The following is a 144,179-nucleotide window of genomic DNA, read 5'->3' on the forward strand; positions in this document are numbered from 1 at the left end:
TGGGGGCCCAATTTAGATTCTTGCTATGGGGCCCAGTGATTTCTATGTAAGCCTTTGACAGGAGCAGAGAGATAAGAGAAGTGACAGATGACACAGAGTTTAGATTACAGGTTGAATTAACCCTTTAGGATCAAATTGGCTTCTCAGGAGATATATATGTTAAAGGCATCTCATTCAGTAGCTATATAACTAAGGGTGGGTTCACATCTCCTTTATGGATTCCATTAAGTGGGGACTGTGGGGAATATTTTATTATCAGCCAGTGACTGTGTTACTGTAATACTGTTATCAGTTCAGCACATAGTTTTCCCTGTGCGTGCATTCACATTTCACTTCACTTGGTTCGTTGTACTACTGTCAGTGTCAGACTGTTGTCTCTGTGGGTAACAATGCACAACAGACAACAATGCACACCACAGTGACAGCTCCTGAGTCCTCCTGTCCAGCGTCAGCCTCAGCTTCCCTTCACTATCACTATAATCAATCACTCTTCCTGACCTTGACTCACTCATTAGAGAGCTGAAGAGCCGACTGAGTCAGCAGCAGCAAGTGAATCGAATGAATAGCATCTGCGCATGCGCACCAGCACCTAGAATCTTCGGTTCACTTGCGAGTCAGCTCAGCAGTCAGTGACTCAGCAAGTGAACCGAAGATCCGATTCATCTGAAAGATCCGAACTTCCTATCACTACTGAGGTCATATCCGGCGGGCCGCGGCATTACAGGAACAGCACCAGCTGCTCTGACGTCCTGCCGCCGGATATACGTAACAGGATATCCAGCGGCAGGACGTCAGAGCAGCTGGTGCGGTTCCTGTAATGCCGGCCCGCCGGATATGACCTCAGTGCGCCCGCGGTTATCCCTCCTGCACGCTGCGCTGTGTACAACCTACTCAGCAGTTTCGACCAGCACATGGCCCACAGCACTCAGCCACACCAGCCCGTGAGACAGCAGGAGCTTCTGGAGCAGGGCAGGTATCAGATAAACTCATCCAGTTGGAAGGGAGGGCAATCATAGTGCTGGTTTGATTTATGGACACAGCTCTCAGCATGCTTAGCCAGCCTTCTATCTGGCTTTGTATCTTGAGAGTCACAGTCCACAGACTGATTCTGAGCCTGTGGACTGTGACTCTCAAGAAGCACAGCCAGATAGAAGGCTGGCTAAGCATGCTGAGAGCTGTGTCCATAAATCATAACAGCACTATGAAAATTACTGACTGGCTAAGCATGCTGAGAGCTCAGTCTCTTTAACATAACACATTAAAGAAATTACTGTTTCTAGCTGCTAGTCCACAGCAGCTAGAAACAGTAATTTCTTTAAAGGGATTCTGTCACCAGGTTTTACCCCTGTCAGCTAAAAATATGCTGATGTTCAGGGCGTCTTCACAATTCCTAATGTGGGCTTATAAATGTCATCTGTGGGCTTATTTAGCTAAAAAACAGCTTTTACTAACCTGTCAGTCAAACAAATAAGGTGCCCAAGGGGATGTTAATGGGTGCAAGATGCCCGCCGCACACACCGCCGTTCGTGCCCAGCGCCGCCTTTCTGGACTTCTGCACCGCCTCCTAATCCTCTGTGCCGCCTCTCGCTCTCCCTCCCTCCCCCCTCCTTCTGCTGTAAGATCTCGCGCTTGCGCACAGGGCTCTGCCTGATGCGCCCGTGCAGACTTCTCCATTTGGCTTCTTACAGCGAAGTGCACATGCGCCGGCACTTCGCTCAACCCCTGTATGCGCGAGATCTTACAGCAGGAGGAGGGGGGAGGGAGGGAGAGCGAGAGGCGGCACAGAGGATTAGGAGGCGGCGCAGAAGTCCGGAAAGGCGGCGCTGGGCACGAACGGCGGCGGGTGCGGCCGGCACCTTGCATTCATTAACATCCCCTTGGGCACCTTATTTGTTTGACTGACAGGTTAGTAAAAGCTGTTTTTTAGCTAAATAAGCCCATAGATTACATTTATAAGCCCACATTAGGAATCGTGCAGACGCCCTGAACATCAGCATATTTTTAGCTGACAGGGGTCAAACCTGGTGACAGAATCCCTTTAATGTGTTATGTTATTTAGACACAGCTCTCAGCATGCTTAGCCAGCCTTCTATCTGACTGGCTAAGCATGCTGAGTGCTGTGTCCATAAATCATAACACAGCTCTATGAAAATTACTGTTTCTAGCTGCTGTTGTCCACAGTCCACAGCAGCTAGAAAACAGTAATCTTCATAGTCATGTTAAATGATCACTATAGTGTCAGGAAAACAAAGCGGTTTTCCTGACACTATAGTGGCACCCTCAGGGTCCCCCTCCCGTGGTCCCCCTCCATGTTGCCAAGATAGACGCCAAATGAAGGGGTAGTTGCAGGAACAAAATACTTTAATGGTATCGATAAAATATATATGTAATTAAGACACTGAGTGCAGTTCCATAAAAAGGCCCAGCAAAATCCTCAGCACCAGGCCCATGATGCTCTTAATCCGGCCCTGGTGGGCGCGAATATCGCCATATGTTCCCATGTGAAGGCCATTTTGGCACCACAGAGATATAAACCAAAAGGGGCCCAGCATGCATGTGGAACCTACACCTGCATGTGTTGTTCTATTTGTGTTTTCGGCCATAGCAACGCGCACCTGCATATTGGGATGTGCTGACTAACCTCCTTTTTTCTTTGTAGTTTATATGGGAGACGTGGCTGACTCCGATTTGGTTGTGCACTCCTGTAGCCTGTTTTGCCTCACAGGCTGATTTTAATTAGCATGAGTACATAGTTTGCTCTGCATGCATGTTGGTACTTGTAGTCCCTGGATTTAATGAAGGCCATTTTGGCACCACAGAGATATAAACCAAAAGGGGCCCAGCATACATGTGGACCCTACACCTCCTGAATTTCATGGTCGCTGTCATGGCACATAACAGGTGAAATTAGTGTTAGGTTACCGTCTTACAGAGATCGCCTTGACGTGCGGCAGACGGGCTTAAATATTTTTGGTACAAAATATATTTGCCAAGCATCTCTACTTTATTAGCGTAGAATTTGCAATGTAATATTTCTTTGTACTTTATTTGGTTTGCAGAGTGCTGTTGCATTGTATGTGTTGTTCTATTTGTGTTTTCAGCCATAGCAACGTGCATCTGCATATTGGGATGTGCTGACTAACCCCCTTTTTTCTTTGTATTACCTGATGGATGTGTCATGGGTCAAGGTTCTTCACAATGTAAAAGAATATGGCTCGAATATCGCCATATGTTCGCATGTTCGGCGAATCGCGAACATGCAAAGTTCGTCGCAAAACGACCGCCGGGTGAACCGCAAGGCCATCTCTAAATATATTTCTGTTGTATCTAATATTTTCTATTTTTATATTTTCTCTATTAGACATTTTTTCTTAAGAAGCAGCATTTTACCAAAATCACAATTTTCCTTCCATAGCAATTTTCTCCACATTTCTAAATAACTTTCATAATTGCATAGAATATATAGTAATCAAACTGTTAATCTATGTAACAATGTTTGACTAACAAAATAATACTAAATATAAGATATTAAAGATGTAACTTACTTTTGGAAAAGCATGAAGCCTGGTTCTTGTGTTCAGTTAGACCAACCTATAAGAAAAACTCTAATAAAGTGTACATAATACACTGGGGTCTAGTATAATATACTGGAACCAACCAAAGAAGAAAAACCAATAACCCCATTGAAAAATGAGAGAACACTCATATAAAATATATGTACTGTAGTTTATTAAGACAAAAAATAATATATATAATAAATATAGAATAACACGAAGGCACAAGGTAAAAGGGGATGGGACGCCCCGTGTAGCGGGACCGTGAACCCCCACCCTCACATATACCAGACTAACAAGGAAAAAACTAAGTGTAGAACCGCATATTAATGGGAGAACTGTAGATTCACCCAGAGTAACATATAAACATATGCATTGCACACATGTAAAAGATTAAGAAGGTCACACATAACAGACTTGCCCACCACTGGTAACATTAGTGGCCATCACGTAAATACAGACAGCCAAATCACATCACTGAATACGGGTGAAACAAGAGTGGTATGTGTAAGCAATGACACTACAATAACATACTAGAAACGCGCGTCGAGGTGCAGCTCTGGTCATACACCCTGTGTTCCCACATAGCATGGGTAATTTATGTCTTGCTTTATACATATCTAGTATGTTATTTTAGTGTCATTTGCTTATACATACCACTCTTGTTTCACCTGTATTCAGTTATTATTTGATTTGGCTGCCTGTATTCTACGTGATGGCCACTAATGTTACCAGTGGTGGGCAAGTCTGTTATGTGTGACCTTCTTGATCTTTTACATGTGTGCAATACATATGTTTATATGTTACTCTGGGCGAATCTACAGTTCTCCCATTAATATGCGGTTCTACACTTAGTTTTTTATGACACTTTTTCCTTGTTAGTCTGGTATATGTGAGGGTGGGGGTTCACGGTCTCGCTACACGGGGCGTCCCATCCCCTTTTACCTTGTGCCTTTGTGTTATTCTATATTTATTATTTTTTGTCTTAATAAACTACATATATTTTATATGAGTGTTCTCTCATTTTTCAGTGGGGTTATTGGTTTATCTTCTTTGGTTGGTTCAGCCATGGTAAGGAAAGCATGTGGTCAGTTGATTGACAGGGGCACATGATGACATTTGATATCTTTTGTCTAAGAATAGGTTAATGGTATAGAAAGACCAAAATTCTAGAAATTCAAAGATCTTAAGTTTATGCAAAATTCAAAATTATTGTTTATTTGTGGTCTACAATTGAAGTATTTCAGGTTTATAACTGAAATTTCCTTTATGATGCGCATTACAAAATTTACATATGTATGGGTTCTATTACATCATTTTATTAATTTAAGTTAATTGGCTATATGAGTATGTGATGATGCAAGAGTGATGTGAGTAGCTGCTGTGTTATGTGAGTATGTGCCATGTGAGTATGTATAAAAGCTATTCTAAGACTGAGCAAAAAATATGAGTTAAAAATGAATAAACTATTATTATTATTTAAAAGATGGTCATATTATTTATAATGACTTGTCAAATATATTGTAGGATTATACAACATATTTCATTATTTGTGTTGACAATTATACAGTTGCAAGAAAAAGTATGTGAACCCTTGGAATTATATGGATTTCTGCGCAAATTGGTCATAAAATGTGATCTGATCTTCATCTAAGTCACAACAATAGACAATCACAGTCTGCTTAAACTAATAACACACAACGAATTAAATGTTACTATGTTTTTATTGAACACACCATGTAAACATTCACAGTGCAGGTGGAAAAAGTATGTGAACCCCTAGACTAATGACATCTCCAAGAGCTAATTGGAGTGAGGTGTCAGCCAAATGGAGTCCAATCAATGAGATGAGATTGGAGGTGTTGGTTACAGCTGCCCTATAAAAAACACACCTGGTGAATTTACGTCGCAGGTACAAGGGCCCCACACCATGGAATACCCTATGCATCACCCATTGTTGGACGGGGAGCCAGTGCAAGGCATTAAGAGAGGGAGTGATATGCTCTCGGCGGGCAACACCCGTTAGGAGCCTTGCTGCGGCATTCTGTACTCTCTTACCTGATCTCCAAACTGGAAGTGGTGTCAATTGTGTCCTGACAGCAAAACATCATATCGCGAGACTGTAACTAAACTCTAAAAAGCTGCAATACACATCACAACCACTGGACGGTGAGTGCTCCACATTTAGCTTATTGCTTAAGCTGCAGAGAAGCTAGCCTCAATTATGAGATATTTAGCGGCAGACCTAGTTAGATTTGGGGAGATCTATTGAGAATATTAAATGTGCGAAAGTCAAACACATGAGAATAAAGGAACACTAAATCCAGAATCCAAACATCATGTGTGATACTGCCTGCTTAGCTGTGTATCTAATCATATCATGTGTGATACTGTCTGCTAAGCTACGTATTTAATCCTATCATAAGTGATATATGTTGCTAAGATGTGTATCTAATCCTGTCGTGTGTGATAATTTCTGCTGAGCTGTGTATCTAATCCTATTCTGTGTGATACTGTCTGCAGAGTCGTGTATCTAAGCCTATTGTGTGTGATACTGCCTGCTGAGCTGTGTATCTAATCCTTTCATGTGTGATACTGCCTGCTAAACTGTGTATCTAATCCCATTCTGTGTGATACTGTCTGCTAAGATGGGTATCTAATTCCATTATGTGTGATACTGTCTGCTGAGCTGTGAATCTAATCCTGTCGTGTGTGATAATTTCTGCTGAGCTGTGTATCTAATTCTTTCGTGTGTGATAATTTCTGCTGAGCTGTGTATCTAATCCTATCATGAGTGATACTGCCTGCTGAGCTGCGTATCTAATCCTATTATGTGTGATACAGTGGCTCATTTTACATTCCCAGGTTTTTCTGTCTCTATCATTTTTACAATTCCCTCTAGAGAGAAAGGTTTTATGTTAAGGAACAGATATGAGCAGGAGTTCAGATGGAGGGTGCAGTGGTTTTCAGCAGTGCAGGAAAATAGGGGTAATAGTTGTGGAAAGCAGAAACATTGTTTGCAGTGTATATTTCATTTGTGGTCGGGCACTCACGAAAAGAAGGACTCCTACCTGCTGGGTTAGCTAAGCGGTTAGAGTTATGCCGAAACCGCGACGTTGAAGGGATAGCTGAAGGAGGCCATCTTCTTGGTGCGAAGCTGAGATTGAGGGTGGGTAGGGTGGGAGCGTTGACACGTCGTTCATTGAAGGAGGTGCAGAGGTGCCATGATATAGGCAACCGTTCCCCTCCCACAAATACAGGCCAATGAATCGGCCTTACCACTTGTGGTCGGGCACTCACGAAAAGAAGGACTCCTACCTGCTGGGTTAGCTAAGCGGTTAGAGTTATGCCGAAACCGCGACGTTGAAGGGATAGCTGAAGGAGGCCAAAAACAACAACAATTCCTTTTCATTCCGGAAGGCTACCAACATTTATTCATAACACCAAATTCTGACAAGCAAGATTCATTTCAGTATACGGACAAGGAATGTAGCGGCTAAAACAGGATGAACGCCAACGACCTAGTCTTTTGATTACATGTGCTGGAACCCGATTTTTCGAAGCGGCAGATGCCGCCCCTATGCGAAAGGAATGCCTGGATATAGAGGACGGGTCTACTGCCAGATTGGTTAGTAAAACTCGAAAATGGGTTATGAATAGGGGACAGGTAAGGTGAGAGTTGTTGAACGGTAGTAAAGGACTGTCGGGCGGCTTGTTCTGCAGAGAGGACATAAGCTGTTGCAGCACGCACACGGGGCACCAATGATGAGAGGTCGGGAAGTAGAACACCTGGGTTGGGGGGCCTACCTGAGAGGTCTTAGTGGTGAGTAGCGAGAGTACGAAACCATCTCGGAAAGCCAAGAGCTGACCGAGAGTGATGTATCTGCTACTGTTAGCCGGGGATGTAAATTCGGCCGGTCTCAAAAACCCATAAAAGGCCAGGTACATGGCAGCTTTAATTACCAAACTATGCAGGGCACCGAATGGTTCCTTGTCTAACAGGTCGGAAAGGTCGCGGAAATTCTGGCCAGTGACGGGTAGTCGGCGAGTGCGTGTCTCGCTGTCGCTTTTCTCGAGACCCTTCAGAGTAGCTTTAACGGCATGGATTGAAAACAATGAACCTGGCTGGGTGAAACTCAAAGCTCTAAAATGTTGCACCCCTGCGAGGTAGGACTTGACCGTGGCGTGGGATAATTTCAAAGTGGTGTGACAGTAACCTATGAACGCCAGGATGTACTGAACAAACTCGGTGTCACCTTGCGGACAGGAGTCCTGAAATTTCTGGAAGGCTCTCCAACCTGTCTGGTAGGCTCTGGCTGTATTGGGCGAGAGGGACTTGGCTAATAGTGACCGAGCGGTAGCGAGATGAGCTTCTATGGAAGGGTCAGAGCCGCGTATGGAGGGACTGGGCTCCCGACGGCGTCTGCTTCTGGACAGATCTGTGAAAAGAGGGTAAAATTAAAACGAGATAAGACGTCGGCTGCTGCGTTGCAGTTCCCAGCTATATGTGAAGCTATGTAACGAAACTGGTGTTGTAATGACAGAAGGACCAGGCGCCTAAGAAATAACATGACATACACTGCGTGCAGAATTATTAGGCAAATGAGTATTTTGACCACATCATCCTCTTTATGCATGTTGTCTTACTCCAAGCTGTATAGACTCGAAAGCCTACTACCAATTAAGCATATTAGGTGATGTGCATCTCTGTAATGAGAAGGGGTGTGGTCTAATGACATCAACACCCTATATTAGGTGTGCATAATTATTAGGCAACTTCCTTTCCTTTGGCAAAATGGGTCAAAAGAAGGACTTGACAGGCTCAGAAAAGTCAAAAATAGTGAGATATCTTGCAGAGGGATGCAGCACTCTTAAAATTGCAAAGCTTCTGAAGCGTGATCATCGAACAATCAAGCGTTTCATTCAAAATAGTCAACAGGGTCGCAAGAAGCGTGTGGAAAAACCAAGGCGCAAAATAACTGCCCATGAACTGAGAAAAGTCAAGCGTGCAGATGCCAAGATGCCACTTGCCACCAGTTTGGCCATATTTCAGAGCTGCAACATCACTGGAGTGCCCAAAAGCTCCAGTCCGACTCAGACGCCAGCAAGGTGGAGGTGGAGTACTGGTTTGGGCTGGTATCATCAAAGATGAGCTTGTGGGGCCTTTTCGGGTTGAGGATGGAGTCAAGCTCAACTCCCAGTCCTACTGCCAGTTTCTGGAAGACACCTTCTTCAAGCAGTGGTACAGGAAGAAGTCTGCATCCTTCAAGAAAAACATGATTTTCATGCAGGACAATGCTCCATCACACGCGTCCAAGTACTCCACAGCGTGGCTGGCAAGAAAGGGTATAAAAGAAGAAAATCTAATGACATGGCCTCCTTGTTCACCTGATCTGAACCCCATTGAGAACCTGTGGTCCATCATCAAATGTGAGATTTACAAGGAGGGAAAACAGTACACCTCTCTGAACAGTGTCTGGGAGGCTGTGGTTGCTGCTGCACGCAATGTTGATGGTGAACAGATCAAAACACTGACAGAATCCATGGATGGCAGGCTTTTGAGTGTCCTTGCAAAGAAAGGTGGCTATATTGGTCACTGATTTGTTTTTGTTTTGTTTTTGAATGTCAGAAATGTATATTTGTGAATGTTGAGATGTTATATTGGTTTCACTGGTAAAAATAAATAATTGAAATGGGTATATATTTGTTTTTTGTTAAGTTGCCTAATAATTATGCACAGTAATAGTCACCTGCACACACAGATATCCCCCTAAAATAGCTAAAACTAAAAACAAACTAAAAACTACTTCCAAAAATATTCAGCTTTGATATTAATGAGTTTTTTGGGTTCATTGAGAACATGGTTGTTGTTCAATAATAAAATTAATCCTCAAAAATACAACTTGCCTAATAATTCTGCACTCCCTGTATGGAGACTTAGAAGATCCACTATTGAGAATCTCGATGACGGCTGCATTATCTGACACGAAGGACACCGTCTGACCCGACCAACTTTGACCCCAGGTATAGGATGCTGACACTAAGGGGTAGAGTCGAATACTGCTGACGTACGAAAAAACCCAGGGATGGAACTAACTTCGATTGGCCATCTGTCTGCTAACCAATGGTTGCCAAAAATAGCTGCAAAACCTGTATTGGCAGCGGCGTCAGAAAAAACTATGGGGGAGTTGTTGGATATCGTGGGAATAAAGAGTGAGATGCCATTCCATTGCGTGAGAAATTGATCCCACATGTTCAAGTCAGCCACGACCATATCGTCCAGGCCTATGCTGCTATCCTGGGAAGGGGCTGTAGGAAGGAGAGAAAGTAAACGAGACACAAATGCCCTACCTTGCGGAATTATGTGCATCGCAAAATTCAGCATACCTAACAGAGACTGAAGCTATACTTTCTTAATCACTCTAGTTGACGTGAAACTATGAACGACTTCCCTGATTCTCTGTAATTTGTCCCTTGGCAACCTGGCAACCATGTTCTGGGTGTCCAATTCTATACCAAGGAATGTGATGACTGCGGAGGGACCTTCCACTTTCTTGGGAGAGACAGGAACCCCTAATTGTCTGAAACACTCCAGTAGCAAATGAAGGTCTTTGGGGGGAGCGTCAGGACGCTCAATAATTAAAAAATCATCCAGGTAGTGAATAATATTGTTACAGTGAAATTCATGGACTAAAATCCAGTGGAGAGCCTTGGCTAACTGGTCAAATAACCATGGGCTACTCTTAGACCCGAATGTAAGATTGGAAGCAAAATAATAAAGGCCCCTCCATTTAACACCATACCACTGCCAGAGGGACGGTTTGATCGGTAGTAATTTGAAGGCGTCTGCAATATCAGCTTTAGAAAGGATGGTGCTGGGACCTAACTGTAAGATAAGAGCGATGGCTTGATCTATGGTGGCATATCTCATACTAACTTCTTCTGATGGAATTAGAGAGTTGATGCTAGGTATGGGGGTACCATGCGGGGCGGATAGATCGATAATCAACCTCTCTTTATTACTGAATTTACCGAACACAACTCCTATCGGGCTGACTCTCCACCGTTCAAAGGGTGATGACAAAAAAGGGCCTATCAGGAAACCTTTGACTAATTCCGCTGAGATTAATCTATCAGCGACATCGGAGTGATGGTCAGCAGACTGTAAGTTCCTGCACTCGTGTGTAGACTCTGGAAGGGCCACCATCTCGGTGTGGAAACCGAACATAAACCCTGTACTAAGGAACTCCACGAAGCCTGGGTCAGGATACCTGCGTAAGAACTGTTGCAACCGAACTATATTAACAACACACATGTAATTATTATCTGATTTTAATGAACAGACTACTTTAGGGTGGGCTCCGAAGCAGTTAGTACATATGTGTAGCAAGCGGCACTGACTGAAGTTACAGGATGCGTGGTTGAAATTATTGCAAATCTGTGACCTGCCGAGTAGTTTGATGGGTCTACCCAGCTTGTCAACTAAACCAGAGGATCTGTGTGGATCGGACGGGCCGGGAACAGGACCTGTAGAACTGGACCCCTCACTTGGAGCAGCCTTATGACACCACACAGTAGAATGGTAAATTGACTGGCACAGGGAGCACGATGGCGCCTTAAGCCCGGCGAAATGCCTACAAAATATCTCCGTATCAATGTTAGCCCAGTTTGTGAGAAACTGGAATTGACTTAAAGTGGCAGCTGCCTTGGCCGAGAAAGAACAATGGTAGTCGTAGAAGGAACTACCACCATATTTGTATCCCAACTCCGTTATCCTAAATAAATACAAATCAAGTTCTTCCCAAATCAAGTTCTTCCCTACCTTCCAGGATGTCCTTCTTTAGATTAGCAGGAACAAAATGTGCTGGCATAATACTGGGCGCTGTCACAGGGACACCTGCCCCTGTCGCCGTAGATGTGGACGGCACAGCGGCATCGATGGTCTGCGGAGTAGTGACGGGACTACGAGACTCAACCGCTTCCAACCTGGTTTGCACATCCGTGACAGATGAAGTCAAGTTATTCAACATCAGATGAATTTGTGTCAGAGAATTCTGAATTGTGGTCATGGAGACCTCTTCCTGCTGCTGCGGGCCTGAGTTAACAACCAGTAACCGGTATAACTCGGCCTTCCTGGCAGAAGCGGGATACGAAATACCCCTTCTGGACAACTCCGTCATCAGCCTAGGAATGGTCCAAGAGCGAAGAGACGACACACTGCCCCCTTCTGATATCCTGGCGGGGTTCTCGTCGACCGAAGCCTCCACTATGTCTGAAGCACGTGACATATCCTGTGGATACAGTTTGCAAATCAAACCCTGACTGTCAATTGACCCGGGACCATGTGACGTAAGCCGTGAGTAGGCCGAGACCCATGCAACTGTGAAGCATACGTGTGAAAAGGGACAAGAGGACCTGAGACAAGGAGAAGCAATAGCTGAACCTAGCACACCCCAGTGATTGGTGAGTCTGACGGTGGCACAACTGACCCACTACCAGAAGGAGAGAATGGAATAGTAACGTGACATAGCTACTGCCATACTGTACCCTGATAGTTGAACAACGTGCAGAATATATTTGAAGAAGGACGACACAGATCCTGCACCCTACGATTCATGCCACGTGGGAGCCGAAGCTGCCTGGCAGACGCTCCGGTGCAGTGTGGCTCCCCCGTTACCTAGGGAGCCGGCACTGCCGGCCGGACTTGTGAGATCGAGACTGCAAGTGTGGCAGTCACTTACCTGATCCAGTAGCTGTGGGAGTAGTGTTCGCAAGGCGCACAGACGAACTTCTTAGAGTTTGAACAGAAGCAATCCTCACGCACGATACGAGGCCAGAGTTGACACGTCGTTCATTGAAGGAGGGGCAGAGGTGCCATGATATAGGCAACCGTGCCCCTCCCACAAATATAGGCCAATGAATCGGCCTTACCACTAGTTACAATTCTGGTATAATTTGATTTTGTGCACTTAGGAAGATTGCTTTTTGGATGAAGACCAATGTCTCAGAAGAACTAAAGCCTTACATTTACACTTCTAGATGTGAACAATAGAGGAGGGGCTGTATTTACCTTAATCAGGGACTAATCACAGAACAGCTGGATACAATGGTGAATAGTCAGAGCAAACAAACAGCTAATAAAGAGACAGGGCATGGAGACTGGAACCTTGACATAAGCAGTAAATATGAGGCCTTGACACTTAGATGAGAAGCTATAATGCTAAATTCTAACATACCAGGGCTAAACACAGCCGATTTTCAGCCAAAGCTAGAAGCATAAATCCTTCCTTTACTGTATATTTCTAATTCCTTTCCAATCCATTTCTGTAGGCAGGTCTGCCCAAATCCTCATCCAAAAAACTTTGTGTATTTAGTCTTAGTGCATTCACATGACCATATTTTTGGTCTGCATCCGATCCACATTTTTTGAGGACCCATTCATTTCAATGGGGGCAAAAAAGATGTGGACAACACCATGTGCTGCCTGCATCTGAATGTCTGTTCTGTGGCCCTCCCCCTTCCCCAGGAATATAGAACCTGTCCTATTCTTGTATGTTTTGCAGGGGGAATTCTCCATTGGCAATACAGGGTGGTCAATATATATTTATTGGCAAAGCAGACAATATGAGGAGGGAGGTCGAAAGAGGATTATATACTGGCACTACTGATGGAAACTGAGGAGCATTAAACATTGGAGCCAATAAATATATACAGTACAGAGCAAAAGTTTGGACACACCTTCTCATTCAAAGTGTTTTCTTTATTTTCATGACTATGAAGGCATCAAAACTATGAATTAACACATGTGGAATTATATACATAACAAACAAGTGTGAAACAACTGAAAATATGTCATATTCTAGGTTCTTCAAAGTAGCCACCTTTTGCTTTGCACACTCTTGGCATTCTCTTGATGAGCTTCAAGAGGTAGTCCCCTGAAATGGTCTTCCAACAGTCTTGAAGGAGTTCCCAGAGATGCTTAGCACTTGTTGGCCCATATGGCTGACATGGGGGGCTTATGGCTGATATCAATAATTAATAAGTATTTTAAATGTCATGCAAAAACTGCGGTTCAATAGAACATCTTTGGAGGGAGATGAAACTCTGTGTTGCTCAGCGACACCCCGAAACCTGACAGATCTAGAGGAGATCTGTGTGGAGAAGTGGGCCAAAATCCCTGTTGCAGTGTGTACAAACCTGGTCAAGAACTACAGGAAACGTTTGACCTCTGTAATTGCAAACAAAGGCTTCTGTACCAAATATTAACACTGATTTTCTCAGGTGTTCAAATACTTATATTCAGCAATGCAAGACAAATAAATTCTTTAAAAATCATAAAATGTGATTTCATGAATTTCTTTTTTTTATTTATTCTATCTCTCAGAGTCAGAATGTACCTACAATGTGAATTTCAGACCCCTCCATGATTTCTAAGTGGGAGAACTTGCAAAATTGCAGGGTGTTCAAATACTTCTGTTCCTCACTGTATTGTTCTGGTGGTTGAACAGTCTAGTCCTACTATAAGTCATTGAGGTATCTTAGGCTACTTTCACACTAGCGTTCGGAGCGGATCCGTCTGATGTTTCATCAGACGGATCCGCTCCGATAATGCAGACGTTCGCATCCGTTCAGAACGGATGCGTCTGCATTAAAACTTAGAAAATTTTCTAAGTCTGAAAGTTGTCTGAGCGGATCCGTTCAGACTTTACATTGAAAGTCAATGGGGAACGGATCCGCTTGAAGATTGAGCCATATTGTGTCATCTTCAAGCGGATCCGTCCCCATTGACTTACATTGTAAGTCTGGACGGATCCGCTCGGCACGGCCAGGCGGACACCCGAACGCTGCAAGTAGCGTTCAGGTGTCCACTCACTGAGCGGAGCGGAGGCTGAACGCTGGCAGGCAGATGCATTCTCAGTGGATCCGTTTCCACTGACGGCTGCGTTCAGGGCCGCTCGTGAGCCCCTTCAAACGGTGCGCACGAGCGGACACCCGAACGCTAGTGTGAAAGTAGCCTAAGTACCAAGAGACACACTTAGTACTTGTGAAAGTCTACTACTTTAGGGGAAGTCAAGTTCTAAAACTTACACAAATAGGCAGATACAAGCAAGTGAGCTTCCCTTCAGCCTTGGACTCCAAGATTTTCCTCTTGGACCTTTATAATTTCCCCCTACACCACTGGCGTCGCCAGGGGGGGGCCAGAGGGGGCCACGGCCCCCCCTACATCATGCTGTGCCCCCCCATGTGCCCCCCCAACTAAAATGCCCCCCACAAGTGAGCCACCACCGGGCACAGGGAGATGAGCGCTTCCATTGCGCTCATCTCCATAGTCATCTGCCGGCCTGTGCTGCGGCGGTGCAGGGAAGGGAGAGGCGTGTCCCTTCCCCTTCCTCTGATAGGCTGCAGGCACTAGGCCGGCAGCCTATCAGAGGCCGGCGCAGGCAGCGCGATGACGTCATCGCGCCGCCTGAGCCATACAGTGCGGGACACAGGCCAGAAGAGGCCTGCATCGCATCGCTGACATGGAGGTAAGTATGAGTTTTTTGTTTTTTTTTACACAACAGTGTTACTGGCACATTGGGGGGGTGGCTTATTACTGGCACATTGGGGGGCATGGCTTATTAGTGGCACGTGATGGGGGCTTATTACTGGCACGTGATGGGGGCTTATTACTGGCACGTGTTGGGGGGCTTATTACTGGCACGTGTTGGGGGGCTTATTACTGGCACGTGATGGGGGCTTATTACTGGCACGTGATGGGGGCTTATTACTGGCACGTGATGGGGGCTTATTACTGGCACGTGATGGGAGGCTTATTACTGGCACGTATTGGGGGGCTCTTGTTACTGGCACTTATTGGGGGGCTCTTGTTACTGGCACGTATTGGGGGGCTCTTGTTACTGGCACATGATGGGGGGCTCTTGTTACTGGCACGTGATGGGGGCACTTATTACTGGCACGTGATGCGGGCACTTATTACTGGCACGTTATTGGTGGGCACTATAGGGGCATCTACTGAGGCCACAAAGAAGGGGTATTTTATATGGGGGGCTCTGTACAGTAGCATTTTATACTGGGACACATTATGGTGGGCACTATGGGGAAGGGGGGAGAGGAGTACTATGGAGTCATCTACGGGGGGCACTAAGAAGGGGTATTTTATACTTTCAAATTATAGGGGGCACTGAGGGCATCTACTGGGGCACGATATATGGGGCATTTTATACTGGTACATTATGGGGGGCACTAGGAGGAAGGGGGGAGAGGAGCAATATGGGGGCATTTACTGGGGGCACTATATAGGGGTATTTTATACTGGCACATTATGGGGGACATTAGCTCAACTAGGGGCATTACAAGGGGGTATTTTTTGCACTGTCACATTATAAGGAGAATTATTTCTACTGGGGGGGCATTATGGTGGGCTTTATTACTCCCTCATGGTATGACCCCCTAGTAGCAGCACCAGCCTCTCCCTGCTCTGCTATCCCTCTGCCCCTTCTCCAAATCCTTATTATGAAATCTTTCTCATTAGGATGAAACACAACATCAGCTCCACCGAGCCCCCGGCCAAAGTGTTGAAGTGGCGTCCAAGATCCCCAAGGGCCAAGCCAAGTAACTGTAAGTTTTCATGTGAAATATGTTTATGTTATACACATATAGCCTACACTGTGCCACACAATGTACAGTATACCTCTACACTGTGCCACACAATATACAGTATACCTCTACACTGTGCCACACAATGTACAGTATACCTCTACACTGTGCAACACAATGTACAGTATACCTCTACACTGTGCCACACAATGTACAGTATACCTCTACACTGTGCCACACAATATACAGTATACCTCTACACTGTGCCACACAATATACAGTATACCTCTACACTGTGCCACACAATGTACAGTATACCTCTACACTGTGCCACACAATGTACAGTATACCTCTACACTGTGCCACACAATGTACAGTATACCTCTACACTGTGCCACACAATATACAATATACCTCTACACTGTGCCACACAATATAAATTATACCTCTACACTGTGCCACACAATATACAGTATACCTCTACACTGTGCCACACAATTTACAGTATACCTCTACACTGTGCCACACAATGTACAGTATACATCTACACTGTGTAGTCTGTTCTATAAGCACCATTGTTCTGGGGCGGCGGACAGAAAATAATCTGGAAGTGCCCCTCCCGAGACCAGGCTCTGGATCCGCCACTGGACCGCTCACAGGAGTGTACATTTCTTCTAAACTGTAATCCGTATCCTCTGACCGGCAGAAATCAGCACTCGCTCGGTAACAACTAACAGGCAGTACCTGAAGGCTGTAGCCTGGCCCTGTTACCGAAGCTAGCCGAGTGGTGTAAGGTTAAGGTACTAGTAGAGATGAGCGGCCGCTGAATCCGGATTTAATGTTACTGCAGGATATGGATTACAGTTTAGAAATGTCAAATGTACACTCCTGTGAGAGGCGGGGAGGGGGATCTGTGGGTGACACTGTTATAGAGAGGGGGATCTGTGGATGACACTGTTATAGAGGGGGAAATGGGGATAACACTGTCATGGGGTGGATCTGTGGATGACACATATAGAATAAGATGCTATATACGGTATGTGTCATCCACAGATCCCCCCCATAGCAGTGTCATCCACAGATCCCCATCCCTATAAAAGTGTCATCCACAGCCAGCTAGGACATGTTGAAATCTGAGTGATTTTTTTATTTATTTTTTAAACCACAGACAGCAGGACTTTTCTTCCCTGTTGCGGTTTTAGGTATTGGGTAAAGTATCGCAGCATTTCTAATCGTACTTGTGTAAATATATCGTTGTTATAGCTGCCCCCCCTACTTTTGTCCTGGCCCCCAGTGTGCCCCCCCAAAGTTTGAAAGCTAGAGACGCCACTGCCCTACACTAACATTTTAATTTGTTTTTATTTGATATTTCTTACAGATACAGCTAAACTTGATGGTTAACGCATTAAGTACAAAATGCCACGAAAAGATTAACTCTCAACGTATTTCAATGGCTTTTGTCAGAAGATGGCACAAGATAACACTATGATGAGTTATCAGAGTTATCAGAGTCAATTTTAGCTCAGCTACATCTGTATGCCCAGGAGATTTAATGCTGTAACTATTAGTCGACTGGTGTCCATTTATAGAAGATGAATGCTGAATTTGCTGTAACATACAGTAGTGGTTCTAGAGTAAGCAGGAAGTTGACATGTTATGGGTAGTATAATAAAAATGGCAAAATTTATGTAGGAATATCTACAGTATATGCAGCAATGTAGGACTGAGGAAGTGAAAGACATGTTAACCACAAGCAAACATTATTTCAGACACATGACTTGTAAACTGTAAACCGTACAAGGAAATGCAAGAGGTTGCATAAAGAGGAAATATTTATTACATAACTACTGACATTAAAGAATGGAGTGTAAGTGTTTGTCACGGACGTTCCCGCGACAGGTGGCAGGAGATCGGTGAGACTGGCAACACGTGGTTTGATCTGACATGTTTTCCGTTTGGATCAAATGACGTCTGTGTTGTTTCCGGTGTTTGTCACACCTTCTTTCCCCAGGTGTGGCTATTAGGGTCATTTAACCTTCTCTATTTATAGTTGCTTCTCCCACAATGCTGTGCGGTTTATAGCTTCTGTTTGGACCTTTGGATAGATTGTGGTTGGATCTCGGCTGAGTTCCTGGTGCTTCCATTGCTCCTTTGAAGTTAAAAGGGTTGGCCACCATAAGTATAAAAACAAATAAAGTGCCCCAGACAATAACTAAAGCTAAGAGGAATTTGTATCATGACAGATATACTGTATATATATCATTTTTCTACTGCATTCGGCATAGCATGCTCCCATTAATGAGACGCTGTGTGGGCAGAGCAGCTTCAAAGTGAAAGTAAAAATCCCAGCATGCATCACAGCAAGCATCTCCAGGGGAGCAGTCACATGACATCTCTGCCTACTTGTGATGCCATAGTGACAACAGCACATTAGGTGTCATTTCATCAGTGCTTTAGCATACCTCCCAACTTTAGAATAGAAGGAAGAGGGACACTACGTGCCCAAGGCTACTTTCACACTTGTGTTTTTTGCGGATCCGTCATGGATCTGCAAAAACGGTTCTGTTACCATAATATAACCGCATGCATCCGTCATAAACGGATCCATTTGTATTTGGTCTTCTATAACCATAACGGATCCATCTTGAACACCATTGAAAGTTAATGGGGGACGGATCAGTTTTCTATTGTGGCAGAGAAAACGGATCCGTCCTCATTGACTTACATTGTGTGCCAGGACGGATCCGTTTGGCTCAGTTTCATCAGGCGGACACCAAAACGCTGCAGGCAGCGTTTTGGTGTCCGCCTCCAAAGCGGAATGGTGACTGATCGGAGGCAAACTGATGCATTCTGAGTGGATCCTTTTCCATTCAGAATGCATTAGGGCAAAACTGATCCATTTTCGACATACCTCCCCCGTACCAGGACCACCACTGAAATCCGGGACTGTCCTGCCGGATATTGGAAGGAGGTATGGCTTTAGGCCTCATGCACATGACCATAGCCTGCCTGCACCTGTATTGTGGTCAGCGAACAGGGGTCTGCAATATACAGACACCAGCCGTGTGCGCACCGTCTCAAGTGATGGGTCTGAAATCCGAAAGATACGATGTAGTCTGGAATGGAAGCACAGATCAGAAACCTATGGAGTGCATCCATGGGTTTTCTGCCCATGCCTCCGCACTGCGAAAAAGTACTGTCGGATGCAGATTGCAGACCCCATTTAAATGAATGGGTTCATGTCTGCAGACAGTGGACATACTGTCGGCGCCCATGCATTGCAATGTATACACACACACACATGTGTGTAAATATATGTATATAAATATGTATATATACATATGTGTATGTATATTCATATATATATATATTTATATGTACACATACTTAGACATAAATTCATACACACACATACATATAGATACATACACATATATACATATATAATGATCACAGGTCGGCACTGCTTGTTTGAAGTCGCGGTGCGCGTGTCTGTGGGATGGCGTCCCCTGAAATATTGCAGAAAAGACCGGCACTCGCTGTAGATCAATCTTGTATTTATTAGTCAGTCACATATACAGAGAATAAGTGACGCGTTTCGGTGCTACTGCACCTTCATCAGACTTATCATCATACAAGAAAATGTCATGTTTAAATAGACCGCCAAAACACAGGGAAATGACATCACACAGAGAACCACTCCCGCCAATCAGTGTTAAATCAAAACGTGAACAAAATGAAGACAAGCTTTGTTGTAGCATTTCTTTGGATTCAATAAATCAATCTATATTAGTATTTCCTTCCTTATTGTGTTCTCCTTTTCCTTAGGTCCGCTATAAAAAAATAAGAAAAATAATTTTTTATTTTCCAAAAAAAAAAAAGTATTTTCAAAAAAAACAAAAACAAAAAAATTTTGGGGAATTTTTATCAAAAAAAGGGTTATATTTTTAGTGTTTTTTAGTAAGGTAATCTATCAAAGGAAGCTTTGTACGTTGTAATCACGATTGAGTCCGCAGGGGTCAATCGTTTGTAATCGGTGTATCCAGTAAGCCTCCCTTTTAAGCAGTAATTTATTTCTATCTCCACCTCGCCGTGGGAGGGGTACACTTTCAATAATCTGATAACGTAACTGTGCCACTGTGTGTCTATGTTCGTGGAAGTGAAATGCTACGGGAAATAATACATTTTGCTTTCTAATGGTAGATTTGTGATTGCTTAATCTATCTTTCATCCTTGTGGAAGTTTCCCCCACGTACAATAGACCACAAGGGCACTTCAAAATGTACACAACGAAACGGCTATCGCATGTAAAAAAGCCTTTGATAGGTATACGTTCACCCGATTGTGGGTGTGTGAAATGTGTACCCCTGATTACACTGGAACAATGTACACAATTTAGACAGGGAAAAGTTCCCATTTTAGGGGTAGCCAATACTCTCTGTATAGGTCCATTTCTATTGGTGCCAATATCTGCCCGCACTATCCTGTCACATATGTTGTTAGCTCTTTTAAAGCACATCATGGGTGGTTGTCTAAATTCCAACACTTGAGGGTAAGATTTTGATACCACATGCCAGTGTTTGTTTATTATCCCTCTCAATCTCTCAGTCCATGGATGATACTTAACTACAAGTGGAATCCGTGATTGTTTCAGGGATTTATCCTGCTGTGTTTCCTCAACTCTTTGTTCCTGTAATAAATGTTCAGGATAACCTCTCTCCCTAAATTTCTGAGTAATCTCATCTAGTCTGACCTTGCATAACTCGGTATCGCCCACTATACGTTTAACCCTTTGGAACTGGGAATAGGGGAGAGATTTTTTTGTGGCTGCTGGGTGGTTACTAGTATAAGTAAGCAAACTATTCCTATCAGTGCTTTTTTGTGAATAGGTCCGTGTATATCACACCCATGTCACCCTTAATTACCCACGTGTCCAGGAATGAAATTCTATGTATGTCAAAATGCAGAGTGAACTTTAATTCAGGCCAGACGGAATTGAGGTGCAGTGTAAATTGTTGAAGGGATCGAACGTCGCCACGCCACACACAAAAAATGTCGTCGATAAAACGACGCCAAATTTTGGTGTGTTTTTTGTAAAAATCATTAGTGTAGACAAATTCTGTCTCAAATTGCGCCATATAGCAATTTGCGTATGGCGGTGCGACGTTTGATCCCATCGCGGTCCCACGCCGCTGCTGATAAAAAGAATCCTGAAATAAAAAGTAATTTTGTTCAAGAACAATCCTCAATAACGTCAGGAAAAATTCCCGTTCTGCATTTTTATAGTGACTCGATGCTAGAAGTGTATGAATCGCTTTCAAACCTTTGTCGTGTGATATGGATGTATATAAATTACATACATCAAAGGTAAAAAGTATGTCATCTTTATCTGAATTAAAGGATTTAATTTCCTGTAAAAAATGCTCAGTATCACGTAAATACGAGGGAGACAATTTAGTAAATGGTGTAAAAATCTTCTCAAGAAAAACTGCCAAAGGGGAGAGGATTGAGTCAGTCGATGCCACAATGGGACGGCCAGGCGGGTTAGTAATGGACTTATGGATTTTTAGTAACGTATAGAAAACCGGAGTGATGGGATGTTGATTAACCAAAAAGCCGCCCAGTGTGGCATCAATGACCCCCTCCTCTATGGCAGTGTTAACGACAGTTTGAATCATTTCTTTAATCCGATATACAGGGTCATTCTGCAAGATCTGATATGTATCTATATCACTTAATTGAGACAAGATTTCTGAAACATAGTAAGTTTTGTCTCGAACCACCAAGGCTCCCCCTTTGTCCGCAGGCTTAAAGAGGACCTTTCACTAGATTAAAAAATCTAAACTAACTATACAGACATGGAGAGCGGCGCCCAGGGATCTCCCTGCACTTACTGTTATCCCTGGGCGCCGCTCCGTTCTCCCGGTATAGCCTCCGGTATCTTCACATGTTAGGATCCACCCAGGAGAACCTGCCGGCGTCTCTTTCTCCCATGCTGTAGCACTGGCCAATCGCAGCGCTCAGCTCATAGCCTGAGAGGTTTTTTCTTCTCTCAGGCTATGAGCTGAGCACAAGCGAGTGCCGGTCTTTTCTACTAATTATATATGTATGTATATATATATATATATATATATATTCCAAAAAGCAGGCAGCATTTCCAAGGTAAAGGCATATATATATATATATATTTATATATATATATACACACACACAAAATCATAGTTCCTGGCTAGATGTCCTGCTTTCCCTGTTGGTTGCAGGGGGCGTGGCCTAACGGAACCAGTGGGTGTGGCTTAGCGGGTCAGCTGTGTGGTGACAGTGCGGGGGGGCATTGACTAAGTAGCTACTGCAGTAGGGACCCTGAAGATTTTTATCACAGCCAGCTTCTGACAGGAATCAGCTGTTTGTAGAGAGGGAACAAGCAGCTGATTCCTGTCACAGTTGGAGCGGGCAGCAGGGAGCCGACCACTGACAGGAGCAGACTGCACATGCGCATGGACGAGCTTCCTCTCAAGCACCTACATGTCCTGTGCAGCCATGGACGAACTCAGCTGCAAGGTAGAGCAGGACTAAGGGGGCGTGGCTTATAACTGAAAGAGAAGCAGGCAGGTGTGTTTAATGAGGTATATTAGGGATTTCATTTTTTCCCTGCCTGCCACACTGTAGTGGAGAGTATTTAAAGAGTGGCCAACCCCTTTAAGTCTTTCCTTTCCCTTTTGTATTTTGTTTGGGTTCTGTGTGTTGCATTTCCCTATTGTTTGTATTAGGCCTGAAGGAGTCTCGTCCCTGCCATTAGTACCAGGTTCCTATAGGGCTTGATAGGACTCTAGGTATTCCTGCATATGAACTCACCTACCTTTGGGGTCTGTTCATACTGGTAGTCAGTCAGGATTTTGGTTAGGGTTTTCACTAAGAGGTGTCCATTTTCCTTCCCCTAGTTCTCAGGCGTGATTCACTGTTCCCCCCTTCCCTCCTATTGCTCGGTGTGGTGTTTCCCTCCCATACCGAAGCGTGACAGTGTCTTTGTGTTCATGCACTGCCTTTGTTACCAGTACTTTTAGTTTTTCTCAAAGATGTTCATAACATTTATAAAGAATCTTAGGGCTGTATTACACTGGCAGATTGTTAGCGGTGATCTGGCAGTGTAATACTGCCGCTGATTACCCGATGAACAAGTAAGCGCTCATTCATTGGGCAATCAGGATTTTTAAGCATCCTTAAAAATCATCGTTTGTCGGTGGAAGATCGTGCTGTTTAATCACAATCTTCTGCCAGTAAACAACCAGTCAGTATGGGCACAAGCGATGGCATTAGAGATCGCTCCTCCCCATACTGTGGAGGAGATCGCTGCATGTAATAGCAGCTGTCTCCTCCACTAACAAGCAGGCGATTGTTGGGAAGGAACACTTCCCTCCCAACAATCGTCTGCCTGATCTTTTAATGTAATTCAGACCTTACTATAAGTGAACTTGCCACTTAGAGCAATTAAGGAATATAGTAGGTGGGACATGGTGTATGACAGTGCAAGTAGGAATGGTACTAGCTATTTACCTGTTGGGTTGATATTCTGACACAAGTATAGTATACAGATATAGCAATCATTATAGTAGAAAGCATTTATATTTCACAAGTTTCTCAGGACATATCACTTAAAAATTAGAAAGGATGTTGCTAGGCCCAATCAGTTATTCAGGACTTCTGCCTTTTGGAGACATGACTAAGAATGGCCGACCACTTATTAAAAACCTATACATTGCCTTCTATTAAGTTACAAAAATATAAGTTGGCTGGGTATGACTGCCATCAGGCACTGGTACCTAATATCTAGCTAGCTCCATAAGAGCAGTTGATGTACATTGCAAAATCAGGCATACATAACAATTGTATCCTCTGGAGTCCTGCACGGGGATGAGACTAACCAGGACTAGGCCCTCTCTCTCCAAATGCCCATAGCAGCTGCGCGGTCTGCCTCCACGTTAGGTATGCCCATGTTTATGGCATCCTTAGAGAATATTATAGGCACAGACTGGAGAAGAACATTACAGGTTCTTTACAAACATTGCTTTCTATACATGTAGTTTAAAGTACTAGTAAGTATTAGCAGGCAGGTCCACTTGCTGGTTAATTATATTGGTGTAAGCCCAGTTATCATTATTTCCATAATATACTACTTAGAATAGTAATGTTATGACAAAATGTAGAGAAACAATTAAAATGTTAATAAATACGCATCCTTATATGAATTACCATATTCTTCTCCATTTAGCTGCATGCCACCTTTTTGTAAGACGTCAAATAATTCTTGGGTTGTAGTGTCAAATGGAAAATTCTGTCCAGAACAAGTACATACCTTTCTTCCATTTTCCTGTCTACTGTGCTGAGGTAAGTGCATACATCTCATATCAGAAATATGGATTAACAGTTTTGTTTTTGTTTTTTTGTCTTTTGCAACAACCATAAATCACCGTAGGTAGTCTAGTGGTAGGAACCCATGCCACCCTGAGATACCTTGATGGTGGTGCTCCGATGTGTTCCTGACAGGAATACTTTGACTAAAGTCTTAGTTCTTAACATCATCTTGAGGGGTTAGTCAGTGTTGTTAGTTGAATATCATTGTGGTGCACCTTTCGCAGTGATTTATGTATTTTTATATTTGCATCCACACATTATCCCATCTTGCCTACGATGCCCTTGTGGTGCATGTGGTCCGCTGCCGACATCCTCCATTGTATGCATTTTTGCTGGGGATTGCTGTTAGCAACGGATCACATGCGGAGGAATTGCTCCCCAGTTATAAACACGCTACAGTGTTTGGGGTTTTTGAGCATTTCCTCCCATTTAGGCCTCTTTTTTCCAAAAAAAACTATACTTTCCTTGCAATTAGTTAGCCACATTATCATGCCAGACCCTCTGACCGCTAGCAGATCCTCTGGTTGGCCAGTCTTACCATTTACTAACTACTGATACTTCTTTGCCCTGCAAATACTATATGACTAAGGAAATGCATATGTGTTATCTGTGTGTTTTCATGGGACTGTAAACCTTGTGAGTTATCATAATGTACAAGGATTAGGAATATGGAAAGCAAAAATGCTTGTACACTGCTACAATAATACAGAACTGGGGCAATTAATGACAAAAAAAACTATTATTCCTGCAAAATTCAAGTCTCGGTGTAAAAATTCTGCGCTCTGTTGACTCAAAGAATATGAAAGAAATGTAATGTGTTAAAAGCAAAGAGAGAACATACATGCAACATTTTAAAAAGGCCTTTATTTTATGTCATAGTTTTTCAGACTTAGTCAATAGACTTCATAAAAAATAAAATCTGAGGAAGAAAGATAACAATTTTTATAAAATATGAACTGTAAATGCATTCATTGCAGAACAATACCTTTCATCATATTGACGTCAATTTACATTTTTAGAAACCTGTTTCATAAAATAACCTTGGCCGCCAAACAGATATTCATCATAGGAAGCAAATTAGTAGTAAAATGAACTATTCTACAATCATTTTTCTAATATTGTACATGCATGTGCTGCAAAGTATTCTAGAAAAGCCACAGTAAGGGTAGGGCCACATGTAGAGTAAACAAATTGCGAGCAGCAAATTCTCAGGGTTAAAAAAAATCTCATTCATACTGCGGAAAATATCCTTAGCAAAATCCTCACATAACTTGACCTGCACTATGTCAATTTATATAGCTGATGTCAGCCACTCTTTGGTAAACCAGTGGTAAACTCCCAGCGTAGCTGCAATAATTTTCACCCTTTGGTGTGGATTTTGCTGCTGTGGAATACCAGCAGATCCGCTGCAGATCAACCTGAAGGAGCTTGAGTTATGTATGTAAAAACCAGTATAGAGCTCATTGACCCACTAAAATGGTTTCTTATTCATGCAGTGGGGTCATTCTGACAGCCATATTACCACACAGCAGAAGGTGAAGGGACAGCTGCCTAACAGGTCTTGGGGCAGAGAACCTTAAAGGGCATCTGTCAGCAGGTTTGTACCTATGAAACTGGCCAACCTGTTACATGTGAACTTGGCAGCTGAGGACATCTGTGTTGGTCCCATGTTCATATGTGCATCCACTGCTGAGAAAAATGAAGTTTTAATATATGCAAATGAGACTCTTTGAGCAATGGGGGCGTTAGACCTAGAGACTCTGCTCTCTCTGCAACTGCTGCGCCATCTGCACTTTGATTGACAGGGCCAGGCGTGATGACATTTAAACTGCCTGGTCCTGTCAATCAAAGTGGAGAGGGTGCGGCAGTTGCAGAGAGAGCAGAGTCTCTAGGTGTAATGGCAACGCCCCCATTGCTCCTAGAGGCTCATTTGCAAGTAATTAAACATTTTGTCTCAGCAATGCGGGCATATATGAACATGGAACCAACACAGATGCCTTCAGCTGCCAAGCGCACATGCAGCAGGTCAGCCACTTTAATTCATAGGTACAAACCTGCTGACAGATTCCCTTTAAGCAGTGGTGTAGCTATAGGAGGTGCAGAGGTAGCAGTCGCTACCGGGCCCAGGAGCCTGAGGGGGCCTAAAGACCCTTGTTCCGCATAAGAAAAAATCAGTATTATAGAAAGTGCATACTGGTCAAGTTACACCTCTGGCTGGAGGAAAGGGGTAAGGTCAAAAATTTGGTATGGGGGGGGTTACTGTTTAAATTTTTGCCTGAGGCAGCAAGGCTATGTGCTTCCCTGCCCCTGGCCACAAAGCACTGAATGAAGGGGGCCCAAGCTGAACTCTCACACAAGGGCACATGAGCCTTTAGCTACGCCTCTGCCTTTAGGGCTATGTCCACAAATTGTGGTCATGTTGTATGTTTTGCTGCAATTTTTCTTAGTCATTGAAGCACAAAGATTAAAATCCTTAGGTTTGTGAAATCAAAACCAAATAGATGTATAATGTATGTGTAATGTATCACATGAAACACTTTTGCTGAACTAGAAGTTTTCTTTGTTGAAAATAAAGTTCACCCCTCTAGGATCCACACTGGAGTTGGCAATGCTCAGTTTGCTGAGGGTCTCTGCAAGGCTTTCCGGTCCACACAGGAAAACACCAACTCTTGAGCTTAGAAGGACAGGAAAAAAAATTCTAAATGTGTGAATGAACCAAAGCAATTTGCTTCTCCTATGCAGTTTTATTCATTATGAACTGTGTATACAGTATGACTTAACTGGAATGGATTAAAGGGGTTTTCCAGGATTTTTAGACTGATGGCCTATCCTCAGGATAGGTCATCAGTATTAGATCAGCATGGTCCAACACCCCACATCACTCCTGATCAGCTGTTCCTAGCTCTGGTGGCAGACTCAGGTACCTGAAACTACACAGCCCTGTCTATTCTGTAGTGGTTGGTGTAGTGGTTACTGCAGAGCTGCTTCCATTCATTTCAGCAACAGCTGCTCTGCATTCACTACACAATGGATGGAGCACCTATTTCCAGCACCCAAACTACTCATGAACAGCTGATTGACGGTAGTGCAGGGTGTCAAAACTGAACATAGGCCATCAATATAAAATCCTGGAGAACCTCTTTAAGATGTGTGTGGTAATGAAGCTCAGCACCATTAAGTTTAAAGAAGCTGAGTTGAAATAAAAAAGCATCCGAGTTTTTCTAATCCTATAGATTAGTTGCACCAGCTATATATTACTAGCTGCCCCAGCCACTAGATGCAGCTAGTAATAGGTGGTATTAAACCATTGGTGCCCATGTCAGATGGTTAAATATGCCTAATTCATGTTTATTAACAGGTCCTCTTACATGCTTGCTAGCACTATGGTCCGAAAATAGTTCCTGATGGAGGGTCATGGGACCATTCCCATACAACGGCCTCCATTCATTCACACGACAGATGAAAAGGTAAACTAGTGCATGTGCAGTCCATTGCAGCATACAACAACTTCATGGAGGCCACTGATGGATGTGACTGGTCACATGGCCCTCCATCAGCAGCCATACCATAAGCAGTTAAAAAGATCTTGTTATAAACATGAATTAGACATAATAAACCATCAGACATTGGCACTGATGGTTTACTAGCTGTATGCATGTGTTGTTCTCAGGACATGTGAAACTAATAATAGCATGTGGACAATCTCTTTACGTGTAACATCTTGCCCTTGAATTTGACATAGCTGGTATAAACCTATAACCTACCTTGCATGTGCTCCTGCAATAGTCTTAAATTCATTTTCCCAGTTTGGTCTTCCATACAAGGTCTTCTGTTTCAGACCAGTGATCACATCCTTCTCTTGGTCATGGTGCAAGGAGAAAGCTGTGGCCTGTTAAAACACAAGTAAATTTAACACAAAAAATTCTAGCGGTGAGTGTATGGGTCAGAATGTTATGGCATATTCAAATGGTTTGCCATAACAGTGGAAATACATCTTCAGTCCACATATCATTTGAAACACAATCTACTGGTAGACCACATGGCAAGGTGCAGTAGATTCAGATGATTTTACTTCAACACAGAAGATTTTGTGGTCCAAGGTGCCTGTCACCACCATTTTCTCTTTGGTGGATTATATAGGGACTTATTTTATTGACCAATGCTATTAGCTGGTTTAAGTTTCAAATATCCCCTGACAGCTAATATATAGCAATAATCGAATTTTCTGAAATTTGATTGGGATTTGAATCAGCCAAATAAGTTAGCCTATTTGATTCAGGTCTGAATACCTTTGGCCAAAATGGAAAGTGCCCCAATTACCCTAATAAGTTGTGGATAGCATTCTGGGGTCTCTTAGGACTCCTACTCTTTCAAGACTTTCTCTTCCAAGGACTGTACTCAGCGACATTTTTGGAAAATGCAGGTCAAATTCTATTTGAACTGAAATGATTCACTCATCTTTACTAATTGGCACTCTAGCACAGGGCAGGGGGAGGAACAGCACAGCCATGTACAAGAAGGCATAGCTGAGAAACAAGTGTCATAAAGAGCCAACTGTGCCCCGTATCATTTTATGAGGATGCTGGGGCAGCTAAAAATGCTGAGGCATTCAAAAAAAATTGTGGCAGTGTCCTCCACACTTCAAATGTGCCTGTCCCATGTCTCAAGTAGATTTCTTAACTCGGGCTCTACAAAAAGTAGATCTCATACTGAAAAGTTTGGCCGAATGTCTTATTATGAAACAGGAAATAATAATAGGGTCCAGTTTTTCCATTCTAATTTTAGAAACAAAAGGAGTAATTTATGAAGCTGAAATATGCCTATATTAGGTGTATTTAAGGTGCAGATTGTGGCACAACGGTTAATTGCACCTAAATGTGACTTTTCCCCGCTCAGGTCTAAAAAAGTGGGCATGGCGTGGACAGGGACATTGATAAAGGTCTAAATGTAAGACAGCTAGGAAGCTGTCTTACATTCAGAAGCGGCGGTGGATCTGCCGAAGTTATGAAGAGGCCGGCGTCTCTTCATAACTTCGGTGGAACCACTGGCAATTTAGGGGTCTGGCTCCTAAAATGAAAGTCTTAATAAATGGCCCCCAAAGTTCTGTTCCTAAGTACTAGAAAAGTGTATATATCTATCTATCTATATATGTGTAGACTTTTATATCCACTGTATATATATATATATATATATATATATATAGTGGATATAAAAGTCTACACACCCCTGTTAAAATGTCAGGTTTCTGTGATGTAGAAAAATGAGACAAAGATAAATCATTTCAGAACTTTTTCCACCTTTAATGTGACCTATAAACTGTACCACTTAATTGAAAAACAAACTGAAATCTTTTAGGTGGAGGGAAGAAAAAAAATAATAAAAAATTAATGTGGTTTCATAAGTGTGCACACCCTCTTATAACTGGGGATTTAGCTGTGTTCAGAATTGTTCAGCATACACCTGCCATCATTTAAAGTGCCTCTGATTAACCCCAAATAAAGTTCAGCTGCTCTAGTTGGTCTTTCCTGAAATTTTCTTAGTTGCATCCCACAGCAAAAGCCATGGTCCACAGAGAGCTTCCAAAGCATCAGAGGGATCTCATTGTTAAAAGGTATCAGTCAGGAGAAGGGTACAAAAGAATTTCCAAGGCATTAGATATACCATGGAACACAGTGAAGACAGTCATCATCAAGTGGAGAAAATATGGCACAACAGTGACATTACCAAGAACTGGACGTCCCTCCGAAATTGATGAAAAAACAAGAAGGAAACTGGTCTGGGAGGCTACCGGAATATCTGGCAAGTACTGGCTGTGTGGTACATGTGACAACAGTCTCCCGTATTCTTCATATGTCTGGGCTATGGAGTAGAGTGGCAAGACGAAAGCCTTTTCTTACGAAAAAAAAACATCCAAGCCATGCTACATTTTGCAAAAACACATCTGAAGTCTCCCAAAAGCATGTGGGAAAAGGTGTTATGGTCTGATGAAACCAAGGTTGAACTTTTTGGCCATAATTCCAAAAGATATGTTTGGCGCAAAAACAACACTGCACATCACCAAAAGAACACCATACCCACAGTGAAGCATGGTGGTGGTGGCAGCATCATGCCAAGGGGCTGTTTTTCTTCAGCTGGAACTGGGGCCTTAGTTAAGCTAGAGGGAATTCTGAACAGTTCCAAATACCAGTCAATATTGGCACAAAACCTTCAGGCTTCTGCTAGAAAGCTGAACATGAAGAGGAAATTCATCTTTCAGCATGACAACAACCCCAAGCATACATCCAAATCAACAAAGAAATGGCTTCACCGGAAGAGTGCTGTAAAAAAAAATCAAAAGGTGCTTCAACTTAGTATTAGTTTAAGGATGTGCACACTTATGCAACCATATTATTTTATTTTTATATTTTTTCTTCCCTCTACCTAAAAGATTTCAGTTTGTTTTTCAATTGAGTTGTACAGTTTATAGGTCACATTAAAGGTGGAAAAAGTTCTGAAATGATTTATCTTTGTCTCATTTTTTTTACATCACAGAAACCTGACATTTTAACAGGGATGTGTAGACTTTTTATATCTACTCAGACCACACATGGAGTACTGTGTACAGTTCTGGGCTCCAGTGAACAAGGCAGACATAGCAGAGCTGGAGAGGGTCCAGAGGAGGGCAACTAAAGTAATAACTGGAATGGGGCAACTACAGTACCCTGAAAGATTATCAAAATTAGGGTTATTCACGTTAGAAAAAAGACGACTGAGGGGAGATCTAATTACTATGTATAAATATATCAGGGGTCAGTATAGAGATCTATCCCATCATCTATTTATCCCCAGGACTGTGACTGTGACGAGGGGACATCCTCTGCGTTAGGAGGAAAGAAGGTTTGTACACAAACATAGAAAAGGATTCTTTACGGTAAGAGCAGTGAGACTATGGAACTCTCTGCCTGAGGAGGTGGTGATGGTGAGTACAATAAAGGAATTCAAGAGGGGCCTGGATGTATTTCTGGAGTGTAATAATATTACAGGATATAGCTACTAGAGAGGGGTCATTGATCCAGGGAGATATTCTGATTGCCTGATTGGAGTCGGGAAGGAATTTTTTATTCCCCTAAAGTGAGGAAAATTGGCTTCTACCTCACAGGGTTTTTTTGCCTTCCTCTGGATCAACTTGCAGGATGACAGGCCAAACTGGATGGACAAATGCCTTTTTTCGGCCTTATGTACTATGTTATGTACTATGTTACTGTATATACACACAGGAGCGGATTGGCTGATGCCCAGGAGGCCACTCAAGCCCTCTTGATGGCTGCAGGCCAGGTACATAATGATATGATGCTCAACGGGTGCAGGTGTCCTCTTGAACTCAACTGTATTACCATCCTCATGACCGTGATACAGTTGAATACTGTGGCTGGGGTGGCAGTATTTTGTGCTGTGCTGTGGTATTTGGTTCTGCTGGGTCAGTATTCTGTGCTGAACTATGGTATTGAGGGTCCTGCCTACTTCTGTTGTCCCCGCCTACTTGTTTTGGCCCGTCTTCTGTCAATTTGGACCCACCTACAACATGGGGCCACTTTTAGGTTTTTTTCCAGGGCTACTTTAAGTTCTCAATCTGCCCCTGTATATATATATATATATATATATACACACACTCACCTAAAGAATTATTAGGAACACCATACTAATACGGTGTTGGACCCCCTTTTGCCTTCAGAACTGCCTTAATTCTACGTGGCATTGATTCCACAAGGTGCTGATAGCATTCTTTAGAAATGTTGGCCCATATTGATAGGATAGCATCTTGCAGTTGATGGAGATTTGAGGGATGCACATCCAGGGCACGAAGCTCCCGTTCCACCGAATCCCAAAGATGCTTTATTGGGTTGAGATCTGGTGACTGTGGGGGCCATTTTAGTACAGTGAACTCATTGTCATGTTCAAGAAACCAATTTGAAATGATTCGAGCTTTGTGACATGGTGCATTATCCTGCTGGAAGTAGCCATCAGAGGATGGGTACATGGTGGTCATGAAGGGATGGACATGGTCAGAAACAATGCTCAGGTAGCCCGTGGCATTTAAACGATGCCCAATTGGCACTAAGGGGCCTAAAGTGTGCCCAGAAAACATCCCCCACACCATTACACCACCACCACCAGCCTGCACAGTGGTAACAAGGCATGATAGATACATGTTCTTATTCTGTTTACGCCAAATTCGGACTCTACCATTTGAATGTCTCAACAGAAATCGAGACTCATCAGACCAGGCAACATTTTTCCAGTCTTCAACAGTCCAATTTTGGTGAGCTTGTGCAAATTGTAGCCTCTTTTTCCTATTTGTAGTGGAGATGAGTGGTACCCGGTGGGGTCTTCTGCTGTTGTAGCCCATCCGCCTCAAGGTTGTGCGTGTTGTGGCTTCACAAATGCTTTGCTGCATACCTCGGTTGTAACGAGTGGTTATTTCAGTCAACGTTGCTCTTCTATCAGCTTGAATCAGTCGGCCCATTCTCCTCTGACCTCTAGCATCCACAAGGCATTTTCGCCCACAGGACTGCCGCATACTGGATGTTTTTCCCTATTCACACCATTCTTTGTAAACCCTAGAAATGGTTGTGCGTGAAAATCCCAGTAACTGAGCAGATTGTGAAATACTCAGACCGGCCCGTCTGGCACCAACAACCATGCCACGCTCAAAATTGCTTAAATCACCTTTCTTTCCTATTCTGACATTCAGTTTGGAGTTCAGGAGATTGTCTTGACCAGGACCACACCCCTAAATGCATTGAAGCAACTGCCATGTGATTGGTTGACTAGATAATTGCATTAATGAGAAATAGAACAGGTGTTCCTAATAATTCTTTAGGTGAGTGTATATATATATATATATATATATATATATATATATATATAATGAAACATGCTGAGGAAGTAAGTTTCTTGCCTGAGTTTCATCCCATCCAGTCAAATAGATGTTGTAGCTGAGGAAATCTGCATTATTCCGTTCTTGCATTTGATTCTCCAATGATTGTAGTAAATCTGCAAACCACTCAAATGCTTGCGTGTCGCGGCACAGCCAGTACAAATATATCTGAAAAATGAGGAGAAATCAACAAGATAGAAATATTCCTCCGTTTTAACACAAACAGGTTGAAAGTTCAAAAGCTGAGCAACAGGATAAACTGTAAGATAAAAGTATATAGAACTTTACTGAGGATTTTTCACTGCAGCAATGCCCCATACAAATACTCTGCTGTCCTATTATGAATACCATTTCTATAAATTCTGCATTGTTATGTTCTGCTTGTATTCGCCCCAGGCATAAATTATTGAAGAGCTCCAGTGCCTCTCAGTAATAATATGCAGCACATCCTAGTGTATTTTGCCATGCCACTAAATATTAATACAAGACCACTAATGGACAGGAAAGTGCAGTGAATTGCCTTCATACAATGTAACGCTCTGAGTCATGGTGCTACCAATTAGGACCAGCCGTAACACAGAAGGGGACATTTTCAGCTGTTATAAATGTTCCCAGCTTTCCTAATAGTGTCATTCATGGTACAGACATGGAGATGAATAGAGTGATGACATGACAGACAGTGCTTTTAGCAAGAACATTTCTGATGGAGAATGAAGAATAATGACCACAATATAAAAAAAAAAAGACATCAGATGTGAAGTAAAATTTGGATGACGCGTTGATCAATATTTATATCCATTAATGGATAGACATGCTTTATTCACACTCTGTCAATATTATTTTTTACTTTTTATTATTTTTTTTTACATTTTTATATACCCTTGTTTATTGCTTTTAGGAATTATTGGGCATTTACTGTGAATGAATAAAAAATAAAAAAAATTACATTGACCTGTGAAAGTTTAGTGCTTTGTATATTTTATTAGGAACTTCTTTATTATCATTTCTTTTAACTTTTTTTTTTTTTTTACAGTGCATCCAAGCAAGCCTTATTCTGGAGTGCTGTAAAAACCTGTTAATGGCCACAATAAAAAAGACATAGTAGTCATTACAGGGCTAAAGAGAAAAGACCATCACTTAGAGAGATCTATCTTGATCTATGCAGAAATTCCTGATGTTTTTCTGCACTGTTGCATTTTTTGCAACAATTTTTGACCATTGTGTTTTTTGGCAGTTTTGTTAATTAGTTGCCATTTTTGGTCTTTCTGCCATTTAAAAAAAAAAACACAAAAAAAATAGCATGTTGTAACTCTTTGCCTTTTTTTGCATTTTTACCTCTTTCACTATAGGAAAAAAGCCAGAAAAAACTCAGTTCATACAGCCATGTACAATAAAAAGCTACTAAAAAAGCCACAAAAACTGCAGGTGACCTAAAAAAAGTTATTAAAAATTAGGTATAGCCACTGAGTTATTCACCAAAATCTATCTGTATAGCACCACCTGCTGTGTGCCCTTTTTCTAAATTCTCTGTCCAAGGGGGAAGCACATGCTCAGTTGCATCCTTCAACTGCCACCAACTGCAGCAAAAAGGAAACAACCCCTGAGAAAATGCATGCCCCCTGAGCTGCCAGCTTCAAAAGAAAAATCTAGCAGATTGGAGCAATGATTGGGGAGATCTCTGGACCTATGTGAGGTACAGGGCTGGTTCTAGCTTTGTTAGAAAGAGATTGACATGTACTATATGATGCCTGATTTAAATTTTTACATTACTCATGGAATAACCCATTTAATTGACCCCTTTCCACACATCCCAGTAGAGTAGGAACAAGAATCAGAGATTAATTTAGGGGGTTAACCCCCTCCTGACCAGCGACATACGTGTACAGCACTGGTCAGGACTTTAAAGATGGCACCCGCTTATGAGCGTGGCGCCCCCATAGCTGCCAGGTGCCACCCCGGAACTAATGTATGTGATCGTTGATAACATTGTTCGCATACTTTTAACCCCTCAGATGCAGTGGTCAAATGTGACCATGGCATCTGAGAGCGCAGAAAGTCTGTGTGCAGCAGCCTCTGTATTGCTGAGAGATATTAGGCTGCTGCACATTAGTTTCAGGGCTCCATAGAAAAATAGTAAAATCCTCATGGGCTCCAACGCTAATGCATTGGAATCTATGAGAATAGAATCTGATGATTGCTTGTTATAGTTCCCTATGGAAGTGTAAAAAAAAAGTTATTAAAAATATTTAATTATTTTTTTTTTAAATATAAAAATTCAAATCACCACTTTCCCCCAAATCAAAATATATAAACAATAAAAAAAAAAAACATCATGGGCACTGCCGTGTGTGAAAACACCCGTACTATTAAAATATAAAAATATTTATCCTATACAGCAAAATAGAAAAAAAAGTCAAAATGGCTTATTCTCTTTTTTTTGGTCGCTTCACCTCCCACAAAAAATTTAATAAAACGTTATATGGTTATAAGGTAAAATAATAGCATTATTAATACAGAAAATGCTAAAATGTGGATTGAGGGGTTAAAAAAATAATAATAATTAACTCACCTCATCCTCTTGTTCGCGCAGCCGGCATGTCTTCTTTCAGGACCTGCAAAAGGACTTTTGATGATGTAATTGCGCTCACCACGTGGTCGGTAACGTCAGCGCAGGTTCAGCTGAATGAAGATAGAAGATTCCATTACGTCATCAAAGGTCCTTTTGCAGGTTCTAAAAGAAGAAGAAAGAAGACGATGCCGGCTGCGCGAACAACAGGATGAGGTGAGTTATTTTTAGTTATTTTTTTAAACTCCTCAATCCACATTTGAGTAAGCATTCTGTATTAAGAATTCTATTATTTTCCCTTATAACCATGTTATAATAGAAAAATAATACAGTAAATTGACTTTATTGGGGTTGCTCATCCCTATCATCTCCTAGCAACCATGCATGAAAATCGCACCACATCGCACTTGCTTGCGGATGCTTGCGATTTTCACGCATCCCCATTCATTTCTATGGGGCCTGCCTTGTGTGAAAAACGCAGAATATAGAACATGCTGCGATTTTCATGCAACGCACAAGTGATGCGTGAAAATCATCGCTCATCTGAACAGCCCCATTGAAGTGAATGGGTCCGGATTCAGTGTGGGTGCAAAGCGCTCACCTCCCGCATTGCACGCGCGCGGAAAACTCGCCCGTGTGAAAGGGGCCTAAGGGTAAGGCCACACATAGCCGCACGGTTTTCTCTTTCTTGTTTACAGTTCTGTCAAAAATGTAAGGCAACAACCTTACCCATGTTAAAGGACTGGCAGTAATCAAGCCTCCATACGTCAATAAGTTATAATAGTTTAGTTTTGTTTTGTTTATTGATCTATTGATTTATTTATCACATAAGAAGAAAGTAATGTAATATTTAAATGTATTATAAACCAATAAAAATGTATTGATGAAAAAAAAAAATTGTTAAAGGGGTAATCAGGTTGTTTCAAGTTATCTCATATCCATGTTATCCCATATCCGCTCAGCTATCTACGGAATTCCCATAGAAATTATTGGAGTCTCCGCACGCATGCCCTACATGGGGGTACGGGGCCCTCTTTCTCGTGATCGATGGAGCTCACAGAGGTAGGACGTCGACCTATCTAATAGTTATCCCCTATCCTGTGGATAGAGGATAACTTTAAACAACTGGAATACCCCTTTAAATCACCAACCTCATAACTAAGGGGGCAATTTTTCACATGCTGTTGGATAACTTTTTTCCTTTGAATATTGAAATGATCAGTTAAAACTGTAACTATGTGAAACAATAAAGTGCGACAAACATGCAAAAAGAGATCACTTTTTCAGAGCACCCTATCTGTTAGCCCTACAGAGGGACTAGAGGTACATACCTTTTTTAGCCTTAAGGTTGAAACATTATTGCAATACTTGTACCAGACAGATTTTAGGACAGAAGCAAATGGAGTGACTCCAATGCCTGCTCCAACCAACATAGCCACTTCATAGCTAAAAACATCCTCACTCGCTGTTCCAAAAGGCCCATCTACTGAAATTCTGATGGAGATAGAACACAAGAGAACCCATTATTACTTCAGGACAGTTATGCAATTGTGTAATACACTTTCTGAATCCATTCCTCTACCTTCAGTTATTCAATAGCAACTTTCATTGGTTGTATCCAAAGGATAAAAAGCTGTCATGATTATGCAATGGGCACACAGGTTACACAGTGTGTTAATATATAAAATGCATTTTCCCCCAAAAGCAGAGGGAAAATGTCACTGCATCTTATAGGGCACTTCTCATCAACACTGGGGATCTGACCTGAGGTCTGAGACACACTGGGGGTCTGATTGGGGGTCTCATCAACACTGGGGGTCTGATATGAGGGTTGAGAAAGATTGGGGTCTGAATGGAGGTCTGAGAATCATTGGGGGGGGCGGGGGTCTGAAAAACACTAGGGGTCTGATGTGAGGTCTGAGAATCACTGGGGGTCTGATTGGGGGTCTGATATGAGGTCAGGTAAACACTGGGGTCTGATTGGAGGTCTAAGAATCACTGTAGGGGGGGTCTTAGAAGCACTAGGGGTCTGATGTGAGGTCTGAGAATCACTGGGGGTCTGATTGGGGGTCTCATCAACACTGGCGGTCTGATTGGGGGTTTCATCAACACTGGGGGTCTGATATGAGGCCAGGTAAACACTGGGGCCTGATTGGAGGTCTAAGAATCACTGGGGGGGGGGGGGGTCTTAGAAGCACTAGGGGTCTGATGTGAGGTCTGAGAATCACTGGGGGTCTGATTGGGGGTCTCATCAACACTGGGGGTCTGATATGAGGCCAGGTAAACACTGGGGTCTGATTGGAGGTCTGAGAATCACTGGAGGGTGGTCTTAGAAGCACTAGGGGTCTGATGTGAGGTCTGAGAATCACTGGGGGTCTGATTGGGGGTCTCATCAACACTGGCGGTCTGATTGGGGGTCTGATTTGAGATCTGGGACACACGGTGTCTGATGTGAGGTCTGAGAATCACTGGGGGTCTGATTGGGGGGTCTCATCAACACTGGGGGTCTGTTTGGGGATCTGATATTCGGTATGAGACACGCTGGGGTCTGATCTGAGATCTAAGAATCACTAGGGGATCTGATTGGGGTCTCACCAACACTGTAGATCTGAGTAGGGGTCTGATATGCAGTCTGGGAAAAAATTTAACCCTGACTGGGGGGTGGATCTGAGATCTGGGGGTCTGATCTGAGGTCTCTGAGGTTTTCCTCCTCTAAAACCCAGGTGCATGTTATAGGGCAAAAAATAAGCAATACAGCACCAACATATTGCACAGCACTTTACAATCAGAGGTCACTATGTACAAACAACATCATACATTACATAGTAACAAACAAATCAATGATTAAGGCTACTTTCACACTTGCGTTGTTCTTTTCCGGCATAGAGTTCTGTCACAGGGGCTCTATACCGGAAAAGAACTGATCAGGTATGTCCCCATGCATTCTGAATGGAGAGTAATCCGTTCAGTTTGCATCAGTATGTCTTCAGTTCAGTCGTTTTGACTGATCAGGCAAAAGAGAAAACCGTAGCATGCTACGGTTTTATCTCCGGCTAAAAAAACTGAAGACTTGCCTGAATGCTGGATCAGGCATTTTTTCCCATAGGAATGTATTAGTGCCGGATCCGGCATTCAGAATACCGGAATGCCGGATCCGTCCTTCCGGTATGCGCATGCGCAGACTGAAAAAAAGGTGAAAAAATAAATGCCGGATCCGTTTTTGCCGGATGACACCGGAAAGACGGATCCGGCATTTCAATGCATTTTTTCGACTGATCAGGCATTTTTAAGACTGATCAGGATCCTGATCAGTCTTACTAATGCCATCGGTTAGCATACATTTTGCCTGATCCGGCAGGCAGTTCCGGCGACGGAACTGCTTGCCGGATCTCTCTGCCGCAAGTGTGAAAGTAGCCTAAAACAAGAGGAATGAAGGGGCCTGTATGTAACAGTACAGTTATTGGAGATGTGTTCTGTAACAAGCCAAGCAGCTGTGTGATCATCATACAACCAGGATACCATGTACCGGTGGTAGCTGCAGGCAGCCACAATTATTTCATTTACCTAAAATCTATGAGGTTTCCAGACTATCCCGTGAAGAAGGATCAGGCATGTTTGATTGCACCATGCCCGATCCTTTGTTCTCAAAGAAGATAAGTGTTGCCAGAGAGGTCTGGCAGAGTCTCCTTTCCCTTTTCTCGACGGTGCTTGTGTGAGGGGTATAGGGAGGAATATATGGTGTATAGTCCCTTAATACATGTAGATATAGGATTTTTGTTATGATTGGTGGTTACAATGCAGCATAAATGATTAAATATCTAATGTATACTTACTTAGGTAATTTCCATGCATCCTGAAATTCTGTCTTATCACAGCCACAAACTTTAGCTAAATCCTCTGTCCAATCCCCAACTATACGAATGTGAATGCTAAAGAAGTCTTCCTCAGGGGCAGAAGTTAAGGTGAATGGATGCCACTCTAAGCTAGATACTGCGGGGCATTGGACAAAGATATACTGTCCAACTTCCATTTTGAAACCTTTCATCTTCATTTGCAGCTCGAATGTTTTGAAAGGATGGTTAACAACCTGATGGTAGAAGAAATCAAGATGGTAACTGAGTTTTTCATTATTTCAAACTATGGAATATAGTGTCAAGAAGCTAGATAGATAGATAGATAGATAGATAGATAGATAGATAGATAGATAGATAGATAGATAGATATGAAATAAATAGTGATAAATAGATAGATAGAGAGATAGTAATAGATAGTGAAAGAAAGATAGATAGATAGATAGATAATAGATCTATAGATAGGTAATAGATAGATAATAAATAGCTGATAGATATACAGTACAGACCAAAAGTTTGGACACACCTTCTCATTCAAAGAGTTTTCTTTATTTTCATGACTATGAAGGCATCAAAACTATGAATTAACACATGTGGAATTATATACATAACAAACAAGTGTGAAACAACTGAACATATGTCATATTCTAGGTTCTTCAAAGTAGCCACCTTTTGCTTTGATTACTGCTTTGCACACTCTTGGCGTTCTCTTGATGAGCTTCAAGAGGTAGTCCCCTGAAATGGTCTTCCAACAGTCTTGAAGGAGTTCCCAGAGATGCTTAGCACTTGTTGGCCCTTTTGCCTTTACTCTGCGGTCCAGCTCACCCCAAACCATCTCGATTGGGTTCAGGTCCGGTGACTGTGGAGGCCAGGTCATCTGGTGCAGCACCCCATCACTCTCCTTCATGGTCAAATAGCCCTTACTTTCAAAGTTTTCCCAATTTTTCGGCTGGCTGACTGACCTTAATTTCTTAAAGTAATGATGGCTACTCGTTTTTCTTTACTTAGCTGCTTTTTTCTTGCCATAATACAAATTCTAACAGTCTATTCAGTAGGACTATCAGCTGTGTATCCACCTGACTTCTCCTCAACGCAACTGATGGTCCCAACCCCATTTATAAGGCAAGAAATCCCACTTATTAAACCTGACAGGGCACACCTGTGAAGTGAAAACCATTTCAGGGGACTACCTCTTGAAGCTCATCAAGAGAATGCCAAGAGTGTGCAAAGCAGTAATCAAAGCAAAAGGTGGCTACTTTGAAGAACCTAGAATATGACATATTTTCAGTTGTTTCACACTTGTTTGTTATGTATATAATTCCACATGTGTTAATTCATAGTTTTGATGCCTTCATAGTCATAAAAATAAAGAAATCTCTTTGAATGAGAAGGTGTGTCCAAACTTTTGGTCTGTACTGTATGTACGGTAGATAGGTAACAGATGGGCAGATATTAGATAGATAATAGATATATAGATAGGTAATAGATATTATATAGACTGATATAAGATATATACACATGACATAGACCGATAGATAGATAGATAGATAGATAGATAGATAGTCTATCTATCTATCTATCTATCTATCTATCTAATCTATCTATCTATCGCACTCCAGGGTGCCAGCTGCAAATTCCTTGTAGGATTCCAGACAAACGCAATCCACAAATAGCAAAGAAAAAAAGGTACTTCTAGTGAAAAAAGTGCATCTTTTATTCAGCCCAATGCAACGTTTCAGCTCATCTCAATGGAGCCTTTGTCAAGCACTTTTTTCACTAGAAGTACCTTTTTTCTATGCTATTTGTGGATTGCGTTTGTCTGGAATCCTACAAGGAATTTGCACCTGGCACCCTGGAGTGCGATAGATAGATTAGATAGATAGATAGATAGATAGATTAATAGATTAGATAGATTCTGTAGTGTTGTTGTCTTCTGCTACATAAACATCCACATACAGTATGCAAGTGGAACTACCTTTGTGATCACAACTTTTTGCTGGGATCTCCAAAATCGTATGAGCCTTTCAATGAGATATAGAGCCATAGGTGCTACAACCCACAGCCAGGTCTGTTTGAGAAGAAAATACAATATTAGAATATACTTATCTAAAGTTTAAAAAAAGCAACACAGTATATATATTATTTAAAGGGGTTGTCCCACCATTGAATGTTATTTTAATATGATTTAGCATGGAAAACTAGTTACATTGTCATTTACATTCTATTAGAAAAATGATCCCGTTGTGAGAAATTCTTTTTACTTCATTATAACTGTGTTTAATCTGTACAGTAATGTGCATGTCCACCTACTGAGGTGGTGACGCATGCTCAGTTCAGTCCATCAACTACCACCCGCTGTATCTACAGTTTGAAGCTGTGTCAGCTACAAGGAGAGAGGTGCAGCAGAAAGGACACACCGACGGGAAAGGACACCCTCCCTCAGAAAGGACACTCCCCTTGATCTGCCAGGCTGAAGAGAATCTGGACCAACCCCCACCTCCCTTGGTGAGGAACCAGGAAGAAGCTTTATTTGTATCCACCTCACTATGCTGTAATTCTTTAAATGATGAAATAAAGGAAATATATTTTATGGACTGGTAAGTGTCACAGTACATTTTTCTTCTGCTGCTGTGTCTAGTTATCTGCTAGTTTACCAATGAGCACCTTGGAAACTGGAAGATCTGGATTATTTGGGCGATACAAATAGTGACTGCCAATGTATATGTATTGCTTATATATAATATCTCTTATATATATATAAAAATTTGTTTCTGTCTGTCTGACGTGTTGCACGACAATTTTTATAATGATAGTCTATGGTGTTGCACTGTGACATGTGACATGCTGTGACTGCTACACAGCTCAGCAGACAGTATCACACAATAGACTTAGATACACAGCAGACAGTATCTCATAGGATAGGATTAGATACACAATTTAGCACACAGGATAGGATTAGATACACAATTTAGCACACAGGATAGGATTAGATACACAGCTCAGCAGACAATATCACACAACATAAGATTTGATACACAGCTCAGTATACAGTATCATACAGAATAGGATTAGATACACAGCTCAGCAGACAATATCACACAACATAAGATTATATACAAAGCTCAGCAGACAGTATCATACAGGATAGGATTAGATACACAGCTCAGCAGACAGTATCACACAGGATAGGATTAGATACACAGCTCAGCAGACAGTATCACACAGGATAGAATTAGATACACAGTTCAGCAGACAGTATCACACAGGGTTGGATTAGATACATAGCTCAGCAGACAGTATCACACATGATAGGATTAGATACACAGCTCAGCAGACAGTATCACACATAACATGATTAGATACAAAGCTCAGCAGGCAGTATCATACAGGATAGGATATTAGCAGGGGCGTAATGATCATGGTCGCAGAGGGTGCGACTGTGACCGGGACGGTGGGGGTTAATTAAGTGTTGGAGGGGGTGGGGGTGTTATTGTGCATGTTGTGTTTGGGAGCCATTTAACAAGTTTGACCAGTTAGGTTTGAGAGTGGTTGAGTGTCATCCACAGATACCCCATAACAGTGTCATCCACACATCCCCCATAACAGTGTCATCCACAGATCCCCTCCATAACAGTGCCATCCACAGATCCCCCATAACAGTGTCATCCACAGATCCCCCATAACAGTGTCATCCACAGATCACCTCCATAACAGTGTCATACACAGATCCCCTCCATAACAGTGCCATACACAGATCCCCCATAAGTGTAATCCACAGATCCCCTTCATAACAGTGTCATCCACAAATCCCCCATAACAGTGTCATCCACAGATCCCCATAACAGTGTCATCCACAGATGCCCATAACAGCGTCATCCACAGATCCCCCATAACAGTGTGTGTCATCCACAGATCCCCCCCATAACACTGTCATCCACAGATCCCCCATAACAGTGCGCCTTAGGCTACGTCTACACGACGACATTTGTCGCGTGACATTTTGTTGCACTAATGTCGCGCAACAATTTTTTATAATGGCAGTCTATGGTGTCGCACTGCAACATGCTGCGACTGCGATGCAGCAGCCGCAGAAAGTCCTTCCGAGATGGATTTTTCTGCGACTGTTGCGTCGCAGCATGTTGCATGTTGCAGTGCGACACCATAGACTGCCATTATAAAAATTGTTGCGCGACATTAGTGCAACAAAATGTTGCGCTACAAATGTGGAGGTCCCATTTTAAGGTGGTGGGGCACTGTGGGGGGATCAGTGTTAAGGGGTGAGGGACTGTAGAGGTCACTGTTATGACACACACAAACATTAAATTAAATAGATGAAAAATACCCGTGTGAAGCCAGGTCCTTCTGCTAGTATATATATATACAGTACAGACCAAAAGTTTGGACACACCTTCTCATTCAAAGAGTTTTCTTTATTTTCATGATTATAAAGGCATCAAAACTATGAATTAACACATGTGGAATTATATATAAACAAACAAGTGTGAAACAGCTGAAAATATGTCATATTCTAGGTTCTTCAAAGTAGCCACCTTTTGCTTTTATTACTGCTTTGCACACTCTTGGCATTCTCTTGATGAGCTTCAAGAGGTAGTCCCCTAAAATAGTCTTCCAACAGTCTTGAAGGAGTTCCCAGAGATGCTTAGCACTTGTTGGCCCTTTTGCCTTCACTCTGCGGTCCAGCTCACCCCAAACCATCTCGATTGAATTCAGGTCCGGTGACTGTGGAGGCCAGGTCATCTGGCGCAGCAACCCATCACTCTCCTTCATGGTCAAATAGCCCTTACTTTCAAAGTTTTCCCAATTTTTTGGCTGACTGACTGACCTTCATTTCTTAAAGTAATGATGGCCACTCGTTTTTCTTTACTTAGCTGCTTTTTTCTTGCCATAATACAAATTCTAACAGTCTATTCAGTAGGACTATCAGCTGTGTATCCACCTGACTTCTCCTCAACGCAACTGATGGTCCCAACCCCATTTATAAGGCAAGAAATCCCACTTATTAAACCTGACAGGGCACACCTGTGAAGTGAAAACCATTTCAGGGGACTACCTCTTGAAGCTCATCAAGAGAATGCCAAGAGTGTGCAAAGCAGTAATCAAAGCAAAAGGTGGCTACTTTGAAGAACCTAGAATATGACATATTTTCAGTTGTTTCACACTTGTTTGTTATGTATATAATTCCACATGTGTTAATTCATAGTTTTGATGCCTTCAGTGTGAATCTACAATTTTCATAGTCATGAAAATAAAGAAAACTCTTTGAATGAGAAGGTGTGTCCAAACTTTTGGTCTGTACTGTATATATATATATATATATATATATAATTGTCCCAAATAAATACATGTTTAGTTTATTTATGAAGGATCAATCCACATCCCTAACCAATCAATGCTGTCCAATGATGGTACCTTTTCTGCAACAGGGACCATTTGGGGAAGCATGTTCACCACTGATTGCCTCAGTCTTCATTTTCCCTGCCCTGTTTCCCTCACTAGTGTACTGAATTTTATATGATGTAAAGTGGCACAGGACAACAGGTAGATGAAAGTAGGCACCCGGCGAGGGCACCACTTCATGACTTGTAAGTGGAGGCACAATTTTATTTTAGATTTAAAAAAATGATTAAAGGGGTTGTCTAGGTTCACAGCTGAACCCGGACATACCTCCATTTTCACCCAGGCAGCCCCCCTGACAAGAGCATTGGAGCAGTTCATGCTCCGATGCTCTCTTTAGCCCTACCCTAAATCGCGCAGGGCAAAGGCATTTTTAGAAGTTCCGGTGACGTACCGGTAAAACGGATAGGGCAGTGCTAAAGCCCGCCCATCAGAGCCGGTGACATCACCAAACACACTGCCGGGCGGAAGTTTCCGCCCAGCAGTGTGTTATGATAAACAATATATTTATTAATGATCTTGTAGAAGGCTTGCACAGTAAAATATAAATTTTTGCAGATGACACTAAACTGTGTAAAGTAATTGACACGGAAGAGGACAATATACTACTACAGAGGGATCTGGATAGATTGCAGGCTTGGGCAGATAAGTGGCAGATGAGGTTTAACACTGACAAATGTAAGGTTATGCACATGGGAAGTAATAACGCAAGTCACCCGTACATACTAAATAGTAAAACACTCAGTAACACTGACATGGAAAAGAACCTAGGAATTTTAATAAACCGCAAACTAAGCAGTAAAAAACAGTGTCAGGCAGCTGCTGCCAAGGCCAATAAGATAATTGGTTGCATCAAAAGGGGCATAGATGCCCGTGATGAGAACATAGTCCTACCACTTTACAAATCACTGGTCAGACCACACATGGAGTACTGTGTACAGTTCTGGGCTCCTGTGAACAAGACAGACATAGCAGAGCTGGAGAGGGTCCAGAGGAGGGCAACTAAAGTAATAACTGGAATGGGACAACTACAGTACCCTGAAAGATTATCAACATTAGAGTTATTCACTTTAGAAATGGGACGACTGAGGGGAGATCTAATAACTATGTATAAATATATCAGGGGTCAGTACAGAGATCTATCCCATCATCTATTTATCCTCAGGACTGTGACTGTGACGAGGGGACACCCTCTGCTCCTGAAGGAAAGAAGGTTTGTACACAAACATAGAAGAGGATTCTTTACGGTAAGAGCAGTGAGACTATGGAACTCTCTGCCTGAGGGGGTGGTGATGGTGAGTACAATAAAGGAATTCAAGAGGGGCCTGGACGTATTTCTGGAGTGTAATAATATTACAGGCTATAGCTACTAGAGAGGGGTCGTTGATCCAGGGAGTTATTCTGATTGCCTGATTGGAGTCAGGAAGGATTTTTTTCCCCCTTAAAGGTCATAAATGTCATATTTTTAATAATTTTTTTGCTAAAGTGTAGGGCAAGAGATAGGTAACAATGCAATCTAATGCTCCGTTACATTCACTGACCTATGATCCCTGTGATAATAATTCATTTCCCCCTTAAAGGTCATAACTGTCATATTTATTTATTTTTTTGCTAAAGTGTAGGGCAAGTTATAGGTAACAATTTTGCAATAGACTTTATTTAGCCAAAACGTTTATGTTTGGTAGAAAATGGCCCTTAGCAGTACTCTTCACAAGAGCGTTGCTAAGGGCCATCCGTCTCCGATTAGAAAAGACGGGCTGTGCAGCCAGACGCTGTGCTTCTGCCTCGTGCTTCCCTGGGAGACAGAAGGCTGGGCACAGGAGTCTTAGGAGTTAAAATTACATTTATATTCCCCCTTTCTATGCAATCTAATGCTCCGTTACATTCACTGACCTGCGATCCCTGTGATAATAATTCATGAAGCAGCCGCCGGAAGTAGAAGCACTGTGCGTAGTGAGCCGGCGGCTGCTTCATGAATTATTATCAAAGGGACCGCAGGTCAGTGAATGTAACGGAGCATTAGATTGCATAGAAAGGGGGAATATAAATGTAATTTTAACTCCTAAGACTCCTGTGCCCAGCCTTCTGTCTCCCAGGGAAGCACGAGGCAGAAGCACAGCGTCTGGCTGCACAGCCCGTCTTTTCTAATCGGAGACGGATGGCCCTTAGCAACGCTCTTTTGAAGAGTGCTGCTAAGGGCCATTTTCTACCAAAAATAAATGTTTTGGCTAAATAAAGCCTATTGCAAAATTGTTACCTATCACTTGCCCTACACTTTAGCAAAAAAATAAATAAATATGACAGTTATCCTTTAAGTGGGGAAAATTGGGTTGTACCACACAGGTTTTTTTTTTGCCTTCCTCTGGATCAACTTGCAGGATAACAGGCCGAACTGGATGGACAAATGTCTTTTTTCGGCCTTATATACTATTATATACTATGTAAAAGAGCCCATGCCCTGCGCAATCTACCGCAGGGCAAGGGAGCTCATCGGAGCATGAAATGGTTGGGGGGCTGGGGGGCTGCCTGGGTGAAAATAAGGGTATGTTCAGGTTCAGCTCTGAACCCAGACAACCCCTTTAACCTTCTAAATATAGCTAATTGAAGAAGTGCTCATTAGTATAGGAGATCCAAGGAGCAGTGATTATGGAACTGCTAGTGCTGGCTTTAGAGGGCTGATCTGGGGTTTTATAAATTTGGGGTGTGTAAATTTGGGGCAGATCTGGGGATGTATGAGTTTAAGGTCTGTATAAATCTGGGGTCTGATTGAGTTTGTGGACTGACTTGGGGTTTGATCTGGGGTCTGAATTAATTTGAGAGCTGATTTGGGGGTCTAATATGGGGTATGTATGAACTTGAGTGCTGATCTGATCTGGTCCTAATCTGGGAGTCTCTATTCATTTTGGGGTTTGTCTGGAGTTTGTAATATTTTTGGGGTTTGGAAGTTATTAATTTTGGGGTCTAGTATGAGAGTCAATTAATTTTGGGGTCTGCATCAACTTTGTGGTCTGTCTGGATGCCTGTATTAATTTCTGTGTCTGTCTGGAGGTCTGTAAAAATTTTGGAGCCTAGTCTGAGAGCCTGAATTAATTTTGGAGTCTGGGGTCTGTATTCATTTTGGGATGTGGTCTTGTGGTAAATTAATTGAGAGGTTATCCAACCATGTAATCTATGTAAAAAAAAAATTTGAAAACGAATTAGAATGTCATTAAATAAGAAAAGTACAGATAAAAATTAGACAACACAGAATGAAAAATTATGGAGAAACTGTATTGTTTCGGTGAACCAGAAAGAGGTGAATTCAAGGGTAATGGAAAGGGCATGGATGGAAGGAAGGAAAAAAAAAAAACTCCTGACACCAAGGGGACCCATTTTGATCTTTGCTATCTCACTGGATAGATAGACACATTTGGGAAGATTTATCAAACTGGTGTAAAGGAAAACTGGCTTAGTTGCCCATAGCAACCAATCAGATTCCACCTTTTATTTATCAAAGGAACTCTGAAAAATGAACAGTGGAATCTGATTGGTTGCTATGGGAAACTAAGCCAGTTTTTCTTTCTACCAGTTTTGATAAATCTCCCACATTATTTGCAGTGCTAAAAATAACAGGTGATCATGTGAGCTCCGGTTAAATAAAGTTTCAACATAATTTATATATGTGGATATGTCCTATGAAAATGATTTATACCATTGGTTCATTTCCATCAAATTGTGGAATTGGACATGGCTTCTCTCCCCAGTTTGTAAAGTTGTCTCTACAGAGTTCTGGATTATGTTCTTTTAGACTCTCTCTAGTTTGACCTCGAACTATGCGCCTAAAAGACAAAAAAGTGTAAATTAATAAAAACAGAACCAAACTTGCATTGTCAAATACAGTTTTATTTTTATTTGTTATTCAAGATTTCAGTCAGTTCACATTTTTATAAATGTAAATGTATCTATCTATCTATCTATTATCTATCTATCTATTATCTATCTATCATCTATCTATCTATCTATCTATCTATCTATCTCTCATATCTATCTATCTATTATCCATCTATCTATCTATCTATCTATCTATCTATCTATCTATCTATCATCTATCTATCTATCTATCTATCTATCTATCTCATATCTATTATCTATCTATCTATATATCATCTATCTATCTATCTCTCATATCTATCTATTATCCATCTATCTATTATCTATTTATCTGTCTATCTATTATCTATCTATCTATTATCTATCTCATATCTATCTATCTATCTATGTATCTATTATCCATCTATCTATCTATCTATCTATCTATCTATCTATCTATCTATCTATCTATCTATTATCTATTATTTGTTATTCAAGATTTCAGTCAGTTCACATTTTTATAAATGTAAATGTATCTATCTATCTATTATCTATCTCTCATATCTATTTATCTATCTATCTATTATCCATCTATCTATCTATTATCTATCTATCTATTTATCTATCTCTCATATCTATCTATCTATTATCCATCTATCTATTTATCTATCTATCTATCATCTATCTATCCATCTATCTATCTATCTCATATCTATCTATCTATATATCTCATATCTATCTATCTGGGTATCTATTTCATATCTATCCATCTATCTATTATCTATTTATCTATCTATTATCTATCTATCTCTCATATCTATCTATCTATCTATCATCTATCTATCCATCTATCTATTATCTATTTATCTATCTATCTATCTCATATCTATCTATCTATCTATCTATCTATCTATCTATCTATCACTATTTCATATCTATCTATCTATCTATCTATTATCCATCTATCTATCTATCTATCATCTATCTATCCATCTATCTATTATCTATTTATCTATCTATCTATTATCTATCTATCTATCTCTCATATATATATATATATATATATATATATATATATCTATTATCCATCTATCTATCTAATCTATCTATCTAATCTATCTATCCATCTATCTATTATCTATTTATTTATCTATCTATCTATTATCTATCTATTATCTATCTAATCTATCTATCTATTATCTATCTAATCTATCTATCTATCTATCTATCTATCCATCTATCTATTATCTATTTATCTATCTATCTATTATCTATCTATTATCTATCTAATCTATCTATCTATCTATCTATCTATCCATCTATCTATTATCTATTTATCTATCTATCTATTATCTATCTATTATCTATCTAATCTATCTATCTATTATCCATCTATCTATTTATCTATCTATCTATCATTTATCTATCCATCTATCTATCTATTATCTATTTATCTATCTAGCTATTATCTATCTATTATCTATCTAGCTATTATCTATCTATTATCTATCTAGCTATTATCTAGCTATTATCTATCTAGCTATTATCTATTTACACTCATTGACAAAGAAAATAGTGCACCAAGAAGGAGTTGTTGGAATTGAATGAAACATTCACAAATGTGGGAATGTAATGAAGAATATGTTTATTGGAGAAAACTGTATAATTGAAAGGAGTCTCTATTACCTTGTTTGGTCACCTCTAACCTGGATACAAGATGACATATGGTTGGGTATGGAGGCACTCAGGTTCATTATGGTATTCTGCACTTTTTTGCCCCCAAACAATGTAGGACAGGTTATCTAGGGCCCACCATTTGAAGTGACTTTGAGGGCCCTCCCTACAGTTGCATGCAAATATTGCTAATTCATTATTAGGCCTTCAGAATGCAGCAATTTATTTTTCACAGCATTTTAATTGCATGGATGGTACGGTATAAATAACATTATGTTAGTTATGTATTGTTATTATGTTATTTGGACTGTAAAAGCATGTTTTATGGAGAAATGGGTATTTTTTATGTCACTGCATTCCAAGAGCCATAACTTTATTTTTCTGCCAATGTACAGTAGCTGAATGTGGGCTTGCTTTTTTGTCGGATGAGTTACAGTTTTTGTTACCACTATTTTGAGGTACACATAACTTATTGATTGACTTTGATTAGGGGAATATTGTTAAAAGTAAATCCAGCATAATTTATTAATGCTATGCAACATATCCATATGTTATACAAACTACATACATTATCTATATTATCTCAAGCTGCTACTTAGATATGCTATCAGAACTAAGCTTAGCAATAGGATACGCTAAGATATGGAAACTAGGGTGGCCACTTGCTTAACCCCCCCCCCCCCCCCCCCCAAAAAAACTCTAAGCCACGTCCCCAACTCCGCTAAGCCATGCCCCGTCTCCCAGTAACCGTGGGAGAAAAAATATATAAAGAAGGGGAGACCTTAAGATGAGCTGCGTGGGGGCCCAGAGTGTGTCTCTCACCTTCAGTCAGTCACAGAGTGAAATGTCAGCCGGCTCTAGTAAATGAGTGGGGGTGAGAGAAAGCCTCAGTCAGACAGTCTGTAGCTGTAGCTCATGCTCTGACCACCCTAATGGTAACAGAAATAAGCGTCAAACATAGATATGGCAAGAGAACCAAGTACGTAGAACCAGACTACCCTCAATCCTAACATACAATATCAGAAACAAGCTGAGCACTAAAAATGCTGAACCATGCTCAGAATTATCATACACTAACAGGTGGCAACATAACTAAGCTCTGTACTTGGATTAGTCGACAAAACAAAGCTCTGTGCATAGATACTGTGACAGAACCAAGCTCTGTACATGCATACAGTAACAGAACCAAGCTCTGTGAATAGATACTGTGACAGAACCAAGCTCTGTGCATAGATACTGTGACAGAACCAAGCTCTGTGCATAGATACAGTGACAGAACCAAGCTGTGTGCATAGATACTGTGACAGAACCAAGCTCTGTGCATAGATACTGTGACAGAACCAAGCTCTGTACATAGATACTGTGACAGAACCAAGCTCTGTGCATAGATACTGTGACAGAACCAAGCTCTGTGCATAGATACTGTGACAGAACCAAGCTATGTGCATAGATACTGTGACAGAACCAAGCTCTGTGCATAGATACTGTGACAGAACCAAGCTCTGTGCATAGATACTGTGACAGAACCAAGCTCTGTGCATAGATACTGTGACAGAACCAAGCTCTGTGCATAGATACTGTGACAGAACCAAGCTCTGTGCATAGATATTGTGACAGAACCAAGCTCTGTACATGCATACAGTAACAGAACCAAGCTCTGTGCATAGATAATGTGACAGAACCAAGCACTGTGCATAGATACTGTGACAGAACCAAGCTCTGTGCAAAGATACTGTGACAGAACCAAGCTCTGTGCATAGATACTGTGACAGAACCAAGCTCTGTGCATAGATACTGTGACAGAACCAAGCTCTGTGCATAGATACTGTGACAGAACCAAGCTCTGTGCATAGATACTGTGACAGAACCAAGCTCTGTGCATAGATACTGTGACAGAACCAAGCTCTGTGCATAGATACTGTGACAGAACCAAGCTCTGTGCATAGATACTGTGACAGAACCAAGCTCTGTGCATAGATACTGTGACAGAACCAAGCTCTGTGCATAGATACTGTGACAGAACCAAGCTCTGTGCATAGATACTGTGACAGAACCAAGCTCTGTGCATAGATATTGTGACAGAACCAAGCTCTGTACATGCATACAGTAACAGAACCAAGCTATGTGCATAGATAATGTGACAGAACCAAGCACTGTGCATAGATACTGTGACAGAACCAAGCTCTGTGCATAGATACTGTGACAGAACCAAGCTCTGTGCATAGATACTGTGACAGAACCAAGCTATGTGCATAGATACTGTGACAGAACCAAGCTCTGTGCATAGATACTGTGACAGAACCAAGCTCTGTGCATAGATACTGTGACAGAACCAAGCTATGTGCATAGATACAGTGACAGAACCAAGCTCTGTGCATAGATACTGTGACAGAACCAAGCTCTGTGCATAGATACAGTGACAGAACCAAGCTGTGTGCATAGATAATGTGACAGAACCAAGCTCTGTGCATAGATACTGTGACAGAACCAAGCTGTGTGCATAGATACAGTGACAGAACCAAACTCTGTGCATAGATACTGTGACAGAACCAAGCTATGTGCATAGATACAGTGACAGAACCAAACTCTGTGCATAGATACTGTGACAGAACCAAGCTCTGTGCATAGATACTGTGACAGAACCAAGCTCTGTGCATAGATACTGTGACAGAACCAAGCTCTGTGCATAGATACTGTGACAGAACCAAGCTCTGTGCATAGATACAGTGACAGAACCAAGCTCTGTGCATAGATGCAGTAAAAGGACCAAGCTCTGTGCATAGATACAGTGACATAACCAAGCTCTGTGCATAGATACAGTAAAAGGACCAAGCTCTGTGCATAGATACAGTGACAGAACCAAGCTCTGTGCATAGATGCAGTAAAAGGACCAAGCTCTGTGCATAGATACAGTGACAGAACCAAGCTCTGTGCATAGATACTGTGACAGAACCAAGCTCTGTGCATAGATACAGTGACAGAACCAAGCTGTGTGCATAGATAATGTGACAGAACCAAGCTCTGTGCATAGATACTGTGACAGAACCAAGCTGTGTGCATAGATACAGTGACAGAACCAAACTCTGTGCATAGATACTGTGACAGAACCAAGCTATGTGCATAGATACTGTGACAGAACCAAGCTGTGTGCATAGATAATGTGACAGAACCAAGCTCTGTGCATAGATACTGTGACAGAACCAAGCTGTGTGCATAGATACAGTGACAGAACCAAACTCTGTGCATAGATACTGTGACAGAACCAAGCTATGTGCATAGATACAGTGACAGAACCAAACTCTGTGCATAGATGCAGTAAAAGGACCAAGCTCTGTGCATAGATACTGTGACAGAACCAAGCTCTGTGCATAGATACTGTGACAGAACCAAGCTCTGTGCATAGATACTGTGACAGAACCAAGCTCTGTGCATAGATACAGTGACAGAACCAAGCTCTGTGCATAGATGCAGTAAAAGGACCAAGCTCTGTGCATAGATACTGTGACAGAACCAAGCTCTGTGCATAGATACTGTGACAGAACCAAGCTCTGTGCATAGATACTGTGACAGAACCAAGCTCTGTGCATAGATACTGTGATAGAACCAAGCTGTTTGCATAGATATAGTAAAAGGGCCAATCTCTGTGCATAGATACTGTGACAGAACCAAGCTCTGTGCATAGATACTGTGACAGAACCAAGCTCAGTGCTTAGACACTGTGACAGAACCAAGCTCTGTGCATAGATACTGTGACAGAACCAAGCTCTGTGCATAGATACTGTGACAGAACCAAGCTCTGTACATAGATACTGTGACAGAACCAAGCTCTGTGCATAGATACATGACAGAACCAAGCTGTGTACATAGATAATGTGACAGAACCAAGCTCTGTGCATAGATACAGTGACAGAACCAAGCTTTGTGCATAGATGCAGTAAAAGGACCAAGCTCTGTGCATAGATACAGTGACATAACCAAGCTCTGTGCATAGAAACTGTGACAGAACCAAGCTCTGTGCATAGATACAGTAACAGAACCAAGCTCTGTGCATAGATACAGTAAAAGGGCCAAGCTCTGTGCATAGATACTGTGACAGAACCAAGCTCTGTGCATAGATACATTGACAGAACCAAGCTCTGTGCATAGATGCAGTAAAAGGACCAAGCTCTGTGCATAGATGCTGTGACAGAACCAAGCTCTGTGCATAGATGCTGTGACAGAACCAAGCTCTGTGCATAGATACAGTGACAGAACCAAGCTCTGTGCATAGATACAGTGACAGAACCAAGCTCTGTGCATAGATACAGTGACAGAACCAAGCTCTGTGCATAGATACAGTGACAGAACCAAGCTCTGTGCATAGATACTGTGACAGAACCAAGCTCTGTGCATAGATACTGTGACAGAACCAAGCTCTGTGCATAGATACTGTGACAGAACCAAGCTCTGTGCATAGATACATGACAGAACCAAGCTGTGTACATAGATAATGTGACAGAACCAAGCTTTGTGCATAGATGCAGTAAAAGGACCAAGTTATGTGCATAGATACAGTAACAGAACCAAGCTCTGTGCATAGATACAGTAACAGAACCAAGCTCTGTGCATAGATACAGTAACAGAACCAAGCTCTGTGCATAGATACAGTAAAAGGGCCAAGCTCTGTGCATAGATACTGTGACAGAACCAAGCTCTGTGCATAGATACTGTGACAGAACCAAGCTCTGTGCATAGATACTGTGACAGAACCAAGCTCTGTGCATAGATGCATGACAGAACCAAGCTGTGTGCATAGATACAGTGACAGAACCAAGCTCAGTGCATAGATACTGTGACAGAACCAAGCTCTGTGCATAGATACAGTGACAGAACCAAGCTCTGTGCATAGATACTGTGACAGAACCAAGCTCTGTGCATAGATACTGTGACAGAACCAAGCTCTGTGCATAGAAACTGTGACAGAACCAAGCTCTGTGCATAGATACTGTGACAGAACCAAGCTCTGTGCATAGATACAGTGACAGAACCAAGCTCTGTGCATAGATACTGTGACAGAACCAAGCTCTGTACATGCATACAGTAACAGAACCAAGCTCTGTGCATAGATACTGTGACAGAACCAAGCTCTGTGCATAGATACAGTGACAGAACCAAGCTCTGTGCATGGATACTGTGACAGAACCAAGCTCTGTACATGCATACAGTAACAGAACCAAGCTCTGTGCATAGATACTGTGACAGAACCAAGCTCTGTACATGCATACAGTAACATAACCAAGCTCTGTGCATAAATACTGTGACAGAAGCAAGCTCTGTGCACAGATACAGTGACAGAACCAAGCTCTGTGCATAGACACTGTGACAGAACCAAGCTCTGTGCATAGATACTGTGACAGAACCAAGCTCTGTGCATAGATACTGTGACAGAACCAAGCTCTGTGCATAGAAACTGTGACAGAACCAAGCTCTGTGCATAGACACTGTGACAGAACCAAGCTCTGTGCATAGATACTGTGACAGAACCAAGCTCTGTGCATAGATACTTTGACAGAACCAAGCTCTGTGCATAGATACTGTGACAGAACCAAGCTCTGTGCATAGAAACTGTGACAGAACCAAGCTCTGTGCATAGAAACTGTGACAGAACCAAGCTCTGTGCATAGATACTTTGACAGAACCAAGCTCTGTGCATAGATACTGTGACAGAACCAAGCTCTGTGCATAGATACAGTGACAGAACCAAGCTCTGTGCATAGATACTGTGACAGAACCAAGCTGTTTGCATAGATATAGTAAAAGGGCCAAGCTCTGTGCATAGATACTGTGACAGAACCAAGCTCTGTGCATAGATACTGTGACAGAACCAAGCTCTGTGCATAGATACAGTGACAGAACCAAGCTCTGTGCATAGATACTGTGACAGAACCAAGCTCTGTACATGCATACAGTAACAGAACCAAGCTCTGTGCATAGATACTGTGACAGAACCAAGCTCTGTGCACAGATACAGTGACATAACCAAGCTCTGTGCATAGACACTGTGACAGAACCAAGCTCTGTGCATAGATACTGTGACAGAACCAAGCTCTGTGCATAGATACTGTGACAGAACCAAGCTCTGTGCATAGAAACTGTGACAGAACCAAGCTCTGTGCATAGATACCGTGACAGAACCAAGCTCTGTGCATAGATACTGTGACAGAATCAAGCCCTGTGCATAGATACAGTGACAGAACCAAGCTCTGTGCATAGATAATGTGACAGAACAAAGCTGTGTGCATAGATACAGTGACAGAACCAAGCTCTGTACATAGATACTGTGACAGAACTAAGCTCTGTGCATAGATACAGTGACAGAACCAAGCTGTGTGCATAGATGCTGTGACAGAACCAAGCCCTGTGCATAGATAATGTGACAGAACCAAGCTGTGTGCATAGATACAGTGACAGAACCAAGCTCTGTGCATAGAAACTGTGACAGAACCAAGCTCTGTGCATAGATACTGTGACAGAACCAAGCTCTATGCATAGAAACTGTGACAGAACCAAGCTCTGTGCATAGAAACTGTGACAGAACCAAGCTCTGTGCATAGATACAGTGACAGAACCAAGCTCTGTGCATAGATACTGTGACAGAACCAAGCCCTGTGCATAGATACAGTGACAGAACCAAGCTCTGTGCATAGATACTGTGACAGAACCAAGCTCTGTGCATAGATACAGTGACAGAACCAAGCTCTGTGCATAGATAATGTGACAGAACCAAGCTCTGTGCATAGATACTGTGACAGAACCAAGCTCTGTGCATAGATACAGTGACAGAACCAAGCTCTGTGCATAGATAATGTGACAGAACCAAGCTCTGTGCATAGATACAGTGACAGAACCAAGCTCTGTGCATAGACACTGTGACAGAACCAAGCTCTGTGCATAGATACTGTGACAGAACCAAGCTCTTTGCATAGATAATGTGACAGAACCAAGCTCTGTGCATAGATACAGTAAAAGGACCAAGCTCTGTGCATAGATACAGTGACAGAACCAAGCTCTGTGCATAGATACAGTGACAGAACCAAGCCCTGTGCATAGATACTGTGACAGAACCAAGCTCTGTGCATAGATACTGTGACAGAACCAAGCTCTGTGCATAGATGCTGTGACAGAACCAAGCTCTGTGCATAGATACAGTGACAGAACCAAGCCCTGTGCATAGATTCTGTGACAGAACCAAGCTCTGTGCATAGATGCTGTGACAGAACCAAGCTCTGCGCATAGATACAGTGACAGAACCAAGCTCTGTGCATAGATGCTGTGACAGAACCAAGCTCTGTGCATAGATACTGTGACAGAACCAAGCTCTGTGCATAGATACAGTGACAGAACCAAGCTCTGTGCATAGATACAGTGACAGAACCAAGCTCTGTGCATAGATATTGTGACAGAACCAAGCTCTGTGCATAGATACTGTGACAGAACCAAGCTGTGTGCATAGATGCTGTGACAGAACCAAGCCCTGTGCATAGATAATGTGACAGAACCAAGCTGTGTGCATAGATACAGTGACAGAACCAAGCTCTGTGCATAGAAACTGTGACAGAACCAAGCTCTGTGCATATATACTGTGACAGAACCAAGCTCTATGCATAGAAACTGTGACAGAACCAAGCTCTGTGCATAGAAACTGTGACAGAACCAAGCTCTGTGCATAGATACAGTGACAGAACCAAGCTCTGTGCATAGATACTGTGACAGAACCAAGCCCTGTGCATAGATACAGTGACAGAACCAAGCTCTGTGCATAGATACTGTGACAGAACCAAGCTCTGTGCATAGATACAGTGACAGAACCAAGCTCTGTGCATAGATAATGTGACAGAACCAAGCTCTGTGCATAGATACTGTGACAGAACCAAGCTCTGTGCATAGATACAGTGACAGAACCAAGCTCTGTGCATAGATAATGTGACAGAACCAAGCTCTGTGCATAGATACAGTGACAGAACCAAGCTCTGTGCATAGACACTGTGACAGAACCAAGCTCTGTGCATAGATACTGTGACAGAACCAAGCTCTTTGCATAGATAATGTGACAGAACCAAGCTCTGTGCATAGATACAGTAAAAGGACCAAGCTCTGTGCATAGATACAGTGACAGAACCAAGCTCTGTGCATAGATACAGTGACAGAACCAAGCCCTGTGCATAGATACTGTGACAGAACCAAGCTCTGTGCATAGATACTGTGACAGAACCAAGCTCTGTGCATAGATGCTGTGACAGAACCAAGCTCTGTGCATAGATACAGTGACAGAACCAAGCCCTGTGCATAGATTCTGTGACAGAACCAAGCTCTGTGCATAGATGCTGTGACAGAACCAAGCTCTGCGCATAGATACAGTGACAGAACCAAGCTCTGTGCATAGATGCTGTGACAGAACCAAGCTCTGTGCATAGATACTGTGACAGAACCAAGCTCTGTGCATAGATACAGTGACAGAACCAAGCTCTGTGCATAGATACAGTGACAGAACCAAGCTCTGTGCATAGATATTGTGACAGAACCAAGCTCTGTGCATAGATACTGTGACAGAACCAAGCTCTGTGCATAGATACTGTGACAGAACCAAGCTCTGTGCATAGACACTGTGACAGAACCAAGCTCTGTGCATAGATACTGTGACAGAACCAAGCTCTGTGCATAGATACTGTGAAAGAACCAAGCTCTGTGCATAGATACTGTGACAGAACCAAGCTCTGTGCATAGATACTGTGACAGAACCAAGCTCTGTGCATAGATGCTGTGACAGAACCAAGCTCTGTGCATAGATACTGTGACAGAACCAAGCTCTGTGCATAGATATTATGACAGAACCAAGCTCTGTGCATAGATTCTGTGACAGAACCAAGCTGTGTGCATAGATACTGTGACAGAACCAAGCTCTGTGCATAAATAATGTGACAGAACCAAGCTCTGTGCATAGATACAGTGACAGAACCAAGCTCTGTGCATAGATACTGTGACAGAACCAAGCTCTGTGCATAGATTCTGTGACAGAACCAAGCTCTGTGCATAGATACAGTGACAGAACCAAGCTCTGTGCATAAATAATGTGACAGAACCAAGCTCTGTGCATAGATACAGTGACAGAACCAAGCTCTGTGCATAGATACAGTGACAGAACCAAGCTCTGTGCATAGATACAATGACAGAACCAAGCTCTGTGCATAGATACAGTGACAGAACCAAGTTCTGTGCATAGATACATGACAGAACCAAGCTATGTGCATAGATACTGTGACAGAACCAAGCTATGTGCATAGATACTGTGACAGAACCAAGCTTTGTGCATAGATACAATAAAAGGACCAAGCTCAGTGCATAGATAATGTGACAGAACCAAGCTCTGTGCATAGATACAGTGACAGAACCAAGTTCTGTGCATAGATACAGTGACAGAACCAAGCTCAGTGCATAGATACTGTGACAGAACCAAGCTCTGTGCATAGATACTGTGACAGAACCAAGCTCTGTGCATAGATGCTGTGACAGAACCAAGCTCTGTGCATAGATACAGTGACAGAACCAAGCCCTGTGCATAGATACAGTGACAGAACCAAGCTCTGTGCATAGATACTGTGACAGAACCAAGCTGTGTGCATAGATACTGTGACAGAACCAAGCTCTGTGCATAGATACTGTGACAGAACCAAGCTCTGTGCATAGATACTGTGACAGAACCAAGCTCTGTGCATAGATACAGTGACAGAACCAAGTTCTGTGCATAGATACAGTGACAGAACCAAGCTCTGTGCATAGATACAGTGACAGAACCAAGCTCTGTGTACAGATACTGTGACAGAACCAAGCTCTGTGCATAGATACTGTTACAGAACCAAGCTCTGTGCATAGATACTGTGACAGAACCAAGCTCTGTGCATAGATACTGTGACAGAACCAAGCTCTGTGCATAGATACTGTGACAGAACCAAGCTCTGTGCATAGATACTATGACAGAACCAAGCTCTGTGCATAGATTCTGTGACAGAACCAAGCTGTGTGCATAGATACTGTGACAGAACCAAGCTCTGTGCATAGATACAGTGACAGAACCAAGCTCTGTGCATAGACACTGTGACAGAACCAAGCTTTGTGCATAGATACAGTGACAGAACCAAGTTCTGTGCATAGATACATGACAGAACCAAGCTTTGTGCATAGATACTGTGACAGAACCAAGCTTTGTGCATAGATACAGTGACAGAACCAAGTTCTGTGCATAGATACAGTGACAGAACCAAGCTCTGTGCATAGATACAGTGACAGAACCAAGCTCTGTGCATAGATACTGTGACAGAACCAAGCTTTGTGCATAGATACAATAAAAGGACCAAGCTCAGTGCATAGATAATGTGACAGAACCAAGCTCTGTGCATAGATACAGTGACAGAACCAAGTTCTGTGCATAGATACAGTGACAGAACCAAGCTCAGTGCATAGATACTGTGACAGAACCAAGCTCTGTGCACAGATACTGTGACAGAACCAAGCTCTGTGCATAGATGCTGTGACAGAACCAAGCTCTGTGCATAGATACAGTGACAGAACCAAGCCCTGTGCATAGATACAGTGACAGAACCAAGCTCTGTGCATAGATACTGTGACAGAACCAAGCTGTGTGCATAGATACTGTGACAGAACCAAGCTCTGTGCATAGATACTGTGACAGAACCAAGCTCTGTGCATAGATACTGTGACAGAACCAAGCTCTGTGCATAGATACAGTGACAGAACCAAGCTCTGTGCATAGATACAGTGACAGAACCAAGCTCTGTGCATAGATACAGTGACAGAACCAAGCTCTGTGCACAGATACTGTGACAGAACCAAGCTCTGTGCATAGATACTGTGACAGAACCAAGCTCTGTGCATAGATACTGTGACAGAACCAAGCTCTGTGCATAGATACTGTGACAGAACCAAGCTCTGTGCATAGATACTATGACAGAACCAAGCTCTGTGCATAGATTCTGTGACAGAACCAAGCTGTGTGCATAGATAATGTGACAGAACCAAGCTGTGTGCATAGATACTGTGACAGAACCAAGCTCTGTGCATAGATACAGTGACAGAACCAAGCTCTGTGCATAGATACTGTGACAGAACCAAGCTCTGTGCATAGATACAGTGACAGAACCAAGCTCTGTGCATAGACACTGTGACAGAACCAAGCTTTGTGCATAGATACAGTGACAGAACCAAGTTCTGTGCATAGATACATGACAGAACCAAGCTTTGTGCATAGATACTGTGACAGAACCAAGCTTTGTGCATAGATACAGTGACAGAACCAAGTTCTGTGCATAGATACAGTGACAGAACCAAGCTCTGTGCATAGATACAGTGACAGAACCAAGCTTTGTGCATAGATACAGTGACAGAACCAAGTTCTGTGCATAGATACATGACAGAACCAAGCTTTGTGCATAGATACTGTGACAGAACCAAGCTTTGTGCATAGATACAGTGACAGAACCAAGTTCTGTGCATAGATACATGACAGAACCAAGCTTTGTGCATAGATACAATAAAAGGACCAAGCTCAGTGCATAGATAATGTGACAGAACCAAGCTCTGTGCATAGATACAGTGACAGAACCAAGTTCTGTGCATAGATACAGTGACAGAACCAAGCTCAGTGCATAGATACTGTGACAGAACCAAGCTCTGTGCACAGATACTGTGACAGAACCAAGCTCTGTGCATAGATGCTGTGACAGAACCAAGCTCTGTGCATAGATACAGTGACAGAACCAAGCCCTGTGCATAGATACAGTGACAGAACCAAGCTCTGTGCATAGATACTGTGACAGAACCAAGCTGTGTGCATAGATACTGTGACAGAACCAAGCTCTGTGCATAGATACTGTGACAGAACCAAGCTCTGTGCATAGATACTGTGACAGAACCAAGCTCTGTGCATAGATACAGTGACAGAACCAAGCTCTGTGCATAGATACAGTGACAGAACCAAGCTCTGTGCATAGATACAGTGACAGAACCAAGCTCTGTGCACAGATACTGTGACAGAACCAAGCTCTGTGCATAGATACTGTGACAGAACCAAGCTCTGTGCATAGATACTGTGACAGAACCAAGCTCTGTGCATAGATACTGTGACAGAACCAAGCTCTGTGCATAGATACTATGACAGAACCAAGCTCTGTGCATAGATTCTGTGACAGAACCAAGCTGTGTGCATAGATAATGTGACAGAACCAAGCTGTGTGCATAGATACTGTGACAGAACCAAGCTCTGTGCATAGATACAGTGACAGAACCAAGCTCTGTGCATAGATACTGTGACAGAACCAAGCTCTGTGCATAGATACAGTGACAGAACCAAGCTCTGTGCATAGACACTGTGACAGAACCAAGCTTTGTGCATAGATACAGTGACAGAACCAAGTTCTGTGCATAGATACATGACAGAACCAAGCTTTGTGCATAGATACTGTGACAGAACCAAGCTTTGTGCATAGATACAGTGACAGAACCAAGTTCTGTGCATAGATACAGTGACAGAACCAAGCTCTGTGCATAGATACAGTGACAGAACCAAGCTTTGTGCATAGATACAGTGACAGAACCAAGTTCTGTGCATAGATACATGACAGAACCAAGCTTTGTGCATAGATACTGTGACAGAACCAAGCTTTGTGCATAGATACAGTGACAGAACCAAGTTCTGTGCATAGATACATGACAGAACCAAGCTTTGTGCATAGATACAATAAAAGGACCAAGCTCAGTGCATAGATAATGTGACAGAACCAAGCTCTGTGCATAGATACAGTGACAGAACCAAGTTCTGTGCATAGATAAAGTGACAGAACCAAGCTCAGTGCATAGATGCTGTGACAGAACCAAGCTCTGTGCATAGATACTGTGACAGAACCAATCTCTGTGCATAGATACTGTGACAGAACCAAGCTCTGTGCATAGATACAGTGACAGAACCAAGCTCTGTGCATAGATTCTGTGACAGAACCAAGCTCTGTGCATAGATACAGTGACAGAACCAAGCTCTGTGCATAGATACAGTGACAGAACCAAGCTCTGTGCATAGATACTGTGACAGAACCAAGCTGTGTGCATAGATACTGTGACAGAACCAAGGTCAGTGCATAGATACTGTGACAGAACCAAGCTCTGTGCATAGATACAGTGACAGAACCAAGTTCTGTGCATAGATACATGACAGAACCAAGCTTTGTGCATAGATACTGTGACAGAACCAAGCTTTGTGCATAGATACAGTGACAGAACCAAGCTCTGTGCATAGATACAGTGACAGAACCAAGCTCTGTGCATAGATACTGTGATAGAACCAAGCTCTGTGCATAGATACAGTGACAGAACCAAGCTCTGTGCATAGACACTGTGACAGAACCAAGCTTTGAGCATAGATACATGACAGAACCAAGCTTTGTGCATAGATACAATAAAAGGACCAAGCTCAGTGCATAGATACAGTGACAGAACCAAGCTCTGTGCATAGATACTGTGACAGAACGAAGCCGCATGCATAGATACAGTAAGCAAAACAAACTCTATGTATAGACAGAGTAAGGCTACTTACCAAGGCTACTCGCGTTTGGTGCGGATCCGTCATGGATCTGCACAAACGCATCCGTTCAGATAATACAACCGCATGCATCTGTTCAGAACACATCCGTTTGTATTATCTTTAACATAGCCAAAACTGATCCGTCTTGAACACCATTGACAGTAACAGCACCAAGCTCTGTGTTGGCATACATTAACAGAACTAAGCTCTGTGTATAGATACAGCAACAACAATAGAACCAAGCTCTGTAAAAGAACCAAGCTCTGTGTTGGCATACAGTAACAGAACCAAACTCCATGCATACAGACAGCAACACACCCAAGCTGCATGCATAGATACAGTAACAGAACCAAGCTCTGTGCATAGATACAGTAACAGAACCAAGCTCTGTGCATAGATACTGTGACAGAACCAAGCTCTGTGCATAGATACTGTGACAGAACCAAGCTCTGTGCATAGATACTATGACAGAACCAACTCTGTGCATAGATACAGTGACAGAACCAAGCTCTGTGCATAGATACAGTGACAGAACCAAGCTCTGTGCATAGATACAGTGACAGAACCAAGCTCTGTGCATAGATACTGTGATAGAACCAAGCTATGTGCATAGATACAGTGACAGAACCAAGCTCTGTGCATAGATACTGTGATAGAACCAAGCTCTGTGCATAGATACAGTGACAGAACCAAGCTCTGTGCATAGACACTGTGACAGAACCAAGCTTTGAGCATAGATACATGACAGAACCAAGCTTTGTGCATAGATACAATAAAAGGACCAAGCTCAGTGCATAGATACTGTGACAGAACGAAGCCGCATGCATAGATACAGTAAGCAAAACAAACTCTATGTATAGACAGAGTAAGGCTACTTACCAAGGCTACTCGCGTTTGGTGCGGATCCGTCATGGATCTGCACAAACGCATCCGTTCAGATAATACAACCGCATGCATCTGTTCAGAACACATCCGTTTGTATTATCTTTAACATAGCCAAAACTGATCCGTCTTGAACACCATTGACAGTAACAGCACCAAGCTCTGTGTTGGCATACATTAACAGAACTAAGCTCTGTGTATAGATACAGCAACAACAATAGAACCAAGCTCTGTAAAAGAACCAAGCTCTGTGTTGGCATACAGTAACAGAACCAAACTCCATGCATACAGACAGCAACACACCCAAGCTGCATGCATAGATACAGTAACAGAACCAAGCTCTGTGCATAGATACTGTGACAGAACCAAGCTCTGTGCATAGATACTGTGACAGAACCAAGCTCTGTGCATAGATACTGTGACAGAACCAAGCTCTGTGCATAGATACTATGACAGAACCAAGCTGTGTGCATAGATACTATGACAGAACCAACTCTGTGCATAGATACAGTGACAGAACCAAGCTCTGTGCATAGATACAGTGACAGAACCAAGCTCTGTGCATAGATACTGTGACAGAACCAAGCTCTGTGCATAGATACTGTGACAGAACCAAGCTCTGTGCATAGATACAGTGACAGAACCAAGCTGTGTGCATAGATACTGTGAAAGAACCAAGCTCTGTGCATAGATACTGTGACAGAACCAAGCTCTGTGCATAGATACTGTGACAGAACCAAGCTCTGTGCATAGATACTGTGACAGAACCAAGCTCTGTGCATAGATACAGTGACAGAACCAAGCTCTGTGCATAGATACAGTGACAGAACCAAGCTCTGTGCATAGATACTGTGACAGAACCAAGCTGCATGCATATGTACAGTAACAGAACCAAGCTCTGTGCATATGTACAGCAACAGAACCAAGCTCTGTGTATAGATACTGTAACCGAAACATGCTCTGTGCAAGCATACAGTAACAGAACCAAGCTCCATGCATGCATACAGCAGCACAACCAAGGTTTGTGCATAGATACAGTAAAATCCATAAAAGAGAAGGGAGACCCAGCTTCCATAAAAAGCGTTCAAACTTTATTCTTCAATCATCCATATTATTTCATAATCCCAATATGACACATTTCGGATACCAGAATATGATCCCATATCTCCCAACTTTTTGGAAGGTCAAAGAGGGACAATTTTGGGTTACAGTGTGAAAGATCCATATGTGGATCAATATTGTAAATGTAATAATGCAAATCCATACTTCAGGTCAAAAAGAGGGACATTTAAGGAGCAAAGAGGGATTTGGGTCAAAAAAAGGGACTGTCCCTCCAAAAGAGGGACACTTGGGAGGTCTGTGATCCTTTCTCATCTGCAATACGTACCAGCATAGGACATGTTTTATAATTTGCAGAACGATACAGATGCGGACAGCAAACTCATAATATCTTTTTTTGGGGGACCCGTAGAAATGAGTGGGTCCATGTGTTATCTGTATAAAATGTTGGTAGCACATGGATGAAAAATACTGTCATGTGCATGAGGCATATCATGCATGTTTTTATGCACACACATAAACGAGCTAATTTTGCACACTCTAATGCACTCTTTTTACATGCAGACAGGCAAAGGGGTTTCCATATTCTATTTTTTCTGGGGCAATGGCATGAACGTAGTTAAAATAATAATCTTTATAATATAAGCATTATAATATAATTTATATATTAAATTACATTTATTATATAAATTATATTACATTTAGACCGGTGTCTCTTTATAACTTAGGCAGATCCACCACCAGCTACAGGGGTTATTAAGACCAGTGTCTAAAACGCCGGTCTTAATAAATGATCCCCTACGTGCCTGCAACTCAAGGAAAGGATTTTAGTGATAGGAAGGTTCTAAACAAGACTCACTTACGGTTCAGGGTCATGCCCACCAGGAAATTCACCACCTCCCCGGTGGGCAGTCAGAGCCTGCCCCTAGATGTTTCAGCTGGGCCTATATATCCTTTACACTAGTAGGTTGCTGAAGCTGGCATCCCATCTGGTCCAATAACTGCTCGACTGCAGATAAATGTGGTGACTTGACAGGCCAAGGAAGTGTTGCAATCGGGGGGAGACATTCCTGGTAAACTGTTGTTGTGTGTGGCTGAGCATTATCCTGCTAAAAAATACTGGATGGAAGCAGAGCAGTTTCTAGGTAAAATTTCTCCCCCTCCCTCAAAACTGCTCGATGAAATAAGTGTCTCCCCATTGTAAAAAATGTGTAACCACATTGCACGGACGGTCACAGTGACGCACCCAGTGACCCACAGACTCAGGCTCTCACTCACAGCAGGCTTCTTTCTCAGCACTGCTCCGGGCGGGCGGTAACAGGCAGGCAGTGCGGGTGGCGGTGCTCACCTCACTCACTGTACGTCACGCGGCACGTGACGTACAGGGAGTGAGGTGAGCACCGCCGCCCGCAGAGCCTGCCTGTGGGGGGACATTATTTTTAATAAGGATCACTATGGACATTATTTAGAATGGAGGCTGCTGTGGGTGTCATTATAACTGTATAATGTCTGATAGGCCCAGTCCTGAGTTATATTACCCTGCCCTGTATAATAATGTACCCTGATACCCCTTAGTTATATTACCCCAGCGGGGTAATATAACTAAGGGGTATCAGGGATGGGTACATTATTATACAGGGCATGGGCAGGGTAATATAACTCAGCTCAGGACTAGGCCTATCAGACATTATACAGTTATAATGACACCCACATCAGCCTCCATTCTAAATAATGTCCATAGTGATCCTTATTAAAAATAATGTCCCCCACAGTGACAGTGGCCCCCCATTTTCATGTCTCCCACAGACAATGACTAGTGTTGGGCGTGAATATTCAAATAGCGAATATTAATCGCGAATATCGGCACTTCGAGAATTCGCGAATATTTAGAATATAGTGATATATATTCGGAATTTTGAATATTCTAGATTTTTTTTATCAGTAACCTCCCTTCTTGCTTGTGGGCCAATGAGAAGGCTACAATGTCTTTGTCTGAGCTTAGCAACATCCCTAGAAACCAATAGGAAAGTTGCCTACCCCTTACTATATAAGAAACTCCCCAGCAGCCCTTGTATGCAGTATTTTGCAGATCTGAGAGAGACAGCAGTGTTATTGCTGTGATTTCTGCTTTCCTGTGTCATTACATTAGATAGATAGTTAGCTAGTTAGTTAGTTAGCATATATATATATATATATATATATATATATAAATTAGGGTTGTCCCGATACCACTTTTTTAGGACCGAGTACAAGTACCGATACTTTTTTTCAAGTAGTCACCGATACCGAATACCGATACTTTTTTTAAATGTCATGTGACCGTTTTGGGGGATCTGTGGATCTGTGGATGACGCACTGTCATGTGGGGGATCTGTGGATGGCACTGTTATGGGGGACCTGTGGATGGCACTGTTATGGGGGATCTGTGGATGGCGCTGTTATGGGGGATCTGTGGATGGCACTGTTATGGGGGATCTGTGGATGGCACTGTTATGGGGGATCTGTGGATGGCACTGTTATGGGGATCTGTGGATGGCACTGTTATGGGGGATCTGTGGATGGCACTGTTATGGGGGATCTGTGGATGGCACTGTTATGGGGGATCTGTGGATGGCACTGTTATGGGGGATCTGTGGATGGCACTGTTATGGGGATCTGTGGATGGTGCTGTTATGGGGGATCTGTGGATGGCACTGTTATGGGGATCTGTGGATGGCACTGTTATGGGGATCTGTGGATGGCACTGTTATGGGGGATCTGTGGATGGCACTGTTATGGGGGATCTGTGGATGGCACTGTTATGGGGATTTGTGGATGGCACTGTTATGGGGATCTGTGGATGGTACTGCTATGGGGTGGGATATCTGTGGATGGCATTGTTATGGGGTGGGGGGATCTGAGGATGGCATTGTTATTTGGTGGGGGATCTGTGGATGGTGCTGTTATAGGGGATCTGTGGATGGAACTGTTATGGGGAGGATCTGTGGATGACACTGCTATATGTCATCCACAGATCCCCCTCATAACAGTGTCCCCCAATACACCGGGCCCCGCCGCTCACCGAAGTATTTATAAACGTGAATCCTTATCCTGTTATTAAGTTGAACTAACGCTGCCCTCTCCCATGTTCCCCTGTATCCCCCTGTATCCCCACAGCACTTACGAACACGCTTCCATAGCAGGCAGAGTGGACGGCACCAGTAACGTCACTCACTGACGTCGCGAGTCTGCTCCGCCTGCTTCATTCATAAAGTGGGCGGAGCAGGCGCTCTACGTCAGTGAGTGACGTTACTGCTGCCGTCTGCTCTGCCTGCTATGGAAGCTTAAGTAAGTGCTATGGGGATACAGGGGAACATGGGAACATGGGAGAGGGCAGCGTTAGTTCAAAAAAGTATTCTATTTATGTATCGGGGCGGGGTATCGGCGGCTGAGTACCGCCGAGAAAACTCGGAATCGGTCCCGATACCGATACTAGTATCGGTATCGGGACAACCCTAATATAAATATAATACAGATAATTAGTGGGAGATAGTCAGTGTAGGTTAGATAGTGATATAGTGTAGTTGATAGGTTCTGCTGTCCATACATACATGCTACAGACATAGTGCTGTGATGTCACAAGTACACAACAATACTTAGTGCACCAATCACTAATAAGTAGTCAGACCTGTTAAAATGTGAAGTTGCACATATTGCGCCAAAATATTTGCATCATTAGTGCCGATTTCGCAATCGCAAATATATTGGAGCACTCCAAAAATTTAGCTATAGTGACCCACGCCTGTATTTTGCGCACATTAGGCGAATATTACATTGCCGATTTTTCGCGATCAAGAAAATAATTGCAAATTCATGAATATATGACGAATATTCTACCAAATATTCGCGAAATATCGTAAATTCGAATATTGCCCCAGCCGCTCATCACTATTCATGACACCAGTGCAAACAAAGGTGATTGTGGCTGGCTGTCAATGGCAGGACACCTAATGGGTGACATGGCACCAAATTCCCTTCTGCTAAGCACCTCGAAATGGTCCAGTCAGAGACAAAGATGTGTAATAAGGTGCCACCTGTATCTGGATGGTGGACAACAAAACTGTGGTAGCTGCTTGTTGGGAGATGAAATGATCCTCTCTCTGGAACCTGTTCACCGTGTGTGCGTCTCCTCACCTAACCACTGTTCCCAACACCTCCTAACGCCTAGATGGCGGGAAATTCATAGAAACGACCATGCTGCTTCTCTCAGTTCAGTGATGCACTGCCTCTCAAAGTCTGTCTGATGGGCAAAATGGCTTTGAGTGCATCAAAGAGGCATGGCTAGCAGTCAACAATCTCTCACCAAGAGGTACACTACCCAAAAATAGCCTCAGAGCCCCTATATAGGGCAGCGGGTTAAGCACTTTTAAGTCCTCTTGTGGCAAGACCTGATAGGTGTCTATCTATTATCTATCTATTTATCTCTGTATATCTCTATTGCTTCATCTGCTTGCTTTAAAGTACAAATATTGCATCTACAAAATTCATTCACATGAAAAAGGTGCATTTAAAGGTCTAATTTTAGAAAAAAAATAGATCATATACATAATCCTTCCTAATATAATATACAGTGTAATCTTAGGGGGAAATAATGGATCAAATGAGCTGTGCCTGAAAAGTGGAGTGATTTTCCCTGCTTTATCAGTGGACTAGGTATCTGCACCAAATTTATGACAAATTTGTGCAAATGTTAGGGTGGTTTGCTCCATGCTCTGCAATTTACTAAGGGGCAGGCATATCCTTCATTGGTGGATACATTTTGAGCTCGATTTATCATTGCAAATTTATTTATTTTTTTAAGTTGGGGAAAAAAGTCGCAAGTGTACTCCTGTTCTCCGTGTGGCAGAGAAACTGAGAGAACCTCTGGAATAAATGTGATTAGATTTTAGACAGAAAAAAACATAGGATTTTCATGTCACAAATTTCACAAATGGCGAGTAACATTTAGTAAATTTAGCTCAAAAATTGCTTAAAGGGAATCTGTCACTTATTTTGACCATAGAAAACCGTTAACATAGCAATGTGCAATAAAGTACCTTCTTACCTACATGTGTCTTCTTTCTTTTATTCAACTTTTCATAAAAAGCGATTTTTCTGATATGCAAATAAAGGTCATTTAATTTATTCACTGCATCGTCTGTGCTCCCTCCTCTGTTGTCCTCCGAAATCCCGCGCAGGCACAGTATCGCTGAGTGCCTGCGCCTGCACGATACTCCTGCTCCAGAGGGCAACAGCCTCACTAGTGTCACTGGGCATGCGCCGAGCCCAGTGATGTAATCAGAGCGCTGTTGCCTCTGAGAGATTCTAGAGGAGGACGCAAGGGCCGATACGTGCAGTAAATAAATAAAATTACGTAGTGGGGAGGGGGCGGCGCCGTAGGCCAAGAGAGGAGGAAGCAAGGGCCGATGTAGTGAATTAATTAAATGACGTAGTGGGGAGGGGGCGGCGCAGTAGGCAAAGAGAGGAGGGAGCACAGACGATGCAGTGAATAAATTAAATGACGTAGTGGGGAGGGGGCGGCGCCGTTTGGCAAGTATGCGGGAGGACATTTATTTCTTAGGAGGCGTGCTGGGCTTGGAAGAAAGGCCGGCTGGGCACCGCAGGGGGGCGTTACTGGGCACTAGAGCAGAGTAATAACTCCCCTCTTGGCACCTTGAGACTTAATTTGCATATCAGAAAAATCGCTTTTTAATAAGAATGAAAAGTTGAATAAAAGAAAGAAGACACATGTAGGTAAGAAGGTACTTTATTGCACATTGCTATGTTAACGGTTTTATATGGTCAAAATAGGTGACAGATTCCCTTTAAGGGTCCATTCACACGTCCGTAATTTGGGTCCGCATTCGTTCCGCAATTTGCGGACCCATTCACTTTAAATGGGGCTGGAACGGATGTGAATCCGCATTTCCGCGATCCGACATCAGCATTTTTCGGGATCCGCATCCGTTTTTTTCGGGATCCGCAATTCCGTTCCTGAAAAAAATAGAACATGTCCTATTCTTGTCCGCAATTGCGGACCAGAAAAGGCATTTTCTATTATAGTGTCTGTGATGTGCGGTCCGCAAATTGCGGATCGCACATTGCAGGTGTCCGTGTTTTGCGGATCCGCAAAACACTTACGGATGTGTGAATGTACCCTTAAAGACATTCCGAAGAAAGGCCAAAATGTTGCATCTTGATACATTACCCCCTTAGACTAGACAGTCTAAAGATGCACCGAATCACAGTATCATACAACGTTATCAACAAGGTCCCTTTTAGAGACCCTCGGGTTATTGTTTGATTATATTCTAATGGTCTGTAGGACCATAAATCCCTATAGGGGTCCCTAACTAATATTTAAATTCTTATCTTTATTATTTCACTACAAAAAAACTTATAAGGAATATATGAGAAAAAAGAACACAATTAAACTTGTCAGTTAGCAATGGAGTGTGAAATGATTGTTATTACTGCTGGTTGCTAACTGCAACCATTGATAGCCTATTAATATCTGTGGATTGTAGAGTGCATGGGAATATTTATTCCATATATGAGTTCACATTTACCCTGTGGGGGTCATGAGTTGGTGTTTAACTCGTCCTGAGATTGATATAGACGCGAGTATTCCAGTTTCATTTGTACATCATGGCGTGTCCTTTTTCACAAGATCTAAATCACACTTTTAAAGTACTTCTGTCCGGAGAATGTAGGGAGCTACCACTATCTAGCAACCATTTGATTAACAGTGTTGCCACCCCTTTGGGCTGACACTGTTGTAGCAATTCACAAGTAGACACACTTTGCTAGTATAACTATACTGTTACCTCCATTTGTGTTTGTGGAGGTCAGTATACCATCGCTCTATACCCACTCCCTTTCTGTGTGCGGCTCTGTTTATATGCAGCTCTATCTCACCTCTATACTGATATTAGAGCACTACGAGTCAATTGTACACCACTCTATATTTCATCCCTCACTATCATTCCGCTCAGGGTCCCTATGCTACTCATGAACAATCCACTAGACTTTTTCACTACTCCGTAACTGTCTAAAAATAGATCACACTATACCACCCCTCCCGACATGTTTCGCCACAGACGTGGCTTCGTCAGGGGATGTGGGGTATGGATAAACGCGCGCGCTCGTGCAGACCTCCCTTTATGCTCATTAGCGTCCCTCCCTCCTGTTTATCCCAGCCAATCCCTGTCCGTTCACTCTGGTCAGTGCACGTGTCCACTGACGCACATCCTCTAGTCCGTGTATGTGTCATTACAGCTGCGCTTCCTTATTCCGTCCATCGCCGATGACGTAAGGTAAACAATATTCACTGTTGTTTATATGATATTCATACCGATCTATCAATAAGGAGGCGATCGCTGACAATCACGGGTGACGTAAGATAATTAGTACTCAATTTTATCCACGATGTTAATATTGGCATATCCATAAAAACGGCCATCACTGATAATCGCCCATAGTATGAGATGATCAGTGCCCATTTTTGTCTATATCACATCTCTGTCGATCTATCAGTAGCTAAAGTGATCTTATTCTAAATCACTTCCCCATCACTGCACGATCTCTTATATGATGATCAATCTATCATTTGATCATAGTACATGTAGTCATATCGCTTATTAATTAGCATACAGATATATATACAGCTAACTGATCTTGTGCTTTTATTATATCTCTGGTTTCTATATTTCTTTTCGTATGGATTACATATATTTATGCCTATTTCCACACTGTATGTTTGTACTAGATCATATATACTCCAATAGCTAATGTGTTGTTAATCCTATAAAAATCAATTATTAAGGAATTTACAAAAATGTGACATAAACAAGGGCTGCCGTCTTTATTAATTAATATCACCCTCTGCAGATTATACATGACACTTAGGGATGTTTAAGGATTATATTAGGGATAATTTTTATTTTTGCTTTTTATTTTTGCAATTATTTATTTGACTGGGAATAACTCCCTTATATTCAGGGGGTTGGACTGCTTTAAAAATATATATTGGGGTCTCATTTAGTAATTTTTTCTCCTTTTCATTCTATTCTTTTATTGTCTTACTCTTCTCTTGATATTTCATATGCTGATTAAATGAAGGCTGTATAAGAAAAACCTTCATTTAGGCCTCCTGGACTTAGGGTCTGCAATCTGTGTATCCATCTGGCCTCTTCTTGCAGGAGTTTTACATCCAAGTTTCCACTTCTGGGTCCCAGAGTTATTTTCGTCAGTCCCCAAAATTTTAAGACTCCGAGGTCTCCCCCATGTGCATATGTAATATGCCTATAGAGTGACGTGTCTTTGCCTGTATTTACGGCACTCACGTGTCCAGAGATCCTTCGCCTCAGCTCCTGTATGGTTTTACCCAGTATCATACAGTAGCTCATGCTTGATGATAAATTTTGTGGATTGTAATAAGACACATTTGTATAACTACCAATTGTATAACTACCAATTGGTTGGCTTACTTTGCATCAAACTTTTGGTGCAATTTTGGACATGCTGTACACATAAAACCATCCACCCTAAGTTGGAAACTATTGCAAATTAAGCCAGAATTCTAATGTTTTTAGCTTACTAAATCTTCTCCATCGAGTGCATATTATTGTATAACATGGATTTTCCATCATATACAGTCATATTCTTTACACAGAATAGTATACAGTAAAATACAGACCCAGCTCCATGGATGACAAGGCCAATGAAGAAGACGACAAAAAGATGATGAGTGTACCAAAAAACTTCAAAGTATGATCTGCGAATAATTTTTGTGGATGAAGTTATTATTAGGATTAAGGCAAGAGTAATCACAACTCCAGTAAGTCCAGCCAGAAATGTGAATGCCACATTGATTCCCCCTACAGGATTCTGTTGGAAAAGAATAACATATATCACCATCAACCATAGCATCAACACCAAACATTTGTCAAGTACTTTGAAAACGGCACTGACATGTTTGCCGCATTGGCTACTTTTTTAAGGTAATATGATTAGTATAAGCATTTTAACATTTCTAGGAAACTAAGTTCGGTATATAAAAAATGTACAAAGTGTTATCTCTTTGAATCAGTTATAGATAATTTTTGTACGCTAAACAAAAGTTATACAGAGCATCCAGGAAAATATTTTTAGCTATATAGTGACACACTGCATCCCATATCTTCAAAACTAAACTGATTTAGCAGTCTGGGGAAGCGACTGAATGTTATCAAGACGTAGGGAAAGAAGAGACTACAAGATCTGACTGTTTGTAGTATGTAACCATGGTGACATGTAGGTCTACATGAACACAAGACAGTAAAACAGTAGGACATTTTCTTTTTGTATTTTAGATGCATTGGAGCAATAAAACAAAATTGGTTGTAAAGATGGACATATTTTTATGTTCTTTAAATGGGTTTTCAATGATATTTTTACTGATGACCTATCCTCCAGATAAGAACAGAAAGGACCGGCACTCACTATAAGTTGTCTGCAAAATTCTTGTTTATTGCCACATAATCCTGAGACGCGTTTCGACACTCGAAAGGTGTCTCGCAGGTGTCTTTGTTTGATAAAGACACCTGCGAGTGTCGAAACGCATCACAGGATTATGTGGCAATAAACAAGAATTTTGCAGACAACTTACAGTGAGTGCCGGTCCTTTCTGTTCTTGTTTCGTGGGATGCCAATCCTAGGACGCGAGCATCACAAATTATTTACCTGCAGTGCCGACCGATTGGACTTACTATCCTCCAGATAAGTCATCAGTATATGATCGGTAGCGCCGCAGCCTTCTCTCAGCTCAGCAAGCACAGTACCATACATTGTACAGCAGCTGTGTGTGGTATCGCAGCTCAGCCATATTCACTTCACTGGGGCTGAGCTACACCTAGGCCATGTGACTGATAAACATGATGTCACAGGTCTAAGTTAACTGTTAGAGGACCGGGCGATTTTCCATTTTTGTGTTTTCGTTTTACACTCCCCGCCTTCCCAGAGTCATAACTTTAAAATTTTTCTGTTCACAGAGCCTCATAAGGGCCTATTTTTTTGTGGGACAAGTTGTACTCTTAAATTGCACCATTTATGGTTGCACACAATGTAGTGGGAAGCGGGATTTTTTTTAAAATTGGGTGGAATTGGAAAAAAACACAATTCTGCCACAGTTTTTTGTTTTTTTTACAGTATTCACTATGTGGCAAAATTGACCTGTTACCTTCATTCTCCAGGTAAATACAATTACAAGTATACCACACTTATATAGTTTTTCTTGCGTTTTAATACAGCAAAAAAATTGAAAACTTAGCAAAAGAAATTTTTTTTCCATTCCCCACAGTCTGACCCCTATAACTTTTGTAGTGTGTTAGGGCTCATTTTTTGCAGGGTGATCTTTAGTTTTCAGTGATACCATTTTGAAGTGTGTGACTTTTTTATCACTTTTTATTTTTTTCCATCATGCCATAATCCGTACGGGATTAATAATGTTATATTTTAATAGCACTGGCATTTTCGCACACGTAGATGCCCATGATGTTTATTTTTTAATGGGTTAAATATTTTTATTTTTGGGGAAAGAGGGGTGATTTTAACTTTTATTTTTTAATATTTTAAAAAGTTTTTTTTTAAACTTTATTTTTACTTTTTTTAAGTCATCCTGGGTGACTATAACTGGCAATCATTAGACTGCCCATTGTGTTCATTGATGGCTATATAGCCATAATTGAGCACTTCATGTACAATATTAGAAATCAGTACCTAGTGGCCTGTATTGGTATATTCCACTAATAGCTGCCGAAGCCTGCTTGAGGTTTCGGGCTATTAGTATAGTGTAACCAGTTCCCCGATCTCAGCCGTGGCTCCTGCATCCGGGCTGCTCAGATGCCATGGTCACATTTGACCACGGCATCTAAAGGGGTAAAATGAATGCGATTAGCCTTATGGCTTATTGCATACATGTGCCGCAGGTCTCTGCTGTTTGAAACAGCAGAAACCCGGTGGTTATGGCGCCCGCTGCATGTGCGAACAGGTGCCATGTTTAAAGACGCGACTTCTGCCTAAGTCACAAAGGGGTTAAGCTGCAGAAGACCACGGCACTCACAAGAGTGCTGATGCCTTCTGAAACAGCAGATCGTTGGCTCCGATCACATACTGATGACCTATACAGAGGATAGGTCATCAATTAAAACATCTTGGAAAAGCCCTTTAAGGCGAGAGTTTATGAATGAGTGATACACAGTAAATAGAAAGAACATTCTTAAATATATATATTACATCTGCACAATTGATTACTTGTCTTTCGTTGCCTAACAATTTCTGGAAATATTAAAATGATACTGGTTTTCCCCTAGTTTCAGTTCGCTGTTTTCCAATACATTACAAACTTAATTGGGTCATTTAGCCATGTTTGACTTTCTTTCATGTTACTTCTGCTTTGCAACCAAATGATATAGAGAGTGCCCTAAAAAGCAAAGACCGTGAAGGGAATATGAAACCAGAATATTAGTTATACATATTTTTTAAGAATTTTTGTTCAATGATTTTTACAAATCCATATCATTATCTGTATTAAATGGACACCATCAACAATTTTGCATCACATATTTACATCATTATGTGAATACTCTTTTTTTTCTTAAAAAAGTGAATAGATTGTAAGCTTTTGTGAGCAGGGGCCCTCATTCCTCTTGTTTTAATTGTTGACTTGTTTGTTGTTATGTAATGTATGATTATGTTTGTACATGAACTCCCTGATTGTAAAGCGCTGTGGAATACGGTGACGCTATATAAATAGAGATTATTATTATGGTTTTCTAGAATTTTTTGAAGTCACGCCAGGTATTCTACTTCCTGCCCTTTAACTTGCTCGGTTTATTGGACTTTTAGCACTGGAGGCAGACTCACTTTACTTTCTCAGCCAGACCATTCACTGTGGCCAGGGATGGAAAGGGGATGCAGGGTGTCGTCATTTAAAAAAGGCTGGACAATCCATTTAACAGCTTGGGCAAGATGGCTACCCCATAAACATGTACATAAAAAATTAACAAAAATACACTAGCAGAAAATATAAATATAAAAAAATCAAACATGTTTCATTATCTGTTTTTAATTAGTTGAAAAATAAAGTGATACATTGCCTTTAAAGAACTGATAAAACGGAATAAGGCTACTCACTGGCACTCTTGAACGAACAAAGTTGAGATATGTTTCATTTTCTTCATTGTCTCCAAGGTCAGTCAGAAAAGCTTGTATTGTACCATTTGCCTCGACTCGAGCATCTACCAGCCTTTCCACATTAAACAAATGTGCCACGGTGTGAATAGCTGTAGAAAAATGTTACAATAGTATAAGACAATAATGATGAACAATAATAATGAAGACTTTATTATCCACTTTCACACCCTTTCCTAACATTAAAGTGACAGGAAGCACAACAAAAAAAGGATGAATTAGCTAATTATTTCCTATTAAGGACTGTCATCATTTTATTGGGTCTAGGATTTGGGAAGAGCCCTGTAAGTGGACGACTTGTAATTTTCATTGGTGCATTAGTCCATTTTTGGGTACTTACGACCTATTAATCACTTTTTATAGTATTTATAGGGAGGTACAATTAACAATAAACAGCAGTTTGGCTTGTTTGTTTTGCTTTATTTTTGTGACGAAGCTCATTGTGCTGGTTAAATGCCATAATGATTTTATTTTACAAATCTTTACTGATGTGACAGTATCAATTATGTATACATAGATAGATCGATAGATAGATAATAGATAGGTAGATAGATAAATAGATAGATAAAAGATAGATAGATAGATAAAAGATAGATAGATAGCTACAGTATTTTTTGCTTTTTAAAACACACTTTTTTCCCCCCAAAGTGAGGGGGAAATGGCCGTGTCTTATAAGGCGAATACTAGTATGTATTAGGTGCCGGGAGCGGGGAGTGGAGCGCTGCTAGCGATTCCGGTACTCACCCTCCTTGGTTTCCCTTCCTGGGGCTGGCGCTGCACTGTCCTGACTGCGTACAGCATCAGTTTGTACTGCGAGCACAAGCCAGAGAAGACACGGGAGCATGATTTCTGCAGAGACCATCAGATATGGAGAGCAGTCGTGGCGCAGAAGTAAAAGAGGAGTTTTTTACTTTATTCTGATCTGAGGTCTGATGGTGTTCTAGCAAGGAGCTCTGATCTGATGGGGGTCTGACATTGTGAGCTGATCTGAGGTCTGATGGGGGTCTGACATTGAGTGATTGTTTACAATTTAGTAAATTTTTCTGAACACTTTCTTATGCCACAATAAAGGACTTGAATATGTGATCACACTTGTAATACACTGTAATACTTCTGCATTACGGCATTTGCATCCACATAATATGCCACTAACTAATATACTGCTATCAGTAGTTCAACAATGATGTCTTCTTCTGTGAGGTTTCACCCCCTTGTTTGTACAATGTGCTCAGCGGACAGTACAGTGATCCCATCCTAAACATGGCTACTGATGGAGGAGTAATGTATCCGACATGATACGTCCATCAGCAGCCGCAATTTAAAACCACTATTTATGGAGAACCACCATAGTGCACTAGCAATACTTTTCACTAAGGCTGCTGATAGATACTTTGGGTCATTAGAGTCCATGTTTAAGACAGAACCACCATACAGTCCATGGAGCAGACTGTACTAACAAGAGAGCAGCCCTTCCCAGAAGAAGACATCAGGGCTGAACTGCTAATAAGAGTATATTAGTAAGAGCCACATATTGCTATTTACAACACATTTGTGGAAATAAACAGGAAGTGGCTAGCCCTTTTAACCCCTTCAGGACACAGCCAGTTTTCAGTTTAAGGACCGAGCATAATTTAGCAAATCTGACATGTGTCACTTTATGTGGTAATAACTTTGGAACGCTTTTACTTGTTTAGATTGTTTTCTCGTGACACACTGTACTTCATGTTAGTGGTTAATTTGGGTAGATTTGTTTTACCTCTTAAATCTAAATTTAAAATCTGGATAAATTTGTAATTTTCTAAATTAGAATTTTTCTGCTTTTAAGACAGATATTTCACAAAAAGTTATTAACTAACATTTACAATGTCTACTTCATGTTGACATAATTCGGCAAATTACATTTTATTACTTTAGGACTTTAGAATTTTAGAAGCAATTTTAATTTTCTAAATTTTCTAAAACCAATTTTTTAAGGACCAATTCATGTTTGAAGTGATTTTGAGGGGCTTACACAATTGAAAAAAACACACCAATAAATTGCGCAATTTTTATAAAACTATACCCCTCAAATTATTGGAAACTGATTTAAAGAGGACCTTTCATGGTGTTTTATTTAATTGAGATAAATACCTTTACTTGCTGATGCTGCCACCCTGCCTGATTTTTTTTAATAATCGCTCTTACGCCCCACTGTGCCCCCCTGCACTTTTCCCGCTCAGTATGCTAATACTCAGTATGCTCAGTATGCTAATACTGAGCATCGGTACAGGGAGGAGGAGATGGCAGGGTTTCTCAATGGGTGTCTCCTCCCTGGCTGTGACGCGATCTAATCACAAGGGAGAGCGTCACAGCCAGGGAAAAAAAAAAGCTCACCTTCTCCCTGGCTGTGACGCTCTCCGCTGTGATTAGATCGCGGCACAGCCAGGGAAAAGGAGACGCCCATTGCGAAACCCTGGCATCTCTTCCTCCCTGTACCGATGCTCAGTATTAGCATACTGAGCAGGAAAAGTGCAGGGTGGCACAGCGGGGCGTAGAAGAATATTTAAAAAAATCGGGCAGGGTGGCAAGTAAAGGTATTTATCTCAATTATTTAAAAAAACATGAAAGGTCCTCTTTAAGATACTTTGTTAACCCTTCAGGTGTTCAACAGGAATTAAAGCAAGAGGAGATTACATTTTTTAATTATCATTTTGATGGTTTGAATAGCTCTGTGTGCACAGCTTTATTCCTAGAATTGCTTCTACAGGAAACCACATCCTTATTCTATATCTCAAAACCATAGTTTTCACTGCTGCAGTTTCTTTCATTTTTGTCAAAATTGCTGGAAATCAGCATCAAAACCACAACAGATAGGGCCTGATGTGATTAGAATAAAACTGCAGCCTGCATTGTGTGAATGGGAACACATGCTAGAAATTACTGCACTGGCCAAAACAGGTCAAAGAGTAATAAAAAAAGCAGAATTGTATTTTGTTAAGCTATGATGACATATATGACATATGAATACTTATTCTAAACTTTTTTCCACACTAACCTGTATGCAAAGCAATCATCCAAGCAACCATTTTGTGAAAAGTGAGGTTTCTATCAAGCTGTCTTCTTAGACTTCTCCCACAACACTGGAAAGAAAGTAATGTGAAAAATAGATTTCTAGCTAATTATTGCATTGCAAAAGAAAAAAAAAAAAAAATGCAGGAAACTTATATTACTATTGTTAATATATTTTGTCTCTCATCCAGGCTCGGACTGGCCCACAGGGGTACAGGTGGATCCCCTGGTGGGCCCCTGAGCAAGGTGGGCCCCTAGTCTTCCACCCCCTGCACATGTGGCACATAACACAGTAGACTTATGGTTCTACATAAATATATTCAATGTACAGCACCTCAACCGGCCTATGTTCATATACAAAACTTGATAGATTATTTAAGAAACTCCCGAGTTTATTAGACACGATCAGAGCTGAGATGACTTCTAGATACAGAGGAAAGCTGCCAGTGTCCTCTTTTCCCCATGACCTCCCTTCTCAAAGTTGCTGCAGGGACACCCATGTGAGCAGTTAATATTTGAATGTATACGTACGGTGGGCCCCCAAAATAAATTTTACTGGTGGGCCCTAGGCACCCCAGTCCGACACTGCTCTTATCTATCCATTTTCAAGATCTCTGTATTCTGTCAGTGAGAAAAAACATTTTTATTCATAATCAAAGGCTGAAAAACAGTATATAAACCAAACTCACAGTTGAGCATTCCTAGTGTAATGACCAGCGTCACGCAAAGGGAGGGAAATGGGAAGGCCCTGTCCAAGGGAGAGGGAAAGATGGTGACCCCTGACTCACCTTGCAGCTGGCACCTGACTGCCCTGACGTCCCTAGACGGGTTCCTCACCCGTACGCCGATCACGTGCCTAAACCCTGGCTTTCCCTATGATGAGCCCTATGTAGTGAACGGGGCGGTGGGATCACTAGTCCGCACCACTGACACTAAGAGGAAAACACCAAGGAGAGGACAGACAATACAGACAAACATATAATCCCAGGTGGGCGACAACAGCAGACCACCAAGGCCCAACAGGGATCCGGAGGGTAACTTTTTTCGGGAACAACAACCAGGGAACACAGCTACACAGCTCCAGTGGGTCAGTATAGAAGTCCAGGCAGGAAGCTCTATATCTGGCAACCAGAAAAGGGAGAGATGGGAATATAAGAAGGTTGGGATTGCTGGACATGAAACAGCTGAGGAGGAGAAGCTACGGATCCCTGAGTGAGCCAAAAAGGATTGCAAGGCAAACCCAGAAAGCTACCATTAATAAACAGTACTGTCTTTAGACATAGAGCGCACAGCCACCCGCTGAGACTTCCTGACCCCGGGTATAACGGAGTCAGGCGTGGCTCTTGACACCCTCGTGACACCTAGTTTCGATTATCATCTGTGCACCAAATATATTAGCAGCAAAATATGTTATGGGGAACCATAGATAGAATTTTTTTTCAGATAGACTTTTTATTCAGTTTGGCATAACTCTGTATTTAGATTAGATACGCTGGTCAAGACAATTTGAGTTCATGGCACCCCCTGGTACCAAGGACACACATGCCCCAGTTGCTTCTCTTCAGTCCAATATAATGATACTTTGCTATGATGTATTTGTGTAGGTAATCTGCTTCACTCTAGAACAGGGATTAGCAACCTTCGGCACTCCAGCTGCCGTGGAACTATAACTCTCAGCATGGAACATGCTCCGCTGTTCTTCTATCTCCCATAGAAGTGAATGAAGCGCTCTGGGAGTTGTAGTTTTAGAACAGCTGGAGAGCCAGAGAGAGTCCATGGTGTTTAGTCCACAGAAGAGTACCTACACTGGATATCACAAGTAGATGGTCTTCACCTATTTATTTGTTATCCTAGCCCAGGCTTGGACTGGCCCACAGGGGAACAGGTGGGCCTTGATCAAGGTGGGCCTCGAGTCCCCCACCCACTGCACTAGTAGTGCATGGTACAGTAGATTGACTGTACTTCATACAGATAGGCAACATACAGATTCTCTACCATATAAAAAAGTGGGTAGATTATTTAACAAACTACCCAGTTTATTATTATATATGAATCAAGTGGCTGAAATGATGTCTACGAACAGAGGCTGGCAAACCAGAATCTTCTTTCCTTGGGGACCTGCCTTTTCAAAGTCACTGCAGGGACCCCCACAAACAATCATGTTGCTGCTGCCGCTGTGTGAGCAGGTAGTACTTTCATGTAGCTTTACAGTGGGCCTCTAGAATGAATGGTGGGTTCCAAGCACCCCAGTCCAACACTGTCCTAGCCCCATATCTTAGTACTGTGACTAAGATTGATTTCATATGAGCATGTGTGGTATGGGGAAAAAAACTATGTATCATAATGATGCTGTGAGTTCTAGTCCATCCAAGGGTCTACTGTCCTGCACTCACGGCATCATTCACTTTTTGACTGTATGCTCAGAACTGACAATTTTTCAGGTATTTTTCAACCCCCATGGAGATTTCTATAAAAATAAAAAAATAATGCTATACCTAGAGCATGCTCCATTGTTATAAGAATGTAAATGGGAGCTGCACTGCACTAATCAGCTCCATCCACTACATCATGGACTGACCTGTGAAGTTCCACAACTCCTCCCAGTGATTGACTGGGGTAGGGGATGTAAGACCCCCACTGATCTGATATTGATGGACTATCCTGAGGATACTCCATCAATGTAAAAATAGTGGAAAACCCCTTCAACATAAAGCGAAAGAGGAAGTAGCAGTTAAAAAATGAGAAGTGAAGAAATATCAGACTAACTTCAGCAACAATTAAAAATACTGGTATTTTCCATAAGAAATGGAATGAAATAGGTTATTTAAGCACTACAGCTGACCTTCTATTTCAGTGAGGAAGTATTTTTTTATGTTATTGAACTTTCTCTATTGACAATTTATGACTAACGCATCATAATGCAATAATGCACACATTATACATATATGTATTGTGCATATAAGAAGTCACTTCATCAGTGACAGCAAGAACTAGGATGGAGTTGTTGTCCACCTGCAGATGTGTAAAAAAAAAGAGCTTCTGCGGCTCACTTCGCCGTTCAGAACATCAGTTCTTAATTAGTAGTTCCTGACTGGGTGCTTAATCGGCTTTATATATGCAACTTTCATACTAATATATATAAAAGGGATAACCTGTTAAAACATATCATTTATTTCTTACTTAAAGGGACCCTCCTGTTCAAGAAAAAAAATTAACTGGAGGATGAACCGAATTCTTACCCAGTGCCCTCCTTTTCATCTTTTCTGCTAGTTCCTGGGCTCCTTTTATGCCATTGTAGATGGCCCCACCACTGCTCAGTCTAAATCACACTGTGCATTTGGTAGCCCAAGACATTTCCTTCCGGTTTTAGATTGGCCAGCATTACTCACGTGAACAGTGCTGGCCAATCCAAGAGCAGGGCTCGACAAGTAGTACCAACATAGTGTGTATCAGATAATCTGAGAAGCTGTGCGGCCATCTTGGATGGCATAAAAAGAGCCCAAGAATTAGTGGATCTGCAGCTGAAAAGATCAAAAGGGGTCACCAGGTAAGAGTTCTGTTAGATCTCCAGTTAATGTGATTTTTTTTTTGTTGTCAGTGTTTCTTCGTTTTCCAGGGGATGTTCCTTTCTTTCTCTGCATCTCACTATGCGGTGCTCACTATTTTAGGAGATAATTGTTTCATCCAGAATACAGAGATATGGCGCCAGATAAGCAATGTCTGGCTATAGTACACCACAGTCTCACTCTTACAGTATCACAGTGGAGCACCCGTCCTAATGAGGACAACTCCAGATACACTTGGGAATATTTCCTTATCCTGTCTAACTATTTCCTTTTATTTACTCTACAATTGTACAAAACTTAAATAATACACCGATATTGCTAAAAAAAAAAATGAAAATTGTTTTTCATCTTTAATTTCATGCCTTTTGTAGATCATTCCATCTTCAACTTGCTTAACTGTTCACATTAACAGTAATTTTGACCAGGGGTGTCCAAACATTTGCATGCCACTATATACGGTATATAATGCAATACATTAATATAAATATTTATTGTAATGTCAGATGTCAGATTTAATTCTCTTTAATTTAATATTTTTTTACTTTAGTTAATGCACATACTGTACATGAAAGAAGGCAATTTGGACCATCCTGTAATAGTTCAGAAAGAAAGCTTAAGATAAGTCAAAATGTGTACTGTCAACCATTTATTGAAGCAAAGAGAGAAGCATCACTTAACAATTTAGCAAATCTTACTCCAATGTGCTGGGGTTTAAGGGATTCAAGTACTAATGTTCTAGGCCATTTTTTGGCATAGAAAAGTCGCAAACTTTGTTACAAGTGCCGTTTTACAACATTTGTGAATTTTTTACTTTTTCCAACACCCAAAAAGTGGGCATGAGGTGGTGTACCATAGGCAGGGGCTCATTTAATAGTCTGACTCATTTAATAACGTATGTGCCACAAAACTGACACATATTTAACTAGAATTCTTCCTCAGCTCCATTACTCTTCTGGTGTATTGCCTGCAGAAGATGTGAAACATGTAGTAAGGGGGGTGTTCCTCTTAATAAATTGGTTGGATCTTTCACTAGTGGGGATTTTATTAGGACAGGCATGTGAAATGCTGGTCTTTATTAAATGACTATTTACCAGACAGGGGGTGTGGTTTACCTGAAAGGAGGCACGGCTTAAGATGCCAAAATTTTAGCACAAAATTCTGGTGCAATGTAAATCAATTAATAGGTGTTGTAAATGTAAGAATGTAAGTGGAATTAATCCCTTCCCGCTCAGCACCGTACATGTACAGCGCAGGGTTTGTCTTTAAAGATGGCGCCCACTCGTGAATGCAGAGGCGCCATAGCCGCTGGGTGCTTGCTGCTATAAACAGACGAAACTCGGGGCTAATGGAGGAGAATGACAATAACGTGCACCCATGTGTGCATCGACTCCCCCTAGCAGGTATTGGGGGAGCCAGATAATATGTGCGTCAGCCTTGGTTCTTCTGAATGATCCGAGGCTGCAACACACTGGTGTCTTTGGAGACCCTGTCTGTGGCAGGGCTTAATAGGAACATAGTGTAAGTCTCATAAAATTTTATTTTATTTTATTTATTTATTTTCAGTATAAAAATGCAAGAAAAACTATACAAATGTGGTATTGCTGTTATGGTTCTGACCCGGAGAATGAAAATAACAGGTCAATAATACCACATAGGGACTGCTGTGAAAACAATACCCATAACACATCCACATCAATCTTATCAGCTTCTTCTATTCTTTAACATGGTGCTTTCAGATTGCATTGCACTTTGTGGCAACAGATTCTCTTTAAATAGTGTCAATAGAAAGTACAACTTGCCCTGCAAAAAACAAGCCATCAAATGACTATGTGAATGGAAAAGTACAAAAGTTATGGCCCCGGAAAGGCAGGGAGTGAAAAGCGAAAACGCAAAAATGAAAAACTCTCTGGGGGTGAAAGGGTTTTAAAAAAAATCTAAAATTTCGGTGCATATTAGCACCTGTTTAACCTTTTTGTCACTTTTAAAAATTGCAGGTTTTAGCTTGCCCTTCCTCTCTAAAAACATTACACGTGAAACCACCCCTTTGAAAGTTTTTTTTCCTTTTTTACTTAAGGAGTGAGAAGATGAGCAGCTATATCTCTAGAGTGCCCTCTAATATTATAACGCCAAGTCATATTTCCTAATCCGCCTGTAAATCGTCATATGCAGTACAACTAATCTCTTCTAGGTACAAATTGCTATTCGTGTATTTCTTGCTTTTATCTGTTGCCTGTCTCAAAATAGACACTGGAAATGTATTTTGTTATACATCATGAACATCCACCCACATTGCAATATGACTGTGCCTATGTGCATGCATCATGATTCCTACTGGGACCCAGGGGCTGGCCTATTGCGCTATTTTTTTATTTCATAGGAGCTCTCACTGTTTAAGCCAGGTAACCCACTTATTTATCCTCGCCAGTCTCTTTATTGAAATGGAAAAGGCATAGTAAACACAATTACATTTCTACCTTCATGGTTAGCATCAATGACTTGTTCATACATCACAGCCTAAGGCGACTTTCACACGGTCAGTATTTGGTCACTATTATACATCAGTATTTGTAAACCAAAATCGTGAGTGGAACCTACAGAGAGAACGTTTAATGGAAAGATTTGTGCCTCTTCTGTGTTGGACCTGCTCCTGGTACTGGTTTAAAAACACTGAAGAAATACTGAGAAAATAGAACCACGCATCCGGTCTCTGATAAAAACAAAAAACATAAACAAAAAAAAACAACTAGCTAATTCCTTCTCACTTTCCAACGTTTGTCCTCTTTTCTTCAGTGTTCTTTTCTTGTATTTAATGTGTGTGAAAAGATTTATAACCTAAAGCCGCGAGGCCACAAACCAAAATCTGTAACAGGGTCCCAACTTGACAAATGTTATACATAACACTTGTGTCTCTTTAATGTGGCACATGGTCTTGATGCATCTGGGACCTCCTTACCTCTATAGCTATGCCAGAGTGCTGTATGTAAATATGGCATAGTTAAAAAAAATCGTAGAAGTTCCCAAACAGTTGACCAGTTACGCAGGTATGGGAACCCAAGGAGATGTGCATGCTCAGATAAATTTGACCGAGGTCTCAGAACTTAAAGTGGTTGTGTCACTTCAGCAAGTGGCATTTATCATGTAGAGAAAATTAATACAAGCCACTTACTAATGTATTGTTGTTATCCATATTGCTTTCTTTGCTAGCTATATTAATTTGTCCATCACATTATACACTGCTCATTTAGATGGTTATGACCACTCTTCATTCCATCAGCAGTGGCTGCGCTTGCACAACATAGAAAAAGCACTAGCCTATATGAGCTCCCACGGTCCTGGCCACGAGAGGCTAGCACTTTTTCCTACAGTGTTCAAGCATGGCCTCCGCTGCTGGATTGCAGGGTGGTCATAACCATGGAAACAAGCAGTGTATAATGTGGTGGAAAAATGAATCAAGCCAACAAAGGAAGCAATATGGAAAATCACAGTACATTAGTGACTTGTATTAACTTTCTGTACATGATAAATTACACTTGAAGTGTAACAACCCCTTTAAATAGCCTATTAGAGTTAAGGCTTGTTCACAGTCATCATTAGGAAAGGCCAGGTGATGCAAATTTCAAAGCTTTATAAATACCCAGACCCCTCAAACCTTGTTCCAAAAAACAGCAGCCATAGGTTTTTCCAAGCAGCTGCCTTAGGCCTCTTTCAGACAATGGTGTTCTGTGCAGAAATCACGCTCCGTGTGTGAGCATGATTTCCCATTATGGACACTGCTATTTTCGCAGGAGAGCATGACATTATAATGATTTATAATGCTGTGTGTCTCTGCATGACCTTACTTCTACAGAATTATACTGACAGCATTATGTCATTATAATTCTGTAAAAGTCAGGTGATTTTTGCACAGGACATGCTCATCTGAAAGAGGCCTAACATTCTGAAAATATTAATGGTGGTGGCCCACATAGCTGGAGAAGGCTATAAGAAGATAGCAAAGTGTTTTCAAGTTGCCATTTCCTCAGTTAGAAATGCAATTAAGAAATGGCAGTTAACAGGAGTAGTGGAGGTCAAGAGAAGGCCTGTAAGACTAATACATTTCAGAGACACTGCTATGATTTCTAGAAAGACAAATCAGCAACCCCCGATTGACTGCAAAAGACCTCCAGGAAGATTGAGCAGACTCGGGAGTTGTACATTACTCTACTGTTCTACTGTTACATTGTTCTACTGTTCAGCGGCACCTGCACAACTATGGCCTGAATGGAAAAGTCATCAGAAGAGAACCTCTATTGCGTCCTCTCCACAAAATTAGAGTCAATAGTTTGCGAAAGAACATATAAACATGGCTGATGCATTTTGGAAATTAGTCCTGTGGACCAGTGAGGTTAAACTAGAACTCTTTGGCCACAATGAGCAAAGATATGTTTGGAGAAAAAAGGGCACTCAATTTCATGAAAATAGCACCTCTCCAACCATTAAGCACAGAGGTGGATCAATCATGCTTTGGGGTTGTGTTTCAGCCAATGGCACAGGGAACATTTCACAGATGAAGGGAAGAATATATTTTGGAAGCAACATTACACCAATAAAATAAGCTGAAGTTGAAAAGAGGATGGCTTCTACAAATGGATAACGATCCTAAACACATCTCAAAATCCACAATAGACTACCCTCACAATCCCCTGATCTGACCATCATTGAAAATCTGTCAATAGACCTCAAAAGAGTAGTACATGCAAGACAGCAAAGGAATCTCACAGAACTGGAAGACTTTTGCAAGGAAGAATGGATGAAAATCCCTCAAACAAGAATTGAAAGACTCTTGGCTACAAAAAGCATTTACAAGCTGTGATACTTGCCAAAGAGGGTGCTACTAGGCACTAACCATGTAGGGTGCCCAAAGTTTTACTTCAGGCCCTTTTCATTTTGATATTCTGAAAATGTAAAAGATTAAAATAAAAAATATTTTTTGCTTAAAATACAAAGGGAATGTGTCATCTTTAACTTTATACCTTTTTAACATCATCTGATCTTCAACTTGCTTAACTGCTCATAGTACCAGTAATTTTGACCAGAGGTGCGCAAATTTTTCCATGGCACTGTATAATTGCACATTTATCTACCATAGTTGTTGGATGTGTATCAAAGTGGTTAACTCAGGTGTATAGCTTAAGTAGATTCAGGAGGTGTATTCTTTCTTTTATGATTCAATTGGGTCCGCCTATATGTCTTTTAAAAGTGTGTTTGCACAATATAACGTTATGGCATGAAGATGGACGACACGCATTTGTCTGAAATGTGTAGCTTTTGAACATGCATCTTATGGATAATCTTAACAGAAACCAATAAAACCTAACGGGAAATTATCAAAACGGGTGTAAAGGAAGGCTGGCATAGTTGTCCATAGCAACCAATCAGATTCCACCATTCACTTTCCAAAAATTGAATATGATTGGTTGTTATGACAGAGGAACAGGGCCAAAACAAGGTACTTTAGTGCCCTAGGCAGATTAGGCAAATGTAGCCCCCTTTGTTGAATTAATGAAAACACTACGTTACTTTATAATAAAATGATTTTAAAACATTTTAAAAGGTGCCGACACAGAATAATAAAATATTTAATCCAGTCACTCACAACTAATGTTTCACTCTCTGGAGTTTTTGAAAAGTTCTCCCAAATACTGCAGAGTCTCTTTGGCCAGTGGCATAACTATAGGCGATTAGGAGGTAGAAGTTGCATCTGTGCCTGGCCCAAAGAACCCTCTGCCATATAAGACACCAGTATTATAAATGATGCAGCATTCAAATGTATGGACTACGCTGAGGTGCAATTTGTTAAATCCGAAGTCTCGCGAGACTTCGGTGAAGAACTTTAGGTTTCGATTATACAACTTTAAAACCATTTTAAAATGAAGCTGACTTCGGTACCGAGGTACCATTTGGTACCAAAGCCAAATTAAGATTGCTGTTATAAAATGGTTTTAAAGTTGTAGAATCTAAAGTCGAAGTTTTTCACCGAAGTCTCGCAAGACTTAACAAATTTCACCTCAGCGCAGCGCATACATTTAAATGCTATACGAAGACGGGTTAAAAAAATATATATTTTTGGTACGTTGATAAGGTGGCTCACCTGCTCTCTGATAAGGGGTGCTCTAACTGTTTGACTCACCCTGTCTTACAAAAATATATAAAATACACTAAATTTAGTTAGGCACTCCTACATCTGGATACAATATGGACTATTACTAAAATAATACCGTATTTATTAAAAAACAAAAAAATATTTTTGTATATACACCACAAAATGATATCACCCTAAAAATCAATAAAAACAAGGATGCACTCATAAAATGTCTAGTACAATCACTTTTAGATACAAGCGTCTAACCACAAAAAAAAAGTATAGCGCTAATTAAAAACAGTGTCTATAAATATATGCACAAGATTTCGTATCGTATGCCAACTGTTAAAATATCACATATCGATATTTTACATAGTTAGTTAATACAGTTGAAAAAAGACAAACGTGGGGACACGAATCCCAGAAGGAAGTGAGACTCAGATTTCTACACGTTTTCATAAGTATTTATGTTTTTTACTTTTAAGAATTTGTCTAAACCCTTTATGAAACTGTCCACTGTTCCAGCTGTGACCACGTCCTAAGGAAGTCTATTCCGCAGATTCACAGTTCTTACAGTAAAGAAGCTTTGACGCTTCTGGAGACTGAACTTTTTCTTCGTATTTTTTGTATGGCCCATTTATATACTTGTATAGGTTAATAATGTCCCCCCTTAGACGTCTCTTCTCAAGACTAAATAAATTAAATTCTTTTAATCTTTCTTCATAACTAAGACCCTCCATGCCCCTTATCATTTTAGTCGCTCTCCTATGTACTTTTTCCAGCTGCAGTGCGTCCTTTCTATGGACTGGTGCCTAGAACTGAACTGCATATTCCAGATGAGGCCACACCATTGCTTTGTAAGGTGGTAGTATTACATCCCTGCCCCGCGAGTCCATGCCTCGTTTAATGCATGATAATATCCTGGTGGCCTTAGAAGCAGCTGATTGACATTGTATGCTGTAATTTAATCTACCATCCACAAGGACACCCAAATCCTTCTCTATAAGTGACTCTCCCAGTGCTACATCCCCTAGAACATATGAAGCACAGAGATTATTACTACCAAGATGCATTACATTTGTCCACATTGAACCTCATTTGCCAAGGTGATGCCCAATCACTCAAAGTGTTCAAGTCAGCTTGTAGTTTATGGACATCTTCCATAGACTGTACAGTTCTACACAGCTTAGTGTCATTAGAAGTAAGTAGAATCTAACGTGCTTATTAAAACAATACCTTTATTATTAACTGGGTTATGGAGCAAAAAATTGCTCAAGTTATATCCTATATAGAAGAGATGGATACTCTTAAAAATACTCCTACTATAAATAGGATAGTAGTTTAGGGGGACAGATAGAGCCAATGTTACCAAGGCAGGGGGTGATTAGGTTATTACATAGGGAATAAATATCTTTCCCTGGATAACCCTATAGGTCTAATAACCTGTGCACAGGGATACCCCCTGATGGTGGAGGTGCCCTGCCCCCGTACCTATGTCTATCTATTGCCCTAATAAAGCCCTACTCAACAAATGGATAGAATATAAATCCAAAAAACAAAAAACATAAAGATGTCTATATGTATTCAAGGAAACACCAACGCGTTTCACCTGTTCACGGCAGCTCATCAGGGGGAGATATAAAGTAAATAATCGTAGGGAATAACAAAAAATAAATAGAGAGATAAATAGAGATAGTATGTAGCTCCCATGGATAGCCTGTTTGATGTACTGATGATGAAAGAAACTCTGTCATTAGATGATTAATCGATCAGAGGGGCCATTAAGACAATTAACACATGCATCTGGGAAGCTAGTAGGACGATTATCGCAGCTTAGTGTCATCTGCAAAAATAGATATGGTGCTATTAATCCCATCCTCAATATCATTAATAAATAAATTAAATAATAAAGGGCCCAGCACTGAACCTTGGGGTACACCACACCACTTATAACCCCGGACCATTCTGAATAGGAATCATTGACCACAACTCTCTGGACACAGTCCTTCAGCCAGTTTTCAATCCAATTACAAACTATACTTTGCAAGTCAATAGACCTTACTTTACTTATTAAGCGTCTATGAGGGACAGTATCAAAAGCCTTTGCAAAATCCAGAAACACTACATCCACAGCCACCCCTCTGTCCAGGCTACTACTCACCTCCTCATAAAAACAAATCAGGTTAGTCTGACAACTTCTGTCCTTGGTAAACCCTTGCTGGTTATCAGTTATAATAATATTTATAGTTACATACTCCTGTATATAGTCCCTTAAGATTCCTTCAAACATTTTTCCCACAACAGAAGTTAAACTAACTAGTCTATAATTACCTGTGGAGAACCTTGATCCTTTTTTGAATATGGGCACCACGTTTGCCTTGCGCCAATCACTTGGCACTGTACCAGTCCCTAGAGAATCCTTAAAAATTATAAACAGGGGCACAGCAATGACTGAACAGAGCTCTTTAAGCACTCTTGGGTGTAATCCATCTGGACCCGGAGTTTTGTTCACATTTACCCTATTTAACTTCTCTTGGACCATATCTACAGTTAGCCAATTGAGTATATTACTGGATGTACTAACAGCCCCGGCGCCACAGATATCATCTCCTTTCTCTTCTTTTGTATATACAGAGCTAAAAAACCTATTTAGGAATTCTGCCTTTTCCTTATCTTCAGTTACTAACCCCCCCCCCCCCCCCTTTACCATTATTTAGGGAACCTACCTGCTCAGACCTAGGATTTTTAGCATTTATATATTTAAAAAACATTTTGGGATTTATTTTGCTTTCTTTTGCTACCTGCTGTTCATTTTGGATAAACATCACAATTAATATTCCAGTTGGATATATAACAATGTTATTTTCTTATTAGTTTTGCTCAGCCGATATAATAGGTATCAGATGTCCTTTTGCCACAATATATATGTGTCTGGTATCGAATGTCCTTTTGACACAATGGTTATGGCGTTAGAAATATCCACTGTATAGTTCTTAATGTATTATCCCAAGGAAATCCATACACGCTGAGGCTGTGATATTTATAACTATACACACATTAATGCAGTTTGGCTGCCTATTACTCACAGTTCGGTGAAGCAAAGCGGAGTCCCGTACCTGCCGTGGCGTCCCACGTGTAATGCGGTATAGAGGCTTCTCACCTCTGTATCAGTGAGTGTTGTGGCACTGCAGAGTGTGTAATTAGAAGATCAAACCGGCACCTCCTATGTGGAACGTTATTGAAGTCAGTGTCCCACGTGTCTCAGAGGGCCGGATCGTAGTCCTCTCAGCTGTATCTCTCAGCGGTAGAAGCCTGGACAAATGTGGAGAGCTCCATGTATTGTACTTTTAGAAGACAAAAGTTAGGTAAATTTCACAAGGTGGCTGTTCAGACCAGACACGTTTCGGAGCTAGTATCTTGCTCCTTCTTCAGTGGTTAAGTCCCCTATGAATTTTGTATCCTTAAATACAATATCCGGCATTGTTTAGTATAGGGTGCACCCAAACTATGGAATTAATCTTCATTCACATTATCGATACCAGCTATATCATTACTCATGGTCAATAAATTCTCGGATAGTCAATATACAGTAGTATCTATATGCAATCTTAAAAAAGTTTACCTAACATGATGCAATCACACTTTAAATAAATGCTGTTAGGATACGTTTTTCATGCGATTATACAGTGAATTTTTCATGCAGTTTTTGCTGTTAATTTCTTATACTTCACATTGTCTATACGCCTTCTGTATTTAAATAATCAGCTGATATTATTGCTATTTCATGAGATAAAGAGGCATAGTTTAATACACTTATATATAACTTAATACTTTTTTTTACTATTTTCATGACTGAGAGATCTTCTTCATATGAGGCTAATCAACCGAGATCTATAACCTGGTTTTACCGCAGGCGTTTTCTATGTGATTGCTTAATAAACAAAAATTATGTGTCATTTTTATTTGAACCTTTATTTTCTGAATACACATATATTATCAGTGTTTTCTAAAGTATTGCCATTTCCAGAATAAATTAATTAATTCTCGTTAATCGTTCATATATGCATATATATTTCTTCATACGTGGAAAGTAAGCTGTTGTTGGATACTGGGAGGGGGCCCCCTCCAAGGGTGGATCGGGGCATCCATTAATTAAAGGCCCCGATCCCTCGTTGGAAAAGGGCACCCCCGATGATCTACAGGAAACTGAATACCTCTAACTCGGCATTGAGACCTGCAGGTAAAAGTGTATTGAATTCAAAAATCCTCCTTGATTCTAATCTTGACATTTTACTAATATGATCCCCACCTTATCCAGTGCTGCAAATTTCAAACCTGTGGGGCCTTGATTGTGTTCTTGCTTAAAATGATTTGATAAGGAGTGTTTATCATATCCTTTCTTAATATTAGTTATATGCAGTGGCGTACTGCAAATATAGGCAGACCACGGCATTGCTATGGGGCCCGTGGCACAGGGGGGCCCGGAGCGCATGGAAGGCTCCGCCCCTACTCTGCACAAGACAGTGACAGTTTATTCATAGTTTAAGGCAGCGTTTTTGGTTACAATACCTTCTTTTCCCAATTCAGACTCTTGCTATGGGGCCCAGTGATTTTTGTGTACGCCCCTGGTTAAATGTTCTGCAATTAATTTTTTGAGTGTACTTTTAGTTCTTTCCACGTACTGTTTATCACATGGACATTAAATCACTCCTTATCGAATCATTTTAAGCAAGAACACAATCAAGTTCCCACAGGTTTGAAATTTGCAGCACTCGATAAGGTGGAAAAACACTGGAGAGGTGGGGATCAAGCTTACTTTCTACGTATGAAGAAATACATATGCATATATGAACCATTAACGAGAATTAATTAATTTATTCTGGAAATGGCAATACTTTAGAAAACACTGATACTATATGTGTATTCAGAAAATAAAGGTTCAAATAAAAATGACACATAATTTTTGTTTATTAAACAATCGCATAGAAAACTCCTGCGGTAAAACCAGGTTATAGATCTTGGTTGATTAGCCTCATATGAAGAAGATCTCCCAGTCATGTAAATAGTAAAAAAAAGTATATATATAAGTGTCTGTGAAGGTTCTCATTTACCCAGGTCATGGTATATCTGTAAAGAATAAATCAAGGCAACTGGACTTACTGTAGATTTCTTGAAGACGTTTCACTCGTTCTTCCAACGAGCTTTCTCAATTCTGAGTGATTGTACAAGAATTCTCTGGGAATATTTATTACATATTTATTCCCAGAGAATTCTTGTAAAGTCACTCAGAATTGAGAAAGCTCGTTGGAAGAACGAGTGAAACGTTTTCAAGAAATCTACAGTAATTCCAGTTGATTTATTCTTTACAGATATATATCTAAGTGTATTAAACTATGCCTCTTTATCTCATGAAATAGCAATAATATCAGCTGGTTACTTTAATACAGAAGGCGCATAGACAATGTGAAGTATAAGAAATTAACAGCAAAAACTACATGAAAAATGCACTGTATAATCGCACGAAAAATGTATCCTGACCGCCTTTATTTAAAGTGTGATTGCATCATGTTAGGTAAACTTTTTAAATGCAAATGAAAGTATAGACCAGCACTCAAATATATGGAAAAATAGGATTTTAATACTAGAGGGGGTAGGTGCAATGTGCAAATATAAATTGGTATGGCAGAGTAAAAACAAAATATAAAAGCAAAATATAAAAAGCAGAGTGACCCTGTGGGTTAGCTGATGTGATATAGCTGGCAATAATAGGTATAAATAGGTATAAGGTAAAAGTCACAGGGTGTCACTATTTGCTGTAGTAAGTTTGTGGTAACTTTGTTGCAGTATCTAATGACTGCCAGAGGTGTGTCCCGGCGGATTCATACAGCGGGAGATGTGCAATAATGATGAACAATACTGCAGACTTCGTGTGATACAGGAGTTCGGATGGCACAGCAGTTCGGATGGTATAAAAAATTTGAATAGTAAAAGTTGGGATGATACAAAAAATCGGATGATAAAAAATCAGATGGTACAGAAATTCAGATAATGTGGGGCCAGGATCGGGTGGCGTCCCACCCGATCTGGAAGTACTGGCCCGAATTACCTTACTCGATGTCTGCTGTACATCTTGCTAGTCCCCGGTCTCCTCCTTGCAAATGCTGTGGCCGATGTTGGAGTGAGTGTGCGTTCTGCAGGTTCGGGCGGGCCTTCCTCTGGATGGTGTCCCACGTGTAAGGTGCTGGATGCACGTCGATAATGCGCGGGCTTCTGGCGTTTTACGATCGGGTAGATGTTCCTGGGAGATCCTTCTCTGCTGGAAGCGCTTCCGAAGCAATGTAGAATGTTTCTCTCTGTGCAGATTTTCCAAACGCGTTTTGAAGTCTTGAGCGGACTTCTTCAACAGTGGTAATCTGTTCAGATCTCCCAGGATTTTTAAACTGACACCCGGCAACTTCCAAAATCCGGGGTGGATTTTGTTCAGAGAGCGACTTTTTCTTTATTGTTTATGAGAATGTTCTTTTTGGGACATGTAAAAATGGATTACATATTATAATATGGGTATCGAATGGCCTTTTGATTTCCCTTTAATCAAGTGAGTCTGGATATTGCGGTTATTTTAAATGTGTTTTTTCGGATGCGATTTTTTGGTGTGATTTTTTCTGGATGTGATTTCTTCTCCTTTATTCTGGGGGTTCATATAGTGGTGAGGGTCCCATAACACAAGAACATATTTCCCTTTAATTAAGAGAGTCTTGATGTTGTGATTATTTTGAATGTGATTTTTGGTGCGAATTTTGATGCAATATTTTCAAGTGCGATTTTTTACTTTTTCTTTTTTTGGGGTTCATTATAGTGGTGGAAGTTCCGTGACCCATAGACCTATTGCAGTCCAAAAGGATGCTGTTGATATCGTATGGAGGATACAGTGTATAGGTTGAAATGCAGGAATATAAAAAAATTTAAAAAAGAGAAAAAAGAGAAAAATATAGAATATATATAAAAGTCAAAGATGTTTCTAGTGATGTATCGATGTCTTAGTAAGTCTTGTATGTTATTGGTAGCAGGGAAGTGCATTTACCAATTTTGTGGCTTAGTTTGTGCACACGGTGCGTTTGTGTAGCGTTTCTTTTAGAGTTTTATTTTGAATTCACATTTTTGTATTTTTTATGTTTTTGTGTTTTTTGTGGTTAAATCACCTGAAGGGGTCCCATGACTGTGGGCAATATACTATATTGGGTCCAAAAGCATAGGAAGTGGTGTTGGTCTCCTGTGAATTTATCCATTTGTGTCTGACATAACTGAGTACAGCAAATAGTGACACCCTGTGACTTTTACCTTATACCTATTTATGCCTATTATTGCCAGCTATATCACATCAGCTACCCCACAGGGTCACTCTGCTTTTTATATTTTGCTTTTATATTTTGTTTTTACTCTGCCATACCAATTTATATTTGCACATTGCACCTACCTCCTCTAGCATTAAAATTCTATTTTTCCATATATTTGAGTACTAGTCTATACTTTCATTTGCATTATATTCCTTCTGACTGGGTGAGTCAGATTAGACCCAGAGCACCTCACATATTGCCATACTAGGTGAGCCACCCCTTCCCCTCAGCCTGGAAACTTTTTTAAGATTGTATATAGATACTATATTGACTAGCCGAGAATTTATTGACCATGAGTAATGATATAGCTGGTATCGACAATGTGAATGAAGATTAATTCCATAGTTTGGGTACACCCTATACTAAACAATGCCAGATATTGTATTTAAGGATACAAAATTCATAGGGGACTTAACCACTGAAGAAGGAGCAAGATACTGGCTCGCTCGGAAACGGGTCTGGTCTGAACAGTCCCCGACTCCCCTTGTGAAATGTACCTGACTTTTGTCTTCTAAAAGTACAATACATGGTGCTCTCCACATTTGTCCAGACTTCTACCGCTGAGAGATATAGCTGAGAGGACTACGATCTGGCCCTCTGAGACACGTGGGACGCCGACTTCAATAACATTCCACATAGGAGGTGCCGGCTTGATCTTCTAATTACACACTCTGAAGTGTCACAACACTCACTGATACGGAGGTAAGAATTCCCTATACCGCATTACACGTGGGACGCCACGGCAGGTACGGAACTCCGCTTCGCTTCACCGAACTGTGAGTAAGGCCTCTTTCACACGGGCGAGTATTCCGCGCGGATGCGATGCGTGAGTTGAACGCATTGCACCCGCACTGAATCCTGACCCATTCATTTCTATGGGGCTGTGCACACGAGCGGTGATTTCCATGCATCACTTGTGCATTGCGTGAAAATCGCAGCATGTTCTATATTCTGTGTTTTTCACGCAACGCAGGCCCCATAGAAGTGAATGGGGCTGCGTGAAAATCGCAAGCATCCGCAAGCAAGTGCGGATGCGGTGCGATTTTCACGCACGGTTGCTAGGAGACGATCGGGATGGGGACCCGATCATTATTATTTTCCCTTATAACATGGTTATAAGGGGAAATAATAGCATTCTGAATACAGAATGCATAGTAAAATAGCGCTGGAGGGGTTAAAAAAATAAATAAAAATTATTTAACTCACCTTAATCCACTTGCTCGCGCAGCCCGGCATCTCTTCTGTCTTCATCTTAGCTGTGTGCAGGAACAGGACCTGTGGTGACGTCACTCCGGTCATCACATGATCCATCACCATGGTAAAAGATCATGTGACGGACCATGTGATGACCGGAGTGACGTCACCACAGGTCCTTTTCCCGCACACAGCTAAGATGAAGACAGAAGAGATGCCGGGCTGCGCGAGCAAGTGGATTAAGGTGAGTTAAATAATTTTTTATTTTTTTTAACCCCTCCAGCGCTATTTTACTATGTATTCTGTATTCAGAATGCTATTATTTTCCCTTATAACCATGTTATTAGGGAAAATAATACAATCTACAGAACACCGATCCCAAGCCCGAACTTCTGTGAAGAAGTTCCGGTTTGGGTACCAAACATGCACGATTTTTCTCACGCGAGTGCAAAACGCATTACAATGTTTTGCACTCGCACTGAAAAATCACGCATGTTCCCGCAACGCACCCGCACCTTTTCCCGCAACGCCCGTGTGAAACCAGCCTAATAGGCAGCCAAACTGCATTAATGTGTGTATAACTATAAATATCACAGCCTCAATGTGTATCAATGTATACACTTCCTTGGTATAATACATTAACAACTATACGGTGGATATTTCTAACGCCATAACCATTGTGTCAAAAGGACATTCGATACCAGACACATATATTGTCACAAAAGGACATCTGATACCAATTATATCAGCTGAGCAAAACTAATAAGAAAATTAACATGAACAGTGTTATATATCCAACTGGAATATTAATTGTGATTTTTATCCACAAATATCGATATGTGATATTTTAACAGTTGGAATACGATATCATGCGCATATATTTATAGACACTGTTTTTAATTAGCGCTATGCATTTTTTGGGGGGTTAGACGCTTATACCTAAAAGTGATTGTACTAGACATTTTATGAGTGCATCCTTGTTTTTATAGATTTTTAGGGTGATACCATTTTGTGGTGTATATACAAAAAGATTTTTTGGGTTTTTAATAAATACGGTATTATTTTTAGGAATATGATGAATCCATATTGTATCCAGATGTAGGAGTGCCCAACTAAATTTAGGGTTAAAAAATATGCCTACATCCACCTAAAAAAAGAGCTGTAGTCATGGCTACTAGGGCTCTCACTTGCATCTAAGTTTCAGGCAAGATCCATCCCTGGTAACAGAGACTCAGAAGATGGCTAAGAGGAAGTGGAGGGGTGTCAGATTCTATGCCTGATAAAAGAATTGCTTCTACATCATAGGAGCCTCCTGTCTTTCTGTAAATGTGAGTTATCCCTCCTTATCTGTTCTGTGATCTCTGGAGCTGAAAACAAACATAGCGGGAAGTAAGGGTGTAAGGATGTGACAGCAGTACAGTGCTGGCAAAAGGGAGATGCCCCTCTGCTTCTGAGTGAAATGCATCTAGCTATGCAGTAGAAATAGGGAATAACATGGCTGAAAAACATTAGGAAAGCCAATACATAACTGCTCCTTCACATAATTGTAGCCATTATGCAAGTGTTTTTGAAAACTTAGGTACACTTTAAGGTGGTTTTCCTGCTGTAGTTTTTGTGGGAATATTTCATGTATTCTTTTGTGCCAAAGTCAGAAGAGGATTCAAATGAATAAGAAATATAAACAAAGGACTTTTACTGTACGGTTCCTTACTGATGGATCCACTTCTAGTTTTTGACAAAAAAGAAACTGCATCAAAATCCTCAGCACCTCTTTCCAAAGTAAAAAAAATAAAAAATAAATATGTGAGATGAGAACATTTTTATAACTTTGCTGTGGTCTTACCGCACTGGATCCACGCAAAAATGAAAGTAGATTGCGACATACTGGAAGAAGGATAAGAAGGCAGTTAAAGTTCAAGCAGGCAGCTGGAGCTCTGGCCCAAGCTAGGGCAGACTGCAATAGATGGGGGAAAAAACAATATACATGTAATAATAATTTAGATAAATTTACAACAAAATGTGAATTTGTTTGGGAGTGTCCTCTCTATAACAGTGGACCTTGGTTTAATAGATATGTTTCTGTAAATACAATGAACATCCAGGTATAATAGCCAATGAATGATCTATTTAGCTAACATTTAAGGCAGCACATTGGCCTAGATTTACGAATCTTACAGATGGCTTAAACTTAAGCAATATTTCTAGATCTGCACCAGATTTATGACCGGGGCTCAGGCTGGATGATAGATCTGTTGCAGGGATAGACACACTTGTCTAACTCCATACCTACAATTGGTTGGCTTACTTTGAGACAGACGTTCACACCATACCCCCTATTCGCTAAGCCCTGCTCTTTCCCACGAAGACCTGCCCCCTTTTGATCAAGTCAGAAAAAAGTGTTATAAAACCACCTGCGCCAAATTGCGACATTTTTTAGACAGATTCTAGGCACAGGCACATTAGTAAATCTGGGCCAATGTGCAATCAGGTTTCCTAACACCTCTACATTTTAAAGTCTCTTAGACAATTAAAATTTATTTTTCTACAGGACTAGAGAATTGTATATTAATTTAGGATTTTCAATATGAGCAGAACAGTTGGCTTCCCTCATAGTAGCATTGTGATGCTTTTAAATAATAGTATAAAAATAGGTAATATGAATTGCTCTAAATTACACTGACTCTTCTGCTCAGATCATTGTGAAAGCAGTTGCATAAATGTAACTGAATTCTACCTAGCATATGTGGGGACTAACCTGTTATCAGAGTCATAAAAAAAAAAGCGACTTACCTTATAAAGGTCTCTGGAGTAGACATATCGTACACCTTCATCATAGACAAGGTAGAAATTCCAGAAAAGATATGCGTTTATTCCTAACCATGCCAGCTGAAAGATAATAACAATATTTATGAGAATTATTAAAGAGGTTGTCCAACCATTTACAAGTAATGGCCTATCCTCATGACAGACAATCACTATCTGATTGGCGGGGGTCTGACACCCGCAACCTTGCTGATCAGCTGTTCTGCAGTAGACAGAGGTGACTACTGCAGCACTATGCCCACTGAAGTGAATGGGAGCAATGCTTCAGTAACCGCTGCAACACAGACAGAGCTGTGTAGTTCTGGAGCAACTGCATAACAGCTGATCGGTGGAGGTGTGGGGTGTTGGACTCGCTTCAATCCAGTGGGTTGGACAATCCCTTTAAGCTCAGATTGTCTCACAGGCATTGAAGGCTCATGCCTATAGGGGACCTTCTGGAAGTTGCTAGTTTTCAATGCCAGCTCTATGGGCAGCACATTTTTTGCAAGCCATTTGACAACCTTGCAACCCCTCAGGGATATATGTATTTATCCTCTAAGCATGAACACAATACACACAAGTAAAGAAAATAAAACTCCCACAACAGATTAGTACTGAGGGAACATACTTCAGTATATCACAAGGTCACAACTTGTTTCACCTCTTTTTGTGAATTTATATAGACATTAAAAAAGTAATTCCTTCTTATAATTGCATCATAAATGCAGTATATCTGAAGATTATAGAATACACTTTAAAAGGTATTCTAATAGGAGAAATGAGTGATAAGTAGCTATTAAAAACTGAGTATTTTACAAGTAATATTTCAGATATTTTGCATAACTTTCTCTCAAGGTGATATATCAGGGTAATTTTATGTTCCCAAACTTATAACCAGCCATGCTTTCATCTTATTTGCTCAAACTGCTGTGATTAAAAGACAAGTGTCGTTATTAGTCTGTGTTATCTTTTTACGTCCTAATTAGAGATGAGTGAATAGCTCAAAATTCTATTCAGGCTCAATTCTACCCAAATTTATGTAAGACACTCTCTCTCTTCTAAGACTTTTTCTCTCTTGTCTCTCACCTTTTAAATAGTTTATTAATTTTATCTTTTTTCCTCTTTCGCTCTCTCTTTGCAAATCATTGTAAAATGATCAGATCTTACAAATGCACAGTGGTACAAACAACATGTCTACAATAAAAAATCATCCAGCCACATAAATCTTTAGTGCAAAACAGCACAGCCAATTGTTTACTTTACTTTTTACTTTACTTATTGCTTTCATTTAATTATTTACATAAATGCTTACTGAATAATTTAAGAATAGGAAATGTTCACAAAAACTAACTACTGCTTTATAAAAATCACTAGTAATTCACTTGACTGTAGTAATTTTTTATTTTTTTAATTTTTAATTTTCTGGGAACAAAGTACCAGTACATTCAGACATTTGTTTCTGAACGATTTTGTGTAGCAGAGTGAAAAAAAAGTTGTAGCATAGTCTTATCTTTAGGTCAATTTCAGAAGAATGTAGTGTGACCATATTTTAGTCTCCATATTATGGCTGCAGCATCCGGACCTGCTGTGTTTCAAATAAACTGTACTTAGCTCACAATAGAACCCTGTGGTGGTCCAAGTTCAGTTGAGATAATTGTGAGAGGTCCAGGTATTGAGGCCATAATATGGAGGCTAAAATGTGGCCATATTAAGACTACAACGTGGAAATTGCATGTGTGCAAAACATGAAATAACAATCCAAAAATTGATAGATTATAAGAAGTTAACAAAAACTGATAACTTTTCTTTACTATAGTTGTATGTCTGTTCTCAATATAAATACATACATTTGCTAATTATTTCAAATTGGTTTCCTAGTTTATTGCACTACATTATACTGTACCTTAGTTTAAGCAATCTATACTGTAGGTTTCTTATAACTATAGCTTGAGAATTGAACACAGGGTCATGATGCTGTCTACTTACAATTACAATGATGGAAAGCCCTTCGTTTCCCACCCAGTTGCTCATCTTAGCACAGAGTTTCACCACCTCCTCAAGCTGTATGGACTACTGCTCTATAGGTACAGCTGCAAGGAAATATATCCAAGAGGAAGTGAAAACTGATATTTACACACAGTTTCCTTTTTCTGAAACATGACCAGCCTCTGTGATTACAAAAGGATGAACATACCATATGGTGAGCAAGCTGCCAAACCAATATTTAGGTTAACATCTATTTTTTCAACCTATAACTAGATGACTTAAAGAGTAAGTGCACTATGAAAACATTTTTGATATGTCATAGTAACATATCAAAGGTTTTAATCGGTGGGAATTTGAGACCCCCACGGATCACACTGATCACAGTAGTTATGTTCACCTTTGTGCCCCTTCACAATAGTTAACCCATATTGTGCCCCACTTTCACAGTAGTTATACCCACCTTTGTGCCACTTCACAGTAATTATGCCCACCTTTGTGTCCCTTCACAGTAGTCATGCCCACCTTTGTACTCCTTCACAGTAGTTATGCCCACCTTTGTGTCCCTTCACAGTAGTTATGTCCTCCTTGTGCCCTCCTTTGGTCCCTAGTGCCTTGTCCAGCTCCATAAAAAAACACAATACTTACCTGTTTCCCTGAAGATCGGCACAGCTTGCGTTCCCCAGCAGCAGAAGCAGCAGGGTGCGCTCCCACACACACATTTCGCTGCTGGCTATGCAGGAGGCTGATTTCCCTGTAAAGTCTATGGCCAATCCACCCCTGATACCCACTCCCTGTAATACCCTCTGACACTTGTGAGAAAGTGAAGGGAATGTTCTGGGAAAACAGGTGTCTGTCGCCCAGCAGATTGCATTGTGTGTGGTGAAACCCAGGATTTGTCTGTCTCAACCTGTGAGCTGGCTGAGACAGACATGGAAAGCAGGAAAGAGTGGTCATCTATATCAGGCATAGCTGCTATAGACCTTTTTGTAAAGTCTGTTATGGGCCTGATTTTTATGGAGTGAATGGTAGGTTGGCAGTGGAACTCTAAACTCCATCCCTGTTTTTTTCCTAGCTCACAGCCCTGGGTCATGTGGGTCATTAGGGGTCTGATAAAATCTCCTTCAGAGAATCAGAGGTGATCATTACCTTGGGACTTGCATATGCTGTATTGCTATACCAACCAAAGTAACCGTGTCCCACATGGTTCAGTAGAGCCATAGTGTCGGCCTGACAGCTAGGCCCTCGTATAGAAAAGGATTGTTCTGTATAAGGGTCCGTTCACACGACCGTATTTATGTGTCCAAATGCGTTCTGCAATTTTCCGGACCCAGTCATTTCCCGCAAAAAGGATAGAGTATGTCCTATTCTTGCCTCCAATTGCGGACAAGAATAGGCTTTTCTATCATAGGGCTGGCTGTTTTGTGGATCCATAATTTGCAGACCACAAAACACATACGGTCATCTGAATGAGCCCATAGATAGTGGCTGGATGGCCGAGGTGTTTATTTGTGCCTGAGTTAAGGCTCCTAATGTTTTAGTTTGAAAGTGTGAATAAAACACTGTTTTGGACTTTAAACTCTTCGCATCCCTGTCTCACTGCATCGCTACCACCTGCCTACCAGAGCAACACAGCCCATAATAGATTCCTAGACATGCTGAGAGTTGTAGTTCTCTCTTTATACCCACTGCCCGTAATATCCTCTGACAGCTTATAATAACATCCTGGACATGCTGGGAGCTGTAGTTCTTTATTTCTATACCCCTTTCCTGTAATGTGCTCTAATGTTTAATAATGGCCAAATGGTCGTGATTAGTGTTGAGTGAATCAAAGTTGATGAAGTGGAATTCGATCTGAATTTCAGGAAAAATTCACTTTGTCATGAATCCGAATTTCCTCACGGTTCATGGTAACAAATCCGATTTTTTCTAAAATGGCTGCTGCACATGTTACAAAGAGGAAGTAAGAAGCCCTGGAACGAGGGATCACCCATTATGCCGTGCAGCCAGCCAAACAGCAGATAGCCAGCCCCTGTGATGTCACAGCCCTGTAAAAAGCCTAATCCTGCCCGGTCTCCGTCATTTTCCAGTGAACTTAGTGCAGGGAAAGACGTGACAGGCGCTAGAGACAGTGATTAGGAAAGACTTTATTCACAAAATATTACTATTGAGTGTAGGGATATAATAGGGAGACTTTATCCACACTACAGGGAGAGAGCAGGGACTAATTAAACAGTGTAACGCTTAGCTAATAGAGAAGCCATTCTATTACACCTTGCTGCAATAATTAGGGTTAAAAATTGTTCTAATACTGCTGATTTTAGGTTGTCCACATTCTTTTATACATTGATTCTTTTATTCTTGATTCTGTAATTGGAGTGAAATTGCGGTCTGATACAACTGATTTTGGGGTGTTCACAGTTTTTTACAGATATAATTTCATTAATCCTTAATTCTGTAATTGAGGGGAAATTGCGGTCTGATACTACTGATTTTTTTTTTGGGGGGGGTTCACGTTCTTTTATACATAAGTAATTCCATTAATCCTTTATTCTGTAAGTGGGGTTAATTTGCGTCTGATACTACTGATTTTGGGGGGTTCCCATTGTTATTTTACATAAGTAATTCCATTCATCCTTCATTCTGTAACTGGGGTGAAATTGCAGCCTAAAACTTCTGAGTTTGGGGCGTTCACATTCTTTTATACATAAGTAATTCCATTCTTCCTTGATTCTAGGGTGAAATTGCAGCCTGATACTACTAATTTGGGGATATTCACTTTTTTTTATACATAAGTCATTCTGTTAATTCTTGATTCTGTAATTGAGGTGAAATTGCAGCCTGATACTACTGATTTTGGGGTGTTTACATTCTTTTATACATAAGTAACTCCATTAATCCTTCATTCTGTAATTGGAGTTAATTTGCGGTCTGATACTACTGATTTTGGGGGGGTTCCCATTGTTATTTTTCATAAGTACTTCCACTCATCCTTGATTCTGTAATTGGGGTGAAAATGCAATTTAATACTACTGAGTTTGGGGTGTTCACATTCTTTTATACATAACTAAATCTGTTAGTCCTCGATTCTGTAATTTGGGTGAAATTGTGTTCTAATACTACTGCTATTTTACACTGTTACAGTACAGTATGTCCGACAGACAGGTGCCAGGGTTTTCCAAGGGAATGAGCAGTGGCAAAAATGTTTCTAGAGCTGGCAAAGTTGTAGCAGAAGAATGGGGGTAGCAGCAGTGGCAGCGACAAACAAGAGCTGTCAGTGTCATCCAGTGGTCGTGCTTTGACCAGCAACTCAGCTGTCCCTGAATGGTTGACTCGGTCTTTAACATCATCTCAACTGACATCAGACACCCCCAGCCAGGAGTCGGTGGGTTCCTCTGACACCATGCTTAGTTGACATGGCCCAGCAACAAGCTGTTTGCCCCCACCTGTCCTGAACCTGCCTCTTTCAATTTCTGTTCCTTCTGCTCGGAAGTATTGCCCAGCCAAGATCTGGAGGTGAGATCCGCTGCTTCCTCCTGTAAGAAGGCAAGTAGCAAAGATGAGAGTTTCGTGGGAGCTGGTGTTGCAAGCGGTCGGGCACGCGGCCCTGAGACTGGGAAGGGTGACATCAGTGACGTGCAGACAGTAGTGGAGGATGTAGCAGATTGCATGTGGGAGCCGGGTGAAGAGGGGGCTTCATCATCATCATCATCAAGGGATGAGGGTGGCCACTTGAGCGTGTGACAGCAGCTGAGCCAGTAGGGTGCTGTGGCCGTGAGTCAGCAGTGTGAGATCTGGAGCCATGCCTGGGGCAGACCATCTGCTACTCAGGAGCCTTCCTGTCTGGAAACAACTAGCGGTGCACAGATTTATAGAAGCAGCGGCAGGCAGTCAGTACGCACTGGTGGTGGTAAAGTTCCCCGCTCGCCGGTGTGGGAATTTTTCATCAAGTCACCAGACATCAGTGTGGCATGTATAGAATTTGTGGGCAGAAGGTGAAGTGTGGCCAGGATGCCAATGTCGGCACCATGACCCTGCATCAACACATGCAGCGTCACCATAAAGTGGCCTGGGAAAACCATGGCGCTAATGTAGTGGTGCAGCCTGAGGCATCTTCTAGTGCCCGCAACCCTTTTCCAGCAGTCAAGGCTCCACCACCTCAGCAGAAGGGAGCTGTGTTTCCTTCCCATCATCTACTGGCCCTGATGCTCCTGCTCATCACTCATTTCACCAGCAATCGATCATGGAGGCGATTGCAAAAAGACAACAGTATGTGTGCACGCAGAAGCTGAACGTGCTCCTACCCAAGTTGTTGGTACTGCAGTCCCTTCCATTCCATGTGATTGACTCTCCGAGCAATGAGATCCACTGTGGCTCTACTCCCCGGGTGCCCAGCAAGGACAGTAACGTGGTGCTCCTTAAAAACCTTGTGTCGTAAAGCGAGAGGCACAAACAACCTCCCAGGAGGACAAAGATCAGGAGCCTCTGCCTGGGCTGCCTGAACCTCTGCCTCCAAATCAGGATAAAGAGCAGAGACGACCACCCCTTCAGCCAAAATGGGACCCGGGTCTTCAAAGTTCCCCCCTCCTGGAAAACAACGTGACAGGGCATCAGCCTTCACATTTTTAACCCCAGGGCGGAACGTGACAACAAAATTAAACCTAGAAAAGAATAAAGACCATCTGGCCTGTCTTGGGTTCAGACGCTTGGCTGATTCCAAGTAGGCCAGATTCTTATGGTCGGTAAACACGATAATAGGGTGTCTGGCTCCCTCTAGCCAATGGCACCATTCCTCAAAAGCTAATTTGATGGCCAACAACTCCCTATCTCCCACATCGTAAGTTATCTCTGCGAAGGAGAGTTTCTTTGAGAAAAAGGCACACGGTCGCCATTTGGCAGGAGAGGGACCCTGAGACAAGACCGCACCCACACCCACCTCAGAAGCGTCCACCTCAACAATGAAAGGCAGAGAGACATCAGGTTGTACCAGGATGGGAGCAGAAGCAAAACTCTCTTTGATACTAGAAAAGGCCTTAAGCGCATCTACCGACCAGGAGGAAAAATCTACCCCCTTTTTAGTCATATCAGTGAGTGGCTTAACAACAGAGGAATAATTCAAAATGAACTTCCTGTAATAATTGGCAAAACCCAAAAACCTCATCAGCGCCTTCGGATTCTCAGGAAGCTCCCAATCAAGCACAGTGCGGACCTTCTCAGGGTCCATGCGAAAACCAGAAGCGGAGAGAAGAAAACCCAGAAATTGAATTTCTGGAACCGCAAACACACATTTTTCCAGTTTAGCGTACAATTTATTCTCCCGCAAAATGAGCAAGACCTGACGTAGGTGGTCCCTATGAGTTTTGAAATCAGGAGAAAAAATCAAAATGTCATCTAGATACACCAGTACAAATTTCCCCATTAAATGATAAAAAATGCTGTTCACAAAATGTTGGAAGACGGCTGGAGCATTCGTCAAACCAAAGGGCATAACCAAATTCTCGAAATGGCCCTCAGGGGTATTGAAGGCCGTCTTCCATTTGTCCCCTTCCCTGACCCTGACTAGGTTGTATGCCCCTCTTAAATCCAACTTAGAAAAAACTTTAGCCCCAACAATCTGGTTAAACAGGTCTGGGATCAGAGGAAGCGGATAAGGGTCACGAATTGTGATACAGTTCAGCTCCCTGAAATCCAGACATGGTCTTAAAGAACCATCTTTTTTCTTAACAAAAAAAAAACAGCGGCAACAGGTGACTTCGAGGGTCGGATGTGTCCCTTTCTAAGGCTCTCAGAGATATAAGTACGCATAGCGACTCTTTCAGATTGGGAGAGATTATATAAACGTGATTTTGGCAGCTTGGCGCCTGGGATGAGATTAATAGGGCAATCATACTCCCGTGAGGGGGCAGCTCCTGGACACCACTCTCTGAAAAAAACATCCTAAAATTCAGAGAGAAAAGATGGTACAGTCTTGGTAGAAACCTCTGAAAGAGACGCCGTGAGACAATTCTCTGTGCAAAAGTCACTCCAACCATTTATTTGCCTTGCTTGCCAATCAATGGTGGGGTTATGTTTAGTGAGCCAGGGTAGCCCCAACACTAGAGGAGTAGGTAATCCGCTTAGAACGAAACATGACATATCCTCAACATGAGCATCACCCACAGTCAAACGGATATTGTGAACTATGCCCTTTAACGATTTTTGAGAAAGTGGAGCGGAATCGATAGCAAAAACAGGTATATCCTTTCCCAAAGTGCATACCTGGAAACCATGTGTTATAGCAAATTGATTATCAATGAGATTGACAGCTGCTCCACTATCTACAAAAATCTCACAAACAATGTTCTTGCTATCTAGCGCCACCCTGGCAGGTAGGACAAAACGGGAACTACAAGCAAACGGCAAACCTTCAATTTCCGCATCAACCTTGCCAATAGTAACAGATAGAAAGTTTTTTGAGGTTTTTTTTCTTTTTGTTTCTTTATTACCCTCAGAAAACTCCCTGAATCTCCTAGAGGGGCAAACATTTGCCAAATGATTTATACCTCCACAACAGAAACAAACCCTCCTCTGAGAGCTGAATCCTCTACTATCAGAGGCAAGCAAACCCAGCTGCATGGCCTCCTCCTCAGAGGGGATTGAGAGAGACTGAGGCCCCTGCGCACTGAATGAGACCGCCCCACTGTCCTTGGACTGAATATGACAGGAAGGAGGGATCTCTCCTCTCTCTCTAAGACGCCTGTCAATACGAACAGCTCGAGACATGGCAGACCCCAACGAGGCAGGTCTCTCATGAAAGGCAAATGCATCTTTCATTCCCTCTGAAAGACCATGGCAAAATTGACTTCGGAGTGCAGCATTATTCCAACCAGTATCAGCTGCCCATCTCCGAAATTCTGAACAATATATCTCTGCGGACTGTTTACCCTGGCATAAAAGACACAGTTTAGATTCAGCCAGAGCAATATGATCCGGGTCATCATATATCTTCCCCAGGGCTACAAAAAATTCATCCACTGATCGGAGGGGCCGGCAGCGAAAAGGCCCAAGACTGAGCGTTATCCCTGAGCAGCGAGATGATGATCCCCACCCTCTGCTCCTCATCACCAGAGGAATGGGGAAGTAGGCGAAAATTGAGTTTGCAAGCCTCTCTAAAACGAACAAAATTCGCACTACCCCCGGAGAACGCATCCGGAAGCGAGATCTTAGGCTCGAAACAAACTCCATGAACGCAAACAGAACCGGTCACCTGAAACTGAGACACAGTTTTACGGAGATCTGCTACCTCCAGTAAAAAACCCTGCATGCGGTCAATCAAGGCTGAAACCGGATCCATGCTTAAGACGGTTATGGCGGTTTATAATGTCACGGATGGTGTTGCAGAAAACTGGAAACTGTGACTGGGCCACTATGTTGACTCCTTATGCTGTTGTCACCCTTAACACTCTGTGACTGGGCCACTGTGTTGACTCCCCATGCTGTTGCCACCCTCACCACTCTGTGACTTGGCCACTGTGTTGTCTCCTCATGTGGTTGCCACCCTCCCCACACTGTGACGGAGCCACTATGTTGAGTCCTGTGTGTAACAGAACTGGTTCTGTAGCAATCTATGTGGAATCAGCAGACGATGTAAAAGGAGAGCGCTCTTTCACTCTATAGTAGAATTTTGGGCTACTGCGCAGTTAAGTCCTTTATACCTGATGCTAACATTGACCTGTAAGGCTGAGTTCACACTTCAGTTAGTTGGTCAGTTTTGGACCTGTAATTTATCAAATAAGTAAACTGTGAACTGATTAGCCTTGTCAACTGCCTGTCATACTGACACACAGTAACTGTTTCACAACCACAGTGGACTAGCTATGCTTAATTCTGCGCAGTGGCGGATTACAATAGGGACGTTCGGGTCGGCAGCCCCGGGCCCAGCACCGCTGGGGGGCCCAGCGCCGACCCGAACGCCCACATACTGCAGCGGGGCACGGGAGCGCATAGCTCCCTGTCCCGTCACCTATCACCGCCATAGGCTTCAGGCCTAGTAGGCCTGAGGTCTATGCGGTAGTGAAATCCCGGCGCAGGCATGCGTGATGATGTCATCACGCGCGTGCGTGATGACGTCATCACGCGCCTGTGCCGGGACACAGCACATTGACGTGTGCACGCCTGCCTCATCCCGCCTTCGTCTGCGATCAAGTGCCTGGCCCTGGACGGTGAGTATTTAGATTTTCATTTTTTTTTCCAATTTTTATTTTTTTATTTTATGTGCCTACTTTGGGGACATGTGGGGGATGACACACAGAGGAGGACATATTCAAGGGACCTCGAGTACATGGGAGGGGGAATGTGGGGGCTGTGTGGGGCTAAACTATTATGGGAGGGACTAGCATGTGGGGGCAAATTATTATGGAAGGGACTAGCATGTGGGGGGCAAATTATTATGGAAGGGACTAGCATGTGGGGGGAAATTATTATGGAAGGGACTAGCATGTGGGGGCAAATTATTATGGAAGGGACTAGCATGTGGGGGCAAATTATTATGGAAGGGACTAGCATGTGGGGGCAAATTATTATGAAAGGGACTACTATGTGGGGGCAAATTATTATGGGAGCCGGACTACTATGCGGGGGCAAATTATTATGGGAGCCGGACTACTATGTGGGGGCAAATTACTATTTGGGGCAGTGTGGGGGCAAATTACTATGTGGGGGCAGTGTGGGGGCAAATTACTATGTGGGGGCAGTGTGGGGGCAAATTACTATATGGGGGCAGTGTGGGGGCAAATTACTATATGGGGGCAGTGTGGGGGCAAATTACTATGTGAGGGCAAATTACTATATGGGGCTGTGTGGGTCCAAATTATTATGGGAGGGACTACTATGTGGGGGAAACTATTGTGTGAGGACAGTGTGGGGGAAATTGCTATGTGGGGGCAAATTACTATGTGGGGGAAACTATTGTGTGGGGGCAGTGTGGGGTAATTGCTGTGTGGGGGCAGTGTGGGGTAATTGCTATGTGGGGGCAGTGTGGGGTAATTGCTATGTGGGGGCAGTGTGGGGTAATTGCTATGTGGGGTAATTGCTATGTGGGGGCAGTGTGGGGTAATTGCTATGTGGGGGCAGTGTGGGGTAATTGCTATGTGAGGGCAGTGTGGGGTAATTGCTATGTGGGGGCAGAGTGGGGTAATTGCTATGTGGGGGCAGTGTGGTGGAAATTACTATGTGGGGGCAAATTACTATGTGGGGGAAATTACTATGTAGGGGCAGTGTGGGGCAAATTACTATGTAGGGGTATTACTGTGTGGGGGCAAAGTACTATATGGGGGCAGTTTGGGGGAAATTACTGTGTGGGGGTAAATTACTATGGGGGGATTACTATGTGGGGGCAGTGTGGTGGAAATTACTATATGGGGGTGTTGCTATTGGGGAGGCACTGTAGGGGCAATTCTATTATTTTTGGGTACACTATACAGGGATTATTGCCTGGAGCACAATAGAGGGTGGTATTACTCTAGGGGACATTATAACTGCTGTGGACACTATAGGAACATTTGGGGTAATTTATCAGACTGGTGTAAAGTAGAACTGTCTTAGTTGCCCATAGCATCCAATCAGATTCCACCTTTCATATTTGACAGCTCTTTTGGAAATCCAGCTCTACTTTACACCAGTTTGATAAATGACTCTAATTATGTCTATTAGGGTCACAATTTTTTAAGCAGTATAGTACCTTGGACATTGGGGGGCACAACGGGCACAGGTATTGGGGGTGGCAGCAGGATGACACTGTGAGGACACCAGGATGAGGAGGAATTGAGAAATCTAACGTGTCTGTGTTACAAACTGTAGAGACGAGATGCGGCTGAAAGAATTTGCCATGGCGGTCTGGGTCAAATGGAGGAGAAGAGGAAAGAGAAGGTCTACATGACAGGAGATGTCACTGGATGTAAGAGGTATGTGGTGCTGTATTCTCCTCCATGTCTTTTTTTATTATAATGATATGTATTTAAAATTTGGCGAAATTTTTCAGTTTAGGACCCAATTTGGGGTATTATTTTTTTGTCTGAAGATGTCAGATGGCCTAAGAAGAGACTGTGGCGCTCATGAAGCACCGCAGCCTCTTCATACAAAAAAAAAAAACTAAACTAAAATGGGGGGGGGGGGGGGGCCCAAGTTGGTTAGACAGCCCCGGGCCTATCATGCACTTAATCCGCCCCTGATTCTGCGCTACACAGTGATGTCCACCGAGATACACATTCCCTGCAGTCGCGAACTAGCTGATTTTTAACAAGTTTTGTCACAAATGATTTCAGATCAAAACAAATTTTGGGGGAAAATTCATCGAAGCGTCTGATGAATTTTCCCCCATTCATCGCTCATCTCTGGTCATGATGATATTTTTTCCCCCATTATAATCACTCCCTATAAGGTCCAAGCACATCACAAAACAACTACCTAGGCATGCTGAGAATTGTAGTTCTCCTGCCATACCCTCTCCCTACTTTGTCTTTTTTTATAAAACGTAATAGCCTGGACATGTTGGGACTTTTAGTTCTCTCCTTTTCCACTATACTGTTGTCCTCTTCACTGTCATAATGTTCTGCAGCATCTGCAGTAATAATTTCCATTGTTCTGCTATGCTAAGCAGAACAATAGTGTTGGGCGCGAATATTCAAATCACAAATTTTTATCGCAAATATCGCCACTTTGAGAATTCGTGAAAATTTTGAATATAGTGCTATATATTCGTATTCGCAAATATACTAGATTTTTTTCATCTGAACCCATGATCCCTCACTGCTTCTTGCTTGTGGGCCAATGAGAAGGCAGCAATGTCTTTGTCTGAGCTTAGCAACATCCCTAGCAACCAATAGGAAAGTTGCCTACCCCTTACTATATAAGAACCTCCCCAGCAGCCATTTTCTGTAGTTGTATAGAGTTCTGAGAGAGAGCAGTGTCATTGCTGTGCTCGGTGCTTTGCTGTGTCATTACATTAGATAGTTAGTTAGTTAGTTAGTTACTTAGCTTATATACACTGCTCAAAAAAATTAAGGGAACACTTAAACAACACAATGTAACTCCAAGTCAATCACACTTCTGTGAAATCAAACTGTCCACTTAGGAAGCAACACTAAGTGACAATCAATTTCACATGCTGTTGTGCAAATGGGATAGACAACAGGTGGAAATTATAGGCAATTAGCAAGACACCCCCAATAAAGGAGTGGTTCTGCAGGTGGTGACCACAGACTACTTCTCAGTTCCTATGCTTCCTGGCTGATGTTTTGGTCACTTTTGAATGCTGGCGGTGCTTTCACTCTAGGGGTAGCATGAGACGGAGTCTACAACCCACTCAAGTGGCTCAGGTAGTGCAGCTTATCCAGGATGGCACATCAATGCGAGCTGTGGCAAGAAGGTTTGCTGTGTCTGTCAGCGTAGTGTCCAGAGCATGGAGGCGCTACCAGGAGACAGGCCAGTACATCAGGAGACGTGGAGGAGGCCGTAGGAGGGCAACAACCCAGCAGCAGGACCGCTACCTCCGCCTTTGTGCAAGGAGGAGCACTGCCAGTGCCCTGCAAAATGACCTCCAGCAGGCCACAAATGTTCATGTGTCTGCTCAAACGGTGAGAAACAGACTCCATGAGGGTGATATGAGGGCCCGACGTCCACAGGTGGGGGTTGGGCTTACAGCCCAACACCGTGCAGGACATTTGGCATTTGCCAGAGAACACCAAGATTGGCAAATTCGCCACTGGCGCCCTGTGCTCTTCACAGATGAAAGCAGGTTCACACTGAGCACATGTGACAGACGTGACAGAGTCTTGAGACGCTGTGGAGAACGTTCTGCTGCCTGCAACATCTCCAGAATGACCGATTTGGCATTGGGTCAGCAATGGTGTGGGGTGGCATTTCTTTGGAGGGCCGCACAGCCCTCCATGTGCTCGCCAGAGGTAGCCTGACTGCCATTAGGTACCGAGATGAGATCCTCAGACCCCTTGTGAGACCATATGCTGGTGTGGTTGGCCCTGGGTTCCTCCTAATGCAAGACAATGCTAGACCTCATGTGGCTGGAGTGTGTCAGCAGTTCCTGCAAGACGAAGGCATTGATGCTATGGACTGGCCCGCCCGTTCCCCAGACCTGAATCCAATTGAGCACATCTGGGACATCATGTCTCGCTCTATCCACCAACGTCACGTTGCACCACAGACTGTCCAGGAGTTGGCAGATGCTTTAGTCCAGGTCTGGGAGGAGATCCCTCAGGAGACCTTCCGCCACCTCATCAGGAGCATGCACAGGCGTTGTAGGGAGGTCATACAGGCACGTGGAGGCCACACACACTACTGAGCCTCATTTTGACTTGTTTTAAGGACATTACATCAAAGTTGGATCAGCCTGTAGTGTGTTTTTCCACTTTCATTTTGAGTGTGACTCCAAATCCAGACCTCCATGGGTTGAAAAATTTGATTTCCATTTTTAATTTTTGTGTGATTTTGTTGTCAGCACATTCAACTATGTAAAGAACAAAGTATTTCAGAAGAATATTTAATTAATTCAGATCTAGGATGTGTTATTTTTGTGTTCCCTTTATTTTTTTGAGCAGTGTATATAATATAGATAGTTAGTGGGAGATAGTCAGTGTAGGTTAGATAGTGATATAGTGTAGCTGATAGGTTCCAGTGCAGGGTGTTAGGTAGTGTGATAGGTTCTGCTGTCCATACATACATGCAACAGACATAGTGCTGTGATGTCACAAGTTCACAACAATACTTAGTGCACCAATCAGTAATATGTAGTCAGACCTGCTAAAATGTGAAGTTGCACGTATTGCGCCAAAATATGCGCATCATTAATTGCCGATTTTCGCAATCGCGAATATATTGGAGCACTCTATCTGCATATAAAGCTATTGTAATGTTCTGCCGTGCCAACCATTTTCTTCGGTTTCAGGAAACTTCTAGCAGCTTGAAAAATTTCGTGAAAGTGACCCCCGCCTGTATTGCGTGCGCATATTACATCAAGAAAATAATGGCAAATTCTTGAATTTGTGAATTTATGATGAATATTCGCCCAAATATTCACGAAATATTGCGAATTTGAATATTGCCCCTGCCGCTCATCACTACAGAACAATACTAATCATGGCACATCATGGACAACAATAGCACCTGATGGATACATTTGACTATATCGAGATCCATCGGGTTTCTAGCTGAGGTGTGTGCTATGAGTTTCAGCCGCAGTGCAAAATTGATATCAGATCCCCAGTTACCATGTGCTAATTCTAATGTGGCAGAGGGGTTCCCTCAGGTCCCAAGCCCAGGAGCGATTGCTACATCTTAACCACCTATAACTACGGCACAGGCCAAAGACATCTTTGCCTTTAGCATCTGCAGTCTTTGGGAGAACTTATCATGGCAGCCTGAAGCAAATAAAGCAAATAAAGAAAAGACATCTATTGCGAATGACTGGAATAAATAATTATTTATACCGCGTCTTCGTCTTTTAAAATGTGTTAAAATCTTTTAGCCATAAGGTAGTTTTTATTTAATTGTTTGGATGGTTTGCAATTTGGCTAAGAACAAAGAACAATAGTGTAGTATTGCTTGGTTAGTAAGGAGGACACAGTTCTCTTCTGGTCATCTGAATAGTGCTGGATCAGTAACTTTGGCGTTATGGCGCACACAGGACATACTGCATCATACTTTTATATTGACGGTCTATCCTTAGGCTAGGTCATGAATATCTGACTGTTGAGGTCTGATTCTCGGCACCCCCACTATCATAAGTGTCAGAACCACACAGATGGAGCTGTTTACAACAGTACTGCTTCCACTTGGATCCCCTCTGATTGGATATTGATCATCAATATAAAAATCCAGAGAACCCCTTTAATAAGGTCTAATAGCCTATTTGTTATTAACCTGTATCAAATAATAGCATGTGATTAGCTCCAAAAGCTCATTCCAAATCGGGTTTTCTTCTGTGAAATTGTGGGGCCCATTAGGGTATGACTACAGTTATGGCTACGGTCAGGTTTCCTGATGTAGTTTTGGAAGTCAAAACCAGAAAGTGAAGAAGTCTTTTCTGCCCCTCAAACATTCTGTCCTTTTATGATCCACTCCTGATTTTGGCTTCCAAAACTGAATTCAGAAACCTGACCATGTGGCTGCACCTTTATTGTCAGAGCTTTGGTCATCCAGAGACTCCTCTGGCGCCCTGGTGGGCAAATCCGACCCTGCATACATTATCTGGAACATTATGAATGGTCTTGAGCAGGGCCAGTGCAAGGATTTTTGCCGCCCTAGGCAAGATAAAAATTAACGCCCCCCCCCCCCCCTTATCAGATGATCTGCCCATATCATGACATCACATATGTTCCACCTGTTTCTCAGCATTTAAATTAAAAGAGAGTTATATGTTGCAATAAAGCCCCCTATTAAGAATGGTGGAGAATAACGACCATAACTTAAGCCATAGCTAAAGAAACAGGAAATTCGTGGCACACCAGAGTTATTTTGATGCAATTTAATTAGTTCATTGATGTTTTACATCATTTCATATATTCATGTATATACACGTAATTGATACATCCGGATAAGAGCAAATTAAGCTTGTATAACGTGTCCCAACGTTTCGGCCATATATCTGGCCTTTGTCAAGGGATCTATAAAAAAATTATATAAGTTGAAATCACTAGTAAGTACATATAATAATGAAAATCAAATGAGGGTCATGTGCAAATAATAAAAAAATTAAGGGTCAAGTATATATGTCAGAACAAAAACAAAGCAAGAGAAAAGACAATTACATGAGTATCATCCCTACAGAGAATCACAGTGAGGCATTGACAGACAGCATATTGGGGGTAATAGTAAAGCCGCCATATAACAGCATAATAGACATAAATCAGTGAAAGTCACTGGATTCATACATATTGGTAAAGTACTTTCATATGAACCAGGAAGTATGGCTATGAGCCCCTCATTATGCTGTCAGAAGTATCCGGAGATACCTATTGTTATGAACAAGCCTGTTAAGGAAGAGGGAAGAGACCAGCGATTACCTGTAGTTATAGTTGTGGAGACCTCGACCGAATGTGTCCGCAGTGAGGAGCGTGCTGGGGTTTATAAAGGATACTAGAATGTATCATCTCAGTGGTGGCTGCGTGCGTCTGTGATGACGTCACGCCGCTAGCGCATGCGCACTGGTCTATGCTGGACAAGTAAGGGCATGTAGGTTGCCCTTACTGCAGAAATCAAACCTATGATGTGTGGATGGCCCTAGTATCGCGTTTTGGCTATGTGAAGGGCACTATTAGGTCACTGCTGATATCTGGTCTGATTGAGATGTGTAATGATAAAGACAAATAACATAACATAGATGAAATGTGAATAACACCGTCCTATATTAGTCATAGGTAATAACATATAATGATAACTGAGTTATATGGATGAGGGGGGAAGGAGGGGAGGAAAAGTGGGAGGGTAAAGGGTTAGAGGAAGGGAAAAAGGGGAAAGGGAAAGGAAAGGGGAGGGGGGGTTATCTCACCCATATGTTCTAGATCTAAACTCCAATTTTAAACTCCAATTTTATCGAATCTGTGAGGAGAAACATATAATGATCATTATTAAAGAGATAGACATATAGGATTAAACAATAATAATAGCATAAAGTCCGTTATATATTAAAGAAGAAGTCGCATTCCCGGTTTAATCCTCTAGGGTTCAATGTATCCAGGCGGTGGATCCAGTATGATTCCCGTTGTTTTAGCAATAGTATCTGATTTCCACCCCTCCGTGGGGTTTTTATCTGCTCTAATACCTGAAATCTTAACGATGAGATTTGGTGATTCTGTTCCTTAAAATAGGCAGGAATAGGTAGAAGTAATTGATTGGTCCTGATAGTGGATTTATGTTTCGAGATCTTGTCTCTGATATGTTGGGTGGTTTCACCCACATAACATAGTCCGCATGGGCATTTGATCAGATACACCACATTTGTGGAGTCGCATGTAAAAAAGTCATTAATTGTATAGCGTTTGCCCGAATGTGGGTGTGTCACCGTGTTCCCTTTAATTACACTGGAGCACTGCGCACAGTGAAGGCAAGGAAAGGTGCCTGATTGTGGGGTGCCTAGGAACCTCTGGCGTGGGAGTTTTGTCAATGGTCCAATGTCTGCTCGGACCAGTCCATCCCTTATGTTTTTGGTACGTTTGTAGCAGGTTAGTGGCGGAGTTTGGAATTCTGCTATCCCTGGATAGGCTTGTGTCAGTATATGCCAGTGCTGTTTAAGTGTGTACTGTATCTTTGGTGTTAGAGGATGGACGCACATGTCTATGGAGTGGACCCACATCCAGCGCAGAAGCTTTTCACCAGCATCTCAACAATATATACCCTGAATTGAGCTTCACTATGCAAATTGACAACAACAAGATCAGCTTTCTGGACACCCTAGTATTAAAAGATGAAGTTGGCAACATAGCCTTTGATTTATACAATAAACCGACTGATAGAAACAGCCTCCTACTATATACCAGCAACCACCCAAAAGCCACCAAGAAATCACTACCACGCTCCCAATTTACTCGGGTAGAACGCATCGTCAGCGATTCCTCCACAAAGGTAAAGAGACTAGACGAAATGACTAAGAAATTTGTTGAGAGAGGTTACCCTAATCATTCCTTCACACAGAAACCTAAACCCTCAGATATGACCAAGTCACAGTCACAATCCTCTAGGCGTATACCCAGTATACTTACTTACCATCCTCTAACACCAAAGATACAGTACACACTTAAACAGCACTGGCATATACTGACACAAGCCTATCCAGGGATAGCAGAATTCCAAACTCCGCCACTAACCTGCTACAAACGTACCAAAAACATAAGGGATGGACTGGTCCGAGCAGACATTGGACCATTGACAAAACTCCCACGCCAGAGGTTCCTAGGCACCCCACAATCAGGCACCTTTCCTTGCCTTCACTGTGCGCAGTGCTCCAGTGTAATTAAAGGGAACACGGTGACACACCCACATTCGGGCAAACGCTATACAATTAATGACTTTTTTACATGCGACTCCACAAATGTGGTGTATCTGATCAAATGCCCATGCGGACTATGTTATGTGGGTGAAACCACCCAACATATCAGAGACAAGATCTCGAAACATAAATCCACTATCAGGACCAATCAATTACTTCTACCTATCCCTGCCTATTTTAAGGAACGGAATCACCAGATCTCATCGTTAAGATTTCAGGTATTAGAGCAGATAAAAACCCCACGGAGGGGTGGAAATCAGATACTATTGCTAAAACAACGGGAATCATACTGGATCCACCGCCTGGATACATTGAACCCTAGAGGATTAAACCGGGAATGCGACTTCTTCTTTAATATATAACGGACTTTATGCTATTATTATTGTTTAATCCTATATGTCTATCTCTTTAATAATGATCATTATATGTTTCTCCTCACAGATTCGATAAAATTGGAGTTTAAAATTGGAGTTTAGATCTAGAACATATGGGTGAGATAACCCCCCCTCCCCTTTCCTTTCCCTTTCCCCTTTTTCCCTTCCTCTAACCCTTTACCCTCCCACTTTTCCTCCCCCCCTTCCCCCCTCATCCATATAACTCAGTTATCATTATATGTTATTACCTATGACTAATATAGGACGGTGTTATTCACATTTCATCTATGTTATGTTATTTGTCTTTATCATTACACATCTCAATCAGACCAGATATCAGCAGTGACCTAATAGTGCCCTTCACATAGCCAAAACGCGATACTAGGGCCATCCACACATCATAGGTTTGATTTCTGCAGTAAGGGCAACCTACATGCCCTTACTTGTCCAGCATAGACCAGTGCGCATGCGCTAGCGGCGTGACGTCATCACAGACGCACGCAGCCACCACTGAGATGATACATTCTAGTATCCTTTATAAACCCCAGCACGCTCCTCACTGCGGACACATTCGGTCGAGGTCTCCACAACTATAACTACAGGTAATCGCTGGTCTCTTCCCTCTTCCTTAACAGGCTTGTTCATAACAATAGGTATCTCCGGATACTTCTGACAGCATAATGAGGGGCTCATAGCCATATTTCCTGGTTCATATGAAAGTACTTTACCAATATGTATGCATCCAGTGACTTTCACTGATTTATGTCTATTATGCTGTTATATGGCGGCTTTACTATTACCCCCCATATGTTGTCTGTCAATGCCTCACTGTGATTCTCTGTAGGGATGATACTCATGTAATTGTCTTTTCTCTTGCATTGTTTTTGTTCTGACATATATACTTGACCCTTAATTTTTTTATTATTTGCACATGACCCTCATTTCATTTTCATTATTATATGTACTTACTAGTGATTTCAACTTATATAATTTTTTTTATAGATCCCTTGACAAAGGCCAGATATATGGCCGAAACGTTGGGACACGTTATACAAGCTTAATTTGCTCTTTTCCGGATGTATCAATTACGTGTATATACATGAATATATGAAATGATGTAAAACATCAATGAACTAATTAAATTGCATCAAAATAACTCTGGTGTGCCACGAATTTCTTCACTTTACTACGTGACGATCCTTCGTCCTCCGTGGGCACCCATTACCAAAACAGGGTGTGCGGATCTCATTATCCCCTACAATAGCTAAAGAAACAAGCCTGGGGCGAAAAACAATAAGGCCCCCCCCATGACACTTGATGACTTTTACAGAAGAAACTGTATATTGTGTGGCACAGCGTTTGCTATATGTGTATAACATAAACATATTTCATATGAAAACTTACAGTTACTTGGCTTGACCCTTGGGGATCTTGGACACCACTTCAACACTTTGGCTGGGGGACTCGGCGGAGCTGATGTTGTGTTTTATCCTAATGAGAAAGATTTCATAATAGGGATTTTGAGAATGGGCAGAGGAATAGCAGAGCACGGAGAGGCTGGTGCTGCTACTAGGGGGTCATACAATGGGGGAGTAATAAAGCCCACCATAATACCCCCCCCCCCGTAGAAATAATTCTCCTTATAATGTGACTGTGCAAAAAACACCCCCTTGTAATGCCCCCAGTTGAGCTAATGTCCCCATAGTGCCCCCATAATGTGCCAGTTTAAAATACCCCTATATAGTGCCCCCAGTAAATGCCACCATAGTGCTCCTCTCCCCCCTCCCTCCTAGTGCCCCCCATAATGTACCAGTATAAAATGCCCCATGCATAGCGCCCCAGTAGATTCCCTCAGTGTCCCCCATAATTTGTAAGTATAAAATACCCCTTCTCAGTGCCCCCGTAGATGACCCCATAGTACTCCTCTCCCACCTTCCCCATAGTACCCACCACAATGTGTCCCAGTATAAAATGCACCTATACAGAGCCCCCATATAAAATAGCCACAAATTCTTTGTGGCCTCAGTAGATGCCCCTATAGTGCGCACCAATAATGTGCCAGTAATAAGTGCCCCCAATATGCCAGTAATAAGTGCCCCCATAGATGTCCCCCAATAATGTGCCAGTAAAATGTGCCCTCATAGATGCCGCCCAATCATGTGGCAGTAATAATAGCCCCCCTATATCATGTGTCAGTAACAAGAGCCCCCCCATATCATGTGCCAGTAGCCAGAGCCCCCCCTATATGATGTGCCGGTAGCCAGAGCCCCCCCTATATCATGTGCCAGTAGCCAGAGCCCCCCCCCCTATATCATGTGCCAGTAGCCAGAGCCCCCCCTATATCATGTGCCAGTAGCCAGAGCCCCCCTATATCATGTGCCAGTAGCCAGAGCCCCCCCTATATCATGTGCCAGTAGCCAGAGCCCCCCCTATATCATGTGCCAGTAGCTAGAGCCCCCCTATATCATGTGCCGGTAGCCAGAGCCCCCCCTATATCATATGCCAGTAGCCAGAGCCCCCCATCTCATGTGCCAGTAGCCAGAGCCCCCCTATATCATGTGCCAGTAGCCAGAGCCCTCCTATCATGTGCCAGTAGCCTGAGCCCCCCCATCAACATGTGCCAGTAGCCATAGGCCCCCCTATCATGTGCCAGTAGCCATAGGGCCCCCCCTATCATGTGCCAGTAGCCATAGGGCCCCCCTATCCTGTCCCAGTAGCCATAGGCCCCCCTATCGCTATCATGTCCCAGTAGCCATAGGCCCCCCGATCATGTGCCAGTAGCCAGAGCCCCCCATCATGTGCAAGCCCAGTAGCCACCAGTATTGACAACAACAACAAAAAAAAACAACTTATACTTACCTCCATGTCAGCGATGCGATGCAGGCCTCTTCCGGCCTGTGTCCCGCGCTATACGGCTCAGGGCTCAGGCGGCGCGATGATGTCATCACACCGCCTGCGCCGGCCTCTGGTAGGCTGTCGGCCTAGTGCCTGCAGTCTATCAGAGGAAGGGGAAGGGACACACCTCTCCCTCCCCTGCTGCACAGCCATCTGTATCGCTGTCCTGAGGACGGCGATACAGATGACTGGAGATAAGCGCTTCCACAATGGAAGCGCTCATCTCCGTGTCCACAGTCCTGACTCCTGCCTATAGTTAATTGTGGGCCGGCGCCCCTAAGGACTCTATGGAAGCGCCAGCCACTTAATCAACGTTTTGTTTTTTTTTAAACCGCACGGTTCCGGCGCCCCCTGCTAAACTGCGCCCTAGGCGCCTGCCTAAGTCGCCTTACATGTGGCGCCGGCCCTGGTCTTGCGTTATTGACAGACCTGAAATCTCCATGGATTGACCTCAGGCCTCATCATAAATGAAATGTCTCTTCTAGTAGTCCGTGTCCCAGACTTAAATCTACTCCAGCTTGTAGCTTGTGTAGATTTCAATCATCATATACGCCAATGGTCCACCATTCGCTAAAACCTCCTTTTCAGACCATTCGCCAAACCTCCTTTTCAGAAACCGGAGAGGGTGATTTAATAATGTCACTTGCAATGGCGTTTAAAAAGTCATAAAACTGTTTGGTAACTTTTTACTGCCGAAACCATGGCACGGGGATATGATAAAGCTCACCCTGTACCTGCAGTTGATTTTTACAGATCTTTAGTGCATTCTCATTAGTTTACCTTTAGTATTTGAGCCATTTCCCTTTTATCTATTTGCTTGGTACAAACTAAAAATAAATTACAGTGAATCATGAGACCCATGACATTTTACTGCCAGAGGCTGTTTCATCTTAAATTGGATATATATAGAATGTTCCCATTTTATAATTTGTGTTCTTTTATTTTTATTGTAAATTACAGTATAAAGTTACAGCTGACCTTGACTATAAGTAAAGACTTGATAGAAGTAAATATACTTTACATATCATATGTACATGCAGTATGTGCAAATCCCATAGAGGGTACACTCCACTGTATGTATAATGCCGTAGTAGTGGTTGTGTATCGTTATATGATATACCATGTGAAATACAGGCACTTATAATGCATCCTCCACAGTGGTTCAGGTCTAATGAACGGCATACTGTATTTCCACTGATCTTCAAAAAGAAATATAGACAGCATCAAACAACTGTCCATATCTTACCAGTTTAAAGACAACAGGAGCTTTCTCTATTTGTAAGAATAGATCAATCCCTGAATGACAAAGCAAAAGTGATGCTGTCTTAGCCATGTGTCCTAGCCCATGTTAGCCACTCCATAACAGTTCCTGATGCCAAATGTTGACAAACTGCTTGCTTCATACATTTCCATAGCCACCAAACTTGACTGTTTTTCTAGATACTGGCTGCAGTGAAATACAGAAGTGTCTAGTGAACCAACCTCCTATTACTCTTGTTTTTTTACATCACACTTAGATTTTGTAAGAGGTAACACAATCTACCTACCTTCTAGAAGAGCCACTGAAAGTGGTTTACTGGGAGTTCGATATTGATTACCTATCCTAAGGATGGGTCATCAATATCAGATCGGTGGAGGTCTGATACCCAGCACCACCGCCAATTAGCTGAATGGGACTGAGCTGAATGGGACTGAGCTGCAAATAGGCCATGTGACCAATGAATGTGACGTCACTGGCCTAGGGTGAGGCCATGGGTTCTTTTTCGTCTTCAAAAACCTGAATGGGTGACACCTGAATTGTTTTCAATTGGGCGCCACACAGCTATTCATGCAACTGGCGATTTAAAGCCACAACCTCACAAAGAAGGGACATGTTCCTTCTTGGTGAGGTGTCCAGATAGATGCTACTGGAAACTGCGGCTGGCATCTGCTCGCGGTTTAGCTCTAAATCACTAATATGTCTGCAGCATTAAAAGTGAAATAACAGATCGGTTTCAGTAGCAGTGATTGGTCTTCATTTCAGCTGAATGATCAGGCATTGATTGGGAATGAACGGCTCATTCCCAAAAACTGTCTTTCCATCTGCCTGTGTAAAAGGGTCTATAGGTCCACAGCAGACCTTAAAGGGGTTGTCTCACTTCAGTAAATGGCATTTATCACGTAGAGAAAGGCACATACTAATGTATTGTGATTGTTCCTGTTGCCTCCTTTGCTGTTCTGATTCATTTTTCCATCACATTATACATTGCTCGTTTCCATAGTTATGACCACCCTGTAATCCAGCAGCAATGGCCGTGCTTACACACTATAGGAAAAAGCACCAACCTATGTGAGCTCCCACGGTCTCGGCCACCAGAGAGTCTGTATTTTTTCCTTATAGTGTGCAAGGATGTCCACCGCTGTTGGATAACAGGGTGGTCGTAACCATAGAAATAAACTGTGTATAATGTGACGGAAAAATGAATCCAGCCATCAAAGGAGGCAATATGGATAATGTCAATACATTACTAAGTGCCTTGTATTAACTTTCTCTACATGATAAATGTCATTTGCTGAAGTGAGACAACCCCTTTAAGACCATAATGCAATGGCACTTTATCATGACTACACTGTGCCCAATGTTCCAATATTATCAGAGGCAACATAGGAAAAAATGGCTGAAAAAAACAATAGAAAAAACCCACATTCTCAAAGGTCCTTGTCACAGCAGCTAAAACAAAAGTGTACAAATGCTGTATGTAACAACTCTGCATTGTGTGGGTACTTTTCTGCGGGTCTGTAATGTCTTGTTTTCTAGTTGCAATGGAATAATTAGGGATTAACACAGAAGTCTTTAGATACATGTACAGTACAAAGTACAAATAGCATACCATGAATCATTAGGTTTGCTCATACTAAGAAAAACCACAAACCACCCATTTAGCTGGAAGGGTTAAGTAAAGTTTAATTTCTTAATTGCAGGCTGTTGTAATTGTTTCTCAAACTTCCCCTTCTGGAGCAGGATGGTATGGAACTTCAACATTGTTTCTAAACCACGCAATAGTCTGTCTTTGTTACATAGCCGAGTGCAAGAACTGTGGTCTGTGCAGCACGTATCACTTATGTCGCAAGGTGCTTATATTTTTTATATAAAGGATTTGATGTTACTGAAGAAATTATAGTGTACTGGATATCTTTGGCAAAAAAAAAAAAACATCCCGGTAATTCACAAGTAGTGAAAAGGAATGCATGAAGATTAAATAAACTAGCAACATGTACAACCCTGCACTTCAAGGAACCCTAGCCTAGCTAACAGAGTGACCATACTGTGGTGGCTATGATAGTAATCTAGAAAACTCTCAGTCCAAGAGGGCACCTTTACATGTGTCTGGTGATAACACCTTTAATTTTGGTTCTAGCTGTGTAATTCTAATAGAAGGGATCTCTTAGCACCAGGAATGAGAGTAAAAATTGATAGGTACGGCCATCATTTCATAGAGGCAAGAAATCCAGAAGATTGGACAAGTGGTTTTTATTATGAAGCTCATCTATTGCTGTCACAACTGTTGCCAAGGCCACTGTGTGTCACTGGAAGATTCACCTGTAAAGCTCTTATAAATTATAACAGTAAATTGGAAGGAGAGGCTTCTACCCTCATAAAATTGCTCCTGTAACAGGTCTTTTTCTGCACCATTTCCAGGCATCCTCTTAAAATATCTTTAGTGTGGGTTTAAAAGTAAGTGGAGGTACACCTTACATTTACAATGTGTGGGGACACACTTCCTGCACAGTGCAGGAAATGAAGAAGCCATGCCCAAGCATGGGGCGTAGCAATTGTGGAAGCAAGGGAAGCAGTTGCTATGGGGCCCGAACTCAGAAGGGACCCACCCAGGAGGAGGACTAAAAGATTTTATTGACAGGGCCCCCTCAAAGCCTCAACAGTATTATTCAATGACATTATATACAGTGACATGACATACAGTATATACAGTTGCAAGAAAAAGTGTGTGAACCCTTTGGAATTATATGGATTTCTGCACAAATTGGTCATAAAATGTGATCTGATCTTTATCTAAGTCACAACAATAGACAATCACAGTCTGCTTAAACTAATAACACACAAAGAATTAAATGTTACCATGTTTTTATTGAACACACCATGTAAACATTCACAGTGCAGATGGAAAAAGTATGTGAACCCCTAGACTAATGACATCTCCAAGAGCTAATTGGAGTGAGGTGTCAGCCAACTGGAGTCCAATCAATGAGATGAGATTGGAGGTGTTGGTTACAGCTGCCCTGCCCTATAAAAAACACACACCAGTTCTGGGTTTGCTTGTTGACTTGCATAAAGCTGGAAAGGGTTATAAAAGTATCACCAAAAGCCTTGCTGTTCATCAGTCCACGGTAAGGCAAATTGTCTATAAATGGAGAAAGTTCAGCACTGCTGCTACTCTCCCTAGGAGTGGCCGTCCTGTAAAGATGACTGCAAGAGCACTGCGGAGACTGCTCAATGAGGTGAAGAAGAATCCTAGAGTGTCAGCTAAAGACTTACAAAAGTCTCTGGCATATGCTAACATCCCTGTTAGCGAATCTACGATACGTAAAACACTAAACAAGAATGGATTTCATGGGAGGATACCACAGAGGAAGCCACTACTGTCCAAAAAAAACATTGCTGCACGTTTACAGTTTGCACAAGAGCACCTGGATGTTCCATAGCAGTACTGGCAAAATATTCTGTGGACAGATAAAACCAAAGTTGAGTTGTTTGGAAGAAACACACAACACTAGGTGTGGAGAAAAAGAGGCACAGCACACCAACATCAAAACCTCATCCCAACTGTGAACTATGGTGGTGGGGGCATCATAGTTTGGGGCTGCTTTGCTGCGTCAGGGCCTGGACGGATTGCTATCATCGAAGGAAAAATTAATTCCCAAGTTTATCAAGACATTTTGCAGGAGAACTTAAGGCCATCTGTCCACCAGCTGAAGCTCAACAGAAGATGGGCGTTGCAACAGGACAACAACCCAAAGCATAGAAGTAAATCAACAACAGAATGGCTTAAACAGAAGAAAATATGGCTTCTGGAGTGGACCAGTCAGAGTCCTGACCTCAACCCTATTGAGATGCTGTGGCATGACCTCAAGAAAGCGATTCACACCAGACATCCTAAAAATATTGCTGAACTAAAACAGTTCTGTAAAGAGGAATGGTCAAGAATTACTCCTGACCGTTGTGCACATTTGATCTGCAACTACAGGAAACGTTTGGTTGAAGTTATTGTTGCCAAAGGAGGTTCAACCAGTTATTAAATCCAAGGGTTCACATACTTTTTCCACCTGCACTGTGAATGTTTACATGGTGTGTTCAATAAAAACATGGTAACATTTAATTCTTTGTGTGTTATTAGTTTAAGCAGACTATGATTGTCTATTGTTGTGACTTAGATGAAGATCAGATCACATTTTATGACCAATTTGTGCAGAAATCCATATCATTCCAAAGGGTTCACATACTTTTTCTTGCAACTGTACATGTAGGAAAAGGACAGGCGGATGCTGAGCCTGGTCTGTGATGACAATCTTGACTAGTCACACAAGTGGGGGTTGCGAATAAGTTGTTGAGGTGGGGGGGGACTATTGTGTTCAGAAATTTCGCCGACAGTAAGATAACTAGTGATCACCATGTTTTGTGCTATGCTGTGATATGCTGGACAGAGGATTGTATGTTACGTTTTGCAGCAGGCACTATATTTTTTCTGTGTAATGTACCTTTTAAACTATAGTCATGGCTGAGGTCAGGAATCACAAGTGTGGACAGTGTAGCATTGCTCCACATGAGTTGTGTGGTGGGGCCACTTCATAAATAGGAGGACCTCAGAGCTTCTCGTGGGCAGTTAATGTGTGTATGAGAGATTGCAGTTGAGCCCAGGCACACCTAGTCACTAGTTACTGTAGTTAGCAGGAGGATCTGTGGTTGGAAGTTGAGTGACCCCTTGTTCTTGGAGAGGTGACCTTCATTAATAATAAATCAACAAAAAGCCTCAAGGCTGAATAACTAAACTTGACCCAGATAATTTTTCCCAATAAAACTTAACTTTTAATGATCACAGTTATAATGACTCAGTGAGCATAAACAATAGGTTAAAAACCGCTGTGTCCAGTCCATGTGTAAAGTGTGTTTGTATAATACTCAAATCATAGATGTCAGGGACGTGCACTTTCCCTGCTAAACTATTAGATCAGTGTTGCCAATAGTTGTCTGGCTCTGTATATACTGATGGGTGCTGATACATTCACTGGCAATTGGTATCTCACCGATAATGATGTAAAGCCATAAACTGGTTACATGATTATTTGAGAGACAATGTAACACCATAAACTGGTTACATGAATGCAAGAGAACTGCACAGGACCGGACACAGACCCCTAAAAACCTGCTAACTGCCCCCGACATGTTTCACCAGCAGAGCTCGCTTCATCAGGGGTATTGGGCAGCAATGAGAAAAATCGTTGCAAACAAGGTATAAATGACCTACTAATCCTGAGTGACATTCAAGTGGTCCAGTCTGCTGAAAACACATACCATGACTGTGTACACCCAACACTGGGGTGCACCAATCATATTGCTCTAAATTCAATATTCCTCCCTTTCATTCTACCTATGGCAGCGTGCTGGTGGGATGTTACACATAACGTGATGCGCATCATTAAGATGCGCATAGACTTCTGTTCACCTACCATGAAGTTGATAATAAGGAATATCATATTAAAGAATGTATTAACTGTTAGTCAGCAGGGATCATCTATATTGCCCAATGTCCCTGTCCCAAAATATATGTCGGCAAAACAACACTAGAATTCAGACGCCGCATTTTTTCAACACATCAGCAGTATTAATACCAAAGCAGATACTGCCATATCTAGACATGTGAGACACTTTCATGATAGCGACCCCGACTATCTAAAATTTTGGGGTATTTGCAAGAAGTCCCTGAGGGTGAGAAAGGGTGATTTGGATAGAATTTTATTACAAGAAGAAACTAAGTGGATTTACAGACTGGACAGTCTGAGCCCTAAAGGCCTTAATGAGGGCTTCACCTATACATCATTCCTGTAAACACCTGAAGATGGTATTGGTAATCATACAATCATTTAATTTCTTAAGTGAGCAAAGTACGTTGCAAACAATTGATTTGAAATATCTTAAAAGTTTGTCTTTATTAGGTACCAGATTGCTGCCACTCGTTTTTATAGGTCTATACAGTATGTATGGCACATACCTGTTGGGATGCAGATTGCTGACCCCATTTAAGTGAATGGGTTCACGTCTGCAGACAGTGGACATACTGTCGGTGCCCATGCATTGCGCATTGCAATGTATATACACACACATTTTATATATGTATATATCCAAAGGATGGCAGGGCAGCACTCCTCACTTCAAGTGATGCAAATGATTCAAGTGCCAGCGTTTTCGGTGCTAATTTCCTGTTTAATTCCATACTGGTGCATATAAAAACTCCATACAAAACAATTCATTCTCTTGTGACAATTCATAGTGCAGCAACCATCGGATCCCCTCAGGTACAGTGTATCACATTTTCGTGATTGTCTTCAATTTCATAGTGCTTCATGTACTGTATACTCATGTTTTCCCAAATAGTGATAGTGATTAAAACATCCATGGTTTGCTCCAACATAATTCACACCTGAAAGAAAACGGCAACACAGGAATCCATAAAATTCAGTTACCTTATGCTCTCACGGCACCATATCACAGATGGAGCGTTCCCCCATCTCGGCGTGTCTCTCTGTACACTGCGCCTGCACTGCCCTCATACCGCCGTGCGTCATCACCCGGTGTTAGAGGCAGGCCAATCTCGCAGCATGCTCTCACAGCGCTACATTAAAGATGGAGCGTTACCCCAACTCGGCGTCAGTATTACATTGCGCAACATCTTCATGTCGCCCAGGATTCTCTATACATCAAAGCGCTGTATTCACTAGAAGCAGCAATAAAACCTTGTATTGACCCCAGCCTGAATTACATAATCATTATAATTGTTACCTGTATTTATACAAGGTTTTATTGCTGCTTCTAGTGAATACAACGCTTTGATGTATAGACAATCTTGGGCGACATGAAGATGCTGCGCGATGTAATACTGATGGTTGACCAGGTTTCCAGACTTGGTAACTTTGGTGCTCCTTCGGTGTTCGCCCTGTTGCAGGCCTGGGGTGCAGGGCATGCGCGTGTTGCAGTGTTGGTCCGCCTGGGTGCCGGGTTTGTGATGCGCTGCGATGCAATGGTGGCGCAGGCGTAGTGAACAGGGAGACACGCCGAGTTGGGGGAACGCTCCATCTGTGATATGGTGCTGTGAGAGCATAAGGTAACTGAATTTTATGGATTCCTGTGTTTTGCGGTTTTCTTACAGGTGTGAAGTATGTTGGAGCAAGCCATGGATGTTTTAATCACTATCACTATTTGGGAAAACATGAGTATACAGTACATGATGCACTATGAAATTGAAGATAATCACGAAAATGTGATACACTGTACCTGAGGGGATCCGATGGTTGATGCACTATGAATTGTCACAAGAGAATGAATTGTTTTGTATGGAGTTTTTATATGCACCAGTATGGAACTAAACAGGAAATTAGCACAGATTACTTCCTGAAATGTCCCTATATATGCACAGTCACTTTATTATGTGTTTCACTTGGCTTGATAATGGCTCTGTGAGAGAGCTGAAACGTTGCTTGTATCAACATGTGTTGAATACATTTTGTATTTTTTCACTTTTTATCTAAGGAGTGCTGCGTTACATTTATTTGGATTATATATATATATATATATACACACACACACACATATACACACATACATATAGATACATACACACATATACATATACGGTCAGTGCCCATGCATTGCAGACCGCAATATATATGCACATATAAATATATTAAACACGTGTGTATATATTTTGTATATGAATAAATATGTATGTATATATACACATGTGTGTATATGTATATATATATATATATATATATATATATATATAGCAAAACAACAGCACTCTCGTTAGATGAAAATAGAAAAAAGATTATTCACTCATGTGGACGCAATGTTTGTATGTACACTGCTCAAAAAAATAAAGGGAACACTTAAACAACACAATGTAACTCCAAGTCAATCACACTTCTGTGAAATTAAACTGTCCACTTAGGAAGCAACACTGAGTGACAATCAATTTCACATGCTTATGTGTAAGCCAGAGAGATGGGTATCTCTAATATATCGAGTTCTGACTGCCAACCGCGGCAGGCTGCATCCGTGTCCCTCCTGTTAGGTAGGGCTATTGGATCACAGTCGTCCGCGGAGCAAACAGAAGCCGATAACTATTGCACTTCAAATAAATTCAATAATAATTATCTGATGTATTCAACACTTCATAGTTTCGTATAAAGCCACACAATCCTAAATGCGTAGCAATTGAGGTCTTATAACATCATCTGAAATACAAAATATTGAATGGTGTAGGATGAAAATAATGTTTTAGACCGAGATCGAATTGTCCGTCATATGTAGCGGTATCGGGGTCTCAGTATGCTAGATGTACAAAGTCAATTGTCCAGCACGTTGGTTATCTCAGTGCTGATACCGCTAGTAGCGGTTCGGTATATTTCCACTTGTATTATTACTCACTGCGTCCTCTGTGGGCTCACTCACTCAGGTCTGCGGAAGGACTTCTGCCGTGGCGTCCCACGCTTCAGCCTTTCTCCGCTACGCTAGTCTCGGGTCCGGTCTTTGCTTGGATCCCGTCTCAACTCTCGTGAGAGACCTGAATTGCCTACTGCGCTTGCGTGAGTCTTCCAACACTTCGTTTGTCTTTCGTGGGTAAGTGGATAACGTCTCCGTCCTTTAGTACATGGCCATGTACCGCCGATATAATTTTTCACAGGTAATACGTCCAGACGCGTTTCGAGATACCTTATCTCTTCCTCAGTGGGTATAACCTGTGAATGTTAGTCACGTATCTTATATATTCTCTTCTCAATTGGTTAATTGAGTACACCTGTTTCGAAGTTTCTGTGGGAGAATGAACCCTTTGCTTTTCATTAACCTATTCTTTGCCATGTAGTGTTTCTATTTCAAAAAGTCCTCTTTCAAAGAAGGTTATAATACTTCCAGATATCTTAGAATACATATATATACACATATAGCAGCCATATATTCGAATATTTAAAATAAATAAATAATTACACAAGTTTATTACACAGATTTAAAACATGAAAATGTAAAAATATAAAAATGATAGTGTGTCGATCCCGACATATACCATTAATATTATAAAATATATTGCCAGACATTTGACGTCCTATAATGCAGGGAAATATCTTTCTATCAATCTTTTAGAGTAGAAAACAGTCTACATGTTCCAATATATATATACCAGGTCTCTAATTATCCACAGTCATCTCATAAGAGATCTGTTACATATCAGTGCTATGGGTTTGTATCGTTCACTATCCTCATGAGGGCTGATTACCTCAATCTAAAACTGCTGTGACAGCCTTAACGATTTTATATATATTTCTTTTATTTCTTTTGCCGTAACCTTTATTACTTAATTTCAATATAATTTGTGTATGCAACTAATCCGCAATTTTTATGCATATTGCGTTTTCGTTGCGGTTTTTTTCTTGCGTTTTTTTTATTTGCGTTTTTTTGGATGCGTTTTCTTGAAAAAAAAATACCCTATAATTCACAATCAAAACAAATACGTCACATTATTAATCAACATTGGCACTTTTTATTAAGGGACAAGGTCATTGGACCTATGTTACACACTTCTCCACTAATCACTTTTACCAAGGCACCCAATTTAAGTATAAAAATAGCACCATCAATAAAGAATCAAAAGAAAAAAGAGGCACTTACACTTCAAAAATGGCTGAATATGGACGGTTTCTACAGATGTGGGAGGTGTTCGGGGTGTAAAAACTCAACATTCCCAAAAAAGACAAGTAGGGTCCAATCTACTCAAAATCTATTTTCTTTGAATATTGAGGGTTGCCTGACATGTGACTCCTCCAGTGTCATCTATCTTTTCCAGTGCCCCTGCCAAAAACAGTACATTGGCAGAACCAAGAGACCCCTGAGAGTGAGAATTACGGAACATCTAAATAATATCAGAAAAGGATATGAAAACCACTCTCTATCCAAACACTTTAAAGTGTCACATAACAGTGACCCCAGGGGTTTCTCTTTTGTGGCCCTGGAGAAGGTAGATGTACACTGGAGAGGAGGAAATCACATTATGAGGATGTCGCGGGCTGAGTCCAGAAGAATTTACGATTTTGGCAGCCTTCTCCCTGCAGGGTTAAATTCAGATTTGGAAATTTTTGGTTTTATTTAAATTGTTAGGGCGAAATTCTCCTTTAGTACAATTAAAAAAGTTGAAAAACAAATAAAGATTTGGATAATATAAAAATAGAATATAGAAGTAAAAATATCTTACAAATCGAAAGGAGATAAGATAACTAATGGAATAATCATTTTTTGTTTATTTTTTGAGGGATTTTTCCAAAGAATTTTTCCAAAAATTTTTTAATTTTTTTTTTTCAAGAAAACGCATCCAAAAAAACCGCAAATAAAAAACCGCAAGAAAAAAAACGCAACGAAAACGCAATATGCATAAAAATTGCGGATTAGTTGCATACACAAATTATATTGAAATTAAGTAATAAAGGTTACGGCAAAAGAAATAAAAGAAATATATATAAAATCGTTAAGGCTGTCACAGCAGTTTTAGATTGAGGCAATCAGCCCTCATGAGGATAGTGAACGATACAAACCCATAGCACTGATATGTAACAGATCTCTTATGAGATGACTGTGGATAATTAGAGACCTGGTATATATATATTGGAACATGTAGACTGTTTTCTACTCTAAAAGATTGATAGAAAGATATTTCCCTGCATTATAGGACGTCAAATGTCTGGCAATATATTTTATAATATTAATGGTATATGTCGGGATCGACACACTATCATTTTTATATTTTTACATTTTCATGTTTTAAATCTGTGTAATAAACTTGTGTAATTATTTATTTATTTTAAATATTCGAATATATGGCTGCTATATGTGTATATATATGTATTCTAAGATATCTGGAAGTATTATAACCTTCTTTGAAAGAGGACTTTTTGAAATAGAAACACTACATGGCAAAGAATAGGTTAATGAAAAGCAAAGGGTTCATTCTCCCACAGAAACTTCGAAACAGGTGTACTCAATTAACCAATTGAGAAGAGAATATATAAGATACGTGACTAACATTCACAGGTTATACCCACTGAGGAAGAGATAAGGTATCTCGAAACGCGTCTGGACGTATTACCTGTGAAAAATTATATCAGCGGTACATGGCCATGTACTAAAGGACGGAGACGTTATCCACTTACCCACGAAAGACAAACGAAGTGTTGGAAGACTCACGCAAGCGCAGTAGGCAATTCAGGTCTCTCACGAGAGTTGAGACGGGATCCAAGCAAAGACCGGACCCGAGACTAGCGTAGCGGAGAAAGGCTGAAGCGTGGGACGCCACGGCAGAAGTCCTTCCGCAGACCTGAGTGAGTGAGCCCACAGAGGACGCAGTGAGTAATAATACAAGTGGAAATATACCGAACCGCTACTAGCGGTATCAGCACTGAGATAACCAACGTGCTGGACAATTGACTTTGTACATCTAGCATACTGAGACCCCGATACCGCTACATATGACGGACAATTCGATCTCGGTCTAAAACATTATTTTCATCCTAGACCATTCAATATTTTGTATTTCAGATGATGTTATAAGACCTCAATTGCTACGCATTTAGGATTGTGTGGCTTTATACGAAACTATGAAGTGTTGAATACATCAGATAATTATTATTGAATTTATTTGAAGTGCAATAGTTATCGGCTTCTGTTTGCTCCGCGGACGACTGTGATCCAATAGCCCTACCTAACAGGAGGGACACGGATGCAGCCTGCCGCGGTTGGCAGTCAGAACTCGATATATTAGAGATACCCATCTCTCTGGCTTACACATAAGCTATATATACATTTTATGTCATTTTATGAATTTTATCCTGGTGCACACAGGACACATATTGATTGTTTAATAAATAATTTTATTTGATTCCTACGTGTATTCCGAATTGTTTGAGTGCCGGTTCTATCCAATTTTTACTGTATCCACTAGAACCAAGGGGGTGATTCTTTGAACCTGTGCACCTATCGTGACAAATCAGAGAGAGCCATCTGCTTATCATTCTTTGTATACAATTTCACATGCTGTTGTGCAAATGGGATAGACAACAGGTGGAAATTATAGGCAATTAGCAAGACACCCCCAATAAAGGAGTGGTTCTGCAGGTGGTCACCACAGACCACTTCTCAGTTCCTATGCTTCCTGGCTGATGTTTTGATCACTTTTGAATGCTGGCGGTGCTTTCACTCTAGTGGTAGCATGAGACGGAGTCTACAACCCACACAAGTGGCTCAGGTAGTGCAGCTTATCCAGGATGGCACATCAATGCGAGCTGTGGCAAGAAGGTTTGCTGTGTCTGTCAGCATAGTGTCCAGAGCATGGAGGCACTACCATGAGACAGACCAGTACATCAAGAGACGTGGAGGAGGCCGTAGGAGGGCAACAACCCAGCAGCAGGACCGCTACCTCCGCCTTTGTGCAAGGAGGAACAGGAGGAGGACTGCCAGAGCCCTGCAAAATGACCTCCAGCAGGCCACAAATGTGCATGTGTCTGCTCAAACGGTCAGAAACAGACTCCATGAGGGTGATATGAGGGCCCGACGTCCACAGGTGGGGGTTGTGCTTACAGCCCAACACCGTGCAAGACGTTTGGCATTTGCCAGAGAACACCAAGATTGGCATATTCTCCACTGGCGCCCTGTGCTCTTCACAGATGAAAGCAGGTTCACACTGAGCACATGTGACAGACGTGACAGAGTCTTGAGACGCCGTGGAGAACGTTCTGCTGCCTGCAACATCCTCCAGCATGACCGGTTTGGCATTGGGTCAGTAATTGTGTGGGGTGGCATTTCTTTGGATGGCCGCACAGCCCTCCATGTGCTCGCCAGAGGTAGCCTGACTGCCATTAGGTACCGAGATGAGATCCTCAGACCCCTTGTGAGACCATATGCTGGTGCGGTTGGCCCTGGGTTCCTCCTAATGCAAGACAATGCTAGACCTCATGTGGCTAGAGTGTGTCAGCAGTTCCTGCAAGACGAAGGCATTCATGCTATGGACTGGCCCGCTCGTTCCCCAGACCTGAATCCAATTGAGCACATCTGGGACATCATGTCTCGCTCTATCCACCAACGTCACGTTGCACCACAGTCCAGGTCTGGGAGGAGATCCCTCAGGAGACCGTCCGCCACCTCATCAGGAGCATGCACAGGCACGTGGAGGCCACACACACTACTGAGCCTCATTTTGACTTGTTTTAAGGACATTACATCAAAGTTGGATCAGCCTGTAGTGTGTTTTTGTATTTTAATTTTGAGTGTGACTCCAAATCCAGACCTCCATGGGTTGAAAATTTTGATTTCCATTTTTAAATTTTTGTATGATTTTGTTGTCAGCACATTCAACTATGTAAAGAACAAAGTGGTATTTCAGAAGAATATTTAATTAATTCAGATCTAGGATGTGTTATTTTTGTGTTCCCTTTATTTTTTTGAGCAGTGTATATATATATATCATAGTTCCTGGCTAGATGTCCTTCTTTCCCTGTTGGTTGCAGGGGGAGTGGCCTAATGGGGTCGGTGGGTGTGGCTTAGCGGGTCGGCTGTGTGGTGGTGTTGCAGTGGGGTGGGCACTGACTAAGTAGCTACTGCAGTAGGGACCCTGAAGATTTTTATCACAGCCAGCTTCTGACAGGAATCAGCTGTTTGTAGAGAGGGAACAAGCAGCTGATTCCTGTCAGAGTTGGGGGGGAAGCAGGGAGCCCACCACTGACAGGAGCAGACTGCACATGTGCATGGACGAGCTTGCTCTCAAGCACCTACATGTCCTGTGCAGCCATGGACGAACTCAGCTGCAAGGTAGAGCAGGACTAAGGGGGCGTGGCTTATAACTGAAAGAGAGGCAGGCAGGTGTGTTTAAAACTTCATTTTATCCCTGCCTGCCACACAGTAGTGGAAACTATTTGCAAATTTCCAAGTTTCAATTTCTCTACTTCTATAATACATAGTAATACCTCCAAAAATAGTTATTACTTTACATTCCCCATATGTCTACTTCATGTTTGGATCATTTTGGGAATGATATTTTATTTTTGGGGGATGTTACAAGGCTTAGAAGTTTAAAAGCAAATCTTGAAATTTTTCAGAAATTTTCAAAAACCCAATTTTTAGGGACCAGTTCAGGTCTGAAGTCACTTTGCAAGGCTTACATAATAGAAACCACCCAAAAATGACCCCATTCTATAAACTACACCCCTCAAGGTATTCAAAACTGATTTTACAAACTTTGTTAACCCTTAGAGTATAAACTCCCAAAAAATTGCCCCATTTTAAAAACTATGGGATAGTTGGTACTAGTTTAGGATACATATGATTTTTGGTTGCTCTATATTACACTTTTTGTGAGGCAAGATAACAAGAAATAGCTGTTTTGGCACCGTTTTTATTTTTAGTTACTTACAACATTCATCTGACAGGTTAGATTATGTGATATTTTTATAGACCAGGTTGTCACGGATGCGGCCATACCTAATATGTATACTTTTTTTTTATTTATGTAAGTTTTACACAATGATTTCATTTTTGAAGCAAAAAAAATCATGTTTTAGTGTTTCCATAGTCTGAGAGCCATAATTTTTTCAGTTTTTGGGCGATTACCTTGGGTAGGGTATGATTTTTGCGGAATGAGATGGCGGTTTTATTGGCACTATTTTGGGTTGCTTGTGACTTTTTGATCGCTTGCTATTACACTTTTTGTGATGTAAGGTGACAAAAAATGGTTTATTTAGCACAGTTTTTATTTTAAATATTTTACGGTGTTCATCTGAGAGGTTAGGTCATGTTTTTTTTTTTATAGAGCCGGTCGATACGGACGTGGCGATACCTAATATGTATACTTTTTTTTGTTTATGTAAGTTTTACACAATAATATTTTTGAAACAAAAAAAAATCATGTTTTAGTGTCTCCATATTCTGAGAGCCATAGTTTTTTCAGTTTTTTGGTGATTATCTTGGGTAGGGTCTCATTTTTTGCGGGATGAGATGACGGTTTGATTGGCACTATTTTGGGGTGCATATAACTTTTTGATCGCTTGCTATTACACTTTTTGTGATGTAAGGTGACAAAAAATGGTTTATTTAGCACAGTTTTTATTTTTTATGGTGTTCATCTGAGCAGTTAGGTCATGTGATATTTTTATAGAGCCGGCCGATACGAACGCGGCGATACCAAATATGTATACTTTTTTTTTATTTATGTAAGTTTTACACAACAACAGTTTTTTTAAAACCCCAAAAAATTATGTTTTAGTGTCTCCATATTCTGAGCCATAGTTTTTTTATATTTTGGGCGATTGTCTCAGGTAGGGGCTCATTTTTTGCGGGATGAGGTGACGGTTAGATTGGTACTATTTTGTTGGGCATATGCCTTTTTGATCGCTTGTTGTTGTACTTTTTGTGATGTAAGGTGACAAAAAAATGGGGTTAGGTCATGTGATATGTTTATAGAGCCGGTCGATACGGACGCGGAGATACCTAATATGTATACTTTTTTTCTCCCCTATTTTTTACAAATTTTTTTTTACTTTATTTGGGGAAAATGACATTTTTGTTTATTTTTACTTGAAACTTTTAATTTTTGGGGGGGAAAACTTTACTTTTTAAACTTTTTTTTTTCACTTTATTTTTTGTCCCACTTTGGGGCTTGAACTTTTGGGGGTCTAATCCTTTACAATGCATTCCAATACTTCTGTATTGGAATGCATTGGCTGTATGAGTAATACTGTGTGTATTACTCATACAGCTTCCGGCCTGTGAGATCCAGGGGGCTGGATCTCACAGGCTCTTCACCGGAAGGCAGCGCGATGCCTTCCTTAGGCATCCCGCTGCCTTCCATGCCATCGGATCCCCCCCCCACAGCCCCATGGGGACCCGATGGCACGCCGACTACCACCGCCCGCACAATAAAAAGCCGCAAACCGCAGGTCTGAATTGACCTGCAGTTTGCAGTGATCGCCGACACGGGGGGGTTACGGGACCCCCCGGCGCATTTAGCAGTGGTGCCTGCTCAATGATTTGAGCAGGCACCGTGTTCCGATCACCACCCGCCGATCGGAGGAACACATGACGTACCGGTACGTCATGGGTCCTTAAGGACTCGGGAAACATGCCGTACCGGTAAGTCATGCGTCCCTAAGGGGTTAAAGAGTGGCCAACCCCTTTAAGTTTGTGTCATCTATGTGAGATTGTAACCATATGCTCTTTGCATCAATCTGAATAAACGGCTGTTTAAGTTAAAGGGGTATTGCGAGACTTAAATACTTGTGACCTATCCTTTTGATAGGTCACCAGTATCTGATCGGTGGGGGTCCGACACCCAGGACCCCACTGATTAGCTGTCTGAGAAGGCTACAGCTTTCGCAGTAGCATGGCAGCCTTCTCTGTTTCCCTAGGCCAAGTGACAACACGTTCATCGGTCACATGGCCTAAGCACAGCTCAGCCCCATAGAAGTGAATTGGGCTGAACAGGATACCAAGCACAGCTGCTATACAATGTATGAGGCTGTGCTTGGTGAGCAGGGAGAAGGTTGTGGCGCTCACAGGTGCCTTCTCAAACAGCTGGTCAGCGGGGGTCCCGGGTGTCGGACTACCACCGATACAGGACACACTGAATGGTGACATCATAACGATGCAAGATAGAGGAAGAAAAGAAGGCTTGCTATACGGCTTGGAAAGCAGCTGCAACATCTGTTGCATCACTAACCAAGCTCCGGCATTCACTCCATTTCTGGTGAGAGCAGACATAAGTGTGTTGAAAGTGGAAAAAGGAGAAATTAACTCAATAATAGTTGATGAAACCTAAAATCCACTGGATGGCTCTCGGGCCCTGAGGACAAGGCAAGTCTAGGACTGCAGACTTTTTAGAATACACCTGTAGGTCTTGGTCTGTGCTCACATATCCCAAGAAGGAAACAGTGAAGTTTTCAAAGATGGTAATTTTTTTTTGCTTGGTCTGAAGCCTATTCTACCATAGCTGTTGCAAGACAGCATGAGCATGCGTTCAATCAGACCTCAAGTCAGGCAAGTAGACCAGTCATCTAGGTATACCACAACTCAGACCTAGGATCTCGACACAGATCTTGGAAGATGTTGTTGCCAATTTTCTGGAACACTACCAGGGCATTGATGAGATCTAAAGGCAGCATGATTGGCACCGAGACCCAGACTGAAGGATTTGCCTGGTGTCCAAATCAATGACAGGAGCATGAAGTTGCAACTAACGCAAACCTATAATTATTGGGCTGAATGTTTTGGGGAGGATATACAGTAGAAGGAGATCTTTTCCATGTGCATGACTCCAAACTGGAGATCAATGGGCACAGTAGAGTACAGGATAGTTTCAGGAAGAAGTTCTCCACAGTCAAAGACTTCTTCAGTCATAAAGTGGGTATGCACTATTAGGTAACCAATGGCTGATGTAGAAAGTTGCCAGCAGAAATAGAGCCTAAAAAGGTCTCTGCAGAGAAATGGACATTACATTTGACAGAATTAAAGGAAAAGTCAGTTTTGGAGAGAATTCTTACTCACCTAGGTCGTCTCTCCTACCAACCTTAAGCGTTGGAGTTTCCCAACGTAAGAAGGCAATTCCTTACATAGTGAAGACTTATTGCACAGTAGACAAGCGAATTGTTGTGGCTGTGCACAGGATTTTGGAATAATGCTGCCAGAAGTGGAGCTCTGAAATGTAAGTCGAGCAGCCTGAGTAATTAACTCATCCAACATAACTGGTAACTCTCTCTCCACAAGCTTGTCTTAAATTCGACCTATCAGACCCTCGCTACCAGGGCCTTATTATACG

General features: G+C 41.8%; 1 protein-coding gene across 1 annotated transcript; it reads right to left on the bottom strand.

The window, feature by feature from the left end:
- Nucleotides 1-26,580: 26,580 nt before the first annotated feature.
- Nucleotides 26,581-104,865, bottom strand: LOC120995702 (cytochrome b-245 heavy chain). Its single transcript, XM_040425076.1, has 13 exons — nt 104,764-104,865; nt 102,766-102,861; nt 101,819-101,929; nt 81,687-81,771; nt 78,596-78,744; nt 75,120-75,310; nt 49,004-49,130; nt 41,873-41,965; nt 39,880-40,133; nt 37,378-37,540; nt 33,502-33,648; nt 28,328-28,452; nt 26,581-27,237 (listed from the first exon to the last, which is right to left on the bottom strand). Exons 1-13 carry the CDS (start codon nt 104,806-104,808, stop codon nt 27,111-27,113), a joined length of 1,713 nt encoding a protein of 570 aa, XP_040281010.1. The 5' UTR covers nt 104,809-104,865; the 3' UTR covers nt 26,581-27,110.
- Nucleotides 104,866-144,179: the final 39,314 nt, after the last annotated feature.

Source organism: Bufo bufo, chromosome 3, assembly GCF_905171765.1.
Source record: "Bufo bufo chromosome 3, aBufBuf1.1, whole genome shotgun sequence".
NCBI lineage: Eukaryota > Metazoa > Chordata > Amphibia > Anura > Bufonidae > Bufo > Bufo bufo.

Bases quoted from the DNA above. Each gene is read 5' to 3' on its own strand.
- LOC120995702 (XM_040425076.1), bottom strand. From the start codon at position 104,808: ATGAGCAACTGGGTGGGAAACGAAGGGCTTTCCATCATTGTAATT. The intron at 33,649-37,377 runs GTATGTACCTCT...CTCATTTTTCAG, and splicing joins CAACCTTAAGGCTAAAAAAG to ATATATTTGTACTGGCTGTG. The intron at 27,238-28,327 runs GTAGGTTATAGG...TGTCCTTCTAAG, and splicing joins ATTGCAGGAGCACATGCAAG to CTCAAGAGTTGGTGTTTTCC.